Raw genomic sequence first — 127259 nt, 5'->3', positions numbered from 1 at the left:
ATTCATAATTTGATGATATTACTAAGAGAAGGCGGGAGGTTGGACATAGTTGAAAGAAGTAAGTCATTGGGTACCCCTCCAAAGAATGGAGGATCCCAGGCTCTTCCCTCACTGCTTCCTGATCACCATACAGTGAGCAATTTTCTCCTCCATGTACATGGGATAGGATGCTCTGTTATAACATGTACCCAGAAACAATGGAACCAGCCAAAAACTCATGGAAAGTCCTCAAACTACAAGCCAAAAAAAACCTGCCTTTGATTAAAATATTTCAATCAGGCATTTAGTGAGGGGAAGAAAAATCTAACAAAGTACTGCAGATCCTTTAATAAATGTTACCTTTTAACCATGTAGTAATTGTATGTATTTGTGAAATTACATTTACCCATGTATATATGAGTGGGTATATATACATATATATTCAGGAAAAAAATGAGTCTATTGTGTATGCTTTCAAACCTCTTCCCTTAAAACCACTAGATTCTGTAGCTAACACAGAAGTCCCAAAGTCTCATGAGCATCAGTATTGCATAATGCAGTCAGCATGTTAGAGAAAATGGTGAAGTTTGGGGAGCAAACCATGGAGACACATAGTCCTCAGGGCGGGAGATTTATTGGAGGCGGTATTAATACTATAGAGAGGGCAGTAGGGATTTGAAGGAGGACTCAGTCCAACAAGACAAAGCAGGATTCCCAATTTCCAAGGTTTCAGAGGGAAGGGGAGGTCCCTTGGCATTTGGTTGATAGCCTTTAGTAGCTATGATTACAGTCAGGTGGGACTTGAGGCTCGCAGGAGGAGTTGCTGGTTGCTCCCTGAAGCAGTCCTTTGCAGGGGAAAGAGATTTCAGGGCGTTGTACAAACCAAGCAAATCCTGGAGAGCAAGCATTCTTCATTCCTGCTTCCACGTGTTCCTGCCCTACTTGAGTTCCTGCTGTGATCTCTCTTAGTGATGGACTGTTACCTAGATGTTTAAGCTGAAATAATTAAACCCTTTCCTCCCCAACTTGCTTTTGGCCATGATCTTTATCACAGCAATAGAAATCTAAGATAGGCATTATTACATTACTACGGATGCCCTTAAGGTTAACTTCAGTTAATGATTGCTTTTGGAATGTTCACCAAGAAGACAGATAGGCAGGATTCAGCAGAAAATTGTTTACTTGTGAATCAGAGGTACTTCTTTACTTATTCAAAGGGGAGCTAGTTGTGTATCAGGTTAAATATGTGAACAGTTATAAAGCAAAAGGGACAGAGAATTAAAAGTAAGGTTTTCGTGTACTTGTAACATTGAAAGTCAGAGGAAGGATCAGCTAAGGTAAACCTTGAGATACAGAAGACTAGTTTTATTCCAGAAGAAGTCTCTCCACTCTTAAACAAGAAGAAATACCAGTACTTAAAAAATTGTCTTAAGTAATTAAATTTTGTTCATTAAGCATCTGCTTATGGGGAGGGAGTATTTCTTGGATTGTGACAACAGCCCTGTGCAGGAAACAAAAATCCTTAAGGATCAGTTTATGTTTAGACACCATGACACTGATATCAATAACTGACATGGGGCAACATGACTATTACTGGACATCCAGGGGATCTCCAGTCAACTAATGACTGCTTAATTGAGCTTACCACTACAAAATATTAGAGTCTCTAATGGCACAGTGAGTAAATAGTTGAGATCTTATATCTTGATTTACAAGTATTAAGCAGAGAAAGAGAGATCACAACTCTTGAAACCTCAAAGTCTCCATGCCTACCCCAGTGACACACCTTCAGTAACAAGGCCACATCTCCTAAACCTTCTCAAATAGTTCTACCCACCAGGAACCAAGTATTCAAATATATGAGCCTACAGGGCTCACTGAGGTGCTTTGAACTCAGGGTATATCTGGAGAACTCAGGGTAAATGGTGATGTAATCTGTTAAGTAATGATTCTTGGAAAAAATATCACTTTTGTGTGCTATTGTATAAACGTGGCTATAAGATCTGAAGTGAGTGATTTTGACTTTTACCAGCCAATGAGTGAAGAAGGACTGTGTGTGCCTACCTGCTGTCTGTGTGCTGGCCTGCATATGTAGGTATGTCCACTTGAGGGTGCCTGCCAGTGTCTACCTGCCTAATACTCTGTGATTTGGTGAATGAAGCATGTCTTATCAGCTAAGACTCCTTCCACTCCCTTCAACTTCCCGAATTCCCATGACCCCACATTGTTCTTGGCATTGGAGAGTGTGGACCTCACACCTTGGCACGTAGGTTGGGATGGTAACCTATTTAGGCAGTCTGCAGAGGAGAGGGCTTGCTTTAGTCTGGGAGGCACCAGCATGGCTCACTGTAGTTCCTGTCCTCCTGATGAGAGTATGATTCTCCTGCAGCACTGGGCATTTAACTCTACTGGCTGTCCCTGTAGTCGCTGAGCCATGAGCCCTAATTAGCAGGTTCAGGACACCAGTTAAAATGAGTTCCAAGAAAAGGTCTAAAATCCACTCATGGGACAGGGAGTCATTTTCACCTTTGTTATTCCATTGACCTCATGTTTTCTTTGCCTGGGTCTGGATCCTGTCCACAGGAGGAATTTCTTTGTGGGAACTTAACTGTCTTCTCCAATGTCAGCATGTAAAGTGGCCTGAGTAACAGTGATAAAGAAGCCAACAGGAATTGGCGGGAATTGCTTTTGAATTCAAGTCTTGGGGCACACATTGTCTATATGAGTCGCAGCTGGAGCATGAGCCAGCTAGCTCAGTTCATGCAGTCCCCTGGGAAAGATTTTTGTTGTTGTTGTTTGTAGTTTTAAATGTTCTTGTTATCTATTGTATTAAACTCTCTGTTTCCTGTCCACTCAAAGCACAGTTAGCCATAGAACAGGAACAATGCTAAGAAGAAAGGCTGTTTGGGGTACTCTCCTTGCAAGCCAACAGAGAGAGGTCATCAGGAAATAAACTTAACCATTCGCAGTTTGGTGTAAGGGATGGAACTGTCACAGAATACTGGAGTTTGTGATGCCTATAAAACAGCAGTGAGCAGAAATAGGAATTGAATCCTAAGCTGTACTAGTCACAGAGCCAGCAATCTGGTAAAACAGATTAGCCATCCTCAAATTCTGCCTCCCCTCTCTTCACCCCTGGTTGCACATATTAGAAGGAACTGGAACACAGATAGTCAATCATTAAAAGTTTCTTCTTGAAAAAAAAAAAAAGTTTATTTTTGTCCCGAGTCAGGTAGTCAACCTTGTTTCTGTGATCCATGCTGCTGCTGCTGCTGCGGAGCCTCTGCTGGGGCATGCTCTCCCTAGGATAGTTTCTCTTATAGTGGGGTACACACATACTGCCAAGGTTACTGAGCCTCACCTCACCTCTGAGACATCATGTAGGTTAAAGTTGTCTCAGAGCAAACACGACATCATCAGTTGTGTAAGTATACTGAGATATTTACAGTGCATATGTGCTTAATACAATATGAAGTACAAATGTAGAATGTAAAAGTCTCCCTATCCCTGAAAACATTCCTCTTGATATATATGTAATATGGACATAGTTTATTAACCTGGATGAACTGCATTTAATTAAACTGTATTTTAATTTACTTGTGTATAACACTGATAATTTATATTAATGCTACAAGGGTTGGCCTCACATCAATTCCATTTGTAGCACATAACACCTTAGGTTCCATTTACATTAGTGAGGGCTATAAAATATAATTTCTTTACAAATCACATAAAGCAGTCGTTCTTAAAGTCTACAAAGAGTGTATGCATTTCTCCAATTTCACCTATACATCACTTTCCTCATAGCTTTGCATTTTGTGTAAGATTTTAAAAAATGGAGTAGGTAATTCATTTTAATAGTAAAACTGATAACTCTAAAGTCTTATGCAGTCTTCTATAATTATTTTTTACTGTAATGCAATTAGCTTGTTCATAAACAGAACCAATGCTATTATATAAGTATACAGTAACCTAGTACAGTCCTGAAAACAAGTCCTTTCTAGCTAGCAGGACATTGAAAGACCTCTGTCTTGCTCTTCCCTTTTGCTGGTTGTATCTTCCATAGATGAGGGAAAACTCACATAAAAAAATACTCAGCACTTATTTACAGATGTCAACAGAATGGGAGAGGAAACCTAGAAACATACTGTCTCCCACACCACCCCCCAAATACCATGAACACAAGGATGCTAGCAGAAGTAGCATTATAGATCAATGGCAAAGATGGACTCCTATTGAGTCTGAGAAGTTAGCCATTGTATAAAATAAAAGCCAATGTCTATACATATTATATAAAAAGTAAATTAATGACATACAAGGAAAAAGAAATTTTCAAAGCAAAAACAGGCAAAGCAAAACCAACTGCAAATCACTCTATAATAATTAGCAATTATGACTATAATTTTCATATTAAAGTGCCATCACAAGTCAGATAAAATAAAAGATTACCTGAGAAAATAATTGTAGTATTGTTAACTTATGAGCAATCTGCTAATCAGAAAAGAATGTCTATGAATCAGCAACAATAAAGAAAATCAGCAGAAAAAAAATTACTTAATATGTAAAAAGATAGTTCCTACTTCAGTAAACTTGAACATTCAAATAAGTGAAAGCATGTTCAGTGTTACTAGAAATTTCAGAAACGGAATTAAAAGTGAAAGTGAATCTCCCTACTAAAATGTCACAAACCCAACAATGCAAAGACGTCATGGGCACAGAAGCTGTGGGCTGTTAAAGGGTAAACATGTCATGTCTTCCCAGCACTTCCCCTTTGCATGGCAAACTGCAGTAGTTGAAGTTACTGCCTATAAAAAAATTCCCGATTCAGCAATAAACTTTTTCCGTGACTGAACAGCTGTCAGTATCATCTGGTAAAAAAATGTTTACTAGTCCCACAAACAGTGTAACTGCTGTAAACACAGGACAGATGCAGAATCTCTTTATGTGACCATTAATTAGTGATTTCACCTAAATCAATTCATTTCTTATGCTTTTAATCTGTTATTTCAGTTCTAATGAATGCATTTATATGAATTAAGTGGATCTATTTTCTTCACAAATATCACAACAGATTATCAAAGTAAGTGAGGGAGAAAGAAAAAATAGAAAAATTACTTAAGATAGATACATATGCTTTGTAGGTTTTTTTTTTTTTTTCTTTTGTTTTGGGTATCTGTTCCACAAAATTTCTGTTTGTAATCTAGGACCCAATTTGACATTTTTAAGCCCATCCTTATTGGAATCACAGCGGCAGTTTGAAGCAGCGGGGCCACGTCTACACCCCCCCCCCCCCCCCCCCCCCCGCCCCAGGTCAAAGCAGGAAGAAGTAAATGCATGCGAGCTCACCTGGTTGCTGGCTCTGCACAGCTCAAACTTTCTAATCCTCTGCCAAGGGATTGGGGCCACCCACATTGGCCTGGATCTTCCCACAACAACTAATCTAATTAAGACAACCCTTCAAAAACAAAACAAACAAAGAAAGAAAAAAACCCACTCTGTCCCCTTTGTGCCTTTCTTTGAGAGAAACAACAAAAAGTTGGGTGGGTGGGGTGGTGAGGAGGATCTGGGAGGGGTTGGGGAAGGGGAAAGAATATGACCAAAATACATTGTATAGAAAACTTTAAAAAAATTGTAACAGTAATAACAATAAAAGGCAATCCCCTTCACAGGCTAACCAAATGTAGAAGGTTCCTCATTGGGAACCGCTTACCAAGGGATTCTAGGTTCTACCAAGGTGACAATTAAAGCCCAGCCCACCCAGTTGCACCTGGAAAGTTGGAGCTGCTGCAGGGTCGTTTTGCACCTGCCTGGTTGGTGAGTTTGCACAGTGATCTGGTAAGAATGAACAGAAGAGGGGAGATGTGGTGAGATTTTCTTTCTTTCTTTCTTTTTTTTGGGGGGGGGGGTTCAAGACAAGGTTTCTCTGTGTAGCTTTGCACCTTTCCTGGAACTCACTCTGTAGACCAGGCTGGCCTCAAACTCACAGAGGCCTGGCTCTGCCTCTCGAGTGCTGGGATCAAAGGTGTGAGCCAGCACAGCCCAGAGAAATTTTCTTACTGGTTATAATCACTGTGTTGGAAGAAAATTGAACACTGAAGGAAATTCCTAATGAAAGACAAACTGTCTTAAACAAAACTGAGGAACTAGGTATTGGATCCAAGAGAAAAGTTCAACTTCTAATGAAGTAACAAAGAAATGCACTAACTAGTGTGTGTATGGATGACTTCATAAAAGACAGAACTTTGCCATAAAACACCAAAATATTTAACAGAGAAAAAAAAAATCTCAGCAAAGTATGGAGGGTATAGCATGGCTGTCTTGGATGGACTATAGCAAAAGTATGTAAATGAAAAATGTATTAAAGATAGGTAGTATAATCAAAAGATAGGCATAACATAGAGGGGTAGAAATTTATTCACCCTGTAAAAAGAATGTGTGGCACAGAGATTGATAAGCTCTGACAAAGTCACATGCTATTATTCATCAAGACAGCAGGAGAAAATCTCACTTCAGAGACTTCCAACGCTGCCACTTCTCTTAAAGATTCAATGTACCAGGGCTGGAGAGATAGCTCAGAGGTTAAGAACACTGACTGCTCTTTCAGAGGTCCTGAGTTCAATCCCAGCAACCACATGGTGGCTCACAACCATCTGTAACGAGATCTGGTGCTCTCTTCTGGCCTGCAGGCAGAACACTATACATAATAAATAATGAAGAAATAAGTAAATAAATAAATAAATAAATCTTAAAAAAAAAAAAAAGATTTAATGCACCAAGCCTATGAGAACAGAACATTGCCAAGAGCGGGGCCTGGGGTACGTTTGGAAACTTGGGGCTCCTTGTCCACTCTAGATTCTGGTCTCAGCTCCTACATTCCGGTGCATTGCTCTTCCAATGCTCTGCATGTGGCTCAAGTGGGGCTTGGGCGTCCTGGGATGCCACTCTGCATGGCATAGACATAGTTATGAACAATGCTCACGTGGTGCTGAATCTGCCGGTGTATCTAATGCACAACTATGGGGGTTGGCTACCTTCACTTAGACTCCAAGTGAAACATGGGCAGACTAGGGCAATGCCATGAAGTAGAGGTCTTTGTAGAGTGCTGTCACTGGGATATTGTCCCTTGGGGCTTTAGAATTGGTACCTAGTCTTTATAAATTATGTAGTCTAATACATTCTGTTCTAAGAGTAGGAACTAGAAAGGATAAGAAATCAATTGGGATCCAACTTACTCTGTAAAGTTCAGGTAAGAAGAAATTTCTCTGCATTATTCCTCCAATGACTCATTTTGCTGGTAATGTGTAATTGAAGTTGAAATGTTTCCTAGCAACTAATTCTCAAGTATGTACACACACACCATAACAAAACAAAATTTTATCTCACACATATGCCACTGTTTGTTCTCTAGCCCTGCCAGACAGAAAAAATTCAATGTTAATGATACAAACTCATAATCCACAGTTAAAACCATATTTTCTTTAGTAGAGAAACAGAATTAAGCATGAATGTTCCAGATCTGGTTGGCTTAGGTAAATTTTTAAACTACTTTTTGGCACAAATAGGGGCATTTAAAATCACACAAACACGGAAAATAGGTTGAAGATTAACTTGAATATGTAACAGGAAACAGAGCAACGATTGTTTCCTAGTGCTCAGCTCACTTTCTCTATTTTACATAGTCCAGGATTCCATGAGGAGGTCATGGTCCCACCTTGGTCAAGATGAGTCTTTTGACATCTACTAGCATAGTCAAGAGAATCCCATGTAGGCATGCTTAAGGCCCATCTCCCAGGTGATTCTAAACTCTGTGACACTGACAGTTAACATTAAGCCATCATAAATGTACCCCTTGTCAACTTGACATTCAAACAAATGACATTTAATCCTTAACCTACAACCTCCTATCTCCATAAATTCATAACCATGTTATAATACCTAATACATTATGACACTGAAAATCCCAATCATTAATAGTTTCAATACTTTTAAAGTCTAAACCCTCTTCACTTTCAGCTCCCATAAAACCAAAAGTAAGATTCATATTTTCAACATACAATGGCAGAGTAAACTTTTCTGTTCCAGAAGTGAAAGAACCAAGGAACAGTTACAGTAGGAACAGTCATACCAAACAAAACCCAAATCCAGCAGAATAAATTACCTATTCAAAAATTTTCATGTCTGGCACCTGGGGCTTAGGGTACAATAAACTGGACTCCAAAGAGCTTGGATGGTCTACTTGTCTGGCTCTGTTGCCTTCCACACATCTAGTCTGGACTGGCTTCATTCTAGGCCTGTCCATACACATACCATTTTCCTGACACTTTCAATATTCTGGGTTTTCCACTGGTACCTTTAGCTGAACATTTTCAGCTTTGTGACATAGCCTATGGAGCCCTCCTGTAGATACTCTGCCTTCATTCCACATTGGTTCGCCTGAGCTGTTCCCATTACACTCCAATCTTCTGTCTCCCATGTCTTCAAACTACTAGCACACGGATGACACTGCCAAGCTCTGCTCCAACTTGGAGCTTGCCCTTCCCTTCCTCAAAGCCCACAACTCTATCCGCTTCTGTGTGTTGGCTCTGGAAATGTTTTCTGAGGCAGTGGCTTCAGAGAAGACAAGACAACCCTCCCCCAAACTACATTGTCCGTCAGGCCTTCTCCTTTTCTTAAGTTTCCATTTTCACAAGCTGGAGCCTTTGATGGGAGGGATCTTGCTCTTGGGTCACCTTTATTACAGTCCCAGTGCAGAGAAAGAGGGCTTATTGTTAATAATGTTAATGTCTTCAACAATTGTAGATGCTTTCTTATTTGTTCTTGAAGAGCCCAGGAATATGTAAAAACAATTGTACACTTGTAACCTATATGCATATTTTTGAATGTATTAGGGCAGATAGCCACTTTGACCCTTCACCCTGCATTCTCCCAGGCAGGGGAGAAGCAATTTAAATGAACCCACAACTAGGTAAACATTTTAAACTAACACCATGTAATCAGAAGTAGTAAATCCCGGATCCCCTTCCATCTCAGAGGTACCTGGAGAGTGCTAGCTCAAGTCAAGACACTGAGACTCTCAAAATGCCATAAATCTCAAAATGTACTTGTATTATGTTCCCCAAAATATTGTGCACCCTAATAAATTTTTTGGGGGTCAGAGAACAGACAGCCACTAGATACAGAGCCAAAAATGGTGGCTAGAAAATGGGTCAGAGCAAGCCATAGCAGAAGCTGGGCTGTGGTGGTGCATGCCTTTAATCCCAGCACTTGGGAGGCAGAGCTAGGCAGATCTCTGTGTGTTCAAGGATACAGCCAGCATTGAGACTTTAATCACAAGGAGTGATGGTAGAAAACAGAAAGATATATAAGGCGTGAAGACCAGAAACTAGAAGCATTTGGCTGGTTAAACTTTTAGACTTTGGAGAAGCACAGTTCAGCTGAGATTCATGTGGATGAGGACTCAAAAGCTTCCAGTCTGAGGAAACAAGACCAGCTGAGGAACTGGCGAGGTGAAGTAGCTGAGGCTTGTTCTGTCTCTCAGATCTTCCAGCATTCACCCCAATAACTGGCCTCAGGTTTGTTCTTATCAATAAGACCTGTTAAGATTCCTGCTACTCTCTGCCCTGTGCTCTAAAAAGGATCTGTAGCCCTTCCTCGGGGCTACAGAATCAAATTATTCTCTATTAACCTGACTAGCTAGAATTTTCCCCCACAGTGTTATTGAATAAATGTTGCCTCTGGTTTCCAGACTTTGGTGTTCTGCTCCATTAATTGTGAGATTCCAGGAGCCAATAATTCTCTATTGTTCACAGCTCTAAGCCTTGTTATGTATACGCCTTTCCTCATGGAGCTTCACATTTTTTTATTTCTTTGTACTGAACTAATTGCTTTCTCTCACAATCTGAAAGTTTGTGGTGAGAAATCACAGTAGAAACAGTTTCAATAACATCCTGCCTTAGAATGTCCTCTTCCATACAAATTAGGCCATCACTTTTGAATTCAGGTTAATTCAAATTCTCTGAATATGGTCAAAGTAAAACCAGACTCTTTGTCAGAATAGAACATGAATGGCCTTAGCCCTGTTCTTAAGTGTTCATGTTGCCCTATGAAATGAGGCCTTAACAGTCCAAAATTTTCACGGCCTTTTGGTCATTGAAACACCCACCAGAATGGCCACTTCAGCTTTGCTAACAACATTTTTGATTTTTGTAGCCCCAAATTTCAAACTTTTCCACATTCTTCCCACAGCTCACTCCCAAAGACCTAAGAAGTACATGGTTAAGTTTTATCATAACCACAGTCCCAAATCTTGGTAAAACACCCTGATGTCATGGTTAGTGCTCATTGTCATCTTGACATAAACTAGAGTGACCTGGGAGACTGAACCTTAATTGAGGGACAGCCAAGATCAAATTGTTCCCTGGCTGTATCCATGATAGGTTCTCAATTAACAATTGAATAGAATATAAACGGCAATGTCAAACAGTGTACCAATAGTTGTAAAAAGAGTGAGTCCTAAAAGTTAGTGTTTCTTGGCAGAAAAACGAGTCACTGAAAAGCATTTAAAATTGGTAAGTTAAGGACTTTTCAGGATTAAAATTTATAATAGTAAAGATTATAAAAGGGCTTTTGATGCTATTTCCTAAAGATAGAAGAAAATATGTTACTTTTTCTTATTCGCATTTTATTGAGTATTTCCCAGTCAACAAAATAGTAACATTTAGAAAAACTTACAAAATATTTATTATCAAAATAACATTTTTTGTAAGAAATAAACTAATTAGATTTGATAAAATCAAGTATAATTTTATAACTAACACTAGCAAGGTTTAAATGGAACAGAAAATGAGAAATAAATCAGATTATGATTTCACTTACTTTTCCATAAAATGTTTTATTTCTAAATATACATTTTCATTTTTATTAATTTAGATGTGTTTAAAGAATTAAGCCCACGTCGATTCCAATTATGTAGAAGATAAACTGTCATTTAGAAAGCAAAACTGTACACATTATGCCTCATGTATTATAGCTTAATTCTGAGAAATTTCAATATAGAAAAATACAGCCACCGATTAGTTCCCATTTACATGGTCTCATTGTGGAGATGTCAATTCTTCTCTGTTATCGTCATTAGTCCCCATCACACTGACGACTTCATTCCTATTCACAGCCTTCAAAAAACATGTAATCCTAGACAAAAACAAAACATAGAAATAATTTTTCAGAAACAAAGAATGGCCTATTCTCAGATACAAAAAGCTAAGAGCACTTAATGCCCAATGACATAATGTCATCCAAGATAAATGAATGTAATGAGGGTAAATGCTGGAAAGTCTATAAAGAAGCACGACCTTCCCCTTCTGATTACAATAGCAATTAAATTCTCTAATTGTATTTATTTCTCCATGTCTGTTTCGATTTAATTAACTCCCCCGTACTTTCTCTAAATAGTTTTCACATTTCCTTTGAAATCTTTCCATCTTTCTAAGTTGAAACTTTTTTTTTGTTAATGATTTAAGTTTATCAGTGTTGCATCTCCACACATGTCTGTGCAAGCAGTGCCCATGGAGGCCTGAAGATCTCTTGGAACTGGACTAATAGGTGGTCCTGAGTTGTCACGTGGTGCTGGAATTCACACTCAGGTCCTCTGGAAGAGCCACCAGGGCTTATAACCTCTGGTCCTTTCCCTAACTACTAGTTTCTCTCTAACAATGCAATGTCTTAATTAACATGAGATCCACGGTCAGCTTTAGACTTGGTGTTGATGTAGCCTTTTCATGCAGAATGAAATAAAGATCAAGCTTTCTATTTGGCTCCGGGGCAGCAATTCTCCTCTAAACCTGCCTACTCTTTCCTCTTGTTTACTTTCTGTAACTATCAAATCTTACGGAATTTATTTCTTTCCCATTTTTTTCCTGTTCTTTTATTCCACCAACAGTAATAACTCAGCAGCAATAACACATTTTCATTGGCACAAAATGTGCTTGCATTTACAGAACATGGGGTGGTGTTTCAATATGTGCTCATATTGTATAAAGTGCAATACACATATTTACTGTCTCATTTATTATCTATTGTGGTGAAACCTTGTGAAATTCCTTCCCATGGTTTTTGTACATGCAGCATCTTCTTTGCCATAACATTCAGAAATTTCTTTTTTCCTATCTATAAATTCTCTTCCAGAGAAAACAATTGCCATTCCCCTTGCAGCCCTATTTCACATCACCATAAACTCTGAAGATTATGTTCTTCCCCTAAATGTAGGGTCTTTCACAAGTCTAGACCTTAATTTAAAATATTTCCCCCAAATTAAGGCCAAATTTACTTTCACACATTCTCTATTTGTTTACACACAACATTGCTTTTATTTAACCTTTTTGCAACAAAGAAAAAAACCAAGCATAACTCAAAGAACATTAGTTCAAAAAACCTCAGCACCTGCTCACTTGGCTTCAATAATGACTAATATGAGTAAGCTATGTCTACCTGTTACTTCATCGTATAACCCCATTCTCCTATCCACATTGTTTAAAAGCAAAAATCTTTTATCAAACCAGTTCACATTGAAAGGATACAGATAGGGACAATTGTTTTTACTAAAATACCAGAATAAATCCTTCATACTATCAAATAGCCAGTCACTGTTTATATTTACTTGAATTCTCATGTCTTTTAATATAGTTTTTCTTGAATTGATGCCCAAACACGACTCACAGTAGGTATTATGGTGACATCCTGTTTTATTTTAGCTTTATTTTACTTTGTATCTGTTTGGTTTAAGTACAGACTGCAGGGCTGCACAAGTCTTATTTATTTGTCTTGATTGCATCTCCAAATCAGTGTTTAAGATATCTCATGTTTCAAACCTTGCTACATAATGGAACCAGCTAGAACTCTATCTAGACTAAAAGCTTGGATAAAGCTTCAGAGTTGAATTTAGTAGAGTTGTAATCTAGGCAGGGAGAGTTTGAAGTCTTCTAGGTATTTCTACTGTGTAGTTAAGGCTGAGGACTACTGTCTTCTTCCAGTAATGATCAATATTAGCTGCATACTGGAATCCCCTAGGGTACTATGTAAATACTGATCATGAATGTCTGATTTATTTGAACTTTCCAGATACCTGGGTATATAAATGTGTAAATTAATTTCTCTCTTCAATCCATGAATATTCTAGAAATTGAAAGTTAGAGGCACGACTGCATACATAACTTTATTGTAATTTATAGTTATATATTTAGATGATATGATAATTTAATGATTGAACATGTTATACATTTCAATCAGACTTTTCCAGTTAAGTACAGATGCAATACTTCCACAAATCTAATTTTGTGTTTTATTAAAAAAAAAATTGAAAGACAAGAAACTCTGAATAATAAAACCTGTGTCTTGCCTTGTGACAAGGTATAGACTCCTCAGAGAGAAAATAGTCATCCATATCCGAATTTCAGGATTACATGCAATTAAAGAGCTATAATAAAGTGGAACCTTGTGTAAAACCCATTAGTGTAATAATGTCACTTTGGGACACACCATCTGCCCAATCACTATGGAACAATTTCTACTAAGGATTAGCAAGAACAGACTTACTAAGAGGAAACATGCCCCGAGTGTCACAGCCTTCATCTTCACATCCAGGTCTAGTGGGAACTGGATCCCAAAGTTATCTGAATCTGTGAAGGTCTCTTTCACACACCCAGACCATTGCTTGGAGATCTTGCCAATTCTAGATTGCTCATCAAGAGACTTGATCTACATATGAAAAAAGCGTAAGAATTTGAAGAATGTGTATGGCAAGCCTACTTTCAAAACTGGAGTAAAGCCAGACAAATATTTTATTTAAATTATCTTCAAAAATGTTTTTTTCACAAATTTCTAGAGGCTATTGGGAAAACAAAAGATGAAACTCTTGTTCCATTATCTGCTTTGAAAAGGATAGCTTTTACACATGTGTAAATGTGGCAGAGGTTGTGGTGGTATTGTGTTCCTCAAAATATTGTGCATCCTAATAAATTTATCTGAGGTCAGAGAACAGAACAGTCACTAGATATAGAGGCCTGAAAATAGTGGCACACACGCCTTTAATCCTAGCATTCCAGAGGCAGAGATCACCTGGATCTCTGTGAGTTCAAGGCCACACTGGAAATAACTAGGCATGGTGACTCATGCCTTTAATCCCAGGAACTGGTGGCAGAAAGCAGAAAGGCATTTAAGGCATGAGGATGAGGAATTAGATGCTGGCTAAACTTTCAGGCTTTTGAGTAGCAGTTCAGCTGAGATCCATTTGGATGAGGACCCAGAGGCTTCCAGTCTGAGGAAACAGGATCAGCTGAAGAATTAGCAAAGTGGGGTGGTTGTGGTTTGTTCTGCTTCTCTGATCTTCCAGCATTTACCCTAATACCTGGCTCTGGGTTTGTTTTAATTACTGAGTCCTCTTAAGATTCATACAAGAGGCTCATTGCCACTTGTACTTAAATACTTAAAGACCAGCTGGTGAGTGGAAGGAACCAACAAGAAGCTCCATGGAAGGCTCCCGGAGCAGAGATGGGGTAGGACTTGATAACAAGTACAGAGTAAAACATGCAAGAGAAGCATGTGAAATCAGATTTCCAATGTGGAAAAGGTTCTGATTTGGGGACTCTGTGGGAGGAAAAGCCCATTTTACAGTAGAATGGGTAGGACACTAACTAAAGCCACTCCATAGAGGGCATGTGGATGCTCACCAAGTATGTATACATAGACATGAACCAAATGAAGAGGAGGTATGTCCTTTCCAAACCTGCAAAAGACATCAAAAGAGGAACAGCCTCCTTTAATGCTCTGGCCTCAGACAGGATCCACCAAGTACACACAGGGACATTCAGAGGTAGTCAACATCTTGGTGTGGCTGGAGGAGGATGGTACCTTAAATGTGATTTACTTCTAATAAGAATGAAGTCACAAATTATTGCTCATAGAATGGTACTTTACTTCACACCCACACTAGGTGGTCCGCTTGGGGAAGGGTTTTTGTTTTTGTCTTTTAGGAGAATGAAGGCTAACGAATCTGAAGACAGTTGGACAAATGAGACAACTGAAGAAAAAGGACAAATCATCTGTCCCAGGAAAAAGAGTAAAATGGCCTATGGGTATATCATCTACAAAATTTCATAAATCTTCCTAAATGTTTGTTTTTGCTGTCTCTAAAAAATTAATACTATTGGTCTTCTTGTAGTCCCAGTTTAATTAAAGTTTAAAGCTGACTTTGGAGTTGGAGAATGGCTCTCTCCTCCTTTAAACGCAAGCATGTTGTTAAAAGGAAAATGAAAACTCCCTGTATCATACCAGAAGAAAGAGCCATCTTCTGACATGGGACAGGAGAAAAACCAAATTAATTAAGGGACTATTCTATTACTAATCTCAATTCTTTGATTCTATTCTGATTATTTAAACTTTTCTTAAAGTATGAATTTTATATCAAAATTTACAATATATATATAAAACTTTGTTAAGATAATAATGGTCATATAGAGTGCTAATTAATTCTAGAGAAAAGGCTTTGATTAGCTGCCTATACATGTCTTTGTGTTCAAGTCTCTTTTCAGTTTTCTGCAGGAAATCACAGCCAGGCCTAACATCAACTGAAATCTCCAGGAAGAAGATGGGGCCCCACAATGACAATTCCACGTGGAAAATAATATAACTAAGCTGACAAACATCATCTACAGATCAGCTTTGGACTACAAAGTGCTTAGAGCAATTCTGAGATGGCTAGCTGAGATGATCCAGTTTCAAAGACTACTAGAATAAGGACTTAAGATAAACCCTGAACTTTGGCATTATGGATAACGAAGAATATAGTTACCTTTCCTAGAATTTGACAATTAACCCCAAATTTTTCTTTTCAGAATAAAGATAACTTCGCCCATACCCAGCAGGAAGCAATTTTAAGAATACGACACCCACATTCCCAAAGGGGTGGTGAGGGGTGGGTGGTTTTTTGGTCTTTTTATGGGTATTGGGTCTGGGATAGTTTTCATTGTTTAGGAGGGTTGGTTACAAGTTGTTGTTAAGGGTTAGGAAAAGGGCTAGGCAAAAGGTGCTTGTTAAAAAAAAAAGAGAAAAAGAAAAAGACAATTACTAGTTTTAAATACTTTACATTCAATTGGATTGTTTTATATTGTATACAAATTATTATTGAGATTGAGATTGTTAGAATATACCATACATGTATTTCTAATCTTGCTCGAGATATTGTATTTATACCATTCATTTAACAATATAATGCAATTTGCTAATCCTTGAATGTTAGTATTACCAACTATTAGGATATATAGAAATGAAAGTTAGTCGTTAGACATTACAACTGAACTTATAGTCATATTAGGTGTGTTTTCAAGATCAAACAGACCTATTTTAGATAGGTCATCTTCAAACCCTTCAGAGATCTACAGTAGAATATGGCATTTAAAACATTTTAATAACTTAGGAATTTTTCTTTTTTGCTATGACTATGAGACATGTCGGCTCCTGGCAGTACCAATCTACTTCAGAGAAAATATGGGCATTGAAGAAACTGCATATGGAGTTAACTTTCATTGTGGCAAAAGTTAGCCACTGGACAACAAAGTATCCTCGAATCAACTGCTGACAAACAGGACAGACAGGACATGAAACCAAGGACTACCGAGGGCATCTTCTGAAGCCAGGACAATATGGCACCATCCCTGAAGTGAGTGACCTTTGCAATCTGGAAAAGGTACAGTGCCCTTTTCTTCGAAGGCAGCTGAACAGGGAGTGGGCCGATGGCTTCTGATGTGCAATGGAACAGCACATGAAACAGTTATTCTTGAAGAATAACTAAGCTCACCCCTCTCAATAGTAGACTGGCATTTAATAGAGGGATGTGAAGAAGAATAGGATGCCGAGATGAAGCCACATATACACAGCCAAGAAAAATGGACAGCTGAATTAAAAAAAACATCAATAATTTCCAGAATTTAAAATCCTGAATCATGACATGACACTAATGGAATTCAGGTGTTTCTGGTACATGGACTGCTCTCACCAAATGTGAGGTCAAACTGTTAACCTTGTATACATCCTAGTTCACAAAGGAGTCTGTCAGATACGCTAAGCCTATAGGCTGAAGATGATGCCACAACACTGAGGAGAAACCTTAGGTGACTGTCCAGGCAGCTGACTGTGTCTGTCAACTCACATTTTTTTTGGAAGCTGCTTGCATGCACTTCCTGTTTTTATTTTTTATTAGGTAGTATTATTTCCTTCTTGGGTCTCTGAGGGAGTTGAAGATCAGTTAGTTATAGTTATAATTATCTTTGTTAAGGATTTCAGAAAAACTCACCAAGAGCTGTAAGTGTATAAATTTGAAAGACATTATAAGACAGTTCCATTAGTAATATAAGTTAGGATAGAAAGTGAATCAGGTACATTTTGGACTTACCAAAATAGGATAGATAATGGAATTATTTTCTCTGAATTTGTCAAATGTAAATGGACTAGACATTATTCAGGTATTTATTGTTTGTATATATGGTATATATAGTTATTGTACTTTTGTATATAGTTTTTCTTATATTAGTTATAACATTTTCCTTTTTTTCTTTTTATTAAAATAGAAAAGGGGAAATATAGTGATATTTTATTTGTATTGAAATGTGATTTTAGTTGTATGTTAATAAAGTTGCCTTGAGGTCAGAGCAAGCCAGAGTAGAAGCTGGGCGGTAGTGGTGCACGCTTTTAATCCCAGCACTTGGGAGGCAGAGCTAGGTAGATCTCTGTGTGTTCAAGGAAAAAGCTAAGCATGGTGACCCACGCCTTTAATGCCAGAAACCCAACCTTTAATCCCAGGGAGTGCGGGCAGAAAGAGAAAGGTATATAAGGAATGAGCACCAGGAACTAAGTGAGAAAAGCATGTAGTTAAGCATTTGGTTGGTTAAGCATTCAGGCTTTGGAGCAACACAGTTCAGCTGAGATTCATGTGGAGGAGGACTCAGAAGCTTCCAGCCCGAGGCAACAGGATCACCTGAGGAACTACCATGGTGAGATAGCTGTGGTTTGTTCTGCTTCTCTGATCTTCCAGCATTCACCCCAATAACTGGCCTCGGGTTTGACTTTATTAATAAGACTCTTTAAGATTCCTGTTACAGGTCCGTGAGAATTAGGTTTTGTCATTAAGTCTAATTTGATGACAGGGTTTGGCAGATGACTTGAGTGTTCACCAAGGCTAACTTGCTTGGTCAGGATGTGCATCCAATGGGCAGTATCACTCATAGAGCTGCTGTGGCTACAGTCCTACGACACACTTTCCTTGAGCAGATGGGAGGTCACTTCCTGGTCCTAGTTAGCGCCATCTACATGAGCTTCCACCAGTGCACAGAAACTCAGCTGACCTAAAGGCCATGACGTGAACACAGTGACGCTGATTTGAAGTCATGAACCATTACAGTTGTGTCAGATATGACGTTATGATAAGCCGGCTTAAAACAAATCCTCTTTGTAGTATTTTAGTATTTTATTTGCAATAGCTGTCATAAAACCTCATACACATGTTTGAAGTGTGAATTATATTATGGAAGATAAGTGGAAATTTGTCAGCATCATAAACCCAAAACTAAAGATCAACATATAACTATTTACCAGTTTTTAAAAAGTAAAAAGCAGTAATCTAAAATTAACTGAATTTATTTTCCGATGTATATGCAGTTTTGCTGGAGGGGGGATCAGAAACGTGAATTGTAAATTACAGTCAAAAGTAACCAGAACAAAAGAATTTTTAGCTAAATTTAAGAATTTCTTATAGTGTGTGTGTGTGTGTGTGTGTGTGTGTGTGTGTGTGTACCTGCACACCTAGCGTAGGTGCAGGAGTCTGAGGCCAAGTTGGGGATGTCACTTTTTTCTCCTTCCATTACTAGCCCTGTGGAGAGAACTCAGACTGTCAGACTTGGTAGCAAGTGCCTGTGGCTGCTAAGCCACACCTCCAGACCCCAGGTAGCATTTTAAACAAGACACCTGAACAAGACAGTTTCATCCCTAAATTAATGAACTGGCACAACAAAAACTGCTATTGATCTACTCACAGTTCTAACATTATTGTTAGAGGCTGCTACTAACATTTCCCACTTTTAAGACATGAACATTGTCATCACTAACTCTAGGCAATGGAACAAATAGGCGTTTCTAAGTTCTGTCAAAGACAAGGAGATAGATGTCATTATTCTAAATCTATTATAAAGAGAGTAACTCATTTAAGGCAATGGGTATTTGAAGTATCCACGATCATTAAGAATATCACAAAACTCCAGTTTTGTTTTTTTTTAATTAAGCATATGACAGCAAAATTTCCCTTAGTATCATTACTTGACTAAAAAAAAGAAAATCAATCTATCATATGTTGTAACTAAATACTTACTACCTTCTCTGAACCTCACACAGGCATAATGTTCTGTATGAATAATTATCATTACAAATGTTCATAAGTGTTTTTATACACCCATATCACAGGCATATTTTTTTGTTACAGGTATTTTCTTAAAACTCTCAGCTCTGTCCTTAGATGTGCATTCTGTAAGAGGAGAAAGCCACTTTAACACACCCAGATTCTCAGAGAAACTGAGTCCATATGAATACAGGAAGTGCTGTAAAAACTGAATGAACCTGGAAAGCAGAAACCTTTGGGAGATCTGGGGTTGGGGTACCAGAGTTTCCACAATGTGACAGCTCTGCTCAGCTTTGGAGACTCTTTCCTCTGTGTGGACATTGAGTCCAGTTTCTCCTCATTTTGATTTTCCAAGAAAAATACATGGATTTTAAATTTAACAAATTCCCCATCTTTAAATGCTTGCCAGTAAAAACAGAGCAATGAGCCTGGCTAGGACATTTGTTGTAGAAATCGTATAATGTCAGACATATTCAAATTCCAATGGCCTAATTTCCTGCAAGGGTTTATCAGAGCCCAGAGAACTGTGTAATATAAACAGAGAGAAATGTGCCTGATGCAAGAGCTGCATGGGCCAAGATCCTGTTGGAAGCCTACAGATGCTACTGAGCTCTATGTATGTGAAATTGCTTCCTATTATTGTATTTCTGTTATAGAGTTTATTTTATGAGTTGAGAGAACTGAACTGTTAAAAAAAAAATAACCTGTTAGTGAAAAACATTATGGGAATGGGTATGTCCCTAAAAAGTCCTTATTTTCTTTTATTTCTTGAGGAAGTGAGTTAAACAGTGCCAGGCAGTGAGATGACATCTGCAGAGGTCATGTGGCTGCAGAGGTCACGTGGCTGCAGAGGCTACTGACTGAAGAGTGTTGGACCTCTGCACTGAGAAAGCACAGGAGCGGGCTTCATGACTGGCCCCTCCAAGGCTGCTGGGAAGGAGCTTTGGGAGGGTGTGCAGGAAGATGAATCACATTGAGGCAGGATGGAACAGGACAGCCTGAGGTTAGTTCACACTACCGGGAATAGGGTGTGTAATTTACAGCTTAAGTCCTGTTTATTTCAGGAATTTTCTACTCCAGATTTTCAAGTTCACTCTGGGCCATGGAAAATTTGGAAAATGAAACATCAGAGAAAAGACATGGCTTCTACTCACCATACTGAAACTTCATCACATCAGTGGGGTTTTGACAGGAATTCCAAGTGACAAAATTTGTATACATTCCCAAGAGCTGGTGAGGTTTATAATGCAGAATGAGGGAAGAAAGAAGGGCCCTGGAATACTTTAAGTGTTTTGGTTACTCTTAGATTTAAAATGAATAATACTGTCTTAACAGAAGGAAGAGTCTCTCTGTCTGTCTGTCTATCTGTCTCTGTGTGTGTTTGTGTGTGTATTAATGTATTCATGTTTGTGCATGGTACACATGGTATGTATGACATGGTGAGTAAAGATGCCAAAGGTCAAAGTTAGATGTCTTTTATCACTGCCTACCTTATTGAGACCAGGTCCCTTGCACTGAGACAGACTTTTTCCTATTGAGCTAGACTGGCTGGCCAGCAAGCCTTAGGAAGCCTTCCCCTCACACACACACCTGCACTGGAAGTAGAGGTGGATACTTGCACACTAAGGTTTCCCTGTGGGTTCTGGGATCCAGGTCCAGGGCCTCATATTTGCACAGTAAACAGTCTAGCCATTCAGTAAATCACTAGCAAAAACTATGGAATTTTTAAATGCTGGAAGGTTTTTCTTTTCCTTCTTATTTATCTGAATTGACCTGTGTTTGCATGACACTGAGAATACTCCACATTAACTTTTAATCAGAGTAATGACCTTTGCTCTGAAAAATTAAATGACCATTAATTGGATGGGCACACATCAACTTACACTATTTAAGTAATGCATTGGGAACATCCTATGGGAATATATTCCTTTCATGTCAGGAAAGCACATCCTATGAACATTATGAGACTTGAGACTTCTTACCTCAAAGTCAATGTCTGTACAGCAGGTGCATGCAACACATGGGCCAACAACTTTTAGAACATCCTGCTTCTTCTCATTTTGAAGAGTCAACTTTGGCAGACAAGGGTGCCAGGTCTGAGTCACATAACCTACCGGCACACCAGGAGGAGCTTGGATTTCTATCTACAAAAGCAAGAAGAGTACATGTTGAATGTAACCATAGCCACACAGTCCAGGTTTAATGCATTCTTGAAAACCCCTGTTGCACTCCTTCTCAGCTGCCATGGGAACTTCACACTGACCTCCTGGAGGCAGCAGGGGAAGCAACAGCTACTGCATCTCAGGGGTCTCTCCAGAGTCATGACTTCTCGGCCCAGATTATCCAGGATCCTCAAGGTGAAAGGTCTAGCTGCTTCACAGCAGTTTCGAGTACAGCAGTCAGTGTCTTCCACAGCTAGGTAAACCATCTGCCCAAGGCTGTTCTTGATTTCAAACTTATTGTTTGTTTCAAAGCCTGTTAAGACTGAAAACACACAGGGGAACCACAGTCACCACTTTGTTAGGAACAGTGACTCTCTCCTAAGGTAGCAGTGGGAAGGTGTGCGTGCCTGAGGCTGCAGGCAACAGTGGGAAATGGGAAACAAGCAGTGCAGTGATGATCTGGACTCAGGACTCGGCAGTGGGAAAGGAGAAGATGAAGGTAAGAAGGAAAGGCATCGCCTGTATGTGAGACTTCCTAAGGGAGCAAGCTCCATCTCCACCTCCATGGACTCTTATCACAAGGGAGCTTCAGTGTCTGTGGTGGTGGAGTGGTGAGGGAGAAGGAGGGGCTAGGTGTGTGGATAAATGCCCAGTCTTCTCATCTGGCAGAGTTTTGCTTTGGAGCTTACAGAGTGATTATGTGTAGAGTCTCTCTGTGTGTATACACACACACACACACATACACACACACACACACATACCTCAAACTATTGACCAAGGAACACATATATACCTTTCCACACTATTTGAGCAAAAGCAATGAGAAGGATTTTTTTAAAGCACAGATGTGTAAATGGAGAGCGAAGCTGGAAGTGAATCTGAACAGGACATCAGGCCTTGGAAATGGGCTGTTATATATTAAGGATGCTTGCCCTACCAAAAATAGTCTATAGGTTCTTTGAAATGGGGCTATGGGACTATGATAAAAGCAAAATCAGTTCTATCCATACTTATTAATTATAACTGACCCTATGACCCTGGACATGTTATAGAAAATCAAACAAATGTCTGGAGATAAAATGATGTAATCTATATCCTTTGGAAAATCGTGAGTCTGTCTTTTTCTAATGAATCTGTATAAATAAAGAAGCAACCTGATTGCTACTCAGTCTGCAATATTCTCCCCATCATCGTGCGGAACTCACTTCTTTCCTTGTGACACCTTACCTCTTCTTGGGACCTGTGAATCGCTGGGGCTGCCCCGCCCCCCAGCAGAGGTGTTTTCTAGATTCCAGCCAACTTTTCACAATGCCCCACTAGCTAGAAGAGGATACTCGTTCATACATCTTTCCTGGCTGCCTCCTGGTAGGTGTGGTGATGCGCCTAGTGGTGTCTTAAGTTATTTTTGCATCTGGGGACACCGGGTCCAAGGAAGCATCTGGAAGCACTCCCCTTCCCCTCAGACCAGGAGCGATCTGTGAGGAGCAGCCTTGGGAGGGCTGTGCTCAGTCCCTCCGACACCAAACGCGTTGCACCTCAGCTGGGAATCCACAGCCCACGATGTGCAGATTCCACAGACCTCCTCTGTACTTCCAGCAGAAGCTGTGGTTACTAACAAAGACTTTACAAAGGGATCATCACTGTCCTAATTCCTAAGGACCATCACTCTGGGAGCCAAACCATTGCCTGAGGTTCCGTTCAAGTCTCAAGTTGGTCACGCACTGGCAGCGGCAAGGAGCTAGGAGTCAGGTGAAGGGCGAGGAGAGCTCAGTGCAAGCCGGGAAAGAGAGCACAAGCGTCGACTGTCCTTTCTAACACAGTGAGATCTCAAGGGAACACAGGTCCAGCAGAGGAAGCTTTGATCACCTGACTCCTACTTCTCAGAAGTGGACAGGAGAGGACATTCCTATCTCTTTACAGTGAAGAGAGACATCGGTAGCCTCCTGGCTGAGCTCCCACAGACAGTGCTGTAGGAGAGGCAACTGGCAGGCCCATAACTGTATAAATGGCCCCTGTTTCTAGAAATACCATCAATACAACGGATACACACCTTCCAGAAGTTCCGTTTGCTGGTGAATCAGAATCTGATCTATCTGTTACGGAAAAGAGAATGTGCATGGGGTCATCTATCAATTCTTAGAAGGAGCAACATTTCACACTTTGCATTCCACTTTGTATAGCATTAAAATTTTATATTTTAACACAAATATTTATTTAAAGATATATTTATTTTTATGTGTATGAATGTTTTGCCTACATGTATGTGTGTTCCTTGTATGCAGCACTCACAAAGGCTAGAAGTGGGAGACAGACTCACTGGAAATGGAACTGAAGATGGTTCTAAGTGGCCATGTGGGTGCTGGGAATCAACCCTGGGTCCTCTGCAAGACTAGGAACTGCTCTTAATTTCAGAGCCATTTCTCCTGACCCGTACCAGTTTGTTTAAATTGTTCATTTCAAAAGCAAGAATTTGCTAGTCAAATAAAGCTGATTTATAATGGAATTCCCATAAATTACAAAACAATGTTCTTGCCAGAAGACGAGATTGAGAATTTATTTACCCATTCAAATCATTTTCTTATAGGAAGCTATCACTTATGATAATTTTCCTCAATATTTTATTTGCCTTGATTAAATTGTGTCTATTCCAGGGTATGTTTTTTAAAGATCACAATTAGGACTGAAAATTTCTCTTTTTTCTTCTATTTAAATACTCCACTTAGTCCAATCAGTGTGGCCCTTGTATACATAGGTGTGGAGGCATCCACTGGAGGATGGGAAGTCTACCAGTGATCACATCCACAAAGAGCGAGTTTCCTTCCCCAGCAGCTATCAAGTGTCCAGAGCTCCTTAGTTGGGGATGAGGACTCAGGATCCCCTCCAGCTTCACTGGAGGAATTCTGCTTGGCTCATCTTGCTCAGGTCTTTGTAGGTTAACACAGCTGCTGTGAGTTCATGAGTTCAATACTTGTACCCATCCAAAAGACAGCATTCCACAGTACCCTTCCTTATTCTCCTACTTCTACATTATCTGTCTCCTTCTCTGCAATTTCCCTAGCCGTGTGTGTGTGTGTGTGTGTGTGTGTGTTTGTGTGTGTGTATCAATTGATAACAATGTCCCCTTTATGGCTGAGCATTAATGACTGAACATTTCCAAGTCTGATGTTTGAACACACACAGGACATTGTTGGTACCATGTGTGCCAGACAGACTGGAGATGGCTTGGCTATGACAGGGCCTTCTGGATGTGTTCATAGATTGGGTGCACTTCACAGCCCTTTTACCTCACTGACTTTTCACACTTCATATTTTTGCTAAAGCTCATCATCACTGAACTATAGTTCAGAAAAACCCATACTTTCTTCCCTCACTGGAGACATGTACAATATTGAATTTTCTAAAGAATAAAGGCAGCTTTATAGTCTATAAAACTACATATATGAAAAAATTACTCTTTCTGGGCAGTGATGGTGCACACCTTTAAACCTAGCACTTGGGAGGCAGAGGAGGACAGATCTTATATATTCAAGACCAACCAGTCTACAGAGTGAGTTCCAGGACAGCCAGGGCTACCCAGAGAAACCCTGTCTCAAAAAAACAAAAACAAACAACAACAACAACAACAAAAATCCACCAACAACAGAAGCAAAGAAAAAAATTTAAAAATTGCTCTCTTTTGGGTATCACCTAAAGATAATAAGTTTTTTCCCCCCAAGGCTGTAGGTCAGTATTGGAGTAAAAGGTTTCTGTGCTCATTACCAAAGTCCACATTTAAAAAGTAATCACAATGACTGTTCCTTGGTTTTTGAGCCTCAATAAAGCAGTTAACATCTTTTGATACTAGTTTCCACTTCCAAAAAAAGGTGATAATTAACTTGTGCACACGTCACATATTTTCTGTGAGGATTGCATGTGGGACAATGACTAGAATAATGTACAATAAATACTTCCTGTTGGCTGTTATCATAGGCTGAACTCACAGGAAAAGAAAATACAATTATCTCATATTTCACTTAGCAAGTGAACTTCCTCTAGGGGAATCATGAGTAACCAGAAGACATAGAAGAAAATGTTATGCTTTGGTGAATTATTCATTTGTTGTCCAAGTCAATTAGAAATAGAAATATAGTTTTGTCTTTTGTGAGTTCTGAGTATCTGGATTTACCTGACTTAAGTATTCTAGCCCAGGTGGGCAGTTATGAAGAGGTGGTGGTGCTGGCATCCACTGGGTATTAACAAGGACGATAGTCTGGTTATTTTGAATAGGAAGTCGGGTTGCATTATAACCTTCACTGCCAGCTGTTAAGTCTGTGTAGCCAGCCCGAGGCCGTGGGTAACCAGACTGGAGACTTTGGTAGTGAGTTTGGAGTTTGGGGTGTCCAGTATGTTCTGTAGGTCCTGAAATAAGAGCAAAAAAAAAATGATTTGCAACTTCACAGAGAAAAGGTATCAGTTTATAGAAAAGTATCCTGCAACCTCCCACACAGAAGTTCTGGTCTACGATGTTGAAGACTTTTCAATGAAGTATCTGTGGTTTATACTTGTGGTTATTTATTCTTCATATCTATAATTAGGAGCAAGTAATAACTATTGTTGTACTATTCATATAAGCCAAGATGTACAATCAGCCTACCAACAGATGATGAAGAAAATTTAATACACACACACACACACACACAGAGGTTTAGATAGGGACATAGCTACAGATATTATTAATCTAAATATGGTTATGAATAATGGTTTATTCAGTCGTAAAGAAGCATGAAATTATTTGTATGTATGAAGATGTATGAAACTAGACATCACCACATAATGAGACCCAAGCCAGATGCACAGGTGTTTCTGTCACCACAGAGTGACTCTGGATCATACTGATTTTCTATCTGATTATTGGGTTTTAGACAATTTTTTTTAAAATCTGACCTCTGAAATGAACTACAGTATGCTCTCTCTCTCTCTTTATAGCTCCTACGTATGCACCACCCATGTGCACAAATACACACATGCATGCATGCACACACAGTTTAGAGCAACAGAGTGAAGATCACAACAATTTAAAAAAGAAATTAGCAGACAAAGTAACACATTGCATGGTGACATTAACATATCATATCTCCTCCTTGGCTCACAATTCATCTTCCATCACCCTCTTGTGTATCGCCCTGTATCTTCCCACTGGGTTCTGACTAGTGCCCCAAATAGCTGAGTCTGCTTTCGATCTTATGCAGATATGTTTCTAAATCTAGATTCTACACACAAAAATAATAATAAAAAAAAATAGGGATATCTGTTTTGGGAAATTTGGCTTCTTTCTGTTTTTTTTTTTTGTTGTTGTTGTTGTTATTGTTTTGTTTTGTTTTTTCATATTTGTTTTTTGAGATGGTTTTACTGTACTGGCAGGTCTTTAACGTGCTATGTAGGCCAAATTCAGAGAGATCCATCATCTATCTGTCTCTGCCTCCCAAGTGCTGGGCTTACAAGCGTGCACCACCACACCCAGCCTGGTTTGTATCTCTTAATATGGTGCTGTGTAGTTTCATCCATCTTCTACAAATGACATTTCACTCTTCTTTCATACCGAATAAAACCTGTATGTGTGTGTGCATGTTCTTCATCCATCTGCTGATAAGCATCTAGGGTGACACCATGCTTTGGCTCTTACAAATAGTATAGTAAGCAGAATAGATAAATGTTTACCTGTGGTATGCCGACAAATTCCTTTCTGAAGGAATGTGACAGTTCCATTTTAATTTTTGGAGGGACCTATAAAACTATTTTTTAATTGAATGCATTAATTTACCAAAAGTACATAAATCTCGAACCCCCATTCATGACCTTTATTGCTGTTTGCTTCAGGAGGACTGAGGGGGTCCCTGCAGGTGTCACACAAGGACACAAACTATACCAAAGAGATGAGAATGGTAACCTGCTGCATATTGACTTCATCAACCTGCATTAGACTCCCAGGAGTCTAATAAGAGGTGGTTTATTTCCAATGTATTTCAGCCCAGTATTGTTTTTTGAGATATCTGTACACTGCGTGAAGATGTATTGCTGGTGTTATAAACAGCTGAACAGGAGAGGTAGATGAGAATTTCAGGTGTACAGAGAGATGAGGTATCAAGCCCCTTGACAAAACATAGATTTAAAAATATGGGTTAAGTTATAAGAACTAGGTAGGAAAAAAGTGAGCTAAGGCAGAGTTTTTATAGTTAATAGTAAGTCTCCCATATCATTATTTGTAAGCTGGTGGCCCAAAGAAAAATTTGGAAATAGTTTCCTGGTGTAACACAACCCCCCTTGCACAAGGAAGCATAATTACTTTGAAACTCAACTCAGGAAGTTGGTGGTTCTTCCAAGAAAGATGGCTTCTAGAGATATACTGCATGTACTAGCTTAAGGGCCTATGGAAGGACTGGCCTAGTCTTGGTCAAACAGATAGTTTAGAAGTCATCTGGGCTATTAGTCACCTCTGGTCCTGATTGCGAGAGTTTGGGGGAAGACTCTGACTATAAGGGTCATTTAGATTATTAGTCACCTCCTGTCCTGGTTGTATGAGCTCGATATGGCCTGGCCCAAGAGATCACAAGGCAGTTAATCATTTCCAGTTCTCAGTTTTTTGGGAAGAACAGGTTTTTCGTCTTTCCTCAACCAAGTTACCTTTTCTAGTATACTCCATGACTGATACTGACTGAATTTAACATGTATGCCTACTTTCAATTAGCTATAAGGTTAATTAAAACTGTTCTGTGGGTGCCTAGGTTAAATTACGGACAATCTAGAAATTCTCCAAGTATTGTGTCTATGAGAACAGACGTTTTCCACCCAGGCCTCCTCACATTAGAACCACCTGGCTTTTTTGGAATTACCAGCCATCGTTTAGAGGTGTGGTTTAATTGCCCTGTGAACGTTCTCTGTATTAGTATTTTTAAATGAAAATTAATGACAGCCATGGTTGTGAAGTGCTGCCTTAGAGCTCTGGAGCTTAGCCAGCTCCTATTCCTTTAATTGCAAACATCTGGATAAGACCCAAGACCCACAGGGAATTTTCTAAGACAATTACCCAGGCCATTCAACTCCCAAGCCAATCTGTTTGCTCAGAAAAGAAAACGAAGCACATGTACCCTTCTGCTCAACCAGAACATCTCTGATATTAATCCCCAGTGTGCTCCCTGAGGATCTGGATAGCCTGCGACTGGAAAAGCTGGGTACACCATCAGCACTGGCATTTACAAAAGTCCAGTAATACTGACAATTGCATTTCCCAGATCTCTGAAATAGTTTTCTTTTTGAAAAGATAAATGAACATCTAGTATGTATTACGTGTGACTGGAGAATGGGGCAGTAGGTATAAAGGAGTAAAGCCTTCGTATGCGTTACAACATGAAGATGAGGCTTCTATGAAGTGATGACATTTCTATTGTCAGCAGCTTCCAGGTTTATGTTTCTGTTATTTTTCACTGAGTACAATTAATTCTAAATACTTCACAGTTCAAAAACCCCCACAGTTAAATCTCCTAAACATCATCACATGAAGCAAATTTCAGCACAAACAGCCAACAAAACATTTACTTACTATCTGTATCAATATTTAATTTATTAATAATATTATATTTCGTGAGTAAATATAAATTTGTGTATGGCATTAGTTCTTCATAACATTTACTGTCCTTTATAAATAAAAAAAATATTTATTTCCGAAGCATGTATAATCTAAAACAAAACAAAAACCTAGGTCACTAACACTTCTTCAATGCAATTATAAGAACAATAATTACTAAAATAAAGACGTAGTCATCACCTCTTTCTCTCTTAGGAACATCAATTGGTTAGTGCTACTTCTTTTTCTTCTGCAACAAGTATCTTACCTTGGAATGCTGATGGTGGATACTGAGGGGCATACCCAGCTGGCAAATGTGTTCCTGGGCCAGGAGCCTCCATTTGCATGCCTGCAGTTCAGAGAGAGGTACATGTTTATCAGCTTACATGAAATGTGCGCTGGGAAGAGTGTACAATGCTAAGACAAAGTGCGGGGCTGAACCGAGACATGCAAAGTAAAGTCAACACATCGAGTTGTGCCTGTCGCGGAGCCAGCATGTAACCGAATCCCATTTGCAGCACCTTCTCTTCTAGGTAGCTTGAGGCAGCTCTGGGACTGAGGCCAAATCCCCGGGATTTTTTCATATGTGACATTAGAACCAAGATCGTTTTAAAAGTATGCGTACATAGACAGTGTAGAAAGTAATAAAACTCCCTGTATGTGGTGATGGTACAGCCAGAAATGTGGATTGCTTTTTAATAACTATTTTCATGAATTCTTCGAGAACTGCATACAATATGGTTTTATTATATTCACTCCAATTCCTCCGTTAACTCCTCCCAGGAGAGTACAAACCGAAGACAATCATTTATTAAACTATGAATTAAGTGGCTTGTAATCACTGCCTTGAGAGTTAACTTTAGGGTCCTGATGTCTCTCTCAACTGTTAAGAGCACTTGCTGCTTGTTCAAAGGACTTGAGTTCTGCTGTCAGCATCCATACTGGGCAGGTCACAACTGCCTGAGACTCCGGTTCCAGTGCATCCAACACTCTTTTGGCCTTTGGGGGTATCTGCACACATAGTCTCTCTCTCTCTCTCTCTCTCTCTCTCTCTCTCTCTCTCTCTCTCTCTCTCTCTCTCACACACACACACACACACACACACACACACACACACACACACAGCGGTAAGAAAACAAAATAAATCTTTAGTAATATCCTTCTGTATTACCATTTTTATGCTTACCTTGAACCTGCATTGTTGGGGCTGAAGTGCACAAAGTTTCTATAGGTAACTGATTTCTGAAAACTATACTAGTCAGTTATCATCAAGTAACATATTACCATGGTATCTTCTATATATTATGGCTTGAATCATCTGCACAAATGTTTCAGCCTACTACATCATAGTCATGTCTCTCTAGTGAGTCATTTACCCATCTCAAGTATCAATAAATACGAAGGAGCGTCTTCTGTATTACTTTTGGTTACACTCTGGGTGACGACGGCTCTGTCAGTACAGACACTGTGATCTAGTAGTCATTATAGTTACTTTATTTTCTCTTCCACTTCTTGTTGGGTTACTGCCCGTAAATTCAAATGTTTCCATTGTTGAGTTATAGAAACATGGCCTTAACATAGAAGGAAACAGTCTGGCTTTTAAACTGATCATTTCTGCATGTAACTCTTCTGTGAACTTTTAAATATCACTCAACTCACTCATTTATGTGTGTTCATGAGACTAGATTGAAAGCCATTCTTCTCATCAAACTGTCATAACAGCTTTAGCAGTATAGAGTCCATGGCAACCACATAAACTCAGGAAACAAAGAATCCCTTGCCCAAATTCCTTTAGTATACCCTAAGTTGCCGCATATCTCTGAAATACCATGGGCCATTCCATTAGAACCTACTTCTCTGCTGTAGATGCGTGGCCTCGATGCTTACTTAGTTCTCCAATCTGTTAAAGCCCTGCCTGTAGCCCCCACTCTCACACTGGGTCTCAGAGCACATCTAAAGGAAACACACTCCAGCTCTGATGGTTTCTATGCTGCACTGAAATGACACACATTGGTGCCCTGTAACAATCCTCACCTTTTGAATGATATAAATTGCACGCATATAACTAGGACCAGATGGTCTCAGTGAGCCAGGAGCTCATAGTCTCGGGGGTTTAGGTAGCAAAGAAAGGATTCTAATTTCAGGAATCCCAAGGGGAATTGATAAAAAGAAATTAAGATAATGGGCAGATGTTCAAGTATACCAAAAATATAATAATTACAGATTAATTTTGGTACCAGCAACATAAAACAACAGGATTATCCATTTATCGTGAAGCTATCACCTTCCTCTTAAATACATATATTCTATTTGTGCATTATATGCATAATTCTCACTTATGCAGAATTTCTATTTAGGCATATAAACTCACACATATATACATATGCATGCACATACAACTGCGTGTGTGTGAAACAAAAGAATTAAATGTGACCTTAGCCAAATGAGTCTTTCTAAATTGAAGTGAATCACCACGAAGTTTCTAATATATAAAGTAACTCCGATCAACATCAGTTTACATTTGAAAGCCTTTTGTGGAATTTTACATGAAGTCAATACTGAAGTTGTTAATGAAGATCAACTCCTCAGGGGAAATATGAGGGAGATGGTCTATCTAGCCATCAAGGCTAGGTTGATTTGAGATGCATCATTTTATTGCTATTTCAACAAAGACAAAGGAAAAAAAATCAAGATCATTTCAGAGAAGCCTTTTGTTCTCCTTAGATGAGAACATTAAAAGTCTAACAAAGCAAAACTCGTTTGTTAGCATTTGATAGACACACATTTTATTAAAAAATTTCCTGAGAGAAAAAGCAGAGCATTATGACTGGTGCTCACTTAAACCAGTGTTATGAAAATATACAAAGGCATGAGTCTGAGGACTTATTAGAATGGACTAGTTGTTTATACTTAATCATTTTTTAAATTTGTTTGACTAGAATAAGCCTTCTGTACATAATATGTACACAGAAGCATAAAACTATCCCATCTGAAATGCATGCTACATATACAATGTTTACCAACACACCTAATACTTAGCTTTCCCAAAGGCTTTAAGGAAAAATTCATAGCATCTTCTCTGTTATTGAAATATTGAAATAGGCATTAGATTCTGCAGCATAAAAAAGCAAACAAAGGATAAAACATTATGGCAGAAAACAGGTAAATAGATTTAACTTAATAGGGAGAATACTGAAACTATTCATAGTGTTTGTCCATGATTTAAACAGTCCTAGAATAGAAGACCTTCTGTTAGTATGTCACAAACAGACAAGTTGACAGGCTCAGCTCAATCAGGGTGTCCTGGAACTATACACTCAGACACATGGACTGGTCTTCAGCTATCTGGTGTAGCCTCATCTAGCTAGGTTACTCCTTTGGGTTTGACCCTCTTCCCATGCTGGGTTTTTCAGAAAGACTAGAAATTGGTGGCTGGCCCATGATGGCTAACATTTTTCTGAAAGCCTTTGGGGAGAGTCCAGTGAACCAGGGGCAGAAATGGGTAGTGTCCCTTATGAAGACAACATACTCAACCTGTCTGGAAAGTTTCAATCTATCTCCCTGCCCCACCTCCCCACTTTTTTTTTTTTTTTTAAAGATAGCTTTCTTTACTGATGATGCTTGGCTAATGAAGGTTCTGCAAATTTTAACAGTGATTTTATGGATTACTGCCCATCATTCTCACCTTACTTCCATGTCAGAAAAGTACCAAAGTATATCTAAAGGTAAATTGTAAGTGATTTCTACAAGGAGAGGTGTAGGCAAGTTTTCCTTATTTTATATTAAATTTTTTTAATTTTTTTATTTTCAGTTCAGTTAACAGTTGCATTAGGATTATAATTTTTGGACTTTATTGATGTGAGATGTCTTTCTGTACTCTGTGAGTATATGCTGTTCCCCCTGGTTAATAAATAAAGCTGCTTTGGCCAAGGCAAGCTAGAGGTAGGCGGGGAGAAGGGCGGAGTCTGGCAGATGCCATCCAGCTGCAGAAGGAGCAACATGCCAGCAGACCAGTAACGCCACAGCCACGTAGCAATACTCAAGATTAATAGAAATGGGTTAATTTAAGTTGTAAGAGCTAGTTAGTAATAAGCCTGAGCAATAGGCCAGTTTGTAGTTAATATCAAGCCTCTGAACGATTATTTTATAAGCAGTTGCGGGACCAGGCGGGACGCAAAAAAACATCTGGCTACGCTTTACATCCCTATCTATGAGGTGGAAATATTTCTTTTCTAGTTTAAAAATATCTCAGCTTGTGTTTGGCTATGTGAAGGTGAGAAGTCTATTCCAAGATAGAAACTGAGACCATGGAAGGATGGGAATCTGTAAACTGTGTGTCAGGTGGCTCTTAGGCAGTTGGTGGTCCCTGCCTTCTGTGCACCAATGAGAACAAGCAGTGTTTACTCTTCCACCATGAGAATCGCTCACTCTTCACACAGAACAGACTCTAAAGTATTAGTTCATGCTCCTCTTCCCTTCTTCCTACACTGACACACTGCTATGCATCTTCGCGTGTAAGTTAATGGGGGAAGAGAACCTATCGTGAAAGCAATACATGTCTTCACTGTACCACGGATTTTAAATGCAGCAGTAACACAACATCACAAGCATTCAAAATGGTACGGCAGGAGTCGTGCTTCCAAGTTCTAGGTGCTTTTCTAAATGTTATCTGTACATGGGCCGATTAAAATGCCAACTCTATGCCTGATGAATAAAGCCAGTCAAGGCTTGCTCTGTGTGCCCCTTGTGTGCTACCATAATGATCTTTTGATTTTTCTCCATCTTTTTTCGGGGGGCAGGGTTCAAGACAGGGATTTCCTGTGTAGCTCCGGCTGTCCTGGAACTCCTTCTGTAGACCAGGCTGGCCTCAAACTCAGAGATCCATGTGCTCTGTCTCCCAAGTGCTGGGACTAAAGGCCTGTGACACCACGGCCTGGCAGTGTTCTCCGTCTTCATGGACCTATTCTCAGGCATGTCACTTGGGTTTGGAAACAGCCGGGTATACATCTGGCTTAATGAACTGGTTAATATTTATGTCATCATTATAAAAATACCTCCCATGAAAGAAAAGGAATTACAAAAAGACTTTAGGAAAAGAAGAAATATCCATGATGTATTCCTGAAGTTTTCTGGTAGAATTATCCTGTGTTCCATGCCATGTGAATCGTCATGGCACCAAACAGGATTTTGACACCATGTGATGATCACACACATCGTCTGAACCATGGAAGAAGTTCAGGGGAAGCTGAGGCATCATTTTGTTAAAGCCCGTAAGGCTACATAATTTCTACACTCTCCCAGCAAGGAGAGGGAGAATGCTGTGGGGGTTGTGACTTGTCTCCACAGTGCATGGTTTAGTAAAGCTTTTTAACCCATGCCCCAGAAATCAAGAAATTCTTTTACAGTTTTCAAAAAATATTTCTGAAATATCACAAAACTATCATGCTAATCAGATACGTAAAAAGTAGGTTTCGGCTACTTAATGAGAAATTACTAGCTAAGTATCTAAAAACAAAATTTCCCATCCCAAGTGATTCAAGATAAACCAGTTTACATGATTAAGGCCCAAAGTTTGTAACCCATTACAGCCAATCAACACTCTCTTCTGTTCCTGAGGCCATCGCCAGGATACTAAGTCTCTAATGTCCCACCAGTAAGTGAGAATGAGACACTATATTGAGGGAAAGAGGAGACAGGAGGTCAGAGATTGAGGCAAAATTAATGAAAATAAATTGCAAGTCAAATAATGTTCATGCACTCTTGGCAATGTTTGTAGATAGTTTGTGTATTTGAAAGGTTAACATCTAAAAAGACACGTACTGGAGCTGTTCAATGGTGGTTTCGGTGACTGTCCTACGGATCCAGAATAGTTGTGTTTGCGCAAATGTGCGCTAGAAGATGCCTTGGGAACATGGTACAAGCTAGAGGTGCTGTAATGGAGAAATCTGGCTAAATGCAATGTATTCTGCTGTGGATATTGCTCTGTGTAAATAAAGTTCTGATTGGCCAGTGGCCAGGCAGGAAGTATAGGCGGGACAAGCGAGTAGAGAATTCTGGGAAGTAGAAGGTTGGAGAGAGACACCGCCAGCCGCCGCCATGAGAAGCAACATGTAAAGACACTGGTAAGCCACAAGCCATGTGGCAAAGTATAGATAAGCAGAAATGGGTTAATTTAAGATAGAAAAAGTAGATAACAAGAAGCCTGCCACAGCCATACAGTTTGTAAGCAATGTAAGTTTCTGTGTGCTTTCTTGGTTGGGTCTAAGCGACTGTGGGACTGGTGGGTGAGAGAGATTTGTCCTGACTGGGCCAGGCAGGAAAACTCTAACTACAGTATTCTTTGAAACAGATTTTCTACCAAAGTCCACTTTCACATTCTAAGATGAAGCAAATATGCTTCAGAACAATTGTGGATAGCATCTTAGAGACTTTTATTCATAAACTTTGAATGTAGATTACATATCAGCTAGGACAAATGGGCACACACAAGCAGTTACACAAACATTTGCTATTTAAGTGTTTAAATATTTACATAATAAAAGCCAACTGTCACTCAGTCCTTTATGAAGTGGTAGCATCTATTCTAACAACTTATATTTCAAGTCCATTGTTGTTGTTTTTGCTCTCTTGGGGGGGGGGGGTGCTCCTACCACTGGGTTCCCAAATACGTCACACTTGGAGGCTTATTCATATTAAAAATGCTTGGCCTTAGCTTATTTCTTGCCAGCTTTTCTTAACTTTAAATTAACCTGTCCATCTTTTGCCTCCAGGCTTTTACCTTTCTCTATTTTTGTATACTTTCTTACCCTGTTGCTGGTTGTGTAGCTGGGTGGCTGGCCCCTGGGTCCTCCTCCTTCTCTGGCTCCTTCCTTCTACCCCTCCTCCCAGATTTCTCCTTCTATTAATTCTTTCTGCCTGCCAGCCCCATCTACCCTTTTCTCCTGCCTTGTCCCTTCAGTTCTTTATTAGACCATCAGGTGTTTTAGACAGGCACAGTAACGCAGCTTCACAGAATTAAACAAATGCAGCATAAACAAAAGTAACACACCTTAAAATCATACTCCACAACAACCGGTGTAAAATCAATTTAATCCTTTAGGTCTATACTAGTTCCACAATTTCTACAACAAGCTGAGAGGGGTATACATGAAGAAATTCAGGGTCTGGAGATACGAAGCAGTGGAGAGGGGGGTCACATTCAGAAAGCCTGAGTAGACAGCTGGTGAGCAAATCCACCCACTCCCTTTTACCTCTCTGTGCCATTCCTGTGCATCTGGCATTCTAGAATGCCAAGCACAGTGTGGGCTCCATTAATATTTACTGTTCAATGGCTAGCAAGATTTGTGACTTGTTCCTCTAATACACCTCCGTGCTGGCCTTGACTCAGAGTTCCACTGAACTGTGAAAGAGTATTACTAAATTGAACTGGGGCCTGATGGGATCTTTTCAAGCAGGATGCGGTATGGGACGCTAGGCATGAAGAGGAAAATGAGCAGCAGAGAGCCATCTACTACTTCCTACGCATTATGTATGACATATGAACATCTGTGTCTTGGCATCCTGTGTCACAAATGGCTTGGGGAATTCTGAAAATACCCTGTACAATCCGTATACTCTGGCCAGGTTAATGACAAGCAGAATAATTGGAAGTAGAAACAGTCACCAGACCAGAACTGATATTTTTAAAAAGTTTAATAACATCTGCTTCAAGAGAGACAGAAGCAAGCAGATACTCACAGAGAATGACCCTCCTGAGAGGGAATGGGTGTCTGAAACAGGTAAGAACAGTTGGGTGGGGGTGGTGGCAGAGCACGAGGAGAGAGGCAGGCGGATCACTGTGAGTTCAAAGCCAGCCTAGTCTACAGAGTAAGTTCCTGGATAGCCAGGACTGTTTCACGGAGAAACCCTGTCTCGAGAAAAAAAAAAGTTACTTGGTCTTAACATGCACGCTCTGTGCATTTCAACTGTGTGCACTCCATTGTCTTGTTAAGTGATACATTTTATAGCACTAACTGTCATTGAGGATGGCCCTTGGTGGTGAGGTGTCTGGGCCAGTAGACGTTAATCTCTAATGTTTGTGTTTGATCTCACAAGTACCAGGTCCAGCTACTAGTAATCAGTCAAGGACTACTAGTAAAATTCAGGTTGAGGGGAGGGTTTTTAATTTTTGCCTTTTGTCTCTACAGCTAACATTTTTTACAAATGTAGACAGTAGATATCAGGACAAGGCTGATGACCTCCATTGAGATAAGGCCTTCCCCGAATTAAACATGCAATCTTATTTACAACCTAAAGACTGAAATGGAGAGACAAAAGACCCCTCTAAAGACACTCCAGAGAATGGGAGAACTGTCTCCTTGTTAAAAGACACATGAAAAATGACCCTAAATCCCTACCCACCTGCAGGCAAACCTTACTGAGCTACATTTTACCTCTCCATCCAGAGTCTCTTCCTTGCCCCTATGCCCACCTCCACTTTCCAGGCGTCTAGGACACCTTTCCCAACTTCCAGCCCACATCTGCACCCTCAGATTCCTCTTTCTGGGGCTTCTGTGTTTTCTGTGTCCTGCAAGGGCCACAGATCCTCTTGAGACAGGCAGGGCAGCTGGCTTACCGTTGTTGAGCAGCAAATCCTGGAACCCGCTCTGGCTCTGCTCTCCAGACACCTCTGTGAAAAGGACAGGTGCCACACTCCACTAAAGTTAAAGAGAAGAGCACCTTAACGTGACCCCGTGACTCAAGTTTCGTTTCCGAGTTTTGCATATAAAAAGATTTCAATCTCTTCCGGAAAGGTACGCCCCCACACCCAAGGTGAAGCCCAGCCAAACAGGAGCTGAGCTCTGGGGCCCTTACTGCCCCACCCCCTCCTAGCTCAGAACTCATGGGAATTTCCTTTACTCTGACCTCCACGGCATTCTTCAGGCTCTGGGACTCAGGAATGCTTTCGTTTCTTCTTTTTTGTTTAGATTTGCTATTCTTGGTTTGTTTGTTTGTTAGGGGGATGGGAGAGCCTGAGGATTTATCCCGGTGGTCCTCAAATTCCCTGCTTCTCCTACAGAGTACTAGTAGGCGCCACCATGACCAGTCAGTGCTATTTTTCTTTATGGTGTTTTTGTCAAAAATCATGAGACAGCTGTTGTTCACATCCGGATAAATAGGTTTCTCTGAGATAAGAGTCTCCTCATGACTTCTCCTGGGTCTGGAGTCGCTCAGAGATTCGCCATGACCATGAATACATTTTAATAAGAGGAGGATTTATTAAATTCTGGCGCCGGCTACTCCTGGCAACAGGACTGCAGCTTCTAATCATAATCAACCCAGGGCTTTTAAAGTCCAAAGCCACAAGGTTAAATGTTTTTTTGCCTCCTTGTAGGCAGAGTCTGATTTTAACATATATGTCTTGCAGTTGAGTAGAGTAGGCAAGGCTGATTCCAAGAGCAGAAAATAGCAGTTGGTCTTATTAGATCTCAAACACAGGACAAAGAGCGAGGTTTACTAACATATTGAAGCAGATGCTGGCCACCAGGTTCTCTTCTGCCCTCAGGGTGTGGGTAGCATCCCCAGCCCACAACCCTGAAACTTCTCCAGCCCTGGAGCCTAGCCGCTCTTCCCACAACTGCCCTTTCCTATATAATCCAACCATTTTGGTTAGCTGCCCCTTTTTTTGGTCTTCTACCTTTTACCCTTTCGGCCAGTTTCTTAGCCCAGGCTGCCCCTCCTGGTTGGCAGCCTCCTTACCCTCCCCCTCCCCCTCCCATGGCCCAGATCATTCTGGCCCTGTTGGATATGGCCTCTCCCAGATGTCTCTGCCTCTGGCTCATGCTCTCCCTCTTAGCTACAATAAACCTTCTTCAACACACCTAGGAACAGTCACGACCTTTCCTTTTCATTTCTCTTTTTATTTACCTATGCCCTACTGTCTTGCTAGAACAGCAAATTTTACAAGAGCAGTGCATTTAAGAACAGTCTTCTACATCTGCAGGGGTGGGGGCATGGGGGAGTGGGCTGCTAGGGTACAGCCTGTACCAGCTAGGGACTTATATTATGAGGCATTTTTTCACAGACCTTCTTTCCTAAGTCCATTTTTCCTTTACACAAAGTAATTGTGGGCTGTTTTTTTTTCCTATCTCCCTTTACTCCTCCCCATGAAACGACTACAGAATTCTTTTAGTTTCTTAACAAGTAAAAGTTCTAGAGAGGGACTAACAGTTAGACTCCCTGATAGGCAGACAGAGAGGGAACAAGGCCAGGCCTGCAAAGGTGGCAAACTTCCAAAGGGCTGTTTTCTTCCTCACATTCCTGACCAAAGGCAAAAACCCGGCAACCTAAAACAAGGGCCTGGTGGCCTTTTTCTCTTATTGTGAGAGCCAAAGTTACATTTTAAGTTTTAATTTCTGTGCCTTAGAGATCCATGAAACAAAGACACTTCTGATCTGTAAGCCCCTTGCCCAGAGACAGCTAGCTCCTGAAGTGCTGGAGGCGATTGTTTATGGGAGACAAGAAACCACATTTCCATTTCCCTAGGCAAGTTTGTTTGACCAATCTGTACTGACTGTGCTTGGTTGCATGTGCGCAGGGAGGTTCACAGACAGGAAATGTGTCAGGATGTGTGCTTGCCCCTGATTCGACCTCATGGGAAATACTTAAGCCATTGCAAACCGTAACTTTGGGTCATTTTTCTGGAAAACCAGAGATGGACCTGGCCAGAGCCCATCTACCCAGCCACTATTTAATTAAAGCTTGCTTCAAATTGTGGTGGTGGACAGTGAGATTAACACTGTCCCTAGGCCCCCTGCTGATGAATTTGCTCAAAAAGTTCCAGGGTTCTTCAGGACTTGTTTACATAGCCCTGTGGGCCAATCAGTCCTGTCTTTCTTCAAACTGACAAACCCTAAATTAGGGGAGGAAGCAGCCCTTGAGATGAGAGTAGATTTTTGACTTCCTGAGCACCCCACCCGCCCCCTCGAATTTTGGTAGGTCTTTTTCTCCCTGCTTCTGCTCTCACCTGTGTTGTCTGAAAGGACCAAGTAGATGCCATCATAGGCTGCTCAGTCTTTTCTCAGAGATCAGGCCTCAATTTCAGTTCCCTGAGACTGAGCAAGCAGTTTCTGAGAGGGCCATGAACAAAATCAATTCATCACTGATGCCCCTGCCAGCAGGGAAAGGGAGATAGCACTCACCAAGCTTGGGCCACTGAGGAACCCCTACAGTCAGTATGTGCTAGGCCAGCCAGCCTCCACAGAAGCTCAAGGACAAAGCCTGCGACTTATCTACACCTGCCCCAAAATGGATAACTGTAACACCCAACTAACCCTAGCCAATTAAAAGTTACTAACCTGATTGCTGCTCGCATAAACCAATCCTGAGTCTGTTCCTATATAGTTTGTAGACCCCAAGACCACCCCTTACTTTACTCCCTATAAGCTACTTACTTTACTCCCTCTTGCTACTCAGAGTCTCTTCTGCTCTGCTGCTGCAGAGGGACGGAGAGGCCCAGGTTAACTCACAACAGTAAAAAGACTCTGCTTTTGCATCTGATTTCGTCTCTTGATCATCTCTTTGGGGGACTCTGGGTACAACATTTTCCTCACTCCCAATAACAGCCTTTCTTCACATGCTGATACTACCTGATGTGTCTGAGCTTTCTCTTTGGCTACCTGTCAAGCTTGAGATTTTTTCCTGCCTGTTCTTCAACTAGCATAGAAAATGAACCCCATCAAGACTCCTAGACTATAACACTGGTCTGTAGCAATGGACACATTTTACTCCTTAAAGAGTAAGTTGTGCCCTTAACCATACTGATAGACTACATCTCATTTAAAAAAGAAAGCCATAGCCAAGGATGTAGTGAACTGGTAGAGTACCTAGCTCTCCAAAAGGCCCTGGGTTCCACCCTCAACACCTCAGATGTGGAGAAAACTGTAAACTAGGGTGTAGTGAAAACGTGCAACTCTGTGGGTAGGGAAAAGAAGCTTTAAGTATCAAACTGCTGGGTCTGTCTCAGGGTGATTAAAACAGCAAATGGCAGAAAGAGCCTTGCCAGTTTAAAGACACAAATAGTAGCAGGGGGAGGTATGTGCCACAGAACTGCCTGGGAGTTAGAGCAGGGCAGAGGGGCAAGGAAAGCCTAACAGTCTTGGAACTAGATGGGGACTTTGATCACTTGCAGGCTCCTTTGGGTTAGTCAGGAACTACATGACCATTGAGGGGGTGGATAAGGGAAGTAATCGCTTTTCCTGTCAAGCAAAATGCTTGTCTGTTACAAGATTTCTAAGGAATGGGCCTTTAGGTTTTTGAGTATCCACTAGCAAGCAACACTGCTGTTTACCTGGCCAAGCCCAGCCTTAGCTGAGTCCAGACTGTGTAGGTAGAGTTTTCCTGCCTGGCCCACAGTCAAGACATATCTCTCTTACCCACCAGTCCCACAGTCACTCAGACCCAACCAAGTAAGCATACAGAGACTTATATTGTTTACAAACTGTATGGCTGTGGTAGGCTTCTTGTTACCTGTTTCTTCTATCTTAAATTAACCCATTTTTATTAATCTATACTTTGCCACGTGGCTCGTGGCTTACCAGTACCTTACATCTTTCTTGTCATGGTGGCGGCCGGCAGTGTCTCTCTGCCCAGGTTCCACTTCCCACCATTTTCCTCCTCCTTGTCCCACCTACCCTATGGCTACTGGCCAAACAGCACTTTATTTATTTTAACCAATCAGAGCAACACATTTGACATACAGAATATCCCACAGCAAGACTGTCATTTAGAGCATTGCCAACAGCACTGCCATTTGGGGGTCCACTTTGGACCTAACATAAACAAGCTAAAATTAGATCTGTAAATTTTTATTTGGGGTCTTTGACTGTTGTTGTAGTCAATAATTGTTGAGGTTTATATATGTTCTATTTACTTAACATCTGGGGAGTAACCAATATTCTAGAAATATTAGAATACAGCTAAACAGTTCATGAGAAAATAGTTTCAACATGGTGCCACTGTAAAATTTTTGAGTCCTTAAAATGAGTCTTCCTTTGTCAAAAAGAAAGTGTGACTTCCTTTAGTTTGGCTGGAAACTCCATGCCGGTTCCACTCATCCCTCTCTAAGCCCTGGCCCTGCAAAAAGACCCCAAAAGTCCAGGCTACTCCCCTGAAGCTCAAGAGTCTGCCTACAGGGTATTTAAACCCAGCTCTCTAGACCTGCTAGGTGATTTCTCTCTCCCCCATTCCCCACCAGCCTCACCTCTGGGCTGCTGGAAAGTCACCCAACAGTGCTGGGCCCAATAAACATGGTCTTTTTAATTTGGCTTAATCTGGTTTACTGCATCAGCAGAGAAACCTACCATGGGGGTGGGGGAAGCGGCAATTAAAGAAACCTATCACCTTTATTCACTGGAAGCTTCTTAAAAGTTGCCAATAAAAGTTTTATCAGAAAAAAAAGTTTTATCAGGTGGGGTGTGGTGGCACAAGCCTTTAATCCTAGCACTCAGGAGGCAGAAACAGGAGAATCTCCGTGAGTTCAAAGAGCCTCATCTATATAGCAAGTTCCAGGCTAGCCAGGGCTATATCATGAGACCTTGTCCCCAAAAGCACGTGTGTGTGTGTGTGTGTGTGTGTGTGTGTGTGTGTACGTACATGTACATGGTATTATTATAATACATTATTATGTAATGTATTATTGGTGTGAAAAGTATAGAAGTAGATTTATGTAACTATACTGATTTTCTAAAGAGAGAAAGAAAACACACTTACGTTTCCTTACTAATGACTGTGTTGAGTACTAGTTAATCCTAAAGTAAAGGAAACAGGAACATTTTTTTAAAGGTTTTAAATAGATAGTATTTATAAAAGAACATCAGGCCTTTTGTGTAAGTTATAATTACATTTAATATGTAATTTCATATTAAATTCCAATAACATTTAAATTTCTATAAACTGGAAAATGAATCAAAGATTGTGAGCCAAAGCATTTTTCTTCGACAAGCTCATTTCTATGTGTAAAAATGCATATATTTTCTCACTAATTCACAGTGAACACTTTAAGAATGTACAAAACCAAAAATATGACAGAAGTATAGAAAATAAATTATAACTTGAAAGCACAATTGTACAACGGGAGGTATAGGCAATCACAGGTTAATTGACACAGTTATTTCAGGAAAGATAAAGAGCCATGTGTGTTCCTTTGAGATAGTATCCATCAGAATGTAGTCCTTCAATCTCTTGAGGAATCGAAAGAAGCTTCTACCATACTCCTGCTCTTTGTTCCTCATTTCCAGTTTTTTCAAAAAACATGAAATCCTGAATAAGACAAAGAGACAAGTTTTCAACAACAAAACAGAGAACAATCCTCACACACAAAGGGAAGTTTTAAAAACGAAGCAGCATCAGGACAATGGGAAAATAGAGCTACCCAAGCTCTGCCTTCCCTTCCCATTTTGATAGCAATCAATTCACCCCTTCTCCCTGACCAATGCCGTCGTCAGTTCTCCTGATGCCACCTTTTCATACCCCCCTTGAAATCTTTTTTTCTCTTGTTCCCTTAACTCCTGCTAGTCCTTTCTAGAAACGGACTGCCTCTAGTGTCAAGAGTTCCAGTTTCTGCTTCTGACGTGGGTCTTCTCAGTCAGAAGGCCTCACAGGTGGAGTTCACTGGCCCTGGGCCGGCAGCTGTCTTCTGAGCAGCTTTCTGTCTCCCCAGACTGTTGTGCCCTTTGAAGTCAAATCTGACATTCCCGCTATGATCTCTATCAAATCGTAGAGATTTTCTTGGATCTCTCTTATTTTCCTGCTCCCCTTCTATCGATTTGCTAATTGCTTGGCTTGAACAATTGCAAAGCCACTTCCTTTCAAACCAGTCATCACACAGTCACCAGGATTTATCTTTGTAAAGTTGCATTTCCAACAACTTTGCCTAATTTTAAATGAACAAGTAAATTAAATTCTTCATGACCTAGTCTGTGCCTAAAAAACTGCCATCTTCCCCAAAGCACCAATTTTGTGTCATAGAATAACTCTAAGCCCCAAGACCTTTGTCTCATGGGCGGACATAGTCTCTTCCATCAACTGTACTAGAGTGTGTCCAGCGTCATGTTAAGTGGAATCAGACCAAGTTGAACTGTGAGTACTGATATTAAAAACCTGATCATTTTATAAGCCATTCTGGAATACTGGAATAAGTCAATCCAAAATACACAATTTGGTGAATGATTTCAGAATGACACTAAGAAAACCACTGATAAACAGAATTAGCAGGAACAGACTTACTATGAGGAAACACGCTCCAAGCATCACAGCTTTCATCTTCACATCAAGGTCTAAGGGAAACTGGATCCCAAAGTTATCTGCATCCGTAAACGCCTCTCTCACTAAACCAGACCACTGCTTGGAAATTTTGCCAACTACAGATTCTTCATCTAGAGATTTGAGCTGCAGAACAAAAATAAAGTCATAAACATTTCCCAAAACTAAATGTCAAGCATACTTTCAAATTTGCAATTCAATGCAACTAATATTGCATTAGATTTAATAAACTAGCAATCACCCACAGATTTAAGTAGGTCCCTAGAACTATTAATTGTAGACTGACAAAACTAGCATTCTCTGGTTCCTGCTAAGACAGATAATATAAATTTTGACACTTAAGGCAAAACAAATTTCAATAGAAAAAATTTTTTTTAATACTTCACTGATACACTTTCTAGAACCATTGGGAAAATAATAATAGCAACTACTGTTCAAATACTGCCTTAAGAAACTTAGCCTTCTTGTAGTCTGACAGTTTAAATGTGGTATGGGGCTCATTGCTACCCATGGGTGGTGGGCAGTAGGGGCTCATGGAATGCAAAAGCCAAGAAAGACTGGCTGGTGAGTGGAAGGAACCAACAAGAAGCTCCATGGAAGGCTCCCAGGGCAGAGATGGGGTAGGACTTGATAACAAGTACAGAGTGAAAAACACAAGAAGAGAAGCATGTGAAATCATATTTCCAATGTGGAAAAGGTTCTGATTTGGGGATTCTTTGGTATGAAAGTCATACAGTAGAACAGATAGGGCACTAACTAAAGCCACTCCATAGAGGGCATGTGGATGCTCACCAAAGTATGTATACACAGACATGAGCCAAATGAGGAGGAGGTATGTCCTTTCCAAACCCGCAAAAGGCATCAAAGGAGGGAACAGCCTTCTTTAAAGCCTGGGCCTCTGACAAGATCCACCAAGTACACACAGGGACATTCAGAGGTAGTCAACATCTTGATGTGGCTGGAGGAGGATGGTACCTTAACTGTGTTTATGTTTACTTCTAATATGAATGAAGTCACAAATTATTGCTTATAGAATAGTACCTTTACTTCACACCCTCACTAAGCATAGTACACTTTGTGGTCCTTGAGAATTAGGTTTTGTTATATATCTAATTTGATGACAGAGTATGGCAGATGACTTGAGTGTTGACCATGGCTAACTTGCTTGGCCTGGATGTGCATCCAATGAGTAGTATCACCCACTGAGCAGCTGTGGGTACAGTCCTTGTGCTGGTGGCTGTGTCAGAGGAACAGCAGGTGGCAATTGAAGTTCAAGGTGTCAGCCCACTAGAAGCCAACTCCCTGATGGCTAAATCTCAGATAAGAAACGCTCCAAGACCACGGACTCCAGAGTGTCCTTTGTTTCTGCTGAGCCTTTACATGTTTGCTGCTGCCATCTTTCTCTGGTATCTGGCATGGTTTGAATGAGTGTGGGGAGATCCCCACTGCCTGTAATGTAGTGTGCTTATCTCATGGCAACATTCTGTCCTACTGGGCATTTTCACCTGTAGATCATTATGAAGATGATTTCTTCCTAAGCTGTACTGTCTAATGGATAATAACAATGTTAGTTTAAATAGAGTTCTGATGATAAAAAAAAAATTGAAAGAAGTAAGTGTCACATAGCTAGAACATATGAGTTTCTATGGAGGAGCCTTTTAGACTGTGGCTTAGCTTAATGATTAAGAAAAACAATTGAGTCCCAGTAGCCCAGCTAGCTTAAATTCTTTTAACTTTAATGTTGAGATGTGTTCACAAGTTTAGGAGTGCATCACAGCTGAAACAAAACTTTGAAAATAACTTAAAGTTAGCCTAAGATGTTTTTGTCAAATAGCTTTGAGGTGAACAACCCAAGAAGATAATCTAAAGTTTTAGAAAAGCACATAGTTGAGTGAGGAACTCATTAAGGTCAGGGAACAAGACATAGCAACCCAGTTATCATTAGCTGATGTGCCTTTCTTGCTAGGATGGGTTGATGACCAAAGGGGATGACTAATTCCTTATACCCATTTCTGCCCTCGATCTCCTGATATAAAAACTATTGATGATTGGGTATAGACCCAAAAGATTTAAAGTAGAGCTAATTGATACTTTTTTTTAAAAAGGATTTTTTTAACTGCCTTAAAAAAAAAAAAGATTTATTTATTGATTGATTATGTATACAGTGTTTTGCCTGCATGTATCCCTGCAGGCCAGAAGAGGGCACCAGATCTCATTACAGATCGTAGTGAGCCACTATGTGGTTGCTGGGAATTGAACTCAGGACCACTCGAAGAACAGGCAATGCTCTTAATCTCTGAGCCATCTCTCCAGCCCCTGACTGATACTTTTTTTAGTATAAAAGTTTAGATTTGTGATTCCTTATAAGATTACCTTTCAAAATAAGAAATAAAGTGATTGGTCCTTTCTTTGTAACCATAAAACGCAGCCTGCTAGTAAAAGAATATCTTGCTTGTTTACACTCCATTAATCAAGTTGCTTGGGTATGTGGGTTCTTGGGATAATTTGTTTTTCACCTATAATACGTAAAATGTTTAAACATGTTAAGGGATGTGGAAAACATGCTTTTTTCTCTTTTTTTACTTGTATTCATTGTAATCATTCACTTGAAAAATGAAATGTAACCACATTGTAATTTTTATATTGCCCCAAAGATTTTGCTAGGGTATATAAGCTGTAAGGGAAAGAATAGAGTTAACAATAGGTTAGAAGGAAAACATCAAGAATGAAAGAGTTAGAAGGGAAACATTAATAGTAAAGATAGAATTAGAAGGAAAACATCAAGAATAAGAGAATTAATTAGAAGGAAAACATCAAATATAAGAGAGTTAGAAAGAAAACATCAAGAATGAGAGAGTTAGAAGGAGAAGGAAAACATCAAGAAAGACAGAAGTAACATTTCTGGATAGAGATAAGAAAAGAGAATATAGAATACAGAAGACTAAAGATAATCATCAAGAGAGAGATAAAAAACTATTATTAGTATGTGCTGACTCCATAGATTCCCTTTGACCCCTGGGCTGCTGGAGGCTAGGCCCCCAGGCAACGAAATATGGCACCTGAAATCCTGGGACACACTTTCCTTGAGCAGATGGGAGGTCACTTCCTGGTCCTAGTTAGCACCATCTACATGAGCTTCCATCAACGCACAGAAACTCAGCTGACTTAAAGGCCATCATGTGAACACAGTGATGCTGATATGAAATCAATAACCATTACAGTTGCATCATTTTGATAAGCTGGCTTAAAATAAATCCTCTTTTGTAATATTTTAGTATTTTATAGGCAATAGCTGTCACTTAAATTTTTATAGTCAGTCATAAAGGGCCACATAAACCAAGACTGGTAAAGGACTGGAAATGCAAACAGTACTTAGCGAAGTGCAAAGAGGTTTACCATTCATACATTTCTATCATAGTGTTTACTGTATAACTCGAGAAAACTAAATGTTTTTAAAAAGACGTTAGTAAAACGGAAAAATATGATAATACCCTATGATGACAGTTATAGGAATGGGTGTCTGTCTCAAAAGATCTTATTTTCTATTATCCCTTCCCTTGATGAAGTGAATTGAATAGTACCAGGGAGTGAGATGAAGGCTGAAGAGGTTATGTGGCTGGTTTAGGCTAGTAGTTTCTCAACCTGTGAAACATGGAGGTCTAATGACCCTTTCACAGGGGTCACATATCAGATATTTATATTATGATTCAAAACAGTAGCCAAATTAGAGTTATGAAGTAGCAATGAAATAATTTTATAGGGTCACCACCACATGAGGAACTGTATTAAAGTGTCGTAGCATTCAAAAGGTTGAAAACCACTGGGCTAATGCAGAAAGGCTCCTTGGTCATCCAAAGAGAGAGCAGAAGAGCAGGTTTCCTGACTGACATTTAAGATGCTTTGTGTAGGACCTTGTGGAGGGTGTGCAGGAAGATGGCTCGCATCCAGTCAGGATGGAGGAGGACAACCTCAGGTTAGTTCACACTACTGGAAATAGGGTGTAATTTACATCTTATAGAGTATTATTTCTGTAACCTTCCATTTTATATTATCAGAGCCATTGTTGACTATGGGTAATGGAACCTGTGAAAAGTAAAACCTTGAAAAGATGAGACTTTTAAACTAATCATATTGAAACTGTCATCAGTAAGGTATATTAGTTTGCATTTGGATCCTCAGCATCCATGTAAGAAGGTGACATATAGGCAAATTACTGTGTCCCACCTCTAGGGAAAATATAGATTGACATCTTGGTCAGAATTCTAAAAACCAAAACTGCAAACTTGACCTAGAACAGCTGGAGCTTGTAATGCAGAACAAGGGAAGAAGGAAGAAAGGGTCCAGGAAGCCCACTTTAGTGGCTTGGTTATTCTTCTATTTAAAACGTGCAACATAAAGTAAAACCAGTTAGTATGTATGTGCGTATAGTGTGTGTGTAGGTGTTTATGTCTGTGAATATCAGTATGCATCTGTGTGGAAACCAAGTCTGCAGGCATAGCGTTGCCTGCTCTCAACCATGTTTTTGAGACTGGGTTTCTGAACTTCTGATGCAGCTAGGTAGCAAGTCCCAGACAGTCTTTTGTCTCCATATCCCCAGTGCGGAAACATAGGCATTTGCCTCTAGGTCATGCTTTTTACATGGATGCTGGAGATCCAAATGCAGACTACTATACCTGTAGAGCAAGCACTTTGTCAACCAAGCTATCTCCTCACCAAAACATACAAAGGTTTTAAGTGCTAGAATTAAAAAAAAAAAAAAAAACTTTTCTTTCCTTTTTTCCCCCACTACAGATCTCTGCTTTTTATCTACACTGACCTTTAATCAGAGTAATTGTTAATCATTAATCAGATGAGCACACATCAGTTCAAACTATTTAGGCCATTCACTAGTAACATTCTATAGGAGTATATTCTTTTCATGTCAGGAAAGCACATCCTATGAACATTATGAGCATTCTTACCTCAAAGTCAATGTCTGAACAGCAGCTGCACACAACACATGGGCCAACAACTTTTAGAACATCCTGCTTCTTCTCGTTTTGGAGAGTGAACTTTGGCAGACAAGGGTGCCAGGTCTGAGTCACATAACCTACCGGCACACCAGGAGGAGCTTGGATTTCTATCTACAAAAGCAAGAAGAGTACATGTTGAATGTAACCATAGCCACACAGTCCAGGTTTAATGCATTCTTGAAAACCCCTGTTGCACTCCTTCTCAGCTGCCATGGGAACTTCACACTGACCTCCTGGAGGCAGCAGGGGAAGCAACAGCTACTACATCTCAGGGGTCTCTCCAGAGTCATGACTTCTCGGCCCAGATTATCCAGGATCCTCAAGGTGAAAGGTCTAGCTGCTCCACAGCAGTTTCGAGTACAGCAGTCAGTATCTTCCACTGCGAAGTAAACTCTCTGCCCAAGGCTGTTCTTGATTTCATATTTGTTATTTGTTTCAAAGCCTGTTAAGACTGAAAAAACACAGGGGAACCACAGTCACCACTTTGTTAGGAACAGTGACTCTCTCCTAAGGTAGCAGTGGGAAGGTGTGCGTGCCTGAGGCTGCAGGGAACAGTGGGAAATGGGAAACAAGCAGAAATGATCTGGACTCAGGACTCGGCAGTGGGAAAGGAGAAGATGAAGGTAAGAAGGAAAGACGTTGCCTGTATGTGAGACTTCCTAAGGGAGCAAGCTCCATCTCCACCTCCATGGACTCTTATCACAAGGGAGTTTCAGTGTCTGTGGTGGTGGAGTGGTGAGGGAGAAGGAGGGGCTAGGTGTGTGGATAAATGCCCAGTCTTCTCATCTGGCAGAGATTTGCTTTGGAGCCTACAGAGAATCAGTGGTGTGTGTGTGTGTGTGTGTGTGTGTGTGTGTGTGTGTGTGTGTGTGAGAGAGAGAGAGAGAGAGAGAGAGAGAGAGAGAGAGAGATAGAGAGAGAGAGAGAGAAAATGCACGTAGTACCTTTTCTCTACCATTTGAGCAAAAGCAATGAGAAAGATTTTTCTAAAAACACAGATGTGAATAAGGAGAATGAAAATGGAAGTGAATCTGAACAGGACATTGGGCCAGGAAAGCCATGTTTAACTCAGAAATAAATAATTCAAAGTGGAAGGGAGGTTTTAGACAATGGGGCATAGTGCTTAACAGCCATATCTTCAATTTACAGCCTTACAAGTTATGACATCATGGGCCAACAGAGTGGTGCTAAGTCCTCCCACCCCGAGAGTTTCAAGTGCTTGCTATATTGACTCCCACATTGGGATCTTCTATGTTTGGTTCAGCCAGGAAGATAGAATAAATATCATTCCTTGTTCATAACCCTCTGACACTAGGGTTATGGTTCATCAGAAGACTGCCCAAACCATGAATAATTATTTAAAACTTGCCAAAGCTCAAAATACCCTATGATCTCTATGTGCAAGAACTTTTGGTTATCTGGAGATGCTCTTTGTCATGATGAACTCAATGACTTGCCTTTGGTGGGGCTGAGCCGGTCCCTGAGCTCTGCATTCAATGGGAACTTCTTTCAACACTTGGCTGTCACTCAACTGATTTTTAGCAGACAATTAATATCCAATTTATTGCTTTTTTAATATCTTAACCTCAGAAATCTAGAGCTTGGTCATGAAATTTAAAAACATTTTATAGCCTCTAATTTTCCTTCCAAGTGCTGGGATTAAAGGCATGTGCCACCACCACCCAGCACACTACAGTATCTTAAAGCTTATGTATCCAAGAGGAACTGTATTAAAGGATGGCAGTATTAGGAAGGCCCACTGCAACACAGCTGTCTGTAGCCTCCTGGCTGAACCTCCCACAGAAGAGTGCTATAGGAGAGGCAACTGTCAGGCCCTTAACTGTATGAACTGCCCCTGTTTCTAGAAATACCATCATTATAATGGATACATACCTTCCAGAAGTTCAATTTGCTGATGAACCAGAATCTGATCTATCTGTTATAGAAAAAAGAGAATATGTGCTTGAAGTAATCAATGTTTCATATTTGTATTGCTTTTTATTTAAAAGAGAATTTTTTTTAATTTGCAAAACATTTGTGGATATTATTTACTATAAGATAACATTTTGGTCAAATAAATCTGATTTATAACAAGTCCCAGTATGTATAAAACATTATTCTTTCTAAAAGTTTCTCAAGGAATATCCATTAACACTTCAATCAATTTATTAAAGATAGAAAAATATTATGTGTGATCAATGTCATCATTTGTTGTATAGGTAGATTTTTCCTGGTACATATAGGATCCTAATTTTATAACATCTGCTTTGAAGTTATTTTATGATCAAATAATTGATATGACTTTCCCCATCTTACACTTTTGAGTAACCTGTGGAAAATTAGGTTAGTACAGAGTATCCAAAGAGATGTTGGGTTGACTGAGAACTGGATGGTTATCATAAGGCTATCTGTTTCTGTTTATCAATTGAACATACTTACTGCTCCTATCTCACCTAACTAATTTCCTTTATCAAATAAAGGCTAAAAGTCATACTGCTATATTGTAGAATATTTGATCACACTGTGAACCCTGAGTTTATGTTTGTGTTAATTAAATAAAATAAACCTTGGGTCAGGAGACCAAGTCAGCAACTAGTTGACAGAAAGTAATCATATAGAGTCATAGAGTGTCTGACTGGGTTCTTTTGGCAGAGTGGAAGGATGCTCTCTTTTGGAGTGCCAGCAAAGAGAGAAGGTCAGCTAGTTGCTGTCCAACTTCTCTGAGCTAGCAGGTTTTCACCCCAGCCTTTTTGAGTTTTACTGATAAATAGAACAAGAGATTTAATTAAAAGCTATATTTGGCAGTAGCGACAGCCAGTGCCTGCAGGAACAGAATTTCTGCCAGGCTGCAGCCTGAGCGCTTGGGCCAGTCCTAGACAAGCAAGCAGGCCAGTAATTGCGGAACCATATTTGTTGGCTAAAACAGCAGTAGATTAAAGTGCAGCCTCTGTGCTGTTGGAAAAACAACACTGCTGTAACTTGTTATCAAGTAGTTCAGCATATGCATGGCGTTTTTTATCTGTAGGATTTAAAAACTATACCATTCAAGGGACACAAGCAAGAGCATAGGTGAGTTTTATTGGTGGTAAAACTATGAGTCATATCATGAGGGCGTGAATTGGTGTCAACATAAAAGAACACCGAGTTCAGTCCCAAAGTTCAGATTAGAAGGCCAGGCCCACTGTCGTGGACAAGGTATATAATTTTTTGCACCATGTTGCTTTCTTCTGAGAATCATGGTAATTATAACACCTGTATAGTAGAGATTTTCCTATAATGATTCAGTGAAAAGAAAAAGAAATACATGAACTGAGTAGGAAAATAAATTTAAAACAGTGCTTAATAACCATTGTCTAGGTAAATTCAAAATTACAGAAAACATAATTACTTTGCACACTAATATTCTCCTTAAAAAGTGAATCTGACCTAGCAGAATTAGAAGTATCTAGTAGTAGAAAATGTTATTTTTTTATTTTTGACTTTTATGATTTTTTTTTGGGGGGGGGGTCTGGTACTCCAGTTTAAAAACGTAAAGCATGCATTTGTTTTGTTCATGAATATTTCATGCATTTATACTTGCCTGAGTTAAGTACTCCAACCCAGGGGGACAGTTCAGTGGAGGAGGTGGTGCTGGCATCCATGGGCTCCCTCCAGGCCCACCTGGATGATTGTATGCTGGCTGATTTTGGACAGGAAAGCCACTTGGGCCAGCACCTGCATAACCTCCTGGTGGGACTGGGTAGCCAGCTTGGGGCCCTGGGTAGCCAGCCTGGGGCCCTGGATAAGGACCCTGGGGTCCTTGGTAGCCATATTGGGGTATAGGGTAGCCATTCTGTTCTGGAGGTCCTGAAATGAAAGCAAGTGAAGTAAATCATAATTGCATAGAAAAACCAGTTCAGTAGAAGTAGCCCAATTATCTACAAACTGAGTTCTCCTCTCCAAAATCCTATAGGATTTAGACAAAGCTGTAACTTTTATCTGACAGAAAAATAGGTTTTAATAACTGGGAATGGGAAAGAAATCCTAGTATGTAGTTAAAGACAAACCATTCTTTGTAGTACATTTCAGATACTTCTTTGCCAGGAGTTTTAATTCAGTGTATTCCTCTGAAGTTCTGTCCATTGAAAAAATAGATCTCCATCCTTATGATTATATATTTAAATCTTACTATTTAGTTCCATCTAAGCTCTAGAAAATACAGTTGACTAACCAAAGAATACAACAAAAGCTATGAGACAATTTTTTTTTTTTATTATTGTCATTTTACATGTATGGGAGTTTTTCCCGAATGTATATGTGTGTGTCATGTACATGCCTGGTGCCTGTGGTAGTTAGAAGAGGGCATCAGATCCCCTCAGGTTGGACTGACAGACCATTTTGAACCACCACGTGGGTGCTGGGAATCAAACCAAGGTCCTCTGTAAGAAACTACTAAATCAACTCTCCAGGCCCAAGCAAACTTTTCAATAATTAACAGAGAACAGGACGGAATTAATACAAGTATGCTACATAGTCTCCAAGGAGAAACGATTACAGTGAGCTTCCTAAGTCTATCTACAGAGTAGCTACTATACAGAAATGGAATATATATTCAGAGGATTATATGCACCCATGATTTCCCATTGAAAGACATGCAAAGTTTAATACTTAGAATCCACAGTCGACAAATAAAACACTTCTGACAAAAATCCACATCTTATTCAAAAACAAGGCTTAGAACAATTACTATACCTCACAATGCTCCTTAACTGCTGTCATAATTCCTGACTATCATTGCAAAGGGTTATCAAGGAGAAATTTATGGCAGGCTGTCATGTAGAATTCAGAGGAACAAAGAGAACTGACTCAATAGGCTTACAGTCATCTTTCCATCCATTAACAAACAAAAACGTGTGCTGATGTGAAGGAATCAGTGAGCAGGATGGTGGCACAGGTGGTGGTCGCTTTCTGTAGATGACTTTACCCTGATCCATAGCCATGAGAAGGAAAGGACTCTCTATGTGAATGACTGATGAGGTATGTTTAAGGTAGATTGAAAGAGTACTCTGAGGCCCTCACCAGAAGAAAAGAGGGAGACACACATGCCTACTCTAATTAACTATGAGGCGGACCAAACCATTCTCTAACTCTCTAGCTCACATTCTAAATTTACTGGAAATTCTCCCAACATCGTACTTTGGGAACTCAGCAGAGGTTTTCAAGCCTGGTCTCATAGTAAGAGAACCTGGTAATTTAGAAATTACTAGTCCCTGAATTCACAGGTCTACTAGTGTCCTTGTCCTGATACATTTAAGTTACTCTTAAGTGAAGGGAAGGCATGGCTGACGACTACGACATTAGGACCATGAAACTTAGCTGGACCATATTCTTTAATTATAAACATCTGATAAAGATCTAGGCTCCACAGAGCAGTATCTATGACAATCTGTTTGCTCAGCAAAGAGAATAGACTGCATAAACCCTTCTGCCCAATCAGAGCACTTTGATAGTAACTCTCAAGATGTTTTTTGAAGACATGGATAGCCTGCTACTGGAAAATCTGGGTAAACCATCTACTTCAGCATTTGCAAAGGTCAGATAATGCTGACAATTGCATTTGCTACATGGAAATTTTTCCATTATTTTATGCACTGGTTCACAATGAGACATAAGATGTGTATCCCTAGTATACAGTGATATGATTCATCTACTTTTCTGAGACATAAAAAACAAGAATTATCATAATTACAACATTAAGGGTTTTTTTTCTCTCTTAGTAATGGGGATTGACTTTATTACGTTCCCCCACATTTAAGGCAAGCATTCTACAAATATGCTTCATCCTGGCCTTATTTGTGTTTTTTATCTTGCATGAGGCTTTCAATAAATGCTTAAATTTACCATCTATCTGCTTTATCTTACTATGTTCTGGGATTACAGACCTGCATCTTTAAGCTTGGTTAAGAATAAAACTGCCCATCATCCATGTCGCAAAGCGACAACAAGAACCCTAGGTAGCTTCCAGTGTTAAGGAGCCTTTCCACTGATTCATGACTTCACTGAACACAATTAATCCCCAGTCCTGTATAACTCAAAAACACCCATGGAAAACTGTCCTAATTCTTGTGACATGATCACAGTCTTCACAACAGATGAGCAGTCTACAAAATTAACTCTTAATTGTGTGTTTAAGTGAAACATTGTTGCTCAATATAAACATGCTCCAGATTTTACAGCTTTTCTTTATAAATAACCCTTACTGGCCCTCTATAAAAAATACCCCCATGGAAAACACATGGGACAAAATAATAAAAAAGAGCTGCCAAAATTCCTTTCATGTAATTTCTTGAAAGCGAATTACTAAAATAAAGACATGTGTGCCCCACCCCCTTTCTTTCTCTCCCTTCCAAATTTCAGTTGATGAGTGTTACTTTTACTTCCGCAACAAGTATCTTACCTTGGAATGCTCCCGGTGGATACTGAGGGGCAAACCCAGCTGGCAACTGTGTTCCTGGGTGAGGAGCCTCTGTCTGCATGCCTGCAGTTCAGGGGGAGAGGTACATGCATGTCAGCTTCAATAAGATGTGCATCGGGAAGAGCGGTGCACAGTGCCAAGATGGTGTGTCATGTGGAACTGAAACAGCCTTGAGTTCATGGCCTGGAAAAGAGCTGACCTGAAGGAGACTTCTGTTTCAATCACACTGCGAAAACTGATTCATATGGTTGAAAGAATGGCATGTGTTTTGTGTTTTTGGAAAAATCATAGATTTATTTTTATGTATACATATAGTTATGTATATATTTTATGTAAACTTATTCATATACATATACATTTTATTTCTTTTTAAGCACAAATGTACCTATGTGCATGAACTATTTGAATATAATGAGTAAAACAGTCACTGTGCCAGTGGTCAAATGAATTTCTCTAAGCCGAATGAGCTGCTAGCATGTAAAATAGCTCAAATCTACACAAATTTATATTTCAATGGCTTTAATTTTGTTTTATGAAAATTTGGGTTGAGACAAAAGTCATTAAGAAGACTAAGGGGTTGGGCCTGAAAGTTGTCGAATATACTTGTCAAAGCTAGATTATCATAAGATATGGGTAATTTTGACCATCTCAACAAAGATGAGAGAAAGAAAAAGAATACATTTCAGAGAAAATAATATTTTCCAAGATATGTAATGTTTTTCTTCTCAGAACCTAAATTTTAATAAGGCAAAATATTTTACTGTAGACTTAATATATGTTTTTCTTAGAACTTTTCTGAGAGGGAAAAAAGAGTAGAAACAAACCTGATCAATATTATGAAATTCTAAAGGATGTGAATGTTATAAAACACATATAATCAAAGTATACATCTGAACACTTTTCAGAATGAACGATATCAAAAGATGTTATTCTTTGATTAGAATGACTAGAATAATCATTATGCATATAAATTGTACCCAAAAGCCCAGAAAAATAAGACATAGTATGCTCTGTCCAACATTCCAACATATATATCTGTGCACCTAACATATACCTTCCTCTGTGGCTTTCTTGTCACTAATTAAATGGTATCAGTGATATTTGTGTCTATCTTTTTTTTTTTTTTTTTTTGAGACAGGGTTTCTCTGTGTAGCTCAGGCTGGCCTCGAACTCACAGAGATCCACCTGCCTCTGTCTCCCAAGTGCTGGGATTAAGGGCATGTGCCACCAATGCCCAGCTGTGTTTATCTTTTCTATGCTAGGATACTGAATAAGACATTGAGGATAATAGCATAACAGTGAATCAAAAAAGCAATTTCAAGAACTGAATGAGACATTACAATCAAGTGATGCCTTATCAGATGATATTCTAAAGAAGAAATGTAAATATTCAATATGAATTACTTACTGTGCTTTTCCATGATTTAAACCTCTCTGAAAAAAAAGAATAGCTAGTGTTAGTGCATTGTCTACAAATTTATAGGAGAGATGTGACTACTCCAAGGTGCTCAGGAATTATGCAGGCATAGGTCTGGGTAGTCCTCCCAGCTCACCTAGTCTAGCCTGATCTACTTACTCAAACTTTTGGGTTTGATCCTCGTCCCCATACTCTCGTTCTTAGCAGAATTTCAGAAGTTTTCAGCTGGTCATGATGGTGGATACATTTCTAAGAATCTTTGGAAACAGGATCCAAGAAGGAACACTGTGAAAGACCCCCAACTGGCAGCAAAGCTCAATGGGCATCCTTCACCCTTCACAACCTGCACTTCTAAAAGAAGCATGCGGCTCATATATGAATCTCTGAGCTCTGCTGTAGGGATGGTCCAGCAGGGGAGCAGAAGTCAATTTCCAGGGCACAGGACTGGAGTCTGAAATCCAGGATCTATGGACTGTCCTGCCCAACTTGAGTCAAATTTGAGAAGGTTTGATATTCTGTTCTGTGGATTAAAAGTTGCTTCTTACTAGGGAACATGATTAAGATTCTAATGGTGACAGCATTCTTGACAACCCGAGTGACAGCATCTCACTACTGCAGAAGCATGCATTACAACAAAATTTCTACTCGGTACTGTTCCCAGTAACTGGACCCCATCTTAGCTTTATCCACCACTATCCAGGAACCACATACTGTGCTCTACATGGCAACTCACTCCATGTCTACAGGCTACAACTGAAGCATAGCAGACAAAGTTCCGTTACTCAAAACTTTGGATCCTCCTGAATTCAGTTGGTGCCTCCTGTTCTCTGGCACACGCGGGTGTTGGCTGTCCTTTCACTAACTCCCTCTACTGTGTAATTCTGAGCAACAAAGCAGCCAATCGATGTGACTACAGAAGTAATTAAATCCAGTATTCTCAAGAAGCAAATGCCATCTTCTACATCATTTCAAAATGGTTTGTCACTGGCACTTTTAAGTATAAAGTTTCATATCTTAATGAAATACTTATTTCTAAGTATTATCACCCCAGTTTTAAGTACTTCATATGCAAGAAGTTCTTCAGTGATCAAGTAAATCTCAATAGGTTTACTCTAAAATAAATCTAAAAAGTTATTTGTGTTATTTATTTAAATTTCTATACTTACTTCAAACAAAAGGAATGTGATTTTGTATTAACTGACCAGTAGCCAGTTCCAGTAGCTCTCATCAATCCTTAAGGGCAGAAATACAAATATATATTATATATGGATCCTTTGGAACTGGAGTTACTGACAGCTGTGAGGGTGATAATACCCAAGTCTGGGTACAGACTTAGACCTCTGCAAGATCACCAAATAATATTTATTATTATTATTATTATTATTATTATTATTATTATTATTATTATTATAAGCCTATGGCCTCAAGTAAACAAAAACTTTAAGGGACTGCATCCAGTCAGAGAACTTTATGTTTCTTTTTTTTTTTTTTTTTGAGCTGAGGACCTAACCCAGGGCCTTGTGCTTGCTAGGCAAGTGCTCACTGAGCTAAATCCCCAACCCAAACTTTATGTTTCTTAAATTTTGTAAACAGAGCCCAGAACTGGGAAAAAAAAAAAATCCTTTCATAGTTTTGATTTCAAATATAAAATGAGAAGAGATCCCTCTCCCTAAATCATCTAATGTTCAAGATAAACCAACTCAACATCTCAAGCTTTGAACTAACAATTTAATTAAAACTTTTTTCTTTACACTGTGTGTTTGCATGTGTGTATGTATATTTGCATGCGTACGTGTATATTTGCATGTGTGTAGACAGGGACTGTAGTTTAAAGGGCTGAAACTGACCCTAGTACCTTCCTCAATTGGGTGTCAACTTATTACTGAGGCAGGCTTTTCCCTGAACCTAGAGCTTGCCAATTCCTGCTAGTCTATCTAGTCAGCTTGACCATGGGATCTTTGTTTAAAAATATTCTTCTCAGAATGTGGTTGTTTGGGTCTAGAAATTTCTGTGAAAACAGAAATGAAGGGCATGCTAGAGAGAGGGGAATTCCTAAGCCATGTCAGGTGGACCTTAAGAATGTGGTGGTGTAAAGTTCTGTCTGCATAAGATAACCAACTGAGAAGACACTGGGTTCATTTGTCTTGGGAGCTAGAGAACATTTCCTCTTTGCACAGAAATCCCCAAATAGTATTTGTTTGTCTCTCTTTGATGTTTTCTTATTATTTAGTAATTTTGAGAGGCATTTATTAAAAAAAAAAACTGCTGTAGAATAAAATGTGGGTTCTTATTTACCTGGGATGTTAACATCATCTCAAGATTTAAAATTGTATGTATGGGATCTAGAGTAAAATATTACGTTGCCACTAAGCCTGTCCATGTGCCACTTAGAAATGATCCTGTGTCTTCACTTTGGCAGAGCTCTGTCAGCACACCTTTGAAAATAACTTCAATGTGTTCCTTGTTGAAGCATGTCACTCATTATTTCAACCTGATGTCTTTTAAATAGTTTTTAAATTTTTTTTTTAAGTTTCAGAAAGTTTTCATGAAAAAAGAAATAATATTTATGATGTACCCAAAGGAGGAAAAGTATGTAATAAACTCATATATAGATTGCACCAAAGAGTTGCCATTTCCCCAGAACAAATAAAGAACTTTAAGAAACATCCTGATTAGTGAGTTCTTCTTTGCAACTATATTACATGACATATTTATAGGAAATTGCGGCACCATATACATATTAATGCAAGTATGCATAAATACAAGCACATATCATTTCTGTCTTGTTATTACAATAGCAAATCCCCATTTCTTTTCTGGGGCTTCTTTTTTAATTAATAATTTTAATTTACAAAGTTTCTTTTAACCGTGTATGAAGTGTGCATGCATGTGGATATGCATGTTTGCATGTGTGGATATGGACTGCAGTTGAGAGGGCCATAGTTGACATCTGGTATCTTCTTCGATTGCAGTACACCTTGTTTACTGAACCAGGACTTTCACTAAACCCGGAGCTGGCCAATTCCAGCTAGCCTTCTAGTCAGCCTGACTACAGGAGCCACCCTCTCTGCTACCTGCATGCTGGGACTGTAGGCAGTGGCCACGCCTGCTGGCCTTATATGTCAATGCTGGTGATCCACCTGCAAGCCTCGTGCTTGCACAAGTGCGTTAATCTACTAAGCCATCTCCTCGGTTCTTTTCTGGGATTTTTTCATAATTGTAAAACATTCCCACCTGGGACAGGGAGAAACCACAAGGGACCAAGATTATGTTTTCACAATCCATACATGGTACAGAAAACACCTGTCTCTTGGGATCTTGAAATTTTTGTTGCTTTTAAAAGCACTTTGGAATATTATAACATTACCCATGTCTATAAAATAAGTACAAATTAGATTTAGGTTGTTTAACTAGAATTTACTTGTAAAATGTGTAAGAATAAATGCCTCTCCTTAAATTATCCATTGTAGGAGACAAAGCAGCTCACATTTTCTTCACAGCCTAAATGGCAATATATGCCCTGACAAGATTCAGCAATACCCTACTGCTTTAAAACCATTATTAGAACATCGAAGTGCTGAGCAATTGGATGAGATATCACGGTGAGCAAAGAAAAAAGATTAGTAGTAGTCCAAGTAGTAAGGCAAAACCATGGCAAGTCACATAGCAAATCATTTTCCAGTACTTTTGGCAATGTTTTAGTTAGTCATAAACCAAATAATTTTCGAGTACTTTTTAGTTAAATTTTTAGGTAGGCTTTGTGCATTTGGAAAGATTTGGTAAACATTTAATATAAACACATTTCATCTGTTAAATTGTGGGAATGGTGATAGTCAAAGTGAGGCATATAAATATGCACATGTATGTCCACAAATGGGTGTTTCAAGGTATTGGTGAGCATCTAGGGTCAGGGCACCCTGACTGTAAACTTCTACAAGAAGTACATTGCTTACAAATGCAATGTCCCTTGTAATAGGAAGTTTCCCTCTCAAAAGCTATATTTCTATGTCATGCTCACGAAAAGGAAACAAGCTTAAACTCCGAAAGAAACATTGTAAAAACTCTGAATGAATATAAATTATACACCAACCAGAACCTCCTGAAAGTGTAGTGGTTGAGTGTTCCACAAGAGTAAGAAGTAAATTAAGGAAGCAGACATACGTCTTGAAACCCAGTTATGCTTACTGGGTTTCTGTATGATTTCAAAACGCCCTTCTGGGAAGCTCTTTCATTAATATGAGTTTTTTTGTTTTTTTTTTCCCTAATAAATGGAACACCTAAGCCCATGGACCTAACACTGTGGTTGACTGCCACTCAGTTCACTAACTAGCTGAATTAACATGGTTCCTTCTCACATCTTCATATTCTTGCCTTTGGTTCACTGAAAAAGAAAAAAAAAACAAAACCAACTTCCAGCTTTCATTGAAATTGGTTAGCAAATATTTTAAAAGGGATCTGTGTTATGCAAGACAGCAAAGCGCTGGGTTCGAGTTTATTCTTGTGATCAGTAGTTTAATGGCAAGGTAAGCTTTTTTCCAAGAATTTAATTTGAAAATAAATAGAACCCTTGTTGACACACATTAATTAGAGATCTGGTTTATTGAGTCCTACTTATTTAACACTGTACTACAAGAATGTATTGTGTACACAGAGGCATATATACTTATATAAAAACTTCCTGAAGAAATATTCACTTTGTGAGTATCCTGTGGTTTCAAGGGGGTATTCATGGGCAATACAGAGTCTATACTGTCCATACTATACTATACTATACTATACTATACTATACTATACTATATATAGAGAGAGACAGTATAAAGTCTACATGTCTATACCATAGACCACACAATGCTCTATACAAACACTTCACCAGTAAACCTAGAGACCCAGGACTGATAAGAAAACTAAGTAAATAGTGTAGAACACAGAAAATGCTGAGTGAAAATGATGGTGCTATTAGAAAGGTTTATAGGGACACGGATTTCCATAGGAGTAGTAGTGGTGCCCTCAAGATAGATGAAAGTCACAAGGAAAAGTATCTATCATCACATCAGCTAGGCCAAGGAGTTAGGGGTGTGGGTGTGTGCAGGGAGCACTACAAACAGGTGGGAAGACACAAGCAGAAATCCTGAAGCTAGACTCTCCATTCAGAGGAAAGAACAATGTGTGAATTACCCAGCGGAGGGGGGACAGACAGGTATTTGGAGGTGATGACCAGAGGGGCACAGGAGACAGCCACCCAGGCAGTGTCTCCACCTTACACTAAACTCCTTCAAGGAGCCTGATGCTCGCTGCCCAGATGCAGGGACTCTATCTGGCTTACCACCCCCCTCTCTCCTTGTGTTTGTTCATTATTTAAAGTGGCCCAGTTGTTGTAGGTGCCCGGGTAGAAAGCTCTGTTGTTAGGAAAACTCAAGAAGGAAAAAAGCCCCAATCTGCCTAGTGCTTTTCATTACGCTTCACTTGTACTTAACCATGTAGCTTCTATCACTAAGCCGGAAGAAGGCATAATTGTTTGTCTTGGAACAGGGAGGTGATCATTGCCAACTTCCAGGAATAAGATTACAGAAATCAATCCACACAGGAACCAGGGGGAGAGCTATGGGTGTGGGGACTTTGTCAAGATTTTCACTTGGTTCTTTATGCAACTTATATTAACTGATGCCAAAGTGACTGAACTCTTTGGTTGTTGCTGCTCCTTTATTTTACTTTTCTCAACACAGGGTTTCTCTTGTGTAACCCTGACTATCCTAGAACTTGCTCTATAGACCGGGATGGCCTGGAACTCAGAGATAAAATTACGTCGCAAGTGATGGGATTTTAAAAAGTGACTCCTTTTTAAAAATCTTGTATTAAGTTAACAATTTCAGAGAAGAGCTGAATATCCATGAAGAAACTGGGTCCGAATTCAAGGCTATGCTGTAACAGAAGCCTGGATCCGGAGCTAGTGGTCTTCTGCACTCTGGTCTTTACCCCCTTTTTGTTCCCAACTTTGGTATTCTAGAATGGTACACATGGTTTGGGTTCTAGTCATAATCCACAGGAACACTTGGGTTAAAGGGCTCCCAGGCTCTTCGAAGAACTCTTCGGTTTGGGTTTTTTGTTTTTTGTTTTTTTCCTTCGCTTCCCTTCCCCTTCCTGTGATGGGAATCCAACTTGGACTGCCCATTTGACGACTGTGCTACTACTGCTGAGCTACAAGTGAGCCCAGCTTCTGGCTCTGATTCAGGGCTGCCCTGGGCTGTAAAGCAGTAGGCTAATCTGAAGACGGTCCTGTGGGGACAGCAGGGCCTCTGGCTGAATTCTTTCTCCACTTCCGGGGTCACTACCCCAGTCTTTCGGCTACTCCCCCAAGTCTCCAGTCCACTTCCTGCAGTCTCCATACCATAACCTCTGCCGCCAGAGCAAACGGTCCCCAGTCCTTGCTCCTGCTCAGCCCCTCCACCCTCACCTCCCCGCGCCGCATCCTTGTACCCTGCTCCAACCTGCGCGCACCGATCACTAGCTCTGACCTGGGTGGCACAGAATGCCGGGCTCACCTGCGGCTCCTTTTGCTTAGCAGCGGGTGGAGCTGAAGTCAGGGACGTGGACGTCGGGTCCTGGTAGTCCTGAGTCCCAGCCCCTTGCTAGTGGCGCAGCTGTAAGCACAGCTTTCCCAGAAGCCTCGCAAAGGGACTCTGAGTGACGCGGGACAGCAGCCAGCACTCCAGCTGTTCTCTGAAGCCAGGCAGTCCACCTTCCCGCCCCGCCTACCGAGCAGCTCTCTGACTGGTTGGTGCAAAAAGGAAGTGGGATTTTGATGGCCTTGGAAAGAAAGGTCATTCATCACCTGGGGTGTGGCCTCCTCTAGGAGCTTTTTTACATTGCCGGATTTCAAACTCTCCACCTATTGGGAGAATGTCAAAAGTTACTTTCCGGCTTTGCATATTTTCCTAAGTGGTCAAATCGGTTACCACACCTGTTCCATCCTCCTGATTGCACTCTCAAGTTTGCTGAAACCTTTCCCTAGCAGCATATTTCTCGTCCTTTAAAAAGCCCTACGGCTTTTACAATCGCGTGATGCCTTTTGGTGTAAGGAGTCTTACTTTCTTTCTATTACAGTCTATAGAAAATTACTGTCCTTAACTTGAAAACGTTCGGGTCCGGTTTGAACTGTTGCTTGCTCACCGGACAATCCGCGTCTGCTTTTGTATAGTACAACGGTGCTTCTCAAATTACAGCCTGAGATTGTACAGCCTGAGAAGAATCGCCAGGCTAAACTACCTTTGAAGGTCATGTTTTTAAAGTTTCTGATGTATGTATGCCTGGTGTGGAACATTTTCTAGGAACTTTCCCTAGGACGGGTAAGGTATTTTCCCCCCTCACGTTTTATGAATCATTTGGTATTCTTTGGGGAGTTGTGTTGATGTAACAAAGATGGAAGAGGGTTACAGGTGAATTTTGATTAGTGAGTCATCCTTCTTTCCCTGTGATTGGTGCATTTCTAAGTATATTCAACTTGGAGATGGCAGTGGTGGCGCATGCCTTTAATCCCAGCACTCGGAGGCAGAGGCAGCCGGATCTCTGTGAGCTACAGAACGAGTTCCAGGACAGGCTCCAAAACTACACAGAGAAACCCTGTCTCGAAAAACAAACAAACAAACAAACAAACAAAATCTTGGGAAGGGCTAACTACTTGTATATGTGTATATATATGTGGACACACATAAATGTGTGCATAGGATATATTGTTCTTTCATAGAAAACAGGCTGGGGATTTTAGCTCAGTGTTGTTGTTGTTTTGTTTGTTTGTTTGTTGTTTGTTTGCCAGAGCTGAGGACCGAACCCAGGGCCTTGTGCTTGCTAGGTAAGCGTTCTACCACTGAACTAAATCCCCAACCGATTTAGCTTAGTGGTAGAGCGCTTGCCTAACAAGCTCAAGGCCCTGGGTTTGGTCCTCAGCTCAGGGAGGAAAGAAAAAGAAAGCAGTGATGCAGGGAATTTCCAGGTCTGTGAGCCATAAGAGAGCAAGTCTTGACAAATGTGAGGCTCACGTATGAGAAGACCCTGAGAGCATGGCACACCAGAACTTGACAAAAGGACCCCGAACATACATATCTCAAGGTGATTTGTGACTTGAATTGGCTTGCTATTATGAACTCAGGATAGTTATCATTAGTCTTTACTGGATTTCTTACTCAGGCCAAACAAGGGTCCGTACTACCGTCCCCTTCTGCATAAAAGGGTTCATTTCATTTGAATGTTATAATATGGTTATAGTTATTTGTGAGGTTTTGTTTGTTTGTTTTGTTTTTAAGCTTAAGCAGTTGAAGTTTCTTTATAGGTAAACCTTATGGTGTTGAGAACATCAGTACAGTCTAAGAGTCTTGTTACTACCCTAGTCTGCTGTGTTTGCAAGGCTAACTTCTGTTACCAGTAGCTCCTCCAAGAATGTCCTTGACACAGGAGAATAGGGGAGACAGAGTCCCCTGGGAAGCAGCAGTAGGGTAGTGACTCACTTCGGGTTTGTTTCCCCTCCTAATGTCCCCGTGTCTCAGGTCCACCTAAGGTTTCTACTTGGAAAAACTAACCTTAGCAAATGATTTCATTGTTGTATCACTAGCACTAATCCCTTATGAAGGATAGAGGTCAAAAATGAAACATTGAACGGGTAACAACTGAATGGACATGTCTCTGTCTGCAGCTATGTATAGTAACCTAGCAGTGTCCTAAGACCCAGACTCTGTACTCTTGTTTGCAGCTTTAACATATGGTCTATTCACAAAACAAGAGGAGGGACCTAGCCATATACAGCGGTCTATTCTTCTATTCTTGGAGTTAGGTTAAAGGGTTACATAAACTGCAAGAAAAGCTTGGAAATGTAGTGTGGAGTCTTCCCAGAAAGAGAAAGAAGAGAGTTTCCTATTGAGAGAAAAAAAAATTAATTTTAAAAAGTGTACCATCGTCTGGGAATTTCCACTAAAACTAAAACAAAAACTCCTCTTAAATAAATGAGCAAGCAAGCATTTAAGTGTATGCATTTATACACTTTTTACTTAAGAAAACCATTTCCTGAAGTTTGCAATAAAAAAAAATAATTTCAAATGAACCACATATTTAGTCCAATGCTGGTTCTATTGCAAAATGGAAATTTGACATTTTAAAATAATATATAGAAGTGCATCAAGATTATCCAGAAATTTATTACAAAAAATCATAGATATTATACAAAGAAATTATCCAGGAAGCAAGAAGAGTAACGACAACTTTCTGGAACAGATGGCTCGACTAAGTTTTAAAAGAAAAGTGGGAAGTAGCCTATAGCATGAATCTTAAAGAGTCTTTTTAACAAAAACAAACCCAGAGCCAGGTATTGGGATGAATGCTGAGGGATCAGAGAAACAGAACAAGCCACAGCTACCTCACCTTGCCAATTCCTCAGCTGATGCCGTTTCCTCAGACTGGAAGCCTCTGAGTCCTTACTCAAATGGATCTCAGCTGAACTGTGCTGCTCCAAAGCCTAAAAGTTTAACCAGGCTAGTTTCTGGTCTTCACGCCTTATATACCTTTCTGCTTTCTGCCATCACTCCCTGGGATTAAAGGCTCACTTTCTGGGATTAAAGGCGTGACTCACCATGCTTGGCTGTATCCTTGAGCTCACAGAGATCCAGGTGGATTTCTGCCTCTGGAATGCTAGGATTAAAAGTGTGTGCTACCACTGCCTATCCTCTGTGTTTAATATTGTGGCTCTGACCCCAGATAAGTTTATTAGTGTGCACAATATTTCGGGGAACACAATACCACCACAGTAGCCATGAGCAGAAGGCAGTACTAAGTTAAGAAGAAAGACAGTGGTGTATTTCAAGAAAACAAACACACACAGCTTCAGCAGAAGGAATGGTGTTGACAGATTCCTTGGCTTGCAACAGAGACCAAACTGGTGTTTCCTCTTCTAACAGAACATAACTATTACGGAGCAGTGGTTGTTTGCCCTAGAAATATATTTCCCTGTTTCCAGGTGTGATTGAAATTGATAGGAAGTCACAACATGCCCACACGGTTGGGCTTGCCTGGCAGACCGCCTAGTTATTTCTGGTTCAAAATAGCCATTTCCTGGTCAAAACATCTCGAGTGACTAGTACTCCGTGGCTTTGTATGGTTGTGTAAAGTGCGTGCAGCCATGTAATCTACGCACATATGTGGAGTAGCCACACGAGTTCCTGTATGCATGCGCGGCCCACCCTTTATAAGGCCGGCTCCATCTTGCATGACCTTCTTCTTGTCCCCTTAATCACGTGTGTGGATTTGTCGTGTTCAAGACGTGTTCCTGGTGGGGTAAGAGCACCAAAATAACTAACAGAAATAGTATTTGTGTCATCTAAGAAACAGAAACAAATCTGTTACTTCCAAGCCAGGAATCTAGAAAGTAGATGTGCCTTGGTGGTCCCATTGTCCTTCCATTATCTTATTGCAGAAGGTAAGACATGTTAGAACAAAGCAGAAGGGTCTCTCCATTCTAAAAATACCCTCTCATATTCTCTAATTCAACGCTAAGATCTGCTCTTCAGTCAGAAAAATCCCACCTTGCTAACCATGTGGGAAATATGGTACAGCTGCTAGCATTATCTAATTTAACCATGAAGAGGTTGAAAGGGAGTTATTGGGTCTAAGGTCTTGTAAAGAAGACATTTGATTTTATCATAAAAGGTAGAAGATGGTGTGATCTAATATTAAGGACATGAGAGACACTATTAAATTCTTGTTTATAAAGCATGTTTAGGTGAAGAGTGATTTTTTTTTTAGGACTAGAGAAGCAAACAGAGGGGAGATTATTTTATTAACATTTCAAGACCAAAACAGTGTGATGCTAAACTGAGACACTGAGATGATACTTAGCAAAATTTGAAAGAAGAGGAATGGCCGAATGTGAATATAAGCACAACATATTATATGCATGTATGAAACTGTCACAATGAAAATTTACCTTGTAAAAATAATATACACTGATCAAGCAAAATAAGTGGTTCCTGGTGACTAGATAAATTCTGAGAGGGAAAGGAACTGTCACAGGGATGTTCCTACCTTAACCAATTGACCATGCTCAAATTCCAAAAGCATCGCAAAGGAGATTAGGGGTAGAGCTAGATTGACTGAATTTGTAATCATGTAGGGTGTCAAAGTGAGGACAACTTTGTTCTTAAGGTACTCTGGTCACATTTTTTTTTTTCTTTTTGGAGTGAGTAACTAGCACTTGACTGAGACATTGAGCCACCAACAGACTATTCAGTACTCTAAAATGTGACAGCAGGATGCAGGGTGGAGTATTGGAACTGGGGACACCACGGATCCTTTACTTCTTCCTGTAAAAGGGAAAGCGTGAACAGGGAAGGGCGTGGAAAGGAGAAAAGCTCGTTTTTTATGAGACTCAATGAGGAAGCAATCTGCTATGACACTGTAAGCCTGAAGGAAATAAGAGGAGTGTTTGCGGATCTGAAGGGGCCAAGCTTTGCTCCTAAGGTAACAGTACCTCATTACTTAAGCTACACCTAATAACAGTGGAAGAGGCCCACATCTTAGCTCCGTGCTGACCACAATGTCTACTTTATTGTGCTCTCCACCTCTCATGGGGAGGTACAACTGCATAGGGGAAGAAAAGGAACAATCAGAGATCATGCTTTGTCATTCTACACCATAACTAAACCTGTGACTGGATATCACGAGTGTGAAGAAAGTAGAACCTCCTCACTCCTCACGTAGTTTCTACACAAGGCTCTTTTTTTCTTCCTCCAGGCAGAGCATTAGGTCAAAGGTAGTTATCAAGTGTGGTGAGAGAAGTGTGTTGCTTCATCTGTTTGCTACCAGCAGACAGGGGCAACATTTTTGTGCCGGCAGGAACCTATGGTGATTTTATCTCACACACCTGGGGCTTAGGTGTTTACTTTGCACACGCCCTTTGCCCTTTAGCATTCACTTAAAATGCAAATCAACAAAAGCAAATAAAACGAGCTTCAGGCCCAATGGTTCCTACTTATTTTTAAAAATTTGCCTAAATGGCTACCTGAAATACAATTATCATTAGTTTTAGAGAAAAATAAATTCTAAGAATGAACAAGAGGTTTTTACAGATTTCCTCAACAGTCTATTCATAGCTGCCAGCAACTCTAAAAATAACACCACAATCTTACTGGAATGGCAAAATGGAGTCTGTATTTCAGTTGTTTAGAGAATAAAAGAGAAAAACATGAAATATAGATGATGACTCAGAAAATGTAAATACTATTGTTGCTAACCAAGTTTACTTAAAAGCAATTATAAGCTTTTAAAGTCATTAGCCACAATTATATATCAACACCTCTCAAAGGAGGAGAGAGAGAGAGAGAGAGAGAGAGAGAGAGAGAGAGAGAGAGAGAGAGAGATTGATTATGTCCACCAAGTGAGAGACAGTTTTCAGGTGAATTGGAAGACAGAGGACTTTGGATCCCATGGAATTGGAGCTACAGGTGATTGTAAGCTGCAGGATGTGGGTGCCTGTAACCAAACCTGGGTCATCCTCAAGTGCAGTACGTGCTTCTACTGCCCTTGGAATCTCCAGCTCACCCTGCTTGATCCGGGAAGCCTCATTGCTCTCTCTCCAAACCCTGCCCTCTCAGAGACTCTCTAAAGAAGAAAAGTCACCAAAAGCCCAATTCCTCTTTCTTGGTGGCTGCGACGGCTCCTCCGCTGAAGTTGTCAGCAGCCCAATCTCCTCCTAAAGCGTTATAATTAGGTACAAACCCAGTTATGGAGGACACACCACCATCCCTTACCTACAGGGCATTTTACTCCATTCTTTACTTTGGCCATGTGATTTCTTCTGCCTCTTCCCCCACCTCAGTCTCTGGGGGCTGGAGAACTCATCCAGGAGTTGTTGCTCAAAATAAACTTGTTCTTTTACTTTGTCAATTCTGCTTGATCTGGCTTACTGCAAAACCTATTATCTGAGTACAGAAAACCTATTATTACTAATTTCTGAGTCATCTTTCTCAAGCCCAAACTTATATATTGGGAATATAAAACTTCCTGACAACATCATCAGTCAAACAAGAATATGGACATCTTGTTAAAGTTCTAGGGCAATTTGGGGTCTTCTACCTGCAGATTGCAAATTTAGGTATAAGACATGTTCTTCCCCGTTCTCCAGAAAATCGTTCTCACTAGGATATATGCATTTCTACAGAGAGGATGCATTGTTTTATATTTTGCTCATTGTAGTGTGGAGGCCCCAGAAAAAAAACCAGTGGGTTAGTCCAAACCAGGGTGTAAGCCTGGAGAATCCACTGAGCCAACAGCATGGCCCCCAGATTGTAGTTAGAGTTTTCCTGCCTGGCCCAGTCAGGACAAATCTCTCTTACCCGCCAGTCCCACAGTTGCTCAGATCCAACCAAGAAAGCACACAGAAACTTACATTGTTTAGAAACTGTATGGCCATGGCAGGCTGCTTGTTATCTACTTCTTCTCTCTTAAATTAACCCATTTTTGTTAGTCTATACTTTGCCACATGGCTTGTGGCTTACCAGTGTCTTTACATGTTGCTTTTCATGGCGGTGGCTGGCGGTGTCTCTCCAGCCTTCTACTTCCCAGAATTCTCTTCTCTCTTGTCCCGCCTATACTTCCTGCCTGGCCACTGGCCAATCAGAACTTTATTTACACAGAGCAATATCCACAGCACCAGATGGAGCCCCCAAACCTGAGAACCTACTTAACCTGAACGGTGGCTTGTCTTCCTCTGTGTTCTGTTCAGGCCAACTTTCACTTGTGCCCCCACTTCGGTAAGGAAGAATCTTAAATCTTGTGTTGGGTACAATTTCAGTGCTTCAGTTAAACAGTTCAGCAAGCTGATATAAGATGAATTGAGATGCCCTAACACTGACTGATTCTTCAGCTCACTGGACTTGGGCCTAAGCAGCCCGGTTAAGCGACTCCACAGTTCCTCCAGTGGTCTTGGCTTGCGGACACCAGAATTCTAGCTAGGGAAACCTCTTCATCTTAGAAATTCCAAGCAAAGAAATCCATCCAGCATAAGGGCAACCTTTAGGAAGAGGAGGAGCCCCAGATCTGTCAGGTAGGAAAAACAGCATCAGAGCTCAGAATTAATCAAACCGCAGAGAACTATGTAAGGGAGGCTCAGGTCTGATTCCAGATAGGAAGAGTTTGCATCAAATTAGGATATACTGGGGATCATCTGCTTTTGTCTCTGAAAATATTAAAAAGGATGCCTGAGTGTCTAAAGTCATACTATCCTTAGTGTCGCTTGCAAAGATGACATGTCCTTTTAAGTAAAGCTTCAATTCTTTTTTTTTTTTTTTTTGTACTAGAGAGAAAAACTCATTGAAGCCCTGCTGTTCACTTGTCAGAACAATTGTAGCTATTGTCACCTCAATAAAAAAATGCTAAATTAATATAGTTTAATGCTCCCACATACCAATCAATCAATAACTTATCCCTCTATTAGATAAATAGTGTGCTTAAGATTATTCTCAAATATAAGATTCATATTCATAGTCTAATATTACTAATTCCATTTTACACTGAATAATTATAGCCAGAAATGACCCCAGCCCTATACACACACTCAGTTTCCCCAAGCACCATGTTCCACTCTGGATGTGCTTTTATTAGTTACAGAAGAAAGGAAGTAAAAAGTCAAAGCATTCACCAAAGCATTCTACATTGGTAGAAACCACAGCTTTGGGGTCACAGAGCGTGTGGGAAGGTTCTATAGTAGGTTTCAGATGACCATCTCAGCTTTTGTATTATAGTTTCTGCTCCCTCGTCTCCTGTTTCTCCCCACATCCCCTTCCATCCAGATCCACTCCTTTTCTATCCCTTGTTAGAAAAGAATACAACATACCAAAATAAAATATAATATGATAAAACAAAAGTCATCACACTGAAGTTGGACAAGGCAAACTAACAGAAGAAAAAGCCCAAGAGAAGACACAAGACTCATTCACACACTCACAAGTCCCACAAGCATACAAAGCTGCTGTCTGTAATATACACACTGAGGGGCCTGGTGCAGACCTCTGTCAGCCCTAAGCCTGTCACTTCTGTCTCTGTGAGTTCATATGAGCTTTGCTCAGTTGGTGTAGAGGGCCTTGTTTCCATGGTGACCTCTCTCCCTCTGGATCTTACATTCTTCCCACCTCAACATTTCAACTTCTCATAACCTCGATGATGCTGTCTTTTAGTATCTTTAACATAGATCTAGCTTTTCTCTTCTCCTCATCCTCCTTTTTCTCCTCTTCTCCTCCATCCACCCTTTCCTTTTGAGAGCTTTAGTTCACACCTGTCCAAGAGACAGTTCCTATAACAATATATACACATACGTAGAATCCGTATTTTAGGAAGTCAGACTGGGAAAATAATTTAGCCATGAGATAAATGTAGCTAGGTGCCTCAGCTCAGGTGCTTTAGCTTTTCTTGGGTTCTAGGAACAGTCCACTCAGACAAGGAAAGGCACAGTGAAGGCACTTCCAGTAGTAGAGGCATCGCACTCTGCATTGGGCCATGACAGCAGGACAGCACTGTCCAGTCTTTGACAACTTATCAAACTCGTCAGTCTCTCAGAGTTGCTGACTTTAGATACACATCAGCACCTGTGCTCATATTCATGTGCAGCCCCAGGCTCAAATTTGTTACATTCAGAAGTCACCATATATGGACCAAATACAATGAGTGAGTTGACTTGGTATTGACTAAACTATAAACTGAGAAGATAATAATGTGTACAAACACTACCACTCTGCCTCATTGCCTTCCTTGGCCATCTCCTTTCTTAAGTGTAAATAACAGTGTCACCAAAATTTGATTTGATATATTGCTTGATGTATTTCCTGACATAGATTGAGTATTCAATATCAGTGTGACATAATTCAGACTATGGTATGGAAATATTATTTGATTTATTCCTACTTTTTTACCCTTTTTTATTTCTCATTAAGATTATGTTGAGGAATACAATTTTCAAGATTAAATGAGTGGTTGTATCCACAGGAAAAAGCTCAGTCACACAGACAACCTAGGAAGATAATAATAACCTGGGAAATATGAACAATGCTCTAACTGGCTGTATTTCTTCTCTGTAACTGGAATCATGCTACATCAGAACCTCCTACAGCTAGGTAAGCTTTTACTTCTGAGATATACCCAGCATACAACCTGCACTCTTTATGATTAAAATTATTTTAGAATTGTGAAATGCACGTACATTTCTATCAGTTTGGAAATTGAATGATTTGAAGCAGAATGTGTGGAATCTAATTGTTATTCCATGGTTGAAGTGTTTCAGTTTAGGTACTATCTTTATGTTGTGTTGTCGTTAATGTATTAAACTTAAGTAAATCTAGCCATTGTAGAAGATGAAGGTGAACATTTCCCCCTCTCTTTGCTTTACTACTTTCTTTATTTAAATTGTAATTTTTTGTAAATGTGATTTAAAAATCATTTGCTAGGAGATATGTTAACTTTAAGCAAGCTAAGTTTTGATGGCATTGTTGTTTGTTTGTTTTTATTTTTATATAGGATCTTAGAATTAGAATGGCCTCAGGTTCCCATGTAGCCAAAGATAACTTTGAATTTCTCTAATCTTTCTGTCTCTGCTCCCCAGTGCTGGGATTGCAGGCCTGAACTTGTTCATGAAGCTCTGGGGATTGAACTCAAGGCCTAATGCATACTACATAATCACTCTACCAATTGAGCTATATGCTGACTCCAGATGCTTTCTTTATAAAATGGAATCCATAAAATTTCCAAATTGCTTTTCTGAGTTATCTATACATAACTAACTCTGTATGTCACTCCTAGTAGGTGAATCATAAAAGCAGCACTTACCACTTACCACTTCCTGATATTTAGAATCACACATGGTTTTACAAAACATGTGCTCACTAGTGAGTCATTCCTATCAATGTATATGTGTGAGATGTTTTCATTTAATTCACTGAGGTAAAGATAAAGAGAACATTGGCATATGTGTTCTGAGGAAGTTAAGATCTATTTTCACTAAACAAACACCGATTATAGCTTTTCTCTTTATCAAGAACCTTGCTATGCCTGGGTGGGTAAAAGTTGTTAAAGGCTCTGTGAATGCCTTGTGCTGGTGACTCAAGGCTGCCAGAGACTCTGGGGAGCAGGGCCCAGGCTAGTGGCAAGGACCTACAACTTTTAAAATCTATTGTTCCACAGTGATTTCACATGCATATATACGTACACACACACACACACACACACACACACATACAAATTCCTGTCTTCAACTCTTACTAACTTTCAACAATTGTGGGAAAGTTTGTCTTTTTGTCCTCCCCACCTCCCGAGACAGGGTTTCTCTGTAGCTTTGAAGCCTGTCCTGGACTAGCTCTGTAGACCAGGCTGGCCTCGAACTCACAGAGATCCACCTGCCTCTGCCTTCCGAGTGCTGGGATTACAGGCGTGTGCCACCACTGCCTGGCGTTTATTTTTTTTTTTTAATACCAGAGTTTTCTAAGCTAAATTTAGAGGTATGAAACTGTGTAAACACAGTTGAGTTTTAAATGTTCAAAACTGTCAAGCTTTTGATAATGATATACTTTATGAAAATCAGACTGCTAGGTCACTTGAATAAGCATATAAAACTTTTATTGCTAGGCCAAGTTAAAAGCAAACAACCATTTTAATATACCATTAATTCTCCTTGAGAAGGTAAAAATTTTAATCATTATCTATTTGCTCTTAGAGTGACCACCACTATTTACTCATTTCCATCACTTGAAACACTTCATGATTTCTTGAAAACTTTAAAAATGCTACTAATAATTTCTTTGATATCTTGTATTTTAAGGCTTTATCATCCCACAGATGTAAAAATAAGTCTAAACTTTCAGGCTGTTGTTATATGGCCAGTGTTTCCCAAGTTTTTCATTGGTAGCTTCCATAAACACAGGCATATGTATCTTCTTTTCCATTTTTCTTTCTATTTTTGTGTTTATTGAAGCCCATGTTTCACTTTATGCAATGTTCAATTTTCAAATTGCATACAGGAGGGTTCTGGCTATTTTGTATTTTGTTCCATTATTGTAACGCTACTTCAAGTAACTCTTCATTGGTAAAGGTGTCAAGGCAGGTATCATCTCCATATATAGGTATGAATTGTGTGATTTATTTCATATTCAATCCTAGTCTTCAAGCCCAATCTATCGGGTTTGACATTTTCCCATGTGCTTATAACTGATCTTTAATTTGAGATAGTAGACTTCAAGTAACATAAGTGGGATTGAGGACCTTGATACAATGAGTGACACAGACCTTCCCTTTACTGAGGGATTTGGCCTCGCTTTCTAAGTGCTGTGTAGAATGCTGGTATGTCTGCCATTCAGCAAATTCTCCACATTTTTCTTCTTACTAAGCTAAGCACAAAAATGAAGTACAACACACATAGGTTTCCCTGAACCTCTCTTGGTAGATTTTCTAAGCAAAAACATCATTAGTTATTCATTATTGATGCTAGCTTTCTGTTGCAGATGTTTAGGGCATTTCAGGCAGATTAGGAGTATTAATGCTTGCAGTAGGTATCCTGGTTATTCCATGCCATTGCTTCATCTTTCTTAACGGCTTTATGTAGTGAGTGCTGTGTTTGAGAGAGCCTGAGACTTCCTGTGGCTGGCTCTCTTCTCCTAGCTCCCAGATTTCAGTGACCTCTTAACTCTCATCTTTAGCTGTGAGCTGTCTGTGCTCACTATTCTTTACAAAAAATTAAAGCTTTAGTGTTATATTTCAAGGATCGGAAATGCCATGAAACACCCACATGCACCAAATTAATGACGTTGTGATAAATGTGTGAGTAATTCCAATCTCTCCACGTAGGAAGGAGATAAGGACTGTTCCTATCCAACTAATAATGACAGAATGATCAGCAGGAGCTTGCCAGAACTCTGCTGTTCTTGGTGACAACCACATTCCAAGCATCAGCATTCCTGTTTTCCACCTGGAGGGAGATATAACTTGACCTCTTCCCAAGATGAGACTGTCCTCTATAAGCTCACACTGAAGGATGAGAATGTCCCCTCTAAGAAGTTCAGGGCAAAGCCCTCTAAGTTGACAGTTCAACTATTTAAGTGGCTAGAGAATTCTAATTGCCATGAAGTTATTTTTCTCATAGAAGAAATGCTGCCTCTGTTTTTTTCTATCATTCCTTGTCCACTTTAGAAGATAAAGAAATTAGAAACTAGTTTGTTCATAGGCTTCATTATGTTCCATGAATTACTCTAAGTCCAGAGCTATTTATGGTGGTTTACTTAACCTTCAGGAAAGTCTTAAGAGGAATTTACAACCATTGCAATCAGTTTGATAGATCAATGCTCTGAGGCACCCAAGTGACTCAGAATAGAGCTCACATTTCCTTTGCTGGTGACGTAGATTGTTCCCGATTTTTTTCTTCTTTTTTTCTTTCTTTTATTCTTCTCTCATACAATACATGGTGACCTACTTTTCCCTCCCTCCCCTCCTCCCAGTCCCGATCCCATCTGTCATGGATTCTTCAGGGAACACGGACTCTGTACACATTTCTCCGTTCTTTCCCACATGATGTAATACTAAAGTTTGAATTTCTAATTGTAGTGTTTGTTACCTACAGGAAACACGAGAACTGGAACATACAGTTCCATAGCCACGCCTTTGTCATAGGCAGACATTTCTGTCAGTTCCCTCAGCAGATCTTTGATTTTCAGATGATCACCAGAACTTTGACTTAAGTAAAAGCCTTCTTTTTCTTTTACAAAGACTGTTGACAGACCTTCTATTAAAATGCCAAATATTATTTTTAGACAGTGTTGCTAAATATTTGCTTAATTAAAAAAAAACAGAACTGAAATTAACTACATATAAGACCAAGTGCTCTATGTTTGATGGGGACAGCTTGAAAACAAAAATAAAACACAGTTCTGTGTCACAGCCTGCCCAGAATCAGCTTGATCTAGCAAAGATGGAGGAGAGTAGAAGTTGGGCAGGGATTACACACAATAGGACATGGTGGTTTCTACAATAAACTTACCACTGTATTTCATTGACATGAAAAGAATTGAGGAGGTAATGCAGATTGAATGAAAATGAGAGAATAGCTTTGAAAGACAAACCCTTTCATCATTAAACAAAGCAGAAGATTTAGACATGTAGAAAACATGAAGGCACTAAGGAATATAGAAAAACATTCATAAATGTGAGAAATCTATGGGCCTTGAGCATGTGTGAATTTGAGTAATTCAAGTTAAGCTATGTGTAATCAAAATCCAGATGTTGTTTTTTGGGTTTTGAAATTAAATTTGAAAGTTTAATACTAGGATTTTGAGTTTCCCACTTGGAAACTCCATTTACTGCGACCTTCCATTTTGATACAATAGATCTGCAAATTCTGTTTTGGCTTTTGCAATTATATAGAAATGTATGAAGCATAGGAATCAATATCTGCACATATGTAGTGAATGTGGTGTGTGTGTATGTGTGTGTGTGTGTGTGTGTGTATGCTGTGTGTGTGTACGCTGTGTATATGTGTTGTGTTACATGGAGGCCCAAGGTCCAGGCCTAAATTGTTCTCTTCCTTATTTTTTGAGACAGGATCTCTCACTGTGTAGACCAGGCTGGCCTCAAACTCAGAGATCCACCAGCCTCTGCCTTCCATGTGCAGGGATTAAAGGCATTCACCACTACACGTGGCTCTAAGCTTTTCTTAAATTCCTAACAAGTTGGAAACTTAGCTGGTTGAGATCTTGCCCTGAAGTCATCACTCATTTTATTCCATTTTCAATCAGTTTACCTCCTTGAATAGAGGATTTAGCTCCATTTCACTTCCTGGTGCTCCTTTTCTCTTCAGAGATTTTTCCTTGTTCAGCTTGATCCTTTTCATTATATATCTTCATTAGAGTTAACACTAGCAACCACACAACAGAGTTTTGAGATGTCTTTTGTTAAGGGAATTAATCCAAATCTCTTCATTTTAGCCACAGACAAATCTTTCAGATAAGGGCAAATAGCAGCCACAATCTTCAACAAAATGTCACAAGATCTGTCTCTAGGCTACAAACTAACATTCTTCTCCTCTGGAACCTTTGAGCCAGCCCCCACCCCCCTTGCACAGTTCAAATCACTCTCATCACGACTGTCTTCCATGCTCCTAAAGTATAGCCCATTAAGCATGCTTAAAACTTTCCACTGTACTAAAGTCCAAATTCCTCCAAACAAAAACATGGTCAGGCCTATCACAGCAATACTCCAATCCCTGGTACCAACTTCTGTCCTAGTTAGGGTTTCTATTGCTGTGAAGAGACACCATGACCACAAGAAATTTATAAAGGAAAATATTTAGTGGGGTGGCTTATATTGTCAGAGGTTTAGTCCATTATCATCATAGTGGGACATGGCAGCATACAGGCAGACATTGTATTGGAGAAGTAGCTAAGAGTCCTACTGTTGCAGGCAACAGGAAGTGAACAGAGACACTAGGCATGGCTTGGAGCATATATGAGACCTCAAAGTTCTCCACAGTGACATGCTTCCTCCAACAAGGCCATACCTACTCCAACAAAGCCACACCTCCCAGTATTGCCACTCCTTGTGAGTTTATGAGAGTCAGTTTACATTCAAACTACCACAGCCTTCTTTGGAGGCTGCAACCAGTCATAGAACAGTGAGCAATTTGCCTATGAAGGGGGTTTATGTATTAGTAAATTCACATAGAGAGTCCTATCGTATGGAACGAAAGGATAGAATTATAAAATACATATCACTTTGTTAACAGAAATATATTTTACTTCTCATGTAGCAGAGTTTATTTACAGAATATATCAACTATGTCTTTTCACAATTATTGCCTACATGTTTTTGTCCATTATATTTTATTTTTGGTATTCATTCTGTAAAATATATTTTAATTGTATTACAAAGCAATAACATGTTTCTCATATTTATCATTTTATTGTTTGTAATGGTTGTAAAGGTTTCTTGATAAGGAGCAAACCTTATATTCTGATAGACTAAATGTTTATTTTTTGAAAAAAATCATTTATTTCAAAGTACAACACAAAGTTGTATTTGTTTAGAAATGCTTCAATCTTAAGACTTTGATAGGTGCATTGCAGCTCACATTTAAAAATAAACCTGGTTATAAAAAGTAATATATACTTCAGGTACAAAAGGCACAGAAAATACTTATTATCTTAACCGAATGTTTTTCTATTCACTGAATATTCTGAGGTCTATTCACTGTAGGAGAAAATTCAATCATGACCTGGCAGTCAGCCTACCTGGCATACTTTACTTCTAAATAAGAAGCATGGCACACCACGCTCCTGAGTATTCCCATAAGTCAGAACACTGGGTTCGGAAGTGGCATGAATTGCTGGCAGCTGGCAGCTAGCATGCTAAGGAGTCTGTGCTCTAGTCTCCTTTTTTATACGTCTTCTGATAGAGACCCCTGGTGGTATGAGCGATCACTGTTCAATCTGAGGAAATGTGCTAAGCAATCATAGTGGATAGGCTTCCACTATCTAAGTGGTTGCTCATGTGCAGTAAAACAGACACTGTTCCATGTCACTGTCTCTAGAGTGGCTCACCTCTGTACCCTTTACAAACCCACAGGCATTGTGGTCTTGTGAGGAGGACTCTCTGATAATGATGGCAGATCACATTTCTGTGATCTGTTTAACATTCAATAACTTTACTTTTTAAAAAAAATATCTATTCGGAGCATAAGGCCCTCAAAATATTTTTAAATTCTTAACAATAAAGCTTGGTAATTTAATAAAAATGTTACATGCCAAAAGTTCTGAATCAAAGCAAATTAGTTCCTTAATTGTAATGGCAAATTTGTATGCATACAGGATAGGGGACATGGAAAAAGACATTTTGTGGCAATGTTAAGCAGTGTTTGGAGGTCAGATCAAACCAGAGTTTGTAGATGTTTCTCTGAATGTATAGAATCAAATACAGTGTTATTGTAGCTACATAGAATATCCAAGAGAAATGTTTTCAGATCTTCCCTGTGTGCATCTGGTTTGCAAAGATAAGGCAGTTAGGGAACAGAAAGCAACATTGAAATATATCTCAAGACTATTCTCTGTATCCCCGCCTCCCCAATTTTTACTTTCATGAGGTAATTATGAAAGGGACACATGCAAGGCTATTTTCTTCAAGTTGTGATATTCCAAATCTACCGGGGGTTTCAGGTCTGCCCTATGTCATCAGCTAGATCTCAGTGGAAGAAGAGTCAGATAATGGAGAATTTTCTGTGGCATCAGGTCAATACTTTATGTCACATTCCCTGGAGTGGTTGTGAACAAAACTGAGTTACTGAATGGAATGATGGACTACAAGGCCCACAAGAGCCAAGATGGAGACAACTTTATCAGTTAGTTGAAGAGACTTGTCCAGTTTTGAAGGGCTAAAATGTCTCAGATGTAAAAGATGCCTATTTTTAAGCCCTCTGTGAAGGGTCATTACACGATTTAGATAACTCTACTGAAGTGTGATCCTAATTTGTCTTAATAATAAAAACCTGGAATCAGATATTAATGGTGAAAGCTGAAAGATCAGAGAAGCAAAACAGCAGTCATTTGAAACTTCTTACCTCTGCCAATGCTCAGACCAAATGGGGAAGATCCCGTCTTTACAAATCCTTAGACTGAATTGGCAAGATCCTGTCTCCACTGGCCTTATGTTCCTGTTTCCACCTCCCTAGTGCTGGGATTAAAGGTGTGAGCCACCACCAATTGGCTCTGCTTCTCTTTTAGACGGGTTCAATCTCATGTAGCCCAGGGTGGCTTTGAACTCCTTATCTTCCTGCTTCCTTCTCTCAAGTGCTGGGATTAAGTGATGTGCCATCACTGCCTGGCCTCTATGGTTAATGAGTGGCTAACTCTGTCCTCTGATCTCCAGGCAAGCTTTATTTTTCAGAACACAAACAAAATGTCACACAACACCCTAGTTTGCTCAGAGTGTTACCAGCTAGGATAGTAGAAATTCTAAAGGCCCAGAACAAACTGATGGGTGTAAAGTCAGTGTTGCTTGGGTTGATGGGTCTAAACCACAAGCCGTCTGAGCCATGGTAGTGGAAGGGAGTGTGAAAAATGATAGCTAGCTGAATAGTCGATTTGTTAATGATTTCAATCCTGCTAGGCTTCTGGGTAACCAGCCGTGACTGTTGCCATGGTGGGATCACCACGCTTGCCAGGGAACCAGTCTGTGTTTTTCAATTTGGCCTTGATTTCTTGGGTTTGTCTGAGCATTACTCCCAGAGCTGCTATGGCTATCTATGCTGCTGATGCTACAGGGGCTGTCCAGGGACTCTGCAAGCGCAGAAGAGGGGGCATGGATAATGAGATGTCTGAAGTCCAGCATTGCACTAAGACACTACCTGCCTTGAAAGTTTACAGAGAAAGCGTATACACGTCAACGGTTGAGCCTGAGGTCGGTGATGTTGCAGCACCCCAAGAGCATGGGGTCTCTTCCTCTTCTTACCTTCCAGTGCAATCCAGTTCCCGTCGGCTTTCCTGGGGTTTTTGACAGGACCATGGGCCTAGTCCCGTTAGTATGTGTGCTTTCACTTCTCTGGGGCTTTGGGGTTGGGGATCTGCTTAGCAATGGAGTTTGAGAGAACCTTTGGTTGGGAGATGTCTATGGGGTTTGTTTTCCGTTCTACAAGACTTGATGTCCAATCCACTGATATCTCCCTTACCATTCAGTTAAAAGTCTTTTGCTTGCTTTTGCTTTTTTTTTTTTTTGCTTTACTTCAAAATTAGAAAGAAATGGGAATATTGTCAGAATCAAAATGCAATCAGTGCTGTCAACCTCTTTAGAAAATGAACAGGTAAGAAGAGAATTGAAGGTTTGGAAAGAGAGTTCATAGTCTCAACTGTCTGGGGGCAGCTGCCACAAGCGTGCTCGAATCACTGACTTGCAGAGAGGCCACTCCAGCCTTATGTAAAATCTTAGACAAGGGCACCTGCAGGCAACTGTCGGTTCAACCTTGGATTTATTCTACATTTCCTAACCTCTGTGGCCAAGATATTGTTTTCAAAATATCTGATGTCTTCTTCCTTTTTGTTTTCAGAACCTTCCTCAGGCTTGACTTCTTCAAACACTCCACAGTTCACTAAGACACACTTCTTCCCACTGTGATGCTATTCCCAAATATAGGAGCCTCTGTATGTTTGTTCTGTAATGCTTTGATGAAGACAGGTGCTTTATAAACTCTTAATCAAGATTGTTGCTCCTTTTGTACATCTGTGGCCCAGCAGTGGAGTGGCCCTGTGCCTGTGTTCCTGGAGGGCCTGTGGTGGCCCTGGAATACCATCATTGGTCCCTGCATTTCATCTTATCTCCTGGGGCTTCCCTCTTCTCTTCTTGCTAAGCTTACGTTGAAATAAGTTTCTAATTCCTGGTGAAGGCCAAATGGCAGGATAACCTGTAATAGCCGAGTAAATCCAGACAGGTCACAAGGTAAGACAGGAAGCCAGCCCTCCAGGATAAATTATTATTATTATTATTATTATTATTATTATTATTATTATTATTATTATTTGGCATATGTGCATCATTCTTACTGCTGGATTCCATATAGACAATCCTTTCCAGCATACCTTGACCATATACTTCCTTTCTGTTTTCTGTCTTTACCATGATTTCCTCTTGTCATCTTCCTACCATCTCCTATTCCTTAGTCTCTCTTCTGCATTTATGTCAAATTGTGTGTATGTGTGTGTGTAGCTTATGTGTACAGAGAATTATAGGATGCACAAATAAGAGAAAACATGGAATATTTGCCTTTCTGTGTCTTACTCATTTTGATTGAAGTGATGACCCATAGCTTAAGCATTCTTTTGTTTTTCCAATAACTCCCTTCTCAGAACATGTATAGTCCTGCCTACCACAACACCTGTCACTGCAGCTCCAGGGGATCCAAGGATACCCTCTTCTGGCCTCTGTGGGGAACCTCACATGTGTGGTGCACACTAACATAGTCAAACACACATACCACAAATAAGAAAAAAATTAATTAAATATTTATGTTTCCAGTTGCATTAATTTCTTAGCAAGCAGTAGCATTTTGTTCATATTTTTTTTTCTAAATAAAACTCTATCATGAGGGCTAGAGAGATGGCTCAGAGGTTAAGAGCACTGGCTAGAGGTCCTGAGTTCAATTCTCAGCAACCACATGGTGGTTCATGACCATCTATAATGAGATCTGGTGCCCTCTTCTGGCCTTCAGGCAACATGCAGGCAAAACATTGCATACATAATAAACAAACAAACAAACAAATAAAACCATTAAAAAACCCCTGTAGTAGGAATCTTAAAAGGTCTTATTAATAAACCAAACCCGAGGCCAGTTATTGGGGTGAGTACTGGAAGATCAGAGAAGCAGAACAAGCCACAGCTATCTCACCTTGCTAGTTCCTCAGGTGATCCTGTTTCCTCAGGCTGGAAGCTTCTGAGTCCTCATCCCAATGGCTTTCAGCTGAACTGTCTTGCTCCAAAGCCTGAATGCTTAACCAACCAAATGCTTAACTAACTACGTGCTTTTTCTTCTTTAGTTCCTGGTCCTCACGCCTTATATACCTTTTTCTTTCTGCCCCCATTCCCTGGGATTAAAGGCGTGGGTCACCATGCTTAGCTGTTTCTAAAGTGGCCTTGAACTCAGAGATCTGGCTAGCTCTGCCTCCCAAGTGCTGGGATTAAAGGTGTGTACCACCACCGCCCAACTTCTGTTGTGGCTTACTCTTCCCATTTTCTAGCCACCATTTCTGGCTCTGTTCTAGTGGCTGTCTGTTCTCTGACCCCAGATATGTTTATTTTGGGGAACACACAATATTTCAGGGAACATAATACCCACCACAAACCCCTCTATCATGAATATATATCATCTTTTCTTTATACATTCTTCTGTTCATGACATTTTCAAAGCATGTACATATTTCCATATTTTCATTTGTTTCAGATATAGTAAAATTACTACTTAAAAGAATTAATAGTTTTTGTAAATTTTTCTGATACTCTTGAATCATTTATATGGATTACACATTTAAAAGTTTTATATTTTCATAAATAAAATGGGAAAAGCATAGCCTCTGACTTCTCTTTTTCTAATATACAAATAGGGCTACCTTTTCTTGCTTTTGGCACATTTACTAAGCAAACACATCAGCAAGAGATAATATAAAAGATGTCTCATCTACATGCCTTTGCCCAATCTCTCCTTTCTTTTTTATTATTGTTATTTTATTGCTAATATTTATCTCTGTTTAAGAACTAGAAGATCAGAGGTTGAGAGGGGAGGGGTAAATAATACTTAGGATGTTTGTAAAAGACAGAAGGACTCATTATTTTATACTAACCTAAAATGTGTATGTGTGTGTGTGCGCGCGCACACGCGTGCACATGTGTGTGCGCACACACACACAAATGGGAAGGGAGAAATGATACAATGTACTCTGAGAGTCATAGACTATCTAACAAAAATACCAGTGTTAGGCCTGAGAAACCTCCTTTTGAGGTTGGTCATGGGAATCTAAGAGACTTACAAGACAACATAGACTATTCCTGTTGCCCTTGCATGCCTCCTGGAAGTTGAAGGCAACTTTAGACATGGGGCTTTTGAACAATTCAGCTGAATCTGACCCCAATGCCTCCTCCATGAGGACTATCTTTAATAGTACTGGAAGGTGCTATGTAAGTTGGCAAAGGAAGAAACCATTAAACAGTCCTACCCAGCTTTGATGCCTATAAACCACAGTTATGATCTGCATGGCAAGATATTCCTAAGGAATTCCAAGGAATTGTGTTAGTTATTTTGGTGCTCTTACCCCGTGAGGAACACGTCCCAAACACAACAAATCCACAGAAGAGCTGTTTATTAATATAGGATAGAAGTGACGGGACAGGCCTGTGAGAAACACACACGTGGTCAAGAGAAAAGGAAGAGAGAAGAAGAGAAGAGACTGGTGCAAAATGGTGCTGGCTTTTTAAAGAGTGGGTCGCGCATGCGTACAAGAACGCATGTGGCTACTCTACGCATGTGCATAGATTACATGGCTGGGCGCGCTTTACACAAACATGCAAAGGCACGGAGTCCTAGTCACGTGAGATGTTTTGACCCAGAAATGGCTATTTTGAACCGGAAATAACTAGGCGGTCCACCAGGCAAGCCCAACCGTGTGGGCATGTTGTGACTTCCTATCAAATTGTACTTAAAGTTTGCCTAACAGGAGGCAAATTATACCTGGTCCTGTAAACCTAACCAACTGTGTGTGGCTAGTAAGGTCATGGAACTTAGAAGACAACTTATTACTGACACTTTCCTTAATCATTGAAATTCCTAAGTACATTATAATCTTTATTCCTAGAGATTAAGTGTAGGTCTTATGCCTCATCAATAAAGCTTCTTTCTATAACAGAAGGAGAACATTACAGATAGCACAACTGGGCAAATTACAGATAAAAACTGACCTTGGGGTGCCCAGCACCAATTGATATGCCTACAACTCAAACTCTACTACCTAAGGCTCAGGGAACATTGCAAAAGAGAGGGCAGAAATGTAAAAGCCAGAGGATGGGAAGTCTGCTGTGAAATAGTCTTTGGTATATGACAGGAAGATGTACCCACAAAATCTCAGCAATATGGCTGCCTGAGCAAGACCTGAACAAGGACAACACCAGCTGATGTGCCACTGTGGATGTGGGAAATCTCATGGGGGTTCACCCCAAAACAATCAGCTACAAACATTTACAACTGCTGAGAGAGGGAAAAATTGGCCTTCCACAGGGATGAGCCCCCTAAGTGATTATCCATTACCAGGTGGTTAACTATAAAGACATATACATGTAAGTAACACTAAAAGGACTCAGAGGTTGTACAGATGTATGTATGTGTGTGTGTGTGTATATGAAAAATACTATAATTTTGAGAGGGAGATGGAGACGCATAGGAGAGGTTGGTGAGAGGAGAGGGAGGGAGACATTTCTGTAGTTATTTTTAATTAATTCCCATACAATTTGGAAAATTGTGCTGGAGAAACAGCTCAGCAGGAAGAATATGTCCTACTTTTGCAGAGAACCGGAGTTCAATCTTCAGCATCCACTTTGGGTGGCTCACAACAGCCTGCTAACTGGGCTCTAGAGGATCCACATCTCTGGCTACCTCAAGGACTGTAATCATATGCACACTCCCACAGACAGACAGACAGACAGACATCCCCCCACTAATTAAAAATAAAGCTAATATTGGAAAAATATGTAGACTTTGCTCATTGTGTTACTTATTAGACCATTTCTTAGAAATTGAGCCTAAGCTATAAATTAAAAACAAATATTTAAACTTTGAATTTTGATCCTAGATTATCAGTCATACTGTATATATAGTGTTTGTTTTCATGAGTTCTTCCTTTCCTTTAATTTTATGGCCTCCTGGTCTCCCTTAATGAATATAAAAATGTCTCCACTTTTTCGTTGTTCAGCAGAATGTTGTTTTCAATGTTTTATTCTCTTCCTTTTCCCACTTATATTTGTTTCTTCTTTGGAACAACAGACTGAGAGATAAAGATTTAGTTGAGCAAGATCTTGATCTCTGTTTTCTCTCTCATACACACACACACACACACACACACACACACACACACACACACAAATATATGTAATGTGTGTGTCTATATGTGTGAATGTGTACATGTGTGTATGTCTTTATATGTATTTATGTATGTATGTGTGTTAGTCAGTGTTCTCTAAAGGAGCAGAACTGATAGAATGAACTAATATACATATGTATATAACTGGCATAATTATGCAGAAAAAGGATTTATTAGAGTGGATTGCAGGCTGTGGTCCAAATAGGCCACCAATGGCTGTCTCCTTATAGTTAGTTCCTCAGTCTATGAGACACCAGATGTCTCAGCAGCCAAGGTCTGGCACTGATGTCCCAGGGAAGTCCTAGACAGCTAGCTACCTGTGTTCAGTATATGTTGGAATCCCAAAGACATAGATTCTAATACCAGCAAAGGGGAGCCTTGGGAACAGGATAGACAGACTTTCTAGCCAGAGTAGGGGCAAGCAGGCAAAAAACAAAGCCCTCCTTCTTTTATGTCCTTTAAGTGAGCTGCCACCAGAGGGTGTTGTCCAGATTTAGGGTAGGTCTTCTGATCTCACATAATCTAGGTTTAGGGTAGATCTTATACTTCAAGTAATCCAAAGAAGAAAAGTCCCTCACAGGTGTGCCCTGATGTTTGAGTTTTAATTAATTCCAGATGCAGTCAGGTTGACAACAAAATTAGTCACCATAGGTACATAAGTGTGTGTGTTTGTGTGTGTTTGTGTGTGTGTGCATGTGTGTACATGTAAATGCATGTGAATGTATATATATGCATGTGTATGTGTTTGTACAGGCGTATATGTGTATATATGTGTGTACATAGATATTATAATAGTACTTAGTATTTAAGAATTGAAGGGCTGGAGAGATGGCTCAGAGGTTAAGAGCACTGACTGCTCTTCCAGAGGTCCTGAGTTCAAATACCAGCAACCACATGGTGGCTCACAACCATCTGTAGTGAGATCTGGTACCCTCTTCTGACCTGTAGTCATACATGCTCTATACAAAGTAAATAAATAAATCTTAAAAAAAAATTATAAAGAATTGAAGCCTGGCAGTGGTGGCCCATGCCTTTAATTCCAGAACTTAGGAAGCAAAGGCAATATCTTTATGTGTTCCAGGCCAGCCTGGACTACAGAGAATCTTCCAGGACAGCCAGAAACACAGAAAAACCCTGTCACAAAAACAAAACAAAAACCACCCAACAAACCAAAAAACAAAAAAAGAAGACTATTGATGCCATTTTCTATAAGGCATGTTTGTTTTTCTGTTAGATGGAGCAAAGCTGAAGATGCAATTGTTTTTAGAGTAGGCTAAGGCCTTGAGAGTAGAGGTATTGGGCTGTCTTCCTTTTAATCACAGTACACACATTTTATGTGGTTCGCAGATGAATGCATAGCCATGTTTCTGTTATTCCAAACAGGAAATTTGACCTTTTCATGTTATTTATTCACTTCTTTCTCTCTGTATGTCATGTATACAAAGACTACAGCTAGCTTTTTAAGTTAATTTTGACAAGATGCAGTCTGAAAATGCATTAGCCAACCAAAATACACATTTGTTCTTAGCCAGAGGGTCAAGAAACTATTGCGAAGTATGTGTTCTGAAGTTGTCTAAATTCTCAGAGTTCTCCTCTAAGTGTTCTGAGAGATTGTGAGAGCCATTAGCTCTCTTGTGGCACTGAGACTCATGCCAAGAATCCCCAAGACATGTCTTCCTATCTGTGACCCTGTGTCAATTTCTTCTGAGTTTGGTGGACAAGAATCTTCCTAGGTTGAATGGGCAAGCTTTGAATCTTTGGCCTCATTTTGCCAACTCAAGTTCAGAAATTTAGCTCCAGGAATTTCCCCCCAAAACAAGCAAGCACCAAAAAACCCCAACAAAACCCAAGCTACATAAACTTTTTTTCTGAAATTAGATCTGGGATCTTAATATTTGTGTGAGATCTTTCTAGCCAGACTGTTACAAGATCTAACCCATGCTTGCTCAAGTGTGAATTACACATTTAAATACTTTGTAGCATACCTGGGTCTTGCCTGTTGTTTTGTTAAATGTGTAGCTGAGGAAATTGAATATTTCCTTTAGGTGGTTTACTTCTACAACAAGCAATTTAGATCCCACCTCCCTCCACACACTTTTCTACTCTCTTCCCTCTGTCCCCACCTCTTCCACCCCTTTTCTATGGTTTTTTTTTTTTTTAATGGTTTTGCAAGCAAATCATGGTTCTGAACATTTATACAAATCAGCTTGCTTTAGTCTCTTATGTGTTGTAGATTCTTCCCATCCTTTATATTTATGTGTACGTGTATGTTCATTTTTTTTTTCTAGAGAGTTTGTGTCTGTGTGGCTCTAGTATATGGTGGAACTTTCTCTGTAGACCAGGCTATCTTTGCACTCAGAGATCTGCTTGTTCTGCCTCCCAAGTGCTAGCATTAAATGTGTGCATCACCACTATCTTTATGTTTTATCACTTTCCAACCCAACATAAACCAGAATAAAATTGCTTAACTTCCTGTTAATTCTTAATTTCTAAGTGTTCTATATATAAGGGAGGGCTCTACCTGCTCACCTCCAGTGTCACAGGTGACTGAGACCCTCTGAGTTCCTTTGAGATCCAGCTCAGGATATCATTGTCTGCAGAAGTGCTGTGGAATACAGGGAGGTTTCTAGGACAAGAGATGATATCACTACTAGTATTATTAATCTGCAATTATTTGTTGTATCTGAAATGCAAGTAAAGGAAATAAACTAAGAATCTTCATACAGATCCCAGTGTCATGAATCCACTAAAACTCTATTCACTGATGCTTTAGAATGAAAAACGTGGAGTATGGACTCAAACTAAATTTACATTTTTCTCAGCATTGTGTAGGTAGTTGCTATTGCTCATTATAGAATTTTCAGGTAGACCTTTCTTTTAAAAGTATACAGTGACCAAGAAAACAGGTGCAGAAATTGAAATTCAACTAGTCTGCACGAAGGCCTGGACACTGGTATTTAAGGAAACATTTAACCATGTGATTAAATACACACTGGGTTGAAAATCGCCTGTCCAGGATAGAGTGATTTCTGTCTATTTTAGTTCCCTCTTCTCTTCTGACACTACAGCCAGTTCTGCATGGTGTACACACATCATGGTTTTGTGCTCATACTAGTTCACGATCTTAAAAGCTTATTTTTAGCATCTATTCACAGCAGACTTCCTAATTCTGGCTTGATGACTGAATCACAGTAGGGGAGAGATCTGACCTGATGCAGGAGTTACCCCATTATGATGCCATAGACATGGCCATCCTGCATAGGCTTCCTGCAAAATTCTCAGGCACTTTAGATTTTTGTTTGAGGCTGTTTAAGTCTTAGTGACAAACAGAAATCAGATTTTGGGACCTAATTCTAGTTTTATGCTCAAAAATTTTTTTTTTCTTTTTTAACACAGTCTTGCTATGGTGTTCAGGCTGCCTTGGTATTTACTCACTATGTGTAAGAGGCTGGCCTTGAACTTTCTGCAGTTTTCCTGCCTCACAGTCTCTAGTCCTGGCATCACAGGAGTGAGTCATCACACCCAGCTCCTAAGCTTGATCTTGGTGATTGTTCTCACTTCACTTGTTGGACTAACACTTGTCAGTTTTTAAGGCAAAAAAAAAAAAAAAAAGGAATATATGCGGTTACGAAGTTGATTGAAATTGCATTCTGTCTAGTCCCTGAAAGCAGAAAGGACAAAACCTTCATGGTATGCATCATGCAGCTGGAAAAATAGTCTGGTTCTCTGTTGATAAGGAAATGAACATCAAAGTTCACCGCTTTCTGGTGAAACCTGCATGCTTTCCCAGATTACAGAAAGCACAAAGAGAATTGCTAATAGAAATGTGCTTTTCCCAGATTCCTCTTGGTTTGCTACATTGTGTCCATGATAATGTGAACTGTTGCTGCCATCTGCAGCATGGAAGAATTATTAAAAACATTCCCTGTGCCTACCTTACATTATTGCATTTTAAATACATGGTGCTGTTTTAAAAGTAAGAGCTTTAATTTGTTTCCCTCTTTCTCTGTGTCTTCTTTTGCTGCCATTCATGGTACTTGAGAATGAAGTATTGGTAGTGAAATACTCAGTTTATATTTACTGATTATTTGGTTATGCTAAATTAATTTTGAAAGGCAATGAGTTCGTAAACTTAAGGGGCATTCATAACTTATTGACATCAGGAATGATTCTTCAAGTCTACCACCATCGGCTAAATATAAATATTAAACTTGTCCAAAGTTTTTAATCAAGAGGGCTTTTCCAGCTTATGCACAGGCTGCTTCTTCCAGTTGATGGGGGAGTCGTGCCAAAGCCCACTGCTAGTGCGACACTGCGAACACACTGCTGGCCGAGGGGAGCGTCTAAGTTCATTGTTCCTGTTCCTTTTCCAGATAAGAACGGCTGACGGAGTTGAAGAGACACCGCTTATTTCAAGGAAATGAAGCCGCTCTTTCCCTGCACGTCCGGATTGTTGTTTTATGTGTTTAAAAGCGCCCCCCCCCCCATTTTCCGCCCACTCATAGTCTCATCCTAGAAAGTAGGCACAAGCTTATCAGGTCTGTAAAATCGAGCAGGTTACTTTACATCCACTTCTGAGATTGATTTCTTCACTCAAACCTGTGAGCTTATAATAATTATTTTTTATTTTAAATCAAAATTGGAAGAGAAATGTGTAAAAAGCCTAGTCTTTTATTCTAAAATATTCATTAATGCTAGCTTTTATGCATTAAAAAAAAGATTTATTTATTATGTATATAGGTTTCTGCCTGCACGTATCCCTGCAGGCCAGAAGAGGGCGCCATATCTGGCCAGAAAAAGAGGGCACCAGATCTCATTACAGATGGTTGTGGACCACCAAGTGTTTGTAGGGAATTGAACTCAGGACCTCTGGGAGAGCAGCTACCGCTCTTAACCTCTGGGCCATCTCTCCAGCCTGCTTTTATACATCTATGAAACATTTTCATCATGTTTTAATTTTGTTTTAGGCAAGGTACCAAATTTTAAAGTTTTAAATCTCTTATAATTCCAGTGTAGGTGATCTTTCAAAAACAGATATTTATAAACAGAAAATTCCCAGAAAGTGAATTTTGATATTACTATGGTACCAATAATAAAGGTCAGCCAGAAAGCAATGGCTCAGTACACAAAACCCACTGTATTTTCCTCCTTTTCTTTAAAGGGATTTCAGTCAATTTAATTTTTATTTATATGTGCAATATCTAGCTCTCTAAATGCAACTTCTAGTGGGTTAAGGGCTGACAACCTGTCAGAGGCAGTGACTCCTAGTGGTTTGTTCCCCTCATTTTGTTCCTCACATCATGTCTTTGTGCTGTTCTCTTGAGCTGAAGTGTAATTCCACATATCATCTGTAGTTAAAAAGAGCCACAGTACACAAGACACATGATTGAATACAGTCTTAATTTGATTTCAGTGGAAAAAAGTCATATAATAAGAAGCACACAAAATTTATGTAAGTTTTTAGATAATTTTTATTTAAGAGCATTATTTTTTTTCTTTCAAGATACACCATAGGTTCTGAAAACAAGTTGTGAAACTTCTTGACCTTACCCTAGGACCTTGCACACATGCGCGCGCGCACACACACACACACACACACACACACACACACACACACGTAAAATTGTTGACCCTGCTCTGCTTAGCCACCTGATTCCTGAACCTTGACTAAGCAGCCACATAGACAACAACTCTTGATAAGAATAAGACCCTTTGGGTCTCCCTACACCCATACCACTGCCCTGGAGAGTAGCCAAGCAACCACAAATGTAGCTCCAAGTAGAAAGACATCCTTGGACTCGCTCAGCACCATCCTTACTAAGACTTAGTATAAGCAGATGCACCCAAAGTCAATAGTGGTCAGATACCTCAGTCCCACCAACTGCTTATCCTAGGTCCTTGCCCAAGGAACTCTAATGTGTCCACCAAAGATATAAAACAGAACCCTACGTTATCTGGCCCCAGTTTTTGCCCAAATAGATTTACATGAAGCCAGTGGAGACCCCAGGGACTCTATTAGCCTCTGAAGTCAAATCACCCTAGCCTCTCCACTTACAAACAACATTGAAGGACCAAAAGACTGAATTTCAAGCACCCCCTACCTTCTCTAAAACAAGATAAGTTAGGATAACAGCAAAAAGAGAATGAACCCATGACCTAGCTCAGGCAAGCAAGAAACTCATCAACAACCTAACTCTAGTTTCCCAGGCCCCTCTATAAAGACACAAGTAATATATTGATGGTTGAAAAATCAAGACAGTATATCCCCTAAAAGATGATCAATCTCAGAGCAATATTCCTCAACATGACAATGTAGATCAAACTCAAGATGCAGGTTTTAGAGAACAATTATAAACATGTTCAAAGAGTTCAAGTTCAATGAGGACATGAGTAAACACCTGAGTGAATCTGAAGAGGATAAACTCTGGTTGCGTTCAAGAAAACACAAACAAATGGCTGAATATACAATAAAGACAATTCAAGATACGAAGCGTGAATCCAGTAAACAGAAATACAGAAGAAAACCTAAATTGAAATTTACTTGATATGAAAAATTCAGTAAGTTAATTAAAAAGTATCAGTGGAAAACCTCACCAACAGAATGGATTATGAAGAATATCATGGCTGGAAGATAAGGCAAAAAAAATATGATCATGCAATTAAAAAGGGGGTAATTTTTAAGAAGAACTTCATCAATGTAATATGCAGCATCCTTGGGATGATACTAATTACAGGATTAAAAGATGAGGGGAAAGTCCTGGTCAACACATACAACATATCTTCAAAAAATTAATGGAATAAAATTATCTAAGTCTGGGGAAATCAATGCCCTTATAGGTGTAAGAAGCCCACACAACACCAAATGGGACCAGGAAAAAAATATTCCTACACCATATTATAATGAAAACATTAAATATATAGAACAAATAAAGAGTATTGAAAGCTACAAGAGAGAAGAGGCAAGTCACATACATGGGCAAATCTATCATAATAGCAATATTTTTTTTTCCCAATGGAAACTTTAAAAGTCAGAAGAGCTTATAGCAATGTTCTTTAAGTCCTAAGATCACATAAGTCAACTAGACTGCTACAGTTGGCAAAACTATCTGTCATATTGAAGGGAGAAGAAGAATTTACTGAAGTTAAAAGCCAGCCAAAAGAATTCATCTCCACAAAGCATTCCTGCAGAGACTACTGAAAGGGATTCTTCAGAGTGAAGGAAAGGGTAACCATATCCAAGAAGTTGCAAAAAGAAAACTAAAAATGTTACAATAACAAGTGTGCAAATTAGAACTAAGAAACAATGACAGCAATCAATGTAAAACTTTCAATAATAACTTTTAATATTAATGGCCTCAACTCCCCTATCAAAAGATATAGGCTAACCTATTGGATTTAAAGACATGAGCCACAGTGTGCTGGGCCCTGCTGACTCCCCATGGGAGACCTTGATTAGGGGATGTGGGCTGGCTTGGGAGGGAGGTTAGGGGGTGGGAAGAGGGAAGAGATGGGATCTGTGGGTGGTATGTAGTAGAGTGAGTAGAAAAATTTCTTAATAAAGAAAAATGAAAAAAAAAATAGACATGAGCCACCTTTTTGTCTACAGGAAACATATTTTACCTTGAAGTATAGACACTACTTTATATAAAAAGGATGGGAAAAAGTATTTCAAAACAAATGGAACAAGAAAACAAACAGGCATTGCAATGCTAGAATCTTATAAAATAAAGGAAAAAAAACTAATCAGTAGAGATAAAAGTCATTTCATTCAGATCAAAGGAATAATCCACCAAGAGGAAATTGCATTCTTAAACATACATGGACCAAAATCAAGTGCATCCAGTTTCATAAAACAGATACTACTAGGCAGAATGCTACATATTAATCTCAATACAGCATTAAATAACATCAGCACTCCACTTTCACTAATTGATAGCTCATCCAGACAGATTTAAAAAGAGAAATCCCATATTAAATGACACCAGAAACTGAATGTATTCAATGAATACCTCTAGAATATTTTACCCAAATGCTACAGTGTATACATTCTTCTAGGTAGTTCATGGAAATTCTCTAAAATAGACCATTTATTGGGACACAAAGTAAATTTCAACTAATGAAGGAAAATTTTAATAATTCTTTGTATGCTATCTGTCCACAATGGAATAAATCTTGACATCCACAGCAAAATAAGCTTTAAAAAGACACAAGCTCATGGAAATTAAACAATACCCGATTAAAAGAGGAATGAGTCATTAAAGAAATAAAGGCACAGAGAAACTAATCTGGAACTGAGATGGAAGATTTCTCCCTGGTGGTTAAATTTCATACCTCTAGAAGTTGTCATGCATGCTGCCTGGGAGAGAAAAGACACGAGTCATTGTAAACTCTACAAATTATTTGTAAACTTTACAAACTACAGTACCTGTCTGCCAGGCAAGATGTGCCTAATTATGCAATAGTGGCATGACTCTTATGGGAGTAACCAGCTGCTCTCTGATTGCAGTCCACTGGACAGACTCTGTTTTTGCTATTGCAAATTCTAGTAAAAAATAACTCCATGCCTGAGAATAACTGACTAATGCTGCTTAGTTAAATAGACCCAGTGCCAAACTGCCTTCTAATTATTCATGTTTATAAACATAGGTTAATGTTACTTTCAGCCTTAATCAGAGAAGCCTCTCTGTGGTGAAAGGCAGTGAATGCAAAGACACACACGACTGATCAAGAAGCTGAGAAGGAGTGAATGTTCAATGCCTAGCCATAAACAAGACATTGATATCACCTTCTCAGGAAGATATGGAAAGAATGTAGGAGCTGGAAGAAAGTTCTGAAAAAGGACTAGAGTGTGCCATGACACAGCCATTCCAATAAGGAACTCAGTATAACCATGTTTGCTTATATTGTATCTGCACAAAAGTGGACCTGTCAACAATCAATCATGGATAAAGGAGGGTCATAGGGTCCTATTCACCCTACTGAATTAGTTAGTGTTCATTGATAGACTGTGGTAATAATTACCATCAGTTGTGTAACTACAGTGACTCAACCAGGCTCTAATACACAGTTCCAAACACAGTCACACAGATGACCCTGGTTATAAACACATCAGATCTCAAGACAAATCATAAACACAGAATATGGTAGAAGGGTCTGTAAAGAGAAGATGAAATTGATGGGGGAGACAAGTGAGGGTTAGCCTAGAGAGTAATCAATGCATTGTGCGTATGTACAGAATGGTTAAAATACAAATATAATAAATTTAAAATGTAATAAGAAAGGATTAAGAATCAAATTTTAGGGGCTGAAGACAGCTCAGTTTTTGCTGTGCAAACATGAAGACGTGAATCCAATTTTTAGCATTCCACATTAAAAACTATACATAGTGGAAGGCAATTGTAATGCTATTGCTAAGGGAGCAGAAAGAGTTGGTGACCCAGGGCTCACTGGACAGCAAGCTTAGTCTAATTTGTGACCTCCAGGTTCACAACTGAGAGAGACCCTGTGTCAAAAACTGGACAGCTTCTAAAAAAAAAAAAAAATCCCAAGGTTGGCCTTTTGCCTCCCTTATACATACTGAAAAACAACAAAAACAAAAGAAAATCCCACAAAAGAAAACAAAAATTCAAATTTCATGGAAAGGAAAAAATATGTAACTTGAAAAGTTAAATATTATAAATAATAATTCAAAACCCTCCAATTTTAACAGAGACATAATGGCATAGAATTCCTGAAATAGTCATGTTGATGGACTGGAGAGGTTAAGAGCACTTGCTGCTCTTCCGGAGGACCTGAGTTCAACTCCAAACACCCATATAGCAGCTCACAACAATATGTGACTTCAGTTCCATGGAATCTGATGCTCTCTTCTGGTCTCTACAGGCATCAGGCACTTAAGTGGTGCACAGATATACATATAGGAAAAAGACCAATGCACAAAAAGTAATAAAGTAAATAAAAATAGTAATGCTGTCAAGTTATGAAAGCATTGAAAGTTTGTTATTTTGGTAGTAAAAATTACAAATATAAAAACCTGTATGTGTACTAACTGAGGCTAGCTCAAGTGAGTCAGAATTTTAGTGAGCCGTTCATATGTCACTTGGTTTTTCAGATTGTTGAGCAAATATTCTCCCTTCTCTTTTTAGCTTTATTTTTCACCTTCAGGTCCTCGTGATCAAACCCAGATCCTTGCCTGTGCTAGGGGAGTGCTTTATCCCCTTTAGTATCCTGTGACTGCATCTCCCTATCCATCATGATAACTGTTTTGGTGATTGACCTGGCTCCTCTTGAGTGTTCTGTAATACACTGACCTCAAACTTCAGATTTTCTTGTTTTCCAAGTACCAAGATTATAGGCACACATCACTGCACCAATTAAAACTTCTCATTCATAGAGACATACTGGTGATACTGGGAAGCTTTTAGTATTTTGTTTCAAGATTTTATGGTTCACAAAGAATACTTTGTTAATACCTATTGCCATTGTATTGCCTCTTGATTACTACACTCATGTCACAGTTTTCCTGTGTTTATCAAGCTTGCCCAGCTTGTTTAACTCAGAGACTTCCCACTTTCTTTTTCAATTGCCAAGAATTCTCTTTTCTGAATGCCCTTATCTCTCGCTGTTTTCTTTTCCCTTTCATTCAGATTAACAGCTCTGTGTATGTCTGTTTTATTTATCCTGAATAACTTTTCTTCCTGGGTCTGGAAATAACAAAACTCTTGCGCTTTTAAGAGAGAACTGATTAATAACTTATCATTGTGGTGATATTTCATTTGTGCTGTAACAAATAAAGCTTGCCTGGGGATCACAGGACAAAGCCAGCCACTATATTAAACATAAGTGCCAGGCAGTAGTTGCACACACCTTTAATCCTAGCATTCAGGAGGCAAAGATTCATCAAGATCTCTGTGAGTTCAAGTCCACACTGGGAACAGAGCCAGGCATGGTGGCGCATGCCTTTAATCCCAGCACTAGTTAACCATAGAGGTCTGGAGTTCTGTACAGACAGACAGAAAGTGATAGAGCTAGGCGGAAAGAGGAAGTGATATAGTTGAGCAGAGAGAGGAAGTAAGATGGCAGGGCACAGAAAGGTATTAAAGCATGAGTAAACAGGAAGTAGCTCTCTTGAGGCTGAGGATTTCATAGAGGTAAGAATGTGGCTGGCTTGTTCTGTTTCTTTGATCTTTCAGCTTTCACTCCAATATCTGGCTCTGGGTTTTTTATTAATAAGACCATTTAGCAATTCGTGTTACTTATCATGCCAATGGATAACAATTAAAAGTAGCATTAAACTTATTGAATCAAACAAAGACTAATTTTTGCAAAAGTATGTACATCTGCAAGACAATGTGAGATATCTTTCATAAAATCACTGAGCATCAGATACTGCATACCAGCTTCAGTTCAATTAAGACATTTCTTTTAATTTCCTTTGTTTTTATTTTTGGGCTTGTGGGGTTCAGATGGAGCATGATTTTGCAGCCCAGTATGGCCTTGACCTCAGGTGGTGGTTTGGATGAGAATGTCTCTCATGTATGCTAAGGTTTGGTTCCCAACTGAGGCCCTGTTTGGTAATGTTCAGGAGGTGGAGGCTGGCTGGAGGGCTTTGGAAACATATGGACAAATAGGGGATAGGAATCAGGAGGGCTACCCAGTATCATGGGGATTCTGAATCAGTCACATTACTATGCTTCCTTCCCTCTGCACTGCTGCATGGATTCAGGTTGGACTCCTTTGGTTTTGTGTGTTTGTTTTCAATTCCAGAGTTGTCTACTTTTCATTTTGAAGTCTCAGGTCTTTTAACTGGCAGCAACTTCATAGCAGTGAGATAAAATCCTGATTGATAATACTGCTTTTGCTAATTTAGAGTTTATTTGTATGGCTATTTAAATCTTTGGAACACTTCTGCTCCATGCTTTAGTTAATTGCCTTATAGAATATAATTGTGCTTCTGCTACTTCAAGAAATAGAAGCTATCTATCTTCCTCCAGATCTTTACACATATTATATATCTATCTCCATCTTTTCCAATATAAATAAAATACATTTACTAAAATAAGAAAATTAACATAGTCTGGGGGGTATGAGTTTCTCTCTCAAAAAATGTGGAAAGATGCATTATAAAATAGTGATTACAATGTAATTTGTTAAGACTACATGAGAAAATTTAAAAAAAATTAAGAAAGTCAAAAGGAACTACTTTTGAAAAGATATTTTAGAAATTCAAGCCTTTTGATTAGTAACCACCCTTAGTACCAGAAACACTTCAAAGTGTTCTCTAAACACTGAATTCCCATCAGTGATGCTGCAAGCCTTAGCGCTCATCTTTCATGCTTACCATTGCAGTAACTTCAAAAGGATGAAAAGAGAATGATAATCTCTCAAAGTAACCTTGTACTCATGCTTAGTAATTGCGTATTTAGCTATCATGCATTCACAACCAGGTAATGGTCTCATTACACTGTGTTTTAATAAATATAATAATTAACATTTAGTTATAAAAATTCAAATACTAAAACCATTCAGAAATTAAATTCAGAGCCCAAGGGACATCTAGAAGAAAATGAAAAAGAATTAGATAGTGTCAAACATAGACATCTTCAAAGGAAGGAGACCATTTAAACTTGTCTTTTACTTACTGAAATGTGCTCTGCATATTTTATTGTTTTCGTCATCATGCTTGTTATAATCCAGCAAGTGAGTGTTCAAAGAACATAAAATCCTACAAATAAATAAACTGAATATGAATGTATGTATAAAAGAGGCAGCAACAATTAGGATCAAGAGCTTGACATGCCAGCTTTAATTATGTGAAGCAAAGATGTTCCTTGTGGTGTCTCAGCAATGCATGACTTATTGGAAGATGAAAAACTACAATATTTTAAGGTTCATGATTCTCACATGCTGAATTTTCATCATGTAAGGAAGTTAAACCCTTACCTAAGTAATCCCAATATCTCCAATCAAAATTTTGGGGGTGATCAAGACTGTATATTTCAATTGTAAACATAATAAGGTAGAGGAAGAAGTGACAGCAAGAATCACCTTTGAAGTGTTTATAATTTATCTTAGAGACACTCATTAGGGGCTGTCTCAAAACGTATACTGGCACAGTTCCAAAGGTATCATAAAGTTATGATTTAACAAGAAGTGGGTGAGAATCCTTCCTGTTGTCAGTTAAGTATGTGTCTCTCTTAGTTGCTGGAGTATTACCCATTTATATAACTGGGGGACTTTCTAGATCAGTCTTCATTTGAGTTTATTGAGCACAGAGAACTCATTAGCTGTCATGTTCAAGAGCTGGCCCTGATGCACCCAGGGGAAAGCTAGGAGTCTGCAAGCTTTCTTGCCATGCAGAGATTGTACAATGTGTTACATATTGAATGGGATCTAAGCAGCCTGCCCATATCACATTAATCTCTCAAAGTAATGTGAACCAGGCACAGGAAATACACTTGTCAATGCACAAATATTTAGAAGTCTTTGGGAAATGAACAAAAAGAAAAATCAGCGTGGTTTAAGATCCAGAAAAAATATTTTGTTTACCAGGACCATTTTGTCACCAGCCTGTCTGCAAAGTAGTTTAATAGAGGACATCACAGATGGACTGTTTTTAATATGAAAATTAACTGAACAACTTTATCAGGAAGATCTAATGAACAATCAAGAGAGAGTATGTGAATGGAGTGTGTTTTTCTGTGAGAGTGTTGTTCTATGTGTGTGTGTAAACATTCTTCTCTGTGTGTGTGTGTTGAAAAGTTTATGCTGAAGTGTGGAATGACCAAAAAGAGGAAGAGTAAACAGGAAGCAATGAAGTACCATGAATGAAAACTTGGATGACAGGCAATATTAATTGGAATTACTTTGATTTGTAAATAAAAAGAGGCACAGACTACTAATGATAGGAAATAATTAGTTAAGCTGATTTCTCAAAAGATTTTGAAGACATAATTCTGATATACAACTCTCTCTATTTACCTATCTTATATGCAATTCTCTTTGTCCATCAAAGATATAACTATGGAATTACTTTAATCTAATTAATGTGTTCAATGTGTTTTATAAGTATCTTTAGCAGAGACACAATAAATGGGTTGAGTTTATTCAACAGCAGCATAGATTGATGTAATCATTAGATTTGAGATCTTAAATTCTGAGCAACAACAAAAGGAAAAGGAAAGATGTTGGTTTATTAAGAGAGAGAGAGAGAGAGAGAGAGAGAGAGAGAGAGAGAGAGAGAGAGAGAGAGAGAGAGAGAGAAACCCATAGGTTTCTGTGAGTTCAAAATGCTCATAATGGAGGAGACCTGAGGCAGGAGCTAGTCAAGCATTTTGGCAAAGGTGTTACTTGTCTCCTGTGTTATCAGCCTTAGTGAAATGTAAACCTCTAAATTCTGATTTCCAAAGGAGGATGATCCTATCTTAAACTGCCTTCTTTGTATAAAGCATGTTCTGTAGGTCAAGATTGTGTGGAGGAGGATTAGCGCTATACAGTCTGGCATGTAAGGACAAAATCCATCCATGCAGCTTAGACCAAACTTACAAAGAGAAAGCAAGCACCAATCATTGCTGCTTTGAGTGTCACATCGAGATCTGCAGGAACATGTATCCCAAAGTTGTCAGCATTTGTGAACACGTTATTGACAAATCCAGACCAGTACTTAGAAATCTTCCCAATCGTAAGCTTTTCGTCCACAGTTTGCACCTTTGAAAAGAAAAATAAGCAGTAGGAGCTTTGCAGGTAAACAGAGATAGTTGACATTTCTCAGCATGATTCTTTCAGGATGAATTTGAGTTTGAGCTGCTCTATTATTCACCATATCCAAAAGGCAGCTCTATGTTGTTTGTTCCTGTGTGGAAATTTACCTCCACAGTGCTCAAGAGTTTCAGACTGCTACAGTTTGTAGACCATTATAAATTGTTTTCCTTTTAGTTTTCTATGCAGATGGAGTAAATAATTAAGGCTAGACAACCACAAGATGGCAGCAGGTACATCTTTTAGTCATGTAGCTAACTAAGCATGAAGGTACCTGTTTTTTAAACCTGAATTTACTATCATAAAATATGTGTATGAACAATATATATATATATACTCTGTGGGTGCGTGTGTGTGTGTGTGTGTGTGTGTGTGTGTGTATACACAAACATCTTTAAAATATTATTTGGATGAATTAAAGTATTTTCTGGATATAATTCATAAACTTTAAACATTTATTAACTATGTAATTATTAAAGCTTTTAAACATAATTCATTGTCAAGCTGCACTTTTATGTTACAATCAGCCATTTGTCAACACATTCCCTTATAACTAACCAAAAGTATTAGAAATCACTTTGAGCTAGTGCATAAACAGGAGATTGAGATGAGTCTGACCTTGAAGTCTACCAAGCCCATTGAGTGAGGGATCTACATCTGATTCCATTAACTCTGCATTTATTTATCCTGTTTATTATTATGACACTTATTTAATATAGTTTCTTTTTCCCTGTGGTGATAGAGAATAGAAAATAGGGGAGTTTTCTGAGGACATAGCTATAGCATGGTAACTAATCCCAGATGTTCAAAGCTCACATTATTAAGAAGCCATGTAGGTAGGTAGTGGTGGTGGCGCACCCCTTTGATCCTAGCACTCAGGAGGCAGAGGCACTAGGATGTGAGTTTGAGACCAAATCCAGCCTGTTCTATAAGCAAGTTCCAGGACAGCCAGGGCTACACAGAGAAACCCTGTCTTGAAAAACCAAAAACAAAAAATCAAAACCAAAAGAACCCATAAAGGCCATGTCACACCCTTTCACAATTTTAGGCCTAGGACAAATCACTTCACAAAGTCTGTGTTCTCAGTGTGAATAGGCTCCTCCAGAAGTCTGAAAAACGTACCTGGGTGGGATGCATACGAATAAAGAAAAGTAGATGGTGAAAAGCTAATGGTTTTATTGGACCCTGCCTATAATGTATATTTACAATAATCTGTTCAGAGAGCATATGTTGCGGCAGGTTAAATTTGCAATGGCCCATTTTAATATTCAGTTCCAGAAACCTGAGATTACATGATTGTACAATCTTACAAATGCAGTTTTATATAGTGACACTCTAGTGGAGTATGTTCTGAAATGAGACCTGAATGGGGTTAAATGTCCATAAAGCAGACCCACAAGAAAGGCTATAGATAATTTTGGTGATCAAAAAACATATTCACTCTGTCCCATTTGTGCTTTTAATTTCCTGTGAATCAACCTCATCAAACATAGGGTTACTATGATTTTTAACAATCACAACATATTGGTTATCTAAAAATCACAATACTATCTCTCTCTTTATATATATAAAGCTTGATGTTCAAAGGTTCAGAGGCTGAAGTTAAAAATAACAAAACATTTACTCCTTTAGGTAAGGATGTATAGTAGTTTATCTACTGTAGTTAGCAAATATGTCAAGAATTTTAATTTTATATCTTTCATTTGCATTTGTTAAAGTTTCTTTGAAGAGCATGTATGGTCATCCATGACAGATAAAATGGCTAAGGCCAGTACATTGCATTGCATTATTTTGGCTAAAACCCCATGGATTTAGAATCTCTGGAGTAGTGGCTATTATTATTGACACGGAAACATGATTTATAAGAATATTACACTAATATGCAACTTTTTTTTTTTTTTTTTTTTTTTTTTTTTTGGTTTTTCGAGAAAGGGTTTCTCTGTGTAGTTTTGGTGCCTGTCCTGGATCTCACTTTGTAGACCAGGCTGGCCTTGAACTCACAGAGATCCACCTGGCTCTGCCTCCTGATTGCTGTGATTAAAGGCGTGCACCACGACCGCCTGGCCTAATATGCAATTCTTAAAATGTATTTAAGGAATCCACCATGTTTGTTTTAAATTAAAGAATTTTTAAATATGTACATTGGGGTTTTGTCTGCCTTTATTTCTGGGTGAGGATGCCAGATCCCCTAGAAATGTAGTTTCAGACAGTTGTGAACTGCCTTGTGGGTGCTGGGAATTGAACCCCAGTCTTTTGGAAGAGCGGCCAGTGCTTTTAATCACTGAGTCATCTCTCCAGCCCCATAATTTGGATATTTTATAAACTGAATTATGATTCAAGAAATCAGGACCTAAGCAAAATTCTCTTTGTCATTCTTACCTCAAAGTCCACATCACCAAAACAGCCACAGGTTGCACAAGGACCAACAATTTTCAAAATATCTTCTTTGTTTGCATTTTGGATTGTGAATTTGGGTTGAAAGGGGTCCCACTTTTGTGCAACATAACCAACTATAGTACCGGGAGGGGCTTGGATTTCTAGCTGTAAGAGAAAATAGTAACAAAATGAAATTTTTCTAAGGTTATTGTGTATTAATCACATAAGAATGTCAACTTATATCTACATAAAATTTGTTATGAAATAACTAATGTCTTATAAGAGTCATTATAAATATATATTTTTCACCGGGTGGTGGTGGCGCACGCCTTTAATCCCAGTACTCGGGAGGCAGAGCCAGGTGGATCTCTGTGAGTTCGAGACCAGCCTGGTCTACAGAGTGAGATCCAGGACAGGCACCAAAACTACATAGAGAAACCCTGTCTTGAAAAAACCAATACCAAACCAAACCAAACCAAAATAATATATTATATATCTATATCTATCTATCTATCTAACATGAAAATTGGTGGGTTTTTTTGACATTTTGTATTTTTCCATGAGAATGATAAGAGTCCATTACACTGATCTGTTCAGCAATCTCCTCTAAACTCCTTGGTGTCCTTGGCACGGTTACCATTTCATCTTATCTGTAACAGTGAGGGAATTATAACTTTTTAGCATGGATAAACTCAGTAATTACTTCTCAGTTGTAGCCATAACACATATCTATTTTAGCCTCATTTTAGACATTATTTTAGCACTTGAGTGTAAGCCAAATAAAATCTGTAAGATATTTTGGAGAGAGGCACATAGAAAATGTTTCTTTTGAAGTAAACAAGTTCTCTACCTATTTATACTATTTTTTTACCTCATACTAAATTTATAATCTTGTGTATATGTCTGCAATATTCTTGGATAGACTATGTATATATTTATATATATTGTATTATATAAAGTGTATTTTGAATATATGACTTATTTAAGATGAAAAGTGGTGTTTTCTTTTGACATTTTGTATTTTATCATGGAAATAATAAAGATTCATTGCACTGATATGCTTAGCACTTCCCCAGATTTATATATGTATGTATATATTCATATATATGTGACATACATATATAGTCATGTATGGCCTATATCTACACATGGCATATGTAGTCAAAACACAGAAATTCACTCTTTCCCACATGTGCCTTTAATCTATATAATGATATAAATATATATGTCTTAGATATTAGAACACACACACACACACATATATGTTCTTCTAATCTGCAGAATAGAGAGTAGAACAATATTCTAGTTCACATCCTATCAAATTGAGTAGATATCTACATCAATGAAAATTATTATTATAGCTCTAATAACAATGACAACCAATTACGTTTTAAAATAAATAGTTGAGTAACATAATTCTTTTTCCTACCATGAGTTTATTGAATGTGAAAATGGTGCTATTCTTAGCATAATAACATCCAGGGAAGATAACACATTAGAAGAGGCTAAGTGTCATGGAACCTCCTGGGCATTGCTACTGTCAGAGAAGATGACAGTATTTGTGTAACAGGAACCTGTAGATATTACAATCACTCAGCTAATATACTAGTTCAGGAGGCTATGTCTCAGTTGTAGGATGCAACGAGTTTACTATTTAATCCAATGCAAGCTACCATAGTTATGGGGTACAAATGGAAAAAGTGCCTAACCAAATCTTCATGTTTTCGTTATCCTGAAAAAGAAGATATAAATTCAAACAACCGTTACTTTGACTCTCTCATAGCTCCAGATGAATGCCACTTAAAGGAATAATCTTAAAAAGGAAAGATGCTCAGAAGCAGTGACCAACCTCTTGTAGATAGCAAGGGCACCAGCAGCTGTTACACCTTAGGGGCCTGTTCACTGTAATCACCTCTCGACCTGAGTTGTCTGTGATCCTCAGGGTGCAGGCTCTCAGTGTGGAACATACATTACGGTTAAAACAGATGCTTTCCTCCACTGCAAAGTAAATTCTTTGTCCCAAGCCGTTTTTGATCTCATATTTGTTGGAAGTCTCAGTTCCGAGTATCACTATCAGAAAACACATCTTATAAAGACATGGGATCTCCACTTGTCAAAAGTAAAAGAGTATTAGGAGAACATAGAGTTGCCGCAGAATTGCTGATAGTCTCGTCTTCATACACATCTCTTTCCAGGCTCTAAACTCTGAAGACTCAGCCTCAGAAGTCAAAGCAAGATCTGAGAACAAAACTAACAACTTAACTGATTTTTATTCTAGAACTATGAAAAACATGTTGTGACATCTTTCAATCAATGAACAGACTGTGTAAGGAAGAATTCATTACTCAAATAATAACCCTATTATTCTTCTGCAAGTAATTGGGATAATTTACAGTGGTATTTTTTTCCTGTATCTAAAATGTCCTTTAACATCCACAGTAGTTGTGCTGGCCAACTTTTTCAGTTCTGACATATTTTGAAGTATCATAGAATCTTATAAACAGAAAACACTCGAGCAATTATAATTCTTAATCATGCTTACATGTATTTATCTACTGATAAGTTGTATACCTATTTTATTGAGTCAGTTGTGAAGCAATAAAACAGTAGCATTTATGCTGATGAAATATTAATATGCTCTCAACTGTGATTCCCCTTCTCAGAATGTTAAGAAATTCAATGATTAATATCCATGGAATATTAATTACTTTGTCACTTTCAGATTAATTTTATTACAGTTTGGATGTCACTGTTATGAAAGACTTACTTTTATACTTACAGTTGTGCTTAAACTAATGAATTTAATTTTGGTTTAAAAAATAGGTCAAGCAATCATTTGATCTTTCTATCCATAGTTTATAATATTTTAGATGTAAAGAAACTTGTGAACAGTAAAGCGTTTTCAGAAGTTTTAATAAATGCAGTATCTGATGTACTTACTCCCGAGAAGTTCCACCTGCTGATGGATGATTATCAGGTCCAACTGCAAAGGATCATACAAAGGAAGTGAAAACCATTCTGCCACATCCCTTGCTATGCAACAGGAAATCTGTCATTTTCATTAAAAAGTTTTGAACATTCACAATTTATAAGGCAAGATTTAGCCACAGGAATGAAAGCAAACTCTGAGAAGAAAATTATTTAATTTTTATTCTAGACCTATGAACAAACATGTACTGGATTTCAACTAAAGAACCAATTTGGTAAGGAAGAATTTATTACTCAAATAATTACACTATAATTCCTCTCTGAGGCTATGTCTCATTTACAGGATGCATGACCTATCTTCACAAAATGTTATTGTTCAATTAATAATTTATTATTAAATTATTAGTTAATTTTGAAATTCCATGTCAGAATTGCCAAGAACAAGAAAAGCGACAGTGTTTATGCTAACTGTGTTATAATGAGAAAAACAGGTGATACGTCAAACAGTACATTTAGAATATTTTAAAATAACCTATGAATAATAACATAGATGACATTTAAAATGTCCCCAAATTTCTTGTGAGGAAATGAACCCAGATGAGTATTGGGCATCCAGCTTCTTCCAGTGCCTGTATATTCATGAATCTGTCAGTTGGCACCATGCTCCTCTCAGGGAGGAAATACCTGAAAGCTGGAAAATGATATTTTATAAATAGTTCTTATTCTTCTTCAGGCCAGGGAAAACAAAACTTTCAGACACCCACAGAACGTCAACTGAAGCAGAATAACTGTTCCGTTACCAAATATCTGCCACAGCATTTGGGCTAGGTAATTAAAAAGAAATTATGCAAGTCAAATTGCAGTTTATAAATTTATTTGATACATGTGTGTTTGTGTGCATGTTGTATGTTAGTGTTGTTTCTCTTCTTCTCCCTTTATGTAGATGCTGGGGATGCAGCTCATGTTGCCAGGCTTGCAGCACCCTTACCCCCTAGCCATCTTAGTAGCCAATATATTACCTTTACAAAGGAAATATAAAATACAGAACACTGCTTCTTCTTCTTCTCCTCCTCCTCATTCTCCTCCTCCTTCTCCTTCTTCTTTTTAGTTTAATCAGCACTCATAAACTTGACCGAGCTGCTGATCAGCACATTTCTAATGCTTCATTTTTAAACCTGTCTTGACATTGTTTTCACTGTATTCTCTAGTCATATATGCAAACTCCACAGGAATCTTTAAATTAAGGCGATTTTTCATAAACTTTGGTATTGATTGTAAATCTACAACTCCAGGAAATTTGAAGCTGTATTCTTTCTTTCATTTTCCTTGTATATCCTCAGGTGAGGTAAACATTTTTCTCTTATTGTCTTATCACTGATGAAGAAATACAGTGTGGCCTCTTTTTAAAATCACCAATACTGTTTACAGAAGTCATTTTATGATTTGAGATATTCTAAAATCATATTAGCACTCACAGCAAACCATCTTGAAGTGGAGTAAGTTTTTGAGGGTATCACATTACTTCTCTCATCTTGCAGAAAATGGAGATTTTCTTTGTAGGCAAAGACAGGGGAGTGGGGGAAACTTCAGAAAGAATGTGGTTATTAGCTCTGAGAAGAGTTCAATTAGGGATGGAGCACTGAAGTCAGGGCTAAGGTGTCTGATGGAGCTGAAGTTTTTCTGTGTCCCGCCTGGCCCATGGTCAGGACAAATCTTTTCCACTCTTGTCCCCCAAGTAAACACACAGAGGCTTATATTAATTAAAACTATATGGCCTAATGGCTCAGGCTTCTTGCTAGCTAGATCTTACATTTTAAATTAACCCATTTCTATAAATCTATACCTTGCCACATGGCTTGTGGCTTACCAGTATCTTTACATCTCGCTTCCTCAGTATTGGCTCTTGACTTCTGATCAGTCTTCCTGTTTCTAGAATTCTCCTCTTTCTTTGTCCCACCTATACTTCCTGCCTGGCTACTGGCCAATCAGCACTTTATTTATTAACCAATCACAGCAACACATTCACAGCCTACAGAGCGATATCCATAGCAGTCTGAGTTTAAGGTCTTTGAATACTGGTGTCATGGATCCAATTTTAGTCCTAAAATTTGAAGCTATGTAGATCTACTCCACAGAGAAAAGGGAAGCTGTGTCTCTAATTTCCAACAACAACAGATATTAGCTGAACGGTGCCCGTAAAGTATTTGTTGTTCTATAGATTTTAGTACATTTTCTTATTGTATAGTCAAAAAACAAATAAAACCCCCAATTAGATCTAGATGGATATCCCAGGAAATTAGGGACCTGCACCAGTCATGCAGCATGCACCTGGCCCCCCCATCCTGCTCCATGGGTGTGGCGAACCTAACTTTAGGAACGAGGGAAGCAATTCCTAAATGACACCGTGACTTACAGCGCCTGTGCTCCCTGCTTTCTTCTCTCTCGCACTTTCTTCATCCTCTGTCAGAAAAAGTGAACTGATCTCTCTCTGTGGGCAAGCCCCCTGCTGACAGTGCTGATTTGACTACTGTAGTTTGCTCTCCATAGTCTCGAGTCACTAATAAACTGTCTTAAATGGACCCTTTCCATTGTCTCCTGTGGGCTGATGGATTAGGAGTCAGTAGAAATTTTAAATAGACTAAAATATACATTCAGATATCAGGACAAATGAAGTGATTTTCAAATACTGGGACAATGAAAACATTGTGTCAGTTTTGAATATATAGCTTAAAAATAAATTTTAAAAATAAAGATTACAAGTATTGAATTCATTGAATGCATTTAAAAACAAATGTGTTTTTATGTTTATGTGTGATTTTGTCCACTTGTTGACAACTAAGTTTTAATATTTATACTCTGATGCTATAGGATTAAATATTAGATATATTGTGAATGTGTAAATCTAATCTAGAAAGTATCTACTAGCTTCTCCTTAGATTTATCCTAATATATATATATATATATATATATATATATATATATATATATATATATTTTCAAATTGTTTGACACAATTTTCTTGAGAGTGAATGGATAGAATTTATTCACAAATAATATAGCAAGAGTTTAAATAACCATCTAGTTTTTAACATAGAAAGATTTTTCTTATATTTTCTGATTTATTTCTTGAATTATGCAGTATTTCCAAATATTCAAAGTTTTAACAATTCTTATGTCTTCCAGTTGAAAGTTATCGCACACAGAGTCTTTTAACAGAAATTCTCTTACAGACTTAAGTGAAATACATAGAGCTTTCACTTCTACATGCTAGTAATTTTGATATAGAAAGGTACTCTGCACTCTATCAAAGGAGAAATATAAACACCCGTCCAACCACAAACCCTTTGATCTACAAGGGTGTCCTACCTTTTAAATATGCAAGTGCAATGGTGTCACATAGCCTGTGGAAGTAACCAGCCAATATGTGATTTGACTTAAGGCCCACTCCATGAGATGGACTGTACCTGACACTACCTGGGTGACCAAGAACCTGGGACTAGATATCCCAGGGATCTCCAGTAAAAATAAATACTATTGTTCTTAAAAAAAAGTGTAGCAATAAAGTGACTCATAATGGCATTCAACTATACTCATAGATCAGTTCCTTACTCAGCCATCAGAAGATCTTCCTTCTGCAGCAGATGGGAACAAGTATAGAGAAGACCCACAGCCAGGCATGCAGAGAGGGAGAGAGCTTGGAACACTCAACCCTAAATGGATGACTCCATCAAATCTCTCTCTTCAGGCCTCAGGGAACCCTACTGAAGAGGAGGCAGAAAGAGTTTAAGGGCAAGAGGGGCTGAAGGACACCAAGGAAGCAAAGCCCTCTAAATCAACATGCTCAAAACCATATGAACTCACAGAGACTGAGGCAGCACACACAGGGGTCTGCACCAGATGGTGCCCTAGAGCTGATAGGAGAGCTAGACACATGTCCCCATCCCCAACCCAGAAGCAATCACCAACTGATAATCACTTGCAAATGAAAATCTAATTTTGTCCAAGGGAGTCTCACTGGGGAAACAAACTGCATTTAAGGGTAGGCTGCATGCCTAGCAGTAGATGGCCAACAGAAAATGAACTCAATGGCATCTTTAGAGGTTACTGGACACACAATGTAATGTCAGGGCTTTTCCTTTTAGAAAAAAGTTATCAATTTTTAATTATATATATATATATATGTGTGTGTGTGTGTGTGTGTGTGTGTGTGTGTGTGTGTGTCTTTGGCATACATATTATGTCTTCCACTTTAGTGTGTTCAGAGGATTCCTGAGTGTGTGAATGAGTGGAGCTTTGTTTCTTGTGCCATCTCTCAGGCTCTTTTCCTTCTGTTTGTTTGTTTTGTCCAATTCCTATGCATTAATTTTTGTTTTATCTTATGATATTATATTTATTTTCTTGTTATCCCTTAGAATCCTGTTTATTATTTTCTAATGAAAGACAGAAAAAGTGAATCAAGAATAGAGGGGAAGGGGGTGGGACTGGGAGGAGAAGAGGATGGTAAAACTGTTTTCAGGCTCTGTTATGTGAAGAAAAAAGTGTATTTTCAATAAAAGGAAAAACAGTTAACACATACAAAGTCATTTAGTAGATGTTCTCTTACAGACTTACATGAAATACTTTTGAAATCCCTGCTTATCTTTCTATATGTATACGGCTTAAAGCAAACCCATAGTCTTTTGGTACAAAATGATTAAGTTATTCCCCTCAGAAGTAAAATGTAAACAATTTATGGAATATTTTTTTTCTGAAAAAATATTAACAAAGATGTGGTTTTAGAATATGTACTGCATTTAAAACTGAAGCTCATGAGTCCTTCTGTCTATTTATTGAAGGTTAGAACATGCATTCACGTCAAGCATCTGGCCACGGTGTGTCATCATTCATGGGTGGAAGAAGAATATGTGATGACCATATGTGATCATCAAACCTCAGCCCTCTGGCGCTGGTATATCACTTTTATATTTGGCAAAACCTTGTCTGACAACGCTCCCAAACAGCTTGCAGCAGTTCATCAACTCTAGTCAGCTATTCCAGCTGATCCTTTTTGCAGATGGAAGATGGGAGGTTAGCTTTTCCAGCTCCTTTTCGTAGCTCCCTGAGCTCTCCAGTCTCTATAGAACATTTGTCTGCCAGTGGGCTTCTGGGGAAGGCATCTGCAATTATAAACATTTTCCCAGGAACATATGCTACAGGCAGCTTAGGCCCTATCAGGCATAGCAGAAATCTCTTGTACCTTAAGGGAATTAACACAGAGATTTGATTTTGATAAAAGAGATAGACTTTATGTTTGAAGGAATGCCAAACAAACAAGCATGGCAGCAGATGTGCTGACATCTCAATATTAGTGTTAGAGTCTTTCTAATCTTGTGTAGGATAATGTGCTAAAATAACAGTAATACATCCACATATGAAGAGCGGTTTCTATTTGTTTGCCACAGGACAAAGTTATTGCAGGGCTTGAACTGCTGTCTGTCCTGCCGTGACTAGAACAGCAACGGTACTAATACTGTGCTATGATCACCCAGGCAGGTTGGCCTGGGGACTCAGGAACATCAGAAGACAGTAGTGTGGCCTTGGTAACTTGTTTTCTCTTGGACATTGCTTTTGAGACCTGTTGAAAAGTCTCAACTCCATGCAGCAGTCACTACCTCTGCCTTCTCCCGTAAAGATGAGTGTTTTCCTGGCTTTTGGGCTATGCTTTGCACTTTTTAGTCAACATTTTTTGTTTGATCATTAACTAATAAAATGTTTGAGTGACAGGGCTAGGTTTTATGCTTCTTATGTGCCTTGAATATACAAGTGCTCAAGAAATGTTTAATTAATAGCTATGAGTGGTCTGGTCTGATAATTCCTGGAGAATTTCTGTCTCCCCACCTTGAGCAATGAACAGAAGGTAGATAAACGTGCTAAATGGCAAAGTCAAAACTATTTAGTCTCATTACTCTGTCAAGTAAATAAGGATAGATAGCAATAGCATAGAATAAAATTCTATGTAAATGACAAAAGTAAATAAAATCAGTACATTTTTTTTTTGAGCTGAGGATTGAACCCAGGGCCTTGCGCTTGCTAGACAAGCACTCTACCACTGAGCTAAATCCCCAACCCAAAGTCAGTACTTTTATAACATCATGATTTGTAATGTATTCTGTACTCCATTAAATGAATGGTTTAAAAACAAGAGACTGAGTTTAATTGTTTTTAAAGGGAACGTACTAGTAGAAATGGAAAGACATGCAAACCTGGCTTAAATATTCTAGACCAGGGGGAAGGCTGGCTCTTGGCAGGAAACTGCTTGGCTGAGGGGCATCTGGCTTCTGCCTTGCTTGTTTCCTGGGATGGGAAGAAGCTGCTCTAGAGTGCTGATCTGGATTTATGACTTCAGGAAGAAAACCAGGCAGACCTCCAGGCTTCTGATTCTGTGAATCTGCAAGACAACGGATATCTTTTTTTAAAAAAATGAAATGTAGTTTATTTTTTATTTCTGAAGGAATGCAGTATTTTCTCTCTCTCTCTCTCTCTCTCTCTCTCTCTCTCTCTCTCTCTCTCTCTCTCTCTGGCTTTTTATTTTATGTACCAGTGCTCTACTTGCATGTACACCTTTATGCCACAAGAGGGCGCCAGATCTCATTACAGATGGTTGCGAGCCACCATGTGGTTGCTGGGAATTGAGCTCAGAACCTCTGAAAGAGCAGCCAGTGCCCTTGAATGCTAATCCATCTCTCCAGCCCAAGAATGGATATCTTTATGTGTGTTAAAATTTAGGTTGCATTTGCTTTTACTTAATCTTTCCTTTTTTTAATTTTTGATTTAGATAGAATTTATTCCTTGATTGATGTATCCCTCATTTTAGTGCATTTTCCTTGTTTTCACTACCCTGTACCACCAAAACCACTTGACTTCCCAGCCAGAGAAAAAGGAATGTAGAAGAATGCTGGTAGTCGTGAGAAAAAGTTGAATAACTTGGCTTCAATAATTGGCCTGGAGACACATTTCATGTGTAAATATGTTTGTGTATAAGTGCAAGTAACACCTGTTCAAAAGGATGAGGAATCATAGAACACAAAAGCAAAATAAATAGTAATAGACCCTAGATAGTCTACTCATAAAAGGATAGCCTTAGACTTGAGTTTTTCCTTGGGATTTTGACTACCTTTTAAGCCACGGTTTCCTTTCTTTGAATATTAAGGGCCACCTTGTACTTTACGAAGACACTTTGTCTAATTTATTAGTCTTACTATTATAGCCCAGTTTAATTGAGTGCATCTCATATTTCAGCCTTCATCAGAACCACCTGGGGTGGGGACTTATCAAAATAGGTGTTGGGGTTCTCTGCAGTGACTGATTCAGAAACTGGGGTGGGGGGCTTGCAAAAGTGCATTTGATAAGATCTCAGGTAAAGCCAATAGTCCTAGTGGTATGAGGATATGCTCTGAAAGCTCACTGTTAAACCGAGTAAGCTTAAAGAAGCTCATAATTTATCTGTGAGTGTCTTAACATAATTACAGAACTGTATAAAGGTCACTCTGTTAGTTTAGAGATAGCAACTGATATCAATATTACTGCCGAGGAAATACGCTTCTATTCCAGTCATCTCACATTGAACTCTGGAGGCTTCCTATTCACTGTGTGTTCGTCTATGGGTGTTATGCATAAGCCCTAAGCAGGAATATCTTTATCTAAACTTATAAATGATAGCTTTCTACTAGTTTTCTATTCCATTCTCAGAAATATCCTTGTGTTGTTTCCCTTATTAGATGCTAAGTTTTCCCATAGACTATCAGTGTTCATGCTTCTCCTCCTCATAGAATGCCAAGGTTCTTTTTTTATGTGAATAAATTTAAGTGGTTTAGCAACGTTGTGTTGCTCTAGCTTAGCTGTTGATTCACAAGAAAACGAATGACCAAGTTTTTTTTTTTTTTTTTTTTTTTTTTAAACTATAACAGGGTTCATTATGAAAGCAAGCAAAATTAAGCATCACGTTGTTTAACAACATTAGCATTTCCTGAGAATACGTCAATCATTTCACTGATGTGTGAAGGTCATGGAGTATGTTTAAAAGCCAAACAGACTCTAGCATTATTAGGAAACAATATTTTATGGACCATGGTCTTTGTGGCTCATCACAGATAGAAATGTTGTTAAGTAACATGTACATGAATGAGACAAAGGAATTGGTTCTGGATTGATACAAAGAATAAATTTATAACAGGTGCATAAGATTTGAGCAATTGCTTTCATTGACCATATAGTAAAATTGGGGTGCTATATAAATACTTAATATAAATTACAATAGTCTTATTTCTATAAGAGTAGCCAGATTTATGAAAGTTTTTGTGTGTTTGAGGTATTTTTCTGTATCTTGAAATCACAAATACAGTTTAAAAATGTACTGGGATTCTTTCTAAGATAATAAACTCTCATCATTAAGAAAACCCAAGCACAGTCTGAACAGGGATGAAGGAACACAGATGAATGGCCCCTCGGACAAAAGAATAAATTGATTCTAGTAATGACGAGCTTGTTAAGCTTGTGCATACAGTAAGTGTTAATGAGGGGCAATTGCCAGATGACTCATTTATTTATTTACCCCTAAGGTTGTAGGAACTGGCTGGGTTTATATTAATATTGATGTCGGTTACTAAGTTTGAATTTGTCTGTGGCATTTGAGATCTGTCCAGGACTTGCTTGAGGATTAAACAAATGAAGAGACTTGTCCTTTGGCCCCTCTGTAATAGAACTTGTAAGTGATAAGGCTGCAGCAGTTGGCTTCCCATAAGGATTCCTCCAGAACTGCTGTGAGCTCGGGAGCAGACCCAAAAAAGGGAATAATTCTTTTTTCCCTTTTATAAGGAAGATAACTCCAATTATTCTTAGGAAAAGACACTGGAAGGGAATTCCAAGCAGGAATGCCAAGACCAGGAAGACAATGTAAAACTGTCTTAAAAAAATCAGAGGGGCCGGGCGGTGGTGGTGCACACCTTTAATCCCAGCACTCGGGAGGCAGAGCTAGGCGGATCTCTGTGAGTTCGAGGCCAGCCTGGGCTACCAAGTGAGTTCCAGGAAAGGTGCAAAGCTACACAGAGAAACCCTGTCTCGAAAAACAAAAACAAAACAAAACAAAACAAATCAGAGGGGAGCTACTGGTCACAAGAGAAACAGCGGGAAAAGAGTTAATGCAGCAAACACCTCATCCAACCTCAGTGCCCCAAACAGCTGTCATCCTCACTTTGCACAAAACGGAAGCAAAAACAAAGTAGTGGCAAAATCATGGTCTAGAAAATATTAGGTCACAAACAAAGTGCATGATGATAGCTCATGTCATCATAGAGAGGTATGGTTATTGGCCAGAAAGGGAACATTGTCAGCTGCTGGAAACATTTCATATCTTGCTCTTGGTGGCGGTTACGTGAGTACATCTTTGTTTAAGAAAATCATGAGACCTGTGTTTGGTGTTTGTTATGAACATACAAAATTCCACAATAAAAGCGTGGTTAATTAATAACAAAAGTTGTTAGACTATTACATTATCTCTCATTGTCATTTAAAAAAAAAGATTGGTAAATTACTCCAGTTTATCTTGTAAACTATGCTGCATCAACAAACCACATAGTAGGTTATTAAATGTCTGGAAAGGGGCTGCATATATCCCTGACCAGGGCTACCCTAACAGCAGGTACAGAGAATGCCTTTTCCATGCATTTATTTTTACCAAGTGAAGAGGTTCCAGATGATCTCCATTTCTTTGATCTACAGCATCCAGTTCAGGCTGTCTTGGACTTGTCTATAAAATGCCCCATTAACCTGGCATCTCTGAGGAGATGCTATATGACAACACAGTTTCATAGGCTAAAGACCACTATGAAGTTATGGTCATATCTTTAAATATTTTTGAAAAACATATCCTCAAACTTATTTTAGGCAAAAATGAGATAAGGCGATTGCTCAAACAAGATTTCCTATTTAAATGATACCTTCTTGTCACTTTGATTTTACAATAAATGTTCTATCCGAGCTATGGGCTAAATGTTTTTAGTTGGTCATAGGGATGCTTGTTTTATCTTACAGTTTGTCTCTAGGTTTTGTGTATGCTTAAGTCACAAATACAGTCTTTTTCATTACTGAACATTATGTCTTTTTGGAAGATTAACTGTAATATTGCTTTCCAGTCACATTCTCTTCAAAGACCCAGACCACCAGATGAAGAAGGAACTCCTTTGAATTGCTGTCTGGCTTTGAATTTCTATCTACTCTTTTAAAAATGTATAACTAAACCATCAATATTTTACACTCTGCAACTCTCCCCTTCCAGGCCACTCTGTGGCTGCTCTTAATTTACAAAACGAGCGGCATTTGGATCATGGCTGTGCCAGTCTCCCAGAAACCTTTCTCAAGGTTTGTGTTTGTTTGTCTTCAAGTAGAGACCGTTATGCACACATACAGTAAAATTCAAGTTTTCTCTTCCTGATGTAATGTACAATCTGTCCATAAGCTTTCCCAAGGATTCTCAGACCGATGCTAAATAAGAAAGAAAAACACAAAGACTACTTAATTTGTTTACAAAAGTATATTCACAGTATTTGGATTAAATCATCTATTTGGATAATTTAGGAGAGTTTACATTTGTAGAGTCATCTCATTTGTGAAGAGTTTTAAAAGCTTCCCTAAATTTGACAAATCAAACTTCATCATTCCGAAACTTTTCATTATAGTGTAGAGTTTAATAGTGATTTATTTTGATAATTGAATACAACGGATTATAATTTGATTTTTAGAAATGTTTTTCTGTGATTGTATCTTCTTACCCCTGACAAAATCTTATCTCTCATGTTTTGACATGTCTTAATTAAAACAGATGTTTCAACAGTTTTAGGGTTCTGAGTGAAACTGTATACCCTTTTCTCCTAATGTTCCTAATAGATCTGCTTTCTTAAATTGGATAATTTGATCACTTTGATTGATTTTTTTATGAGGAATTTACTACCAAAGTATTCTTAAAATATTTTAAGCTTATAAAGTAAAATATTTAGTACAACTGCATCATGTCAAGGCTTCACTGACATTCTGTTCTTCATTGGGCTGTGTGCCACATGGCTTTGAAAAATACATGAGCAATTACAAATGTTGGAATAACATTTTTAGCTGTCTATGTGGAATCTTTCCTTTGGATTCATTTGAATTTGGAATTTCATCCATTACTGGGATTTAATTAATTAAATATTTCCATTCTCAATTTTGCTTTACAGCATCTCTTATTCAATTTGCTAAGTTTTCATTCACAGCAGTGAAAACACATTTTTACACCAGAAATTTTTACATTCTTTTAGCTAAAATGTGTGTGTATTTTAAGTTAGGACAAAGTAAACTTTGGAGTAAAATAATTCAAATTCCAGTGCTTAAGAGCAATAAATAACAGCTTTTAAAGTAACGACCTCCCTGGTTATAATACTTCAAGAGCCATTCACGTGTAGTTATAATGTATATAAGGGCCTATTTAGTCGCTGACTAGGTTTTCTCTTACCTTTAGAGGCCATGGCAGTCTGAGTACTTCTTCAAAGGCAGCCAGGTGAAAAGGCTTTTCCTGTTTCAACACGCAGAGAACAGAATGAATAAAACTCCTGACACTCGCTGTCTGCCTCATGTCAGCTTACAGACAACAGAAACACAGTGCCTTGCAGGTTCTAGAGTGTTTGATTTTATCTGTTTGGACAATAGGGCGAGATGAAGCCATTACCCAAGGTGAAAAAAAAGACCTACTTGGAAAAGTAATGTAACTCGGTGGCTTAAAGGAGCTACTTAAAAATAACAAAGAGAAAAGAAAACACATTCATGTCAGTGTACTGCCGCTTAGGTGTGTGGTATGTTTTGAAATCGGATGTGGTCTGTTACGTTCTTAGAGTCAGAGGCTATGTATGTCATCCTATCACCTGGAAGACTGTCACGGAGGAAACACAATTCTTTTTATGCTCGAATGTTTGAGCCACGTTCTTTCTTACTTTGTCCTGTGATTTCTGTCCAACTCACACCTCACAAAAAACACAAACAACAACAACAAAAAACCAACCAAAAAAGGATGCATTTCCCACCTCTCATGCAGATAAATAATTTTTTATTTTCAGGTGTAAATGAAATGTGATTAATTATGGGGATTGGGAAACACGAAGTTTCAGAAGCTTCATAGAGCCAAGCAAAGCCCACACATATTTCACTCATCCTGTACTGAAAATGAAATTTCGACCTAAAGAGTCAGCCTGTGCTTTTGAGTGCTGCTCCCTAGGAGGACACGGGGCTTTGCTCACCCAGCCAACCTGGATGCTATAGTACAGGATACATCACAGCACCGTCTACTCTGTCTACTCTAAAATTAGTGCAGTTGCTTCAGGAGGTAGAGGGGCGAAAAAACCTGAAAGTTTAAAGGATACATAGGAAAGTCTGGATTTCTTTCTTAACAGGTAACTTTTTGTTGTTGTCTTATTTTGCTTATTAAGTCTGGGCCTGAACATAACTATCTTATTTAAGTTTTTATTCCAAAGAAAAGCTATATTTACATTTTAAAAAAATTAAACTTCATACATTTTATCGGCATTTGCAAAAAAAAAAAGGTAATCTAAAGAAGTTAAGTTACATTATCCAACAGAGTGTTTTAAATTGTGATCATAATTTGGACAATAATTTCAACTGTTCTATCGAGCACCAATTTTGAAATTAAAAGAACATGATTAAACATTTGACCTGTAGAGGGCACACCACCCCTGCAATTGCATATGGTCATGTGACTGACAGCTGCGCTCTTGACACCGTGGTCGGCGACCTGGCATTTCTGCATTCTCTAATGTGGTGTGGCTACCTTTGAAGTGTGCCACTGCCTGTTTCTTCTCTTGTCCATTCTCTTTTCAGGTGCCTCTCACCTGCCTCAGGGCTCCCTTCTCTGTTCTTCCTGATTCATATTCTTTCTCAGGGAGAGGCACTGGCCCCTCTTTCGTGAAATTCAGTTGTTCCAAGCATGCGAATGGTTCCAGGTATCCTAATAAATAACTGTTGTTTTGGGCTTTGCAGCTAGTCCCTTTCTGTAGAAACTGCTGTCCAGCTTCACCTTCAACGCTACTAGTTCTAACAGTGCAGTGTTCACAGTAGAACCAAGGTCCCCACTATTGTTCAAGATAGCCACACCCTCCCCTGGGATAGCGGCTTCTTTTGCTTTGGTGATGCATTTTTCTCCTCCCCAATTTTGATTCTATTAAGCAGAGCTATTACAAGGTGAGCATACAACAACAAAAAAAACAAAACCCAATAATATTAAAAAATAGTGCCAAATAGAAAAATCAAATAATGAGCTTGCAGGAAAACAAGCAAACAAAACAATAACAACAGCAACAAAACCCAAACAGCTTTGAAAACAAATACCAGAAAGCACAGGGTTGTGGTCTTGCCCCTTCCCTGTTAACTCTTTATTGGCTATTTTGAGGCAAGCAAGTGTACAGAATAGCTCAGCCATCTTAAACTCCACTTGGCTTGGACTGCACTCATACCCTCTAATCATAATGTACTTACCTGCACAGACTATGCACACAATTCCCATTCCTGTATACCTGTTAGCAACACAAGATGCCCACTCAACACATACACATGCCACACTATAGACAATGGAGTCACTTTCTCCTTTTCTCAGTGACCACCAAACTTGGACAGTTTCTCTTCAAAGGTTATTTCCAATACATCCTAGGAGGGCCAGTCCTGCCTGAACAGGTTTTTGATGTAGACACAATGAGGCAAAACTAAAGCATCCTCAGGTGTCTATTTGGTGAGAATCCTCTATCTACCATGTTATGCATAATTGCATGTAAATATGATTAAAATCAGATTCATTGGGGAAAAGACATGTACAATGGACAAAGGCTTACATAATTTCCTATCAGTTAAAATGAGGACCCACACAAACTATATTGCTTAGTAACCAACCATTCTTTCTCTCAAATCCCAAAAAAGGAAGCTCTAAACAATAACTGGGCCCCTTACATACCCTCACTGTCAATGGCCTGCTGTCAATCTTTAGATTTATTCATTTTATTGACTTGTTTATTTATAGTGTGTGTACACTATGGCACAAATAAAGGTCAAAGGGAAACTTGTGGGAGACAGTGGCAAACATCTTTATCTATTGAGCCATCTTGCCAGGCCATTTATTTTGTCTTTGAATAGTTTTCTTGCTACTTATGGAAATCTGTGTGAATGCTTATTTGATTTATTTAAATAAGAATCCAAGACCAGGAAACATGTGGCCCAGACTCTGACTGCCCATTAGAGTTTCTCCACCGAGGTTTTGGTTTGCAACTTCCTTGTGTGAAATTGTTCTCCATTCATGACACCCAGCCTTGTCTGTTCTTTGTCTGTTCCCATGTCCTCTGTTCCAGCCAAAAGAAAACAAGACAAATTTACAATATATTCCCTGCACCATTATGTTCTGCCCCTGTACCATTATGTTCTGCCCATGGCTTTTTCACAGAAAATATCATGGATGTTTTGTTATGCGGTCCATTCAATAGTAAACCCCTGTTTAAAACATTGCATGTTATTTAATGGTCAGATATTTGAAATCCATTTCTAGTGGAGAGACTCATCAAAATAGTCTCTTCTGATACCAAGAGAGAGAATTTATTTAAATCTACATAGTAACAGAGAAAAATACTGTGCATTACAGCACAAAACAACATGAAAAATACCACTAATGTTCTCCAAATCACATTGTGGCAAAAAGATGGGGAGCAGAGTTATCCATAAGATGACAGATTTGCCAGAAACTGCAAGAGAAGACTGGGAAGAGCTGGCCTTCCTAATACTTCACTAGGTTGGTTTTCTGTCTCTGGTTTTACTATGAAATGCACATGCATTTAAAAATTATGTTTATACATATAAACACATGTATATTTGTATACATCTATACATACATGTATAAACACAAACACAACAATCTAAGTTTATATAAAAAGTCACTTATTTTTCTTGGCTATTAAAGGTATTATTTTCTATGTAATTATTTGACTTATTAAGTTTTGGCTATTGTCCTTTTCATAGACAGTGATGTCTCCATTGTGCAAGCAGTGGTTCTATACACATGTCATTCTTTTGTACTATAATATGCATAAATGAAATTGCTTTTATGGAATGTGAAAATATGGATGTTTTTCTAAGTATTTGTAACAAATTCCCATCCCAACAATAGTGACTAAGAGTTCTTATTTCCACACATTCTTTCAATACATGCTTGGTCAGCATAATGAGGGATTAACTAGGGACTTATAAATGTTAATCTATGAGCAGATAGCACTCAAAAGTCTTAATTATATAATCTAAGAAATGTAAATAACTTCATTTCATTTCTTTTTTCGTTTGCTCTGACTTCATTGTCATGAAATAATAATTAGTGACTAATTTTATGACTTTCTGATTATAAAAGTGATGACTAGGCATGGAAATCTATGTGTAGAAGGACTATAAGTTATCAGTAGAAAGATTCCTTTCAATTTTGCTTATAGCAATATTTCCTGTAATATGAAGCCATGTAAGCATCCCATCAATAGCATCCTGCATTTCTACTTATAAGTCTAATCTTCAATTTTCCCCCTATCAACAAATACATTATGGAACCAAGCAGGATATAAGTAAATAAATGAATAAGAGAAAGAAAAAAAAAACAAATATGAAGAAATATCATTGTTGGTATTTTCCAGAACATAGCTATCCATGAAATGCAGAAAAAAACCCAACCTTTTAATGTGAACTGATGTTTCTATCGTTAACACTGCTATTAATTTACATAATTGTGAATAAACATCACACCTGAGTGCATTTACTTACTGTTTACTCAAATCTGCTCTTTTAACACAGCATTTTATTAACGCATGCATTTAAAAACACTTATTAACTTTTCACTGTGTTCATGGCATCATGAAGAATCTAATGACATGGCTCCACCCTGGGGAATGTGTACCTTAGTGTGATATCACAACAGAATTCAATAATCTACCAATTTCTGACAATTAAAAGTCAATTTCTACCTTCTGAAAATAAAATAACACAACTCATTCTCTTTCTGAAAAACCATTTAATTAGTATCAATAATGTCTTCAAATGAGATTGACAATTAATTGTTTCACACATGCATGTTAAATTCCCTCCTTTTCTGTTACTTTCCAACACAAGAGTAACAGCTATTGCAATATTCATTTGTGAGTAATGAGAGTAATAAATTTCAACATGCTTCTTTTCTGGCAGTAAGAAATGTTTCAATCTGTTTTCTTTCTAATGGAAGAAGAAACAATAACAATTTATAGGACCCAGAAAGAAAAGAAAAGAACCCTAGACATTCAGAAGAACAAATCTGACTCGATTCCTCACACATTGATCTAGAGCCCGCATTGATCTGGATAGAGTAGAAATGACAGAATTGGGACACCTTTGACTCCATTTGTCCATGTGGATAAATTGTCTCTGGTCAATAGATTGCAAACCCTACGCAAGAAACAGATGTTTACCTGGCTTATTGCTCTTTACGTTGTTTCAGCCTTGTACATTTAGTTCAATAAGACTCAGGTGGGATGGGGTTTGGACAGAAATCTGTCTGCATGGCCTTGTCTGCCACTTACCTGTTACGCACAATGAAAATTCAATAACCTCTGATGCTATCTTGAGAGTCTAAGAGGGAAGAGAACATTTTGAGACCTTCTGGCTTATATGAGTTTGAGAGAGAGAGAGAGAGAGAGAGAGAGAGAGAGAGAGAGAGAGAGAGAGAGAGAGAGAGAGAGAGAAGGGCTGGAGATATGAAACAAATGGAAAGATTAACAGATATTATCAATCTTCAGAGACCTCAAAGTATCCCAACAAGAACTCTTCTGCCATCTCTTTTTTTAGTCATTAATTGAGTTATAGTTACCTTGTAGCTACTGTTTCCTCTCAACATCCATCCGCATCTTCACAAATATCACCAAAATACTGCAACAAGCCCTTCAGTTACTGCAGCCTCTGGCCCAGCATCTCTGTGTACAACTGCCTTCACTGGCTGAAGCTGTACCACACAGAGCTAGGGCAGCTGCAGTTCAGAGGCAGCCAGCCAGACCAGTTGTTTTGTGCAGCGCATTTTCTTCCCTTTTCTAGCATTGAAAATAACTTCCCCGAGTTTCAATCCCCCAGCAGCAAAACTCCCATGACAATGGGGTGATTATTGCAATAAATATATATTAAAAATATAGACAAAACATATCAGAATCAATTTATGTTTAACAGTGCATGTTTATTATTTACTTCGTGTGCTATTTATGGGCTACGTTATTGAGAAAATAGCACATTTGAAAGGATGCTTTGCTAAGCAATAGCTAAAAGTGAGATGAGACCCGACAAGCAGCAGCGCTGGGTAGCTTTTATCAATTTGACACAAATCTAGGCATGCCTGTGAAGAGGAAATCCCAGTTGAGGAATTTACTTCTTCACATTGTCCTTTGAGCATGTCTATGGGGAATATCCTTGCTGGCTAATTAATGTAAGAGGGTCCAGCCTGCTGCAGGTGGTGCCATCCCTGGGTAGATGGGTGTGGGTTCTTTGAGAAAGGTGTCTGAGCTAGCCTGGGAGAGCAAGCCAGTGAGCAGCGCTCCTCTCTGCTTCCAGGTTCTTGCTTTGAATCTCTGTGTTGACTCTCCTAGGTGATGTAACCAGCCAGCCAAGAAAACCGTTTCCTTACCAAGTGGCTTTTGGTGTTTACCACAGTAACAGAAAGCAAACTGGGACAGCCATGAAGAAGGAGGCCTCACTAAATAGAAGGCAAAAGTTCTGTGGGAAAACAAAGGTCTGTGTTTGCTTTTTGTCTATTTCACTTCTTTTTACCTCATTGAGAAAATGCTGATGCCTTTACTGGCTTCCCCTTGGCTTTCATGAAGTGCTCACCAAAAACAATGGAGTAGTTCCCATAAATAGTTTGGGTCTTCCTCCCTTAATTATGGGCAAATTCATGAACTATGAAAATGGATGAGATCTGCAATATTTATCCTTACTTTAAATCATAATCAGCTACGATCTAAACCAGCTGCAAATGACTGTGCTACCAGGGGTTTGGTTTTTCTAGAAATACAGACTACTGTGATTTTGTAAAATATATTATTGACGTATTCTTTACAAAATTAAGAAATTTCCTTAAAAATTTAAAAATGTAGGCATGGAGGCTTCTAGTTAACTAGTAATTCATGTTTTGATTATACTTACTAGCATATCCAATACATATGAATTTTGTGACATCAGTCACCTTGACTCATAGGGTCTGAAGGAGTAGTCATAGGATGTCAATTCAGATAGAGTTACTTAGTCTCATGTGCACCAAGGCTAAAAGAGCATGGAACACAAAAAGCAGTGTAGTAGAGAACCTGCATGTGCAAAACTCTACAGTACGATATGTGTGATAAGCAACAAGGAAATTATAGCTCCTTTGGGGGTTGTAGTCCTACAACCATGCCCTGCTGAACCCTATTTCTGCTAAGACTGTTTTTGTAAGGTGGAATAAGAGAGGCAATGTATTCTATATGTATGAGGATATTGTTAAGAAATGTGGAAGGGGTTGGGGATTTAGCTCAGTGGTAGAGCACTTGCCTAGCAAGCACAAGGCCCTGGGTTCAGTCCTCAGCTCTGGAAAAAAAAAAGAAAAGAAAAGAAAAAAAGAAATGTGACCATGAATTGTAGTGTCCTTGGTGTATGAAGTAAGTATATCCATAAAGAATACATGTAAGTTAATCTAAAACAAACTACTATTGACTTTTATTTAAGAAATGATTTACAAATATTTTCTTCTGTTTCTATGAGGACTGTGTTCAAATTCTGTATTGAAAAGGGTGAATGATATTTCTAATCTCTATTATGTTATTTTTTCTCTTGAGGCTCCTTAGTTGGCTTTCTTATACAAATTGGGAGTTATATATGTAAATGTAATTAAAAGCCTTCTGGAGAATATATTTAAAATATTTTTTATACAGTTGAAATTAATTCAACATGTTTCATCTGTTTTTGTTGTAGTACCATGCTGTTTCTATTACTATAGCTTTGTAATATACCTTGAACTCAGGTATGGTGATCATCCCCAGTGGTGTTTTATTGTTCAGAATGGTTTGGACTTGCCTGAATATTTTGTGTTTTCATGTGAAATTTGAGATGATCTTTTTTTTTCTTCCAATTTCATTAGAATTGTTAGGAGGTTCAGTAGATTGCCTTTGGTAGAATTGCCATTTGTCTTTGCAGTATTAATCCTACCAATCCATGATCAAGGGAGGACATCCATCTTCCAGTGCCTTCCTCAATTTCCTTCTTCAGTGTCTCTCAATTTTCATAGTACAAACCTTTCACTTGCTTGGTTTGATTAGTCTAATATTTTGTTCAGGCTAATGTGAATTGAATTTCTTTCATGACTTTGTGCTCAGTATGTTTTTTGCTATTGTATAGGAAGCTCTTTGATTTGTGTGTATTGCTTTTGTATCCTGTTACTTTGATGCAGGGGATTATCAAGTTCATATGTGTTTAAACTGGTATACCCATTGGAGGCAAGAAATGAGTAAGGAAGTATAGGATAGGAGCTTCAATGGAATGGAATAGAATGCAGGTAGTATAAAGGGGGACAGGGAGATAATGGAACATAAGAGGTTAAATGAAGTAGGGAATGGGAGTGCAGAATAGTGGAGGAGGTATGGAGAGGTATAAACAAAACTAAGGGCCACTTGAAAGTGTTATATGGAAATCTACTGTAGAAGCTTCATAAAATGTACACATATGAAATATAAAAGGAGTTCAAATAGAGTTATCCTATACCAGGGGACAATGCCTCACCTGGACACCAAAGGATGTCAAGTAAGACCTCCAGTATCAGGTATGGGTTACCTTTGCTTGAGTAGTGGTCATGGGGGCAATAGACTCCACAAACACTACAGGCTACTGACCACAAGACCATCTTACAGAAAATATCACATTCTTGAACCATAGAACATGGAAAAACCAACCTAATACCATCCTGGAATCTTTATTTCTACTGGCTAGCTTCATGGTTCTAGAAAGTGTTCTGCATGGTGCTGAGGGAAGAGAATACTTTATAGTTTTACTGAGATGTGAACCCTGCAAGTTATAATTTCAAGCATCTGGAAAGATA

General features: G+C 39.0%; 3 protein-coding genes across 6 annotated transcripts; all 3 read right to left on the bottom strand.

Moving 5' to 3' along the window:
• Positions 1-10801: 10801 nt before the first annotated feature.
• Positions 10802-38091, bottom strand: LOC118588052 (phospholipid scramblase 2). Its single transcript, XM_036194347.1, has 8 exons — positions 37794-38091; positions 29448-29528; positions 25745-25977; positions 23630-23672; positions 21681-21901; positions 21400-21561; positions 13570-13731; positions 10802-11169 (listed from the first exon to the last, which is right to left on the bottom strand). The coding sequence occupies exons 2-8, from the start codon at positions 29524-29526 to the stop codon at positions 11140-11142; spliced, it is 930 nt and encodes a 309-aa protein (XP_036050240.1). The 5' UTR covers positions 29527-29528; positions 37794-38091; the 3' UTR covers positions 10802-11139.
• A 4949-nt stretch (positions 38092-43040) lies between these two features.
• Positions 43041-64110, bottom strand: LOC118588051 (phospholipid scramblase 1). Its single transcript, XM_036194346.1, has 9 exons — positions 63902-64110; positions 57354-57379; positions 55928-56008; positions 53072-53337; positions 51385-51427; positions 49722-49942; positions 49441-49602; positions 44444-44605; positions 43041-43477 (listed from the first exon to the last, which is right to left on the bottom strand). The coding sequence occupies exons 2-9, from the start codon at positions 57364-57366 to the stop codon at positions 43421-43423; spliced, it is 1005 nt and encodes a 334-aa protein (XP_036050239.1). The 5' UTR covers positions 57367-57379; positions 63902-64110; the 3' UTR covers positions 43041-43420.
• A 30453-nt stretch (positions 64111-94563) lies between these two features.
• Plscr5 (phospholipid scramblase family member 5) lies at positions 94564-124160 on the bottom strand. Of its 4 annotated transcripts, none has more exons than XM_036193797.1 (9): positions 124020-124160; positions 118611-118670; positions 113332-113516; positions 107102-107144; positions 106011-106231; positions 104165-104326; positions 101573-101734; positions 99670-99752; positions 94564-95384 (listed from the first exon to the last, which is right to left on the bottom strand). In XM_036193797.1, exons 2-8 carry the CDS (start codon positions 118621-118623, stop codon positions 99714-99716), a joined length of 825 nt encoding a protein of 274 aa, XP_036049690.1. In that variant the 5' UTR covers positions 118624-118670; positions 124020-124160; the 3' UTR covers positions 94564-95384; positions 99670-99713. The 4 variants fall into 4 exon arrangements, with proteins under 4 accessions (XP_036049690.1, XP_036049692.1, XP_036049689.1 ...); XM_036193799.1 differs by lacking the exon at positions 94564-95384 and adding an exon at positions 123733-123781 and having other exon boundaries at positions 98248-99752; XM_036193796.1 differs by lacking the exon at positions 94564-95384 and adding an exon at positions 98248-99583.
• Between the last annotated feature and the right edge of the window lie 3099 nt (positions 124161-127259).

Source organism: Onychomys torridus, chromosome 7 (genome assembly GCF_903995425.1).
Source record: "Onychomys torridus chromosome 7, mOncTor1.1, whole genome shotgun sequence".
Classification (NCBI taxonomy): Eukaryota; Metazoa; Chordata; class Mammalia; order Rodentia; family Cricetidae; genus Onychomys; species Onychomys torridus.
Note: the sequence above shows the minus strand (reverse complement) of the source record. Positions and strands in the feature narration are given on the sequence as shown.

Coding starts and splice junctions, on each gene's coding strand:
- LOC118588052 (XM_036194347.1), bottom strand. CDS start 29,526: ATGCAAATGGAGGCTCCTGGCCCAGGAACACATTTGCCAGCTGGGTAT. Junction 21,902..23,629: donor GCAAACGGAACTTCTGGAAG/GTGTGTATCCGT, acceptor GTGTGTTTTCAG/TCTTAACAGGCTTTGAAACA. Junction 11,170..13,569: donor TCGGGGCATGTTTCCTCTTA/GTAAGTCTGTTC, acceptor GTTTTTGTCTAG/GATTACATGTTTTTTGAAGG.
- Plscr5 (XM_036193797.1), bottom strand. Junction 106,232..107,101: donor GCAGGTGGAACTTCTCGGGA/GTAAGTACATCA, acceptor GTTTTCTGATAG/TGATACTCGGAACTGAGACT. Junction 101,735..104,164: donor TTGGTGATGTGGACTTTGAG/GTAAGAATGACA, acceptor TTCTTTTCAAAG/GTGCAAACTGTGGACGAAAA.
- LOC118588051 (XM_036194346.1), bottom strand. Junction 53,338..55,927: donor TCCACCGGGAGCATTCCAAG/GTAAGATACTTG, acceptor CTTTCATTTCAG/GACCTCCAGAACAGAATGGC. Junction 51,428..53,071: donor GGTTGGAGTACTTAACTCAG/GCAAGTATAAAT, acceptor TTTCTATAACAG/ATAGATCAGATTCTGGTTCA.